Below are 144,179 nucleotides of genomic sequence, written 5' to 3'. Positions count from 1 at the left end.
GATGTTTTCTTCCAGGTCCTATAAGGTTGTGCCTATTTATGTCCACCTATATTTTGATATTTTAAAAATATCTACCTGATTCATTTTGGATATTTGGCAGATTAATTTAGACCAGTATTTAGTAGATTATATTGATCTATTTTTGCTAATAAAGTTTTACTGGAACACAAGCACATCTGTTCATTTACTCTTGCCTGGTGGCTTCACCTTATATTGGCAAGCTGAGTAGTTGCAATGAATAAATTGTTTTCTCTGTGACCCTTTAGAGAAGTCATTTGGTGATTCTTTGGTTAGATCTTGAAATACTATTTAAAATATAGCACTGCTCTAATAAATTTTGATTAATAATTAAGATATCTGTGTGCTATTGTGTAGGCCACTATTGGGCTTTAGGTGCTTGTAGTGTGATCTTTGGAAAGTCTTCATGCTTCGGAAAGTGATTTTGAAATGTGAAGCTTAGAGGACCATCTGTTTGTCTTGATATTAAGATGCATTCCAAATATATAGTACATGGAATGAATCTGGCAATAGGTTTGCCAGAAAGATCAGTCAAAAAAAAAAAACAACCCTCTGAATTATACTCTAATATATGGGAAAGTGTTATTCTACTACACATACTGGGAAAACTAGTCATAAACTGATAAAGCAGCCATGGAAAGTCTTATTGTAAGAGCTGAGTTTGCTATCACAGAAATCACTTAAATACAAGAAAAATTGTTCAACCTGAATTCTAAACTTTTAACTTAAATATTAAAATTTTAAAAATAACACATTTTATTGTAATTATTTACACAGTATAGTCATGCAATGCTTGCTTTATAATAAGTTTACTAAGACCTTTTTAAATTTACTAATTTTTGTTAATTAAAAAAAGACAAAATGGATTGATAGTATTTAAAACTTTGCCTTAACTAATTATCTAAACCCTTTAGATGAGGGAGATGGAGGAGATTCACAAAAGAAACAGTTCACAAATCCTCATGTGGAACTTCGTGAGTATTAAAATAATTATATGTCTTGGGCCAGGGACTATAATTGAGGAAACTCTATTAGAGACTTCTAGCTTTACTCTAGTTAAATTCTCTGGTTTTTTTTTTTTTTAATCACAAAGTATTCTGTTTTTTGAAATGAATATTAAGTTTGTGCTGATGTGAGAATTAATTATAATTTAGTTGTAAAATATACATTACTTAATTTATAAAGAAAATTAATTTCCTATTTTTATAATGAAAATTATAATGCAATTCATAAGTTTATAAGTTATACTTTTATTTAATTTCTAATATTTAGACTATTGTATAATCGAGAGATTGGCAGGCATTTAGGATTATGTATATGGGTCCAGAAATTTATTATACAGAATAATCTACAGTAAAGTTTAAAGGATTGCTATAAAAGTACAATGATGAAAGTATAGTAACTAGTGTAAAACTAGAATTGGGTCTTATTTTGTTTGATTTTTTTGTAAATATATGAGTGGTCATAAGATTTTTAATCTCCCCTGAAGAGCAGGTTATCAGAATCGTGGTAAACAGGAATCTAGACTTACACGAGTGAAGTTATCATGGAGGAACCTATCTGGTTGCATTTGGTGGTGAGGGATGGAGGAAAAGATATTTGATGATTCACGTGAGCTTTTTTCTTTTAATTTCTGTCTATAGAATTTTCTGATGCTAATGCCAAATTTTACTGCCGGCTATACTACGCGGGAGAGTTTCATAAGATGCGTGAAGTGATCCTGGGCAGCAGTGAAGAAGATTTCATTCGTTCCCTTTCCCACTCATCACCCTGGCAAGCTCGGGGAGGCAAATCAGGAGCTGCCTTCTATGCAACCGAAGGTAAAGTTTTTAGCCATTTACTTTTGAGTAGTCTGTGTCTTTCCCGCTGAGATAACTTATGAATCACTTGTACTGAGATACTATGGTATTGTCTATTGATGAAAAAGTTTTCTGATTGTCTTTTTAAAAGGATGTAGTAAAGTACTTAAAAGAAGATACATATATATGTTTGCATTGATCAAATCATTACTAAATTCTCTCGGGTTCTGAGTTCTCCAAATGTAAAAACCTGAGAGCTTCTAGAAAACTCAGGGGGTACCTAACTGATGAAAGGCAAAAATAGAAATAATTTTTTCTGAAAACAGCCAGGTGTGGTAACGCATGCTTGTGAACTCAGCACTTTGGAGGCTGAGACAATAATATCACAAGTTTGTGGCCAGCCTCAGCTACTTAGGCCCTCTGCAACTTAGACTCTTTCAAAATAAAGAATAAAACATAGGGCTAGGAGTGTAGCTCAGAGGTAGAATGCTCCTGAGTTCAATCCCCAGTTCTGCAAAAAAAAAAAAAAAAAAGAAAGAAAGAAAGAAAAAGAAAAAAATATTTAATCATAAAATAGATGAAATTTTAATCTATTAAGCTAATAGAATATTATGACATTTTGTGTTTCATAATCTTTAACTGCTGAAAACAAAATTATTTTAAGAAAATGCAGCAGAAGATTTGTTTGATAAGATTTTTCATAACCATGACTTAGTGATCATTCGCAAAGGAGTTTATAAAATTTTGGTAGTTGTAAAATTAGATCATCTATTAATGAATTTAGATGTGGTAATATCAAAGTAGAAGGCTCTTGACTTATAAATCCTCAGGATGCTTTTCTATTCTTCAGTTACTTGAAAATTGTGTTCTGATAAATTTTCACAATGACATCAGAAAATATTCCTTAAAACTGAAACAAGCAGATGATTCGGGATGTTTGGAATGATTTTTTATTAAAATGACAGTATATATGACAGTTCATATTGTGACTGAATAAACACATGAAACATCTGTTTTTTAGATGACAGATTCATTTTGAAGCAAATGCCTCGTCTGGAAGTCCAGTCTTTCCTTGATTTTGCACCACACTACTTCAATTATATTACAAATGCTGTTCAACAAAAGGTAGAAATTCCAAATCTTCGTCAATAATCAGAGTTTGTTGGGCTTTCTTCTATCCTGAGAATCAGTCCTAATGGCAGTGATCCTTATGGAAAGATATGAACAGAATATGGCTGGATCTCTGTTACTCTTTTGAGATCTTATGGCATGCAGAGCTTTCTATCGTTTTTCTATCTTTGCCAGGGAAGAACCAAGTTACTTTTAATTAGTATGTATATGAAAGTCAACTTAAAATATTAAGACTGATGAAATTAACTTCGTGTTTAGTAATTTGTAATTTTGCTGAGATAGAAATTTGAAACATGGTGAGAAATGAAGGAATGCCTTCTTTACCTGGAAAAAGAGGAAGCCAGTTTTTTGCCCACTTGTCATTGAGCAATGACTTCCCTTTCTTTACCCTTTTATAAAATATTAAAAGTTACATAGATTGTGGGGTTAAGTTTATTACATCTTATTAAGGAAAATTAAATACCAAAATGAAGTTCTTAAGTCTGAACAACTGTGAAGGATTGTCCTTTGGAGAATGCTAAGGATCTAGTATTTCATTCGCATTGCTACTACACTTCTGATATTCAGGGGTTTAACTTTCTTTCAAGGTCCTTCAGCTGGTTATATCAATAGTAAATCATGCTTTATTAATACATAGATGATCCACATAATATGAACTTTTGTATTAAATTACAAATAATGCATTTTGATAAGAGTTTACTTTGATCTTTTCTTGATTAGAGACCCACTGCCTTGGCCAAAATTCTTGGAGTTTATAGAATTGGCTATAAGAACTCTCAGAAGAACTTTTGTATTAAATTACAAATAATGCATTTTGATAAGAGTTTACTTTGATCTTTTCTTGATTAGAGACCCACTGCCTTGGCCAAAATTCTTGGAGTTTATAGAATTGGCTATAAGAACTCTCAGAACAACACTGAGAAGAAGTTAGATCTTCTTGTCATGGAAAATCTTTTCTATGGAAGAAAGATGGCACAGGTGAGGAAATTAGCCTATGTGAAGCATTTAGCTACTGGAACTCTTTGTACTTCGGATTCTTGAATGTAATGCATCTGAGTAACATCTTATTTTGTACCAGATATTTGACTTTGTTTACTAGATCATACTTAAATTTTGACTTGTTGAAAGAATAAAGAAAACTTATTGTTATAAATTGGTTTTAATATTTAACATACACAGTATGTAGAATTATAAAATTGGTACAATAAGAAGGCAAATCTACTACTGACTCAGTTTTAAAAGTAAATTAGTTCAGGCCCAGAGAAGTTACATCACTCAGCTATTTTTAGATCTCAGGTTGATAGATTCTAGAGGAGTACTCTCTAAAGTGCTAGTTCTTGAACTATTTCCAGTCTGTGAACAGATGAGGAACTTGTGTCTGTGCCTCAGTGCACTGTTCTCTTCATGGAGAATGTCTTTGTGTGAGAAAAACATTAGCTGAAGTATATAGTGTGCTGGATGATCTCACTGGTGTGCATTCTGGCATGAACTCCTTCACATCACTGTTAGCCAGGAACCGCTGACCAGCATCAGGCTGTGGAATACACTCCAAGTAGAACTGTTGTAGCACTCACGTTCACTGACCTTTGAGTGCTGTGCTACTTGTCCAGTTTTTCCTAAAATTATGTTCTTTTTTCCTTCATTGCCATAAGTAATTGGGAAGTTTCGATATAAAAACTCTTAAGTTTTCTGTGACTGTTTGCATCTTTTTTTAATGTTACTTTGATTCAGCAATCTATTTGTAAGTTACTTGTTAATGTATCTTAAAGTTGATTACATTGATCAGAGTATTTCTGAAATGTTTCAGTATTTCAGTATTGAAGTTTTATATGATAAAATAATATCACCATATATTTTATGTGTTATATAATTATTTTACCATGTATTTATTTAATGACAAGTTATAAAAGTTAGGATTAAATTTTAAAAATTAAAAAGTTATGTAATGGTAGTGACTACAAACATTCTCTGTGCCTTTTTAAATTTAATTACAATAATTGACCACCATAGCAACTCACACATAAATGATGGAGAATTTTCTTTCTGCTAGGTGTTTGATTTGAAGGGTTCACTTAGGAATCGAAATGTAAAAACTGACACTGGGAAAGAGAGTTGTGATGTGGTCCTACTGGATGAAAACCTCCTAAAGATGGTTCGAGACAACCCTCTGTATATTCGTTCTCATTCCAAAGCTGTGCTGAGAACCTCCATCCACAGTGACTCCCATTTCCTTTCTAGCCACCTCATTATAGATTATTCTTTACTGGTTGGGCGAGATGATACTAGCAATGAGCTGGTAGTTGGAATTATAGGTAAGCCAATACATATAACTTACTTATTTTTGTTTATTGTTGAAACTAGGGTAAATATTTTTAATTTTCATTGACCCTGGTCTAGTAAATGCTTATTAAATATTTCGCAATAAACTTTAATTTGTTAATTTAAAAATAATGATTTTTTATCCTGGTTCCATTCATTTTTCTCATATCCATTTTCATTATCCTTATTGAAAAACATGTAAAATCAAAAAGTATTTTACAAGTGAAGCCTTGTGTCATTGTTGTATTAAGAAATTAATGTGGGGAAACCTGTAGACCATTACCTGACCTTTTGTCAGCACTCAATAAATACTAAGTATCATAGAAGTAGTAGTAGATAGTGTTATTATCTTTTTCTTATATTCATAAGCATAGCTTTGCTGCTAATTTCACCTGCCTATTCCTATCCCTAGATTATATTCGAACATTTACATGGGACAAAAAGCTTGAGATGGTTGTGAAGTCAACAGGAATTTTAGGAGGACAAGGTGAGCAGATTTTTTTTTTATCTTGTTAAACTATTCTCATGTATTCCCAGGAGTGCTCTACCTCAGAGCCACACACTCAGCCCTTTTAATTCCAAAAGAGTCTCAGTAAATTATTGAGGGCTCCTCTTGAACCTCTGATCCTCCTGTCTTGGCCTCTCAAGTACTAGGGTTATAGAAGTGTGCCATCACACCTGACTTCCTTATCAATTAAAAATTTTAAAATGGGTACTTACTTTTTCTTAATTCTAAAAAACACAGGGTTATCTTTGATTTCATTTCCAGAATGACAAGTAATAAGGGGAATTGTGTAGGTAGGGTTAATAAATAATGGGTTTAAATTGGTGTTAAAATACCAGACATTCTCAAAATAAGAAGTTAAAAAAGAAGAAGCCATAGATTGCAAAGAAAAGGTTTTTTTGTTACTTGATATTTTCTTAAGTTATCTAAGCATGGCTAGCTTCATTTGTGCCTTTTAGACCCTCAAATGATCTCTAGTAAGAGCTTATCTTTTATCAGCTCTTTTCCAGGAAGGGCCCTGTCTGATGTCAGGTGGGACAGTTGATAACCCCACCTCCTCACCTAGACCACAGTGGTGTATGTGCCCTTTTATTTTTTATTTTGATGAAGATCATATTTAAAATGGCATCCATTCAGGCAGTGCTTGGTGCCCTTTCTCCCCTGATTTCCCTTTCCGCCCTCCCAACAATGAGTATCCTGGTTGATCATGGTACATTCATACTTTTACACATACTTGAATGTTGCTCCTCCATTAATCAACCTCGGCCTTCTTTCTCTCCTACCCTTCCATTGTAGCTTTGCTGAGGTTTCCCCTCCATTATCTGGAGTCCCTGTGGTATTCATAATACTCCCTATTTGGGTATATTATAGAAAACCTATGTCCCTTCTCTTTCTGTGCTTGGCTGATCTCACTTAATATAATGTTCTCCAGGTCTTTCCATCTTCTTGCAAATGACATGATTTTGTTCTTCTTTATTGCAAACAAAATTCCATTGTGTGTATTTCCCATAATTTTGCAGTCCATTCATCTGTTGATGGAGACCTACGTTGGTTTCATATTTTGGCTGTTATGAATTGTGCTGCTCTGCATATGTTACTGGAGTTCTCTGATTTCAACCCCTTTGGAAAAATACCCACCCAAGAGTAGTATAGCTGTATCATATGTGGATCCATTCCCAGTTTTCTAAGGAATCTCCATACCAATCTCCATAGTGGCTGAACTAGTTTGCACTCCCACCAACAGTGTAAAAGAGTTTTCTTTCCCCACATCCTCGCCAGCATTTGTTATTTGACTTCTTTGTGCCTGCCACTCTGGTTAGGGTTAGATGAAATCTCAGTGTAGTTTTGATTGGCATCTCCCTGTGGCTAATTGAAGTTGAATATTTTTTCATGTATCTATTGGCCATTTGTATCAATTCAGTTGCCCATTTCTAGATTGGGTTACTTATTTTGTTAGCACAGAGTCAAAGATCAATTGACTATAGGTGTGTGGGTTTTGTATCTTCTCTTCTGTTTCATTGCTCTGTTTGCCTATTGTTGTGCCAACAAGGGCTACTATTTTTACTACTATTGTTCTGTAGTATAATTCGAAGTCAGGGATTGTGATGTCTCCTCATGGTTCTTATTGCTGAGAATTGCTTTGGTTATTCTGAGTCTTTTCTCTCTCCATATAAAATTCATGACTGGTTTTTCTAGGTCTTTGAAGAATGTTGTTGGTATTTTGGTAGGAATTGCATTGAATCTGTAGATAACTTTTGGCAGAATGGTCATTTTGATGATATTTATTCTGCCTATCCATGAGCAAGGGAGATCTTTCCATCTTCCAAGGTCGTCTTCAATTTCTTTCCTTAATGTTTTATAGTTTTCATTGTAGAGGTCTTTTACATCTTTGGTTAGGTTTACTTCTAGATATTTTATTGGTTTTGAGGTTATAGTGAATGGATTTTTTTTCTTTCTTTCACTGTTGATTTATTGTTGGTATATAGAAAAGCAACTGATTTCTTTAGGTTGATTTTGCATCCTTCAGCTTAGCTGAATTGGTTAATCAGCTCCAGTAGTCTTTTGGTTGAGTTCTTTGGGTTTTCTAGATAAAGAAACATATCATCTGCAAACAAGGATAGTTTTAATTCCTCTTTTCCTATTTGAATTCTTTTGATAGCCTTCTCTTGTCTTATTTCTACGGCAAGAGTCATGAGGACTATATTGAAAAGGAGTGGTGATAGTGGGCATCCTTGTCTTGTTCCTGATTTTAGAGGAAATTCTTGCAGTTTTCCCCATTCAATATGATGTTGGCTTTGGGTTTATTGTATATTGCTTAATGATGTTGAAATAAGTTTCTTCTATTCCAATTTTCTGTAGTGTTTTTAACATGAATGGGTGTTGGATTTTGTGAAATGCTTTTTCAGCATCTATTGACATGATCATGTGGCTTTTGTTCTCAGTTCTATTTATGTGGTGAATAACATGTATTGATTTGCATATGTTGAACCAGCCTTGCTTTTCTGGGATGAAACCAACTTGGCCGTGGTGTACAATTCTATTGATATGGTTTTGAATGTATATAGCTGGTATTTTGTTTAGAATTTTTGCATCTATGTTTATCAAGTGTATTGGTCTGTAGTTTTCTTTTCTTGAGGTATCTTTGTTTGGTTTTGGTATTAATGCGATACTGGCCTTGTGAAAGGAGTTTGGGTGAATTCCAACTCTTTTGATTTCCCGGAACAAGTTGTGAAGTATTGGGATTAGTTTTTCACTGAAGGTTTTGTAGAATTCAGCAGGAAACCCATAAAGGCCTGGGCTTTTCTTTGATGGCAGAATTTTTATTGTTGTTTCTATTTCTTTGCTTGCTGTTGGTTGGTATAGGCTTGCTGTGCCCTCTTGGTTCAATTTAAGTAGGTTATGTGTGCTTTGAAATCTATTGATTTCTTCCATGTTTTTCAGTTTTTGGAGTATAAATTTTCAAAATAGTTTCTGATAATCCTTTGAATTTCCACACTGTCTGTGGTGATGTCTTTTTTTTTCATTTCTGATTTTAATAATTTGAATTGATTATCTCTCTTGGTTAGGTTGGCCAGGGGTTTGTCAATCTTATTAATCATTTCAAAAAACCAGTTTTTTGTTTTGTTGATTTACATTTTTTTCTCTATTTCATTCATTTCTGCTCTGATTTTAATAATTTCCTGCCTTCTGCTGGCTTTGGGATTAGACTGTTGCAGTTTTTCTAGGTCCTTGAGATGTATCATTAGTTTGTTTACTTGGCAACTCCCTTATGTGGGTACTCAATGCTATAAACTTTCCTCTTAACACTGCCTTCAAAGTATCCTTTAAATTTTGGTAAGTTTTGTCTCTATTTTCATTTAATTCCAGGAATATCCTTATTTCTTCTCTTATTTCTAATCTTACCCACTCATCATTCAATAGTGTATTATTTAATCTCCATTTATTTAGTTTCGTTTGGTCTTCCTTGTTGTTGATTTCTACTTTCATTCCATTGTGGTCTGAAAAGATACAAGGAATTATATTACATCTTTTAAATTTGCTGGTGCTTGCTTTGTGGCCCAGGGTGTGATCTATTTTGGAGAAGGTTCAATGGGCTGCTGAGAAGAATGTGTATTCTGCTGTTCCTGGTTGAAGTATTCTGTATATGTCTATTAGGTCCATTTGGTTTATAGTTTTCTTTAGTTCTGAAGATTCTTTACTCATCTTTTGCCCTGAGGATCCATCTAATGGCCAGAGAGGTATGTTGAAGTCTCCCAATATTATTGTATTTGGGTCTATTTGAGATCTGATGTCCTGAAGGGTTTGCTTTACAAATGTTGGTACACCCACATTTGGGGCATAAACATTTACTATTATTATATCTTTTTGGTGAATTGTTCCATTTAATAAAAAGGAAGTGCCCTCCTTTGTCTTTTCTGATGTGTTTTAGCTTAAAGTCAATTTTGTTGGATATTATTGTTGCTACTCCTGGCTGTTTTTGGTCTCCATTAGCATGATATATCTTTTTCCATTCTTTTACTTTCAATCTATGAATGTCTTTGGCTGTAAGGTGAGTTTCTTGCAAATAGCATATATTTGCATTATGTTTTTTAATCTATATTGACAGTCTATGTCTTTTAATTGATGAGTTAAATCCTTTGACATTCACAGTTATTATTGAAATATGATTTTTGTTTCCTGTAATTTTGTGTTCTGTCTTCTGTTTGATATAATGTTATTTCTTCTTTACTTAGTTGCCTCACTGATCAACTTTATCCCTTCTCTGTCTCTGAAATTTGCTTCGTTTTTCTTCTTTGTGGTTTATTTCTTTAAGTATTTTCTGTGGTTGGCCTTGTATTCATGAATTTTTTGAGATTCTGCTTATCTTGAAATACTTCTGTTTCTCCATTAATTTTGAATAATAACTTTGCTGGATATAGCAGTTTCAGTTGGAAGTTGTTTTCTTCCAGGGTCTGGATTACATCATACCAGTCTGTCCTGGCATTCATGACTTGGGTTGTAAAGTTTGGGGTGATTTTTATTGTTTTGCCTCTGTATGTCACCCGTTTTTTATTCTCACTTTTTTTTTTAAGAGTTTTTCCTTAGCCTCTATATTGGTCATTTTGATTATTACATGGTGTGGGAAAGGCCTTCTTTGATCTTAACGGTGTTCTGTATGTCTCCTGAACTTGTATGTCCAAGTCTCTTTCCATGTTTGAAAACTTCTCTGAAATTATTTCCCTGAAGAGATTACAAATACCCTTGGTCTGTACCTCTTTTCCTTATTTAATGCATTTTATCCATAAGTTAGGCCGTTTCATGTTGTCCCATAGTTGTTGGATGTTTACGTTTTGTTTCTGTAATGACTTCTATATGCTGTTGACTGTGCTTTTGGTTTTGAATGACCTGTCTTCTAACAATGATATTCTATTTTCTATTTCATCTAATCTTTCCAAATTTCCTTCTATTGCTGTCTTCATTTCATTTATTGACTCTCATTTCATTCTTGATCTTTTTCTGATTCTTTCTTAATGTCTCCATTTCCATTTTTATTTCCTGTACGCTTGCCATGAGGCCTTTTATCATATTGAAGATCATGATTTGGTGTTCTCCTTCTTTCTTGTAGGTGAGTATTTGTGATTTCTCTTATTTCCTCACTGTTCCTAGTTCACTTATTTTCAGTGTTCTCAGGCTTGTTTTTCCGATGTCTTGGCATCTTTTCTTTTGTGTGTTATTCTGTGAGTTTTCTGTCTGATCCAATCTTAATAGTAGGAATGTAAAGGTTTCAGCAGATAAGCAGTGCTTTTTGCAATAGTGAGGGTTGGGTAATTGGGGAGGAGCTGGGGTGATGGTTACAGGAGTTGGGTAAAGTAGAGGGTATGATTAGGTTGAGTAAGAATTTAAGTACAAAAAGGTAGAATCTGCTTGAGAATGTGAGTGTTAGATAGTAGGACTCTTGTCATTAGTAGAATATTTAGGTATGGAGATATGAAATAGCTCGAATATAAAATAAGGAGATACAATAAGGGAAAAAAGTTTTGAGAGAAGATAGACTAGAGTAAGGAAGTTTGTACTAGGAATAGGGAAAGAAGCAAATAAACATGAATAAAATGACAGAACAAGTTATAAAAACTAACAATTATAAACCAAAGACAAAAAATAACAACCAAAGGAAAAAAAGGAGTAAAAAGGACAAAAATAAAATTAAAAAATGATCCCGTAAGAAAAAAAAGATCTAGTGACAATGTGAAAAAAATAAAACAAAACAAACAAAACAAAACAAAAAAGGGGGCAGTCCTGCTAATTTACATATATAGGGGCAGGGGCCCATATAATATCTGTATGTCTGTTCACTGTAGTAGACTGCTTTTGAACCCATTCTATGAGTGTTTCCGCCCCTCTCTTGCCTCTGACAGCTTTTTGTTTAGATGTCAGGGTGTTACACCAGTGGAGGGCCTCCAGTGTAGTTTTGCAGTGGTCCCCTGTGACCTTGTGCAGGTATCGTGCCTTGAAGCACCTTTCCTTTGTCTCTGGAAGTTCTAACTGGACTACCACTGGGATGGGTCAACCTAGTCTTAACCCGCTGGGGTCCTGTGGCTGTTCTGGTGGTCTTCTGTCTCTGCTGAGTACCGACGAACTCAAGCAATTACCTGGCTGTCCTGCTTCCATGTCTCTGGAGGGCATGACGAGCTGCTGTGGGTACCACCTTTTGTGAACGCATGGGCTTTTGGATCTTTTTCTATGTCCCTGAAGTGTAGTGCTGGCCACTTAAGATGTTGGTGCTCTGGCCCTCCTTTCTGCACTTCAAGTTCTTGGATTATTTTGTGGGGGTTTCTTGGGCTTCAGTGCTGAAGTCGTCAGTGCTGGACGGAGCACTCGTGGTTTGGACCAGCAGGCCTATGTAGCGCTGGTGGCCATACCAGGTCAGTCATGCGCTAGGGCTCTTTGCAGTGGATCTCGCAGTTCATAGTACTAAATTCCTTCCATTGTGGATCCTGCTTTTGTTTTGGTTCTTGAGTATTATTTTTTTTTTGTCAAGACATTGCCTTCTCGGTAGTTTGACTTTATTTGTTCCAGCTACTGAGATGTGCTGTGTCCCACAGTCACCATTTTAAATTTCCATGTATGTGTCTTTATGGCAGTTTATATGAAAAAGCATAGTTGAAGTTAGTTGTCCAGTCAGATATACATATAACAGCTTTTTTTCCTTTCTCTCATAATTTTAGGTAAAATGCCAACTGTGGTCTCTCCAGAGTTGTATAGGACTAGGTTTTGTGAAGCAATGGACAAGTATTTTCTGATGGTACCAGACCACTGGACAGGATTGGATTTGAATTGCTGAAGTCAACCACCTATTTCAAAATGGACTATAAAGAAAAAGGAGCAAGAACAAGGGACCAAAAATAAGCAACATATTTTATTTCATCATGTTTCATACTATGTGCAAAAAGCCTTTTAGTTCTGTGGCACTTTAGGATTGCCCATAACTGAAGGGTAAAAAAACTCCATGGATTTGCACTTTTGCATTTTGATACCAAGGAATTAGCAGACTGTAGATTAGAGGGTTTCATGAATATTTTCTTACTTGGGCTAAAATACAGATCAATTTTAAAGGGCTATGGCTAGAGATGAGCAGATAGGGCGAAGAACTGAGTTGTCATACTTGCTAACTTAATTGTTTGGAGAAGAAAACTGTGTCATAGATTGCAACTATCCTGGCATCCCAGTCGATGCATTCTTGACAGCGTTTGTAGAGCTGATGAATTTTTTTTGTTTTATATGTAATAATTTAATGGTACCTATTATCAGGATTTGTGAAATTTTTAGAAAAATTCTGATTTATTTCATTAGTTGCCAGTTAAGCAGGTTAGCATTTATTGTTTTATTGAATATTTTTACTTAAATTGGAAATCTTGCCATGTTCAGTGTTTTTCTTATTTTTAAGTGTAACTTATTTTAAAATTCCCCTTTCTCTGTAACAGGAGACTACAACTCTTAAGTTGAATCTTTTAAGAGCATTTTTTAAGCCTGTGAAAAAATTTTAGTTAGTATGTAAACTGCACTTATCTGTATATGTTCATATTCTAGATTTCCCCCCATTTTCAGGAAAACAGTAATCATTAGTAAATTAGTCTATTACTGAATCCCTACAGGAAGAATTATTCATCAAGAATTCATTTAAACTTAAAAAATAATTTGGACCCACTCCAAGAAATGGGGTGAGAACACCTCATTGTACAGGAATAAAATGTCCCTCAATATAACCAGCAATTTATGTGGCATGTATTCCTATTTTCTACACACTGATCATTCTGTTACTGAGACATGCTAAGAGATAAAGTTATCTGAAGATAGTTATTCTTAGTAAGGAACTTCATGTTTAATAGGCAACAATTTTGTTTTAAAAAATGATTAGACCCAGAATAGCCACATCTGTTCTCAGCAATTAGAAGTACTGACTTTGAAGATTCTGTAGCTCCAAAATATTTCCTGTTGGCTTCTTTCTATAAGAAGGACAATTTGGGGACTTCCTATGGTAGCAAATTAGTTTTCTCACACACACACACACACACACACACACACACACACACACAGCTATATTATTTTGTTGCAGATAAGCACATGTAATAGGAGCACTTTGGAAAGCTTCCTTTTAAGAATGAAAGCTTTGGTTTGGAATTCGGTGCTTATTAAAAAGATGAGTAAGCCTGAGGTGGTAGCACACACCTATAGTCTAAGACTTGGGAAGCTAAGACAGGAGGATTGCAGATTCAACACCCTCAGCAATTTAGTGAAACCCTCAGCAACTTAGCAAGACCCTGTTTCAGAATAAAAAAAATAGGGCTAGGGGTGTAGCTCAGAGGTAGAATGCTTCTGGGTTCCATTCCCAGAACAAAAAAATAGTTAATTTCGAACTGGAATCAAGTTGACTGAGAGCGTATGACTGAGATAATGCTTAGCCTTCCCCAAACATATACATGTGCCTTTTGAAAATACACAAAATACTGATTATTTTAATTTTGATATCAAAACTAGTAAAGGAGTTGTACAGAGGTAAAAGATGTGTGGAAAATTATTAACTTTTTATGTATCCAGGAACAAAGGACTTTTATGGCTTACCTGAGAAGCCAGCAATTTTGTCTCTATTCATTTTTGGGGGGGTCAGGACACGTGTAATTATGTATCCTGTCCATTTCCTATAGTTTTAGACAGTGAGCCCCGTAGCTGTAATCAGGCTGTTTTTAGTTTTCATACCACTCACCGTTGAAATGCTGCATGGGAATAGCCCTTGACAATAATGTGGCATGTTGACTTTTCTTTACCTTCCCGCGGTAAGTTTGTGTTTAAACATTCTGAAGCAAGAGTTGCTGCTTTGCAAGAGCAAATCTGTCCTTCTAAAATTAATGTCTCGGCTGGGTTAGTGAAGGGGAACACATGATTGAACCTTTTGTTTTGAATGGTACAACTGTGTGCCTGGCCCCTCGCTGCTACTGTGTAGGCCACTACTATATGGCTTGGAGACCGTGCTACTCAGTGTCAGCACTGAAGGACTGCTTTCTTCTCTCGAATTCCCATTCAACTCCTAGACAATATTAATGCTGAAACATTAGAAATGAGGAAGAAATCTTAATCCTTTGTGAGAATAAAATATGAATCCTGAAAATAATTGATAGCAGCACAAGAAAACTATGTCAATGTGTTGCTTTGTATAAATATTTATAAATGTGAAGCTTTTGGGTATCAAAACTTATTTGAAAATGGAAAGGATTTACCTTTTTTTCCCTTATATTAGCCTAAGGAAAATAAGGGGAATAAGCTATAGCAAGTCCTTTTGCAGTCTGTTAAGTATTTTAAATTTGTAGATATTCAAGATTTCCTAGAAAATGTCTTAATAATTTTTTTCTGTGTTTTTAGCAGTAAGTGGTTTTCTAGTTTTGGCATTTGTTGGGTGTTATAATAGTAGGGTCATATTGGCATCAGCTTTTGTGATGGCTTTGTGGCTGTCAGCTTCTTGGCATTTTACCCATTAGCAATGGGCTTGAATGCAACTGCCAAGGAAAGTAATCTACCTGTAGAAAGTTGGCTTAGCTTGAAGAGTGAACGAGCCTGGTGGTGAAACAGATCAGGCTGTTCAGTATCCCTGCAATGTTAATATACTGACTTCTACAGTATTAAAACCATTTAGTGCAATGCCTTTTTTTCCCTTTTTGTAACACAGGTGCAGTGTATAACAGAAAAATAAAAATTACAATCATGAGCAGTTTTGATAACACTGCTGTGTCAGTTTTGTAAATAAAATGTACATTATGTCTTTTGAGGAGTTGAATTTTAAACTAGAGAATAACATTGTAAATCATTGTAGCCTCTTAATTTAATATGGAAAACTCATTTAACAATATTGAAAGTACTTAATGTATTATAATGTATATATTTCTCTACTTTGTTCCAGCTGTTTTATATGATTGATATGTTATTTAACAGATAACGACCTTGACCTTTTAGCAACTTATACTGTAAATAAAGAAAACTTAAACTGGAATCTGTCTACTTGACTTGGCTTTGGGTCTGCCTGAGGACATGAACAGAGATAAAGGAAGTTAGATGCTGGAGCCCAGGCCCTGCCTGCTAGCATCGCCTCCGTTCATTTTCTCCCCCTGCCTTTTCCGTTTGAAGAGTTTAACGAACCTGCAGCTTATTTTGAGCAATAATGGGCATGGCTGTATCAATCTTCCCATTCTTCCTGTGTTTTAACTTTCCTTACAGGACACTAATGGAAGTCAAGCCCTTTTCTATGTGAGATTGGCTGAATCTGTGGGTGGGTAGGGCTCACTATACTCTTAAAGTTGTTCCTATGCGTATAGAGGCAGAAATCTCAGAGTACATGAAACTGGCTCTGTCAAGCACTCACAAACTTGGTCCTGAGGCCATGAGGCTCACCTCCTGCTGGGATTCATGGTGGCAGAGGTGAGGGTGGCTGGTTAGAGACCGCTCTGGCTGTGCCCCTCAAGTACTAGGAAGTGCAGGAAGATCTGGCAAGGGTAGGAGTTAATGCTTCAGGAAACAACAGGGTTTTTTAATGAATTTTTATTGTAGTCAAAAAATGCATAACATAATTTACCATCGTAGCCATTTTTAAGTATGTAATTCAGTACTCTTATGTTCATAGTGCCATGAAACATTTCCAGAACATTTTATCTTATAGAACTAAATATCTTCTTCCCACTCAATTCCAGGATACTACCATACTATCTGTGTTTATTAATTTGGTTACTTGAGATAGTTTATATGCATGCAACCCATAGAGTATTTATCTTTTTGTAACTTCTTTATTTCACTTAGCATGATTCTTTGAAATTCACCTGTATTGTAGCATGTGACAAGATTTCCTTCCTCTTAGAAGCTGAATGATATTCTGCCATATATATGCCCTAATTTTTGTATCCATTCATCCTTCCACAGATGTTTAGGTTGTGTGATGGTTAATTTTATGTGACAATGTGAGTGGGCTGAGGGATGTCCAGATAGCTGGTAAAACATTTCTGGGTGTGTCAGTGAGGGTGTGTCTAGAAGAAATTATCATTTGAATCGGCAGACTGAGTAAAGATCTGTCTTCACCGATATGATGGGCTAGAATAGGACAAAAAGGTGATGGAAGGGCAAATATTCTCTCTTCCTTGAGCTGGAGCATCCACCTTCTGCCTGTGGTCCTCAGAGCTCCTGGTTCTTGGACCTTTAAATTCCAGGAGTTACTCCAGTGGCCTTTCTGGTTCTCAGGCCCCCGGATTCACACTAGGAGTTCTACCGCAGATTGTCCTGGTTCTAAGACCTTCAGATTCACTTTGAGCCACAGCACCAACTTTTCTGATTCTCCACTTGCAGATGGCATGTCATGAGATGTATCAACTTTTGGAATCACGTGAGTCACTGTTATAGTTTGGATTGAAAATGTCCCTCAAAGTCATGTTTTAGGCAGTGCAGCCAGGTTCAGGGGGAGGACCACTGGGGGAGGTGGGTCCCTGGGGGCGTGGCCTTGGGGACTGTGTCTGTCCCTGGCAGCCTCTTCTCTCTGCCTCCACTGCTGTGAGCTGAGTGAGTATGGCTTCCCTTTTCTGCCATTCCCTACAGTCCGCTGCCCATCTGCTCCTGCTGTGAGCTGGCTGATCACAGATTGACCTATGAAATTGTGAGCCTTAAAATAAACCTTCCTCTAAGTTGTGCTTTTCAGGTATCTTGGTCATAGTGATGAGAAAAGCTTTCTAAAATAGTTCTTATAATAAATCTTCTCGAGACTTCCGGGAAGATGGCGGCCGAGAAAAGCGGGGCTTAAGAGCTCCGCTAACAACAAATCTCCATTACCACAAAATCAGCGCCTTTCATAGCCAGAAAACACCATCACCAGTGAAACAAAAAATCACCAGGCTCCAGAGAGAAAGCGGACTGAGAACAGAGCCACAGAGGAGATACACCGGCCTTGCGCCCGAGGACGCGGCAGACGCGGCAGAAGCACCATACTGCCTGCGGCAGCGGCGAATTCACCAGACGGCCACAGCAAGCCGAGGTGAGCCACTGCGGAACAGCTAGGAGAGATTTCTCCGCGCAGAGAGCATCTACAGCTCCCAGTGGCCGAGCTCAGCACACGCTGCAGGGATTCAGAGTAGAAATCAAAATCAAAAAGAAAAACGCCAGCCCCACAGCCGAGGGCGTAGCAGCGGCGCCATATTGCTACCGGTGGCAGCAGCAGCGAATTCAGCGAGGCCAGTACAGCTACATCTGCGTACTCAAGAACAGTGAGTCAAATTGCGGGCCACAGAGGAGAAATCCCTGGGACTTGACCCAGTTGGGAAGGGGCGGTGGCCGAGATATCACACCATAGGAGAACGTGCAACCTGGCACCCCCCACAGTCTAAAGCAGCCTCTATCGACTCTCTGGGTCGGAGACTCTGTGATAAAACCCAGTAAAGGAGTAGTGGGGTCTGAGATACTACTGACTCGAGATCCAGAACACCTTAAGGGAAGTCATAGTGACCCAAGGGAAGAACCCAGAGAAGGCACAAACATCTGAAATCATGGGAAAGAGGAATAATACTGGAGCAATTAATGCACACAACCCCACAACATCAGAACCCGATAAAACAAAATCAGAGATTTCTAGAAGATCAAATCAGGAAAATAACTGTAGAAATAATAGAGGTGCTTCGAAAAGAACTCAGAGAGAGCCAAAAAGAGATAAAGGATACAATTAATGAAGTAAAGGCCTCAATTCAAAGCACAAACAACCGATTAGAACACATGGAGAACAGAATCTCGCTCTTAGAAGATAAGCAATCCAAAAATGAAATCATAGTTTCTAATCTAGAAAAAAATATCCGACAGCAGGAATCTGATATTGAAGAAATATGGGCCCATTTTAAGAGAGCTAACCTAAGAATTATTGGAATAGAGGAGGGAAAAGAAAGTGAAACCAAAGGGATCAACAATCTCTTCAAGGAAGTAATAGCAGAAAATTTTCCAAACATAGAGCAAGAGGTTGATAACAAAGGTCCAGGAAACTTATAGAACTCCCTTTAGACAGGATCGGAGAAGAGGATCCCCACGCCACATAATTGTCAAAATGACCAATGTGGAAGCCAAGCAGAGAATCTTAAAGGCAACAAAAGCAAAGGGCCAAGTGACATTCAGAGGCAAACCAATTAGAATCACTCCAGACTTCCCAAACCAAGTTATGAGAGACAGAAGGGCTTGGAGTAACATATTCCAAACTCTGAAAGATAACAACTTCCAGCCAAAAATTTCCTACCCAGCAAAACTTTCTATCAAATTAGATGGAGAAATAAGAAGCTTCCATGACAAACAGAAACTGAAGGAATTTATGTCTTCAAAACCAGCACTAGAGAAAATACTCAAAGAGATTAACTACAAAGAAGAAATAGGTAACACACACCAGAACTTGAGAAACAAGATTTTCCATCCAACAGACAACTAAGATTGGTTATCTGTGGAGATTCATTATTTATGTTAGTCTTTTACCTATCTCAAAAGGGTATTGTTTGCCTTTATTGTTGTTAATTTTTAGGATTTCTAGTTGGAATATTAATATACCTTCAGATATAGCATTTGGAAATATTTTATCCCATTCTATTAGTAACTGTTAACTCTGTTTACATTGTCTTTGGATATACAATTTTTTTTTAATTTTTTAGGGAGTTTGTATACTCCTCTGTTGCCTGTGCCATTGAAATCATATCCAAGAAATCACTGCCAATTTCAATGTTGTGAGGTTTAATGACCCAGATTTTCTCCTAAAAGTTTATAGTCTTAAGATTTATATTTAGGTCTTTTATCTATTTTGAGTTAATATTTGTATATGGGATTAGGTAAGGGTCCAATTGTATTCTTTTCCATGTAATTATTATTTTTTAACAATATTTAGTTAAAAGATTTTTATTTCCACCACCAAATGTTCGTGGAAACCTTGTCAAAAATAACTTGACAATATAGGGAAGAATTTAGCTCTAGGCTTTTATTTAACTCCAATGGTTTATATATCTGCCTTTAGAATAGTACTACACTGTTTCAATTATTGTAGCTTTATATGGTTTGAAATCAGAAAATATATATCTTCTAGCTTTGTTCTTTTTCAAGATTGTTTTGGGTACCTAGAGTCCATATTCCATATTAGGATAGATTTTTTCTGAAAAATAAATATATAAATATATGATAGTTTCACCTAAAAAAAAAAAATAGAAAAAAATATTCTCTGGTAAGAAAGAAAGCAAAAAGAAATATTGAAATGTTATCTTTAAGTCATCAAAAGCTTGGTATCAGACAAATGAAACTGTTATGTGAGATTATCATTTTTAATTTTGGATAATTTGCTATAATACTAGATGTCAACCACTAAGCCAAGCATGGGAAGGAGGGGTTGGGAGGGAATGGGGTGGGGATCGGGTGGGGGCTGACTGGGCGATGTGTGCATGTATGTCTACAAAAGTTTGTATCCCACTATGATGTATGAATACAGTGCACCAATAAAATAAATTTAAAAAAAAAGAAAAAAAATAAATCTTCTCATACGATTACATATTTTTCTTTGAACAACTGACATGGATTGCTTCCATCTCTTGGCTACGACTATAATTTGAATTGCCGGGTCATATGATAGTTCTAGTTTTTCTTTATAGGACCTATCATACTATTTTTTATAGTGGTTGTATCATTTTATAATCTGAACAAAACATAAGAGTTGAGTTTCTCTGCACCCTAATTAATGTGTGTGTGTGTGTGTGTGTGTGTGTGTGTGTGTGTGTGTGTGTGCATGTGCACGCATGCTTGCCCTTGGGCTTAAAATAATGACTTTGGGGTAATTTCTCACTGTAGTTTTTATATGGATATCTTTTGATTATTGGTGATTTTGAGTATTTCATATGCTTGATGATAATTTGGGTAGCCGCCTGTTCAGGTTTTTTGTCCATTTTATTTTATCTTTTGTGGTATTGGGAATTGAATCCAGGGATGTTCCACCTCTGAGCTATACCCACAACCCTATTTTATTTTATTTTTGAAACAGGGTCTCACTAAGCTGTGGAGGGTCTTGCTAAGTTGCTGAGGCTTGCCTCAATCCTGTGATCCTCCCATCTCAGCCTCCCAAGTGCTAGTATTATAGGCATGTCCCACCATACCTGGTTCTATACCCATTTTAAAATAAGGTTGTTTGATTTTTTTTATTGCTGAATTGTGTGAATTTCTTATATATTTTGGATATTCCTTATTATGGTTAAATATATTCTTCTGTTTTTTTCTTAGGTGGTTTTTTTTAGTCTTGATTGTGTTTTTCGATGCACAAATGTTTTTATGTTTGATATTCTATTTGGGGCACTTCAGATGGATTTAATAGATTTACTTCTACCCTTAGGTTGCTCTGTTTGGTTGTTGTCTGTGTAAGTGGATAGACTGAATACCATCCAAATAGACATTAAATGCTATAGCAGTGGAAAAGAAACTAATAACCTAGATTATTTCTCATTTTGATCTTTTTTATTGAATGCCTTGGGCCAAAAAACTCAGGTTACAGCAGAAATCTATCATTGCTTACAGATAGTCTGGAGTACTAATTAAAATCTTATATGTCCTATCATCTCCAATCCTCAATATAAAAACCTAGACATAAAAAGAACTCTAGGAAAAAAATAAGTCAAGGAATTGGACGTAAATTGCTGGAAGTATTACCCTGAGCCCTTATAAAGATTTGAATACCCTAAACAAGAGACATGAATTGACACTTTTTGGTTTTTTATTGTTTGATTTTTTTTTTTTTTTTTTTTTTTGCAGGTCTGGGGATGGAACCCAGGGGCATTCGACCTCCGAGCTACAGCCCCTGCCCTATTTTTTATTCTTTATTTTGAAACTGGGTCTCACTTAGTTGCAGAGGGCCTCACTAAGTAGCTGAGGCTGTACGCGAACCACGGTCCTCCAGTTTCAGCCTCCCAAATGCTGGGATTACAAGCGTGTGCCACCACGCCCGGCAAGGCCCTTTTTGAAATAATTTTTGTCTGCTGTATGGCTGTTGGCATCTACCTGTTTTATTCCTGTGTTGAGCAAGCATTATGGGATCTTGAGCGAATAATTCAGTATTATGAATAGATATATCTAAGTACATAGTAAAATGGACATACCATGTACAGCTGGAAAAGCATTGCCTTCACCATTTCACTAATTTTTCCCAGCAACTTGAGCATTGTACCTGAGAGTTTTTACAAGAAAACATGCATTGTTACCTCAGTGGGAAGAGTCTTATGAAATACGTCCAACCATCCTATCATCAAAGTTAAAGGTCTCCTAATTGACATAGGTCACACCAGTCTAAACCCTAGATCATCACTACCAGACAATTGGGAGGCCATACCTATGGGTGACCACAGATTAAGGATTTTACAGTGCCAACTCACAGACTCCAGAAGTAGATCACACTACAAAATAGCTCTATTCAAGGTCTCTGATCTAGAACTGTCTCCCATCTATTTCTTCAAAATCTCTTCCTTTTTTGGCCATGGTGATGCATGCTTGTAATTCCCGCGCTTGGGAGGCCAGAGATAGGAGGATCGCACAGGTTGGAAGCCAGCCGCACTGGCTTAAGAGACCCTGTTTCCAAATAAAAATATAAAATAGATCTGGGAGTGTAGCCCGGAGGTAGGAGGGCTTCCAGGAACCCCAGTACCACCAAAAAAAAAAAAAAAAAAAAAAAAAAATCTCTTCCCTGAAATTTTTGAAAAAAAAAAATATATATATATATTTAACAAAACTGTTTCCCTCTCTTCTACAGAAAGACTGGCTGGATGCTGCTTGTCTTTGCTTGTTTTCTTCTCTCTCTGTTCCTCCATGACAGTCTCCCTTTCAAAATGGGGTTTGCTTCAATGAATCCATATTGTTTTTCCACAGTTCTAGCCCAACCCCAGCTCCTATTTGTGCCAGTCTTCCAAATCCCGGCCATCTTAACTAATCATTCTGATTGCAGTTAGGTTAAAGCAGAAGTTAGATAAAGCAGAAGAACCTGAACTAGTTTTGTTTCTACCAATGCAAATACCTGTTGGACTCATTGCAGACAACAGTTATATGAAAAGTTATATTCATAAGAAGAGTCATTTTATCTCCTCTATAGAAAAGCAAAGTCAACCCTTACCCCAGGGTGAAATGGGATATGGAACAGCTTGGCTGGGTCCCTGAGGTGACTTGTCCAACACTCATGACTACAGATCATGGAAATGTAACATCTCTACAGTTACCAATGTTAAACCAAAGGCCTTCTCTACCAGTTTTTTTGTAACTTCTATAGTCTGACAGGCACATTGGAAGTGAAGATGTCCAGATGCCAACATAACAGATGATAAAGGTCATGAAAGACACCAGACCCTAACCAGGTGGATCACAGGTTTCACTTCCCCCTTCTCCATAAACAATGTGGTCTCATTTTTATGTGACAGTAAGATATATACAGGGTTTTTTCCCAAATGGGGACATCAGGTGCCTTCCGTCTCCAGGTGTCCCACTTTGAATTCTAACTAAATTACAGAAATGGAGATGCACCATCTATGGTGGTAAGACACCATAGACAACGCAGTTGTGTGTCAAGTACCAAATTCTGATGTCTGGTAAGACATCATAGAAAATCCACTCAAGTTATCTGATTTACTAAGGACCCTTTTTTCAAGTCTAAAAACTTATGATTTAGAAAAAACAGTTTTGGATGTGCCATAGCAGTGGAATGAGGATTCAGTACCACCAAATAAACCTTATTAGAAACATGTCAGAGGTAGAAGTTGAGCCTCTCTTGTACTCTGAAATTATGTTCTAGATACATTTTCTGTTGTTGTTCTTCTTCTCCTCCTCCTCCTCCTCCTCCTCCTCCTCCTCCTCCCCTCCTCCTCCTCCTCCTCCTCCTCCTCCTCCTCCTCCTCCTCCTCCTCCTCCTCCTCCTCCTCCTTCTTCTTTTGGTGGTACTGGGGTTCCTGGAAGCCCTTCTACCTCCAGGATACACTCCCAGACCTATTTTTTTTAATATTTTTATTTGGAAACAGGGTCTCTTAAGCCAACACGGCTGCCTTCGGACCTGCACGATCCTCCTGTCTCTGCCTCCCAAGTGTGTGGATTACAAGCGTGCGCCACCACGCCCGGCCACACTTTCTGTTCTATAGGAGGGTCTTGTGCAATCATTTGTGACAATGCTGCTTCCATGTAAACCAGACAGGACAAATAGGTTCTAATGCACACCATTTAAAAGGGAAGGACAACATTCTACATTAGATAAAAGAGACACAGCCATGTGATGGGACCAGTGGTTCCCAGACTAGTGTAATAGACTATGGGCAGTATATTCAGGTTTTTTTTCTCTGTTCTAATCTATAATCTTTTTTTCTTTCTACAGTTATCTGACCTACCAACGTCTAACCCAAGTTTTTTCTTCCCCCCCTTGTCATAAATAACCTAGCTCCTTGTGAATCTTTATGCAAAGTTTCAAACTGGGAAATGAAGAAAACAACAGCCCACCAGAAAAGGCATAAAGATTTTTTTTTAACTAATAATTTGAACAGCCAGGCGTGATGGCACACACTTGTAATCACAGCGCTTGGGAGGCTGAGAAAGGAGGATTGCAAGGTTTCAAAGCCAGCCTCAGCTACTGAGTGAGGCTCTCAGCAACTTAGTGAGACCTTGTTTCCAAATAAAGTATAAAATAGGTCTGGGAGTATGGCCTGGAGGTAGAAAAGCCCCTGGGTCCCACCCCCAATACCACACAAAAAGTTAATAAATAAATAAAATAAAGACACTTGAACAAGCAATAGTTGTAGAAGGAAGCCTTATCAGACTAAATACAGAGCTGTCCAAGAGTTTTTCTCTCAAAACGTCCTCTTGGTGATTTTCCAGACATGGAGGTGACTGTCATTTAATACTGTGATAATTCAAAAAGAGTTCAGAAATGGCCCTTATCAGAGACCCTTCCTCCTTCCCCTGAAGGCCCTGGGTCATGTGTAAGGCCTCACCTCTGCCTATATGGGCAGCCACTCTGAATACTCTCTCCTGTATAGGTAGTAAATGTCTCTTGTTAACTTGTCTGTTGTCAATTAATCCACAGACCACACATACCTAAGCTGGTAGAAGAAAAGCTCCTCTCCCACCATGAGCAAGCATAGTTAGCCTTCGTATGGTAGATAGAACAGTGCTTTTAGGTATTGTAATTGCAGTAGTCACAAAATCAGAAAATCCAACTGTGTTTATTAGGCTTGTAGTAACTTGTAGGAAATGCCCAAAGTTTCATTTATTTGGGAGACTTGAATGGGATGAAATGACTTCTGGTTGCAAATATTAGTAGGTCTGACATGACCTACTCATAATAGGAGCAGGACAGTCCACCGTTTTCTCCCATACATTTGCTGCTTTTTTCCTTTTTGGTTTACGAATGCTGTAGAAGCATAAGATGGGAATTTCCAATGGGCAACAACACTTGCTAAGCGCTTATATGTGTTAGGGTTTCCCATGTATTAAGTCATAGTTGATGTAAGAGCTTGCCATTTAAAAGGTTAGGGAAGCCAAGCATGGTGGCTTATGCCTGCAAACCCAGTACTTGGGAGGCTGAGACAGGAGAATTGCTGAGGTTAGAGTCTCAGAAATTTAGCAAGATACTATTTCAAAATAAAAAGTAAAGTAGAGCTGAGGATCTAGCTCAGAGGTAGAATTCCCCTGAGTTCAATCCTGTGTACAAAAAAGTATTTGAGAGATTTTTAGGAAAGAATGTGCCGGGGTCCAGCCCTAGCAAGAGTTGGGGGTCCGCGAGCGGTGGAGTGAGGAGTCGGCGAAGTTTGGTGGAGAAACAGCCACAGACGCAATGGAGAGTGAAGCTGCTCTATTTACTTTTGGTTTTGGCAAGTATTTTATACTTTCTTTTTTGGCTACATTCTACTCTTACAATTTTTTCTAGAATTAATACATCAGTAAGTATACAAAGAACTAATACATCAAGGCAAGGTGACAAACGGCCAGTTTCTTTTTTTAAGGGAACATTTCCTCTTACAAACAATCAAGGAAAAGATCAAAAGTTTATTATTAACTACTAACATAATATCATAATAATATCCTATACTAAGCATTAAATTGTCTGATTGATATACATCATTGTTTTTATCAATAGGCACTACTGAGGAGAGGAACGTTTCATACTTTCCCATGTCCCAAGGCTGTGCCTCGTACCCATCTATTCTGCTGCTGTCCACACAGCCATTGTACAACCCAAAGGGGTAGGGTTACTGGGGGGGTGGGGTCAGTAGCCACTCTACCATAGCCTACCTCTGATTAAATATTCTGGCTTTTTAGAATTCATAACGGTGGGAACAACTTGTCTTGGCTCTGTTTTAGGTGTATTGTTAATATTTGCTTGGGAAAAATCTGGGGAGGATCGGTTGCCTTTAAGGCTTATCTGCTTGTTATTGTCTGAGTCTTCATAGAATTCTTTTTTTTTTTTTTTTAAGTGGGGGAAAGGCATCTCTGCCTATGCCCTAGAATATACTTTATTTATACATGAATCTGACAAGTTACATCAAGCCACACCATATGTATTTTGTTTTTCATTTAGTTTTCCAAAGCCACATTACACGTACATTGTTTTGCATTTAGTTTCTCATCAACCTGAATTCCACATAGCAGACACATCTTAAAGCCACCAGCTTTTCCTGGTTTTTGTTTTTTATTAATTTGTAATGAATTGGCCTATAAAACTTACTACTACTCTACATCACACATAATAAATTTTAATTGAACTTATCCTGTCCTCTATCTAAACTACGAAATACTAGATTTACGGTCTCTACTTCTAAAATTAACTGCTAATTTTATCTGTTATTTTGGCCACTAGGTATTCTATTAACTTATTCTGACCCAACCACCAAACCCCCACTGAACTTACTCTATTTCTCTAACATACAATGCCTACATTTAATTTTCTATAATACCTAATAAGTTGTTTATCAAGAGAACTCTTGTGCCCTAGTGAGCAGGCACCAAGGAGGTCCCTGCCTGCCTAACCCTCCGTAGGAATGTCAGAGTCCTGACATCAAGCTATATTCCAGTAATATTAACTCTGTGCTTTCTATTCATCATACACTCTTCTATAGGAAAGTGGAGGAGGTTGGAGGTGGAAAAGTATTCTGATTAGTGCTAGCCCCTCAAGGGGGATACCACAGTCAACCCCTATAAGCAGCATATGGAGGGCCCTGCACAATAGGTAAAATTTCCCTGAAGTTAACTTTTCTTTTATAGCTAAAACCTTAAGTGAGTTATGTTGTAAGCAGAGGAGCACAGAGCTCTTTTCATTGTAGCCTCTTGAAAGTTTCCCCATAGTCATATTCTTCTTAGTGCTATTCCCAGCACAATCTTAGGGCATTTTCCAGTCATATTCACATCAACTTTCAGATTAGTATAAAAAAGCAATTCCCATTCAAAGCAATTTCAAATTTTACTAATATTATCATTATTATAACTAAAATCAAGAGGGATAATGGCTTCAGTTTTGTCAGAGTCTTCCAGCCCTGCGGATTTCTCTTCCCAGCTGCTATTCTTTCCTACAGCAGGAATGGCACCACCTCTACCACACCACCACACCTAGCAGTAAAAGTATATTTTATTTTATTTATTTTTTTTCAATTATTTATTTATTAATTTATTTTAATTTAATTTTTTATTGGTGCACTGTATTCATACATCATAGTGGGATACATACTTTTGTAGACATACATGCACACATCGCCCAGTCAGCCCCCACCCGATCCCCACCCCGTTCTCTCCCTATCCCTCCCTCCCATGCTTGGCTTAGTGGTTGACATCTAGTATTATAGCAATTTATCCAAAATTAAAAATGATAATCTCACATAACAGTTTCATTTGTCTGATACCAAGCTTTTGATGACTTAAAGATAACATTTCAATTTTTCTTTTTGCTTTCTTTCTTACCAGAGAATATTTTTTTCTATTTTTTTAGGTGAAACTATCATATATTTATATATTTATTTTTCAGAAAAAAAATCTATCCTAAAATGGAATATGGACTCTAGGTACCCAAAACGATCTTGAAAAAGAACAAAGCTAGAAGATATATATTTTCTGATTTCAAACCATATAAAGCTACAATAATTGAAACAGTGTAGTACTATTCTAAAGGCAGATATATAAACCACTGGAGTTAAATAAAAGCCTAGAGCTAAATTCTTCCCTATATTGTCAAGTTATTTTTGACAAGGTTTCCATGAACATTTGGTGATGGAAATAATAATCTTTTAACTAAATATTGTTGAAAAATACTAATTACATGGAAAAGAATAAAATTGGACCCTTACCTAATCCCATATACACATATTGACTCAAAATAGATAAAAGACCTAAATATAAATCTTAAGACTATAAACTTTTAGGAGAAAATCTGGGTCATAAAACCTCACAACATTGAAATTGGCAGTGATTTCTTGGTTATGATTTCAATGGCACAGGCAACAGAAGAGTATACAAACTCCCTAAAAAATAAAAAAAATATTGTATATCCAAAGACAATGTAAACAGAGTTAACAGTTGCTAATAGAATGGGATAAATTATTTCCAAATGCTATATCTGAAGGTATATTAATGTTCCAACTAGAAATCCTAAAAATTAACAACAATAAAGGCAAACAATACCCTTTAGAGATAGGTAACAGACTAACATAAATAATGAATCTCCACAGATAACCGATCTTAGTTGTCTGTTGGATGGAAAATCTTGTTTCTCTGGTTCTGGAGTGTGTTACCTATTTCTTCTTTGTAGTTAATCTCTTTGAGTATTTTCTTTAGTGCTGGTTTTGAAGACATAAATTCCTTCAGTTTCTGTTTGTCATGGAAGCTTCTTATTTCTCCATCTAATTTGATAGAAAGTTTTGCTGGGTAGGAAATTTTTGGCTGGAAGTTGTTTTCTTTCAGAGTTTGGAATATGTTACTCCAAGCCCTTCTGGCTCTCATAACGTGGTTTGGGAAGTCTGGAGTGATTCTAATTGGTTTGCCTCTGAATGTCACTTGGCCCTTTGCTTTTGTTGCCTTTAAGATTCTCTGCTTGGCTTCCACATTGGTCATTTTGACAATTATGTGGCGTGGGGATCCTCTTCTCCAATCCTATCTAAAGGGAGTTCTATAAGTTTCCTGGACCTGTGTATCAACCTCTTGCTCTATGTCTGGAAAATTTTCTGCTATTACTTCCTTGAAGAGATTGTTGATCCCTTTGGTTTCACTTTCTTTTCCCTCCTGTATTCCAATTATTCTTAGGTTAGCTCTCTTAAAATGGGCCCATATTTCTTCAATATCAGATTCCTGCTGTCGGATATTTTTTTCTAGATTAGAAACTATGCGTTAATTTTTGGAATGATCATCTTCTAAGAGCGAGATTCTGTTCTCCATGTGTTCTAATCGGTTGTTTGTGCTTTGAATTGAGACCTTTACTTCATTAATTGCATCCTTTATCTCTTTTTGGCTCTCTCTGAGTTCTTTTTGAAGCACCTCTATTATTTCTACAGTTATTTTCCTGATTTGATCTTCTAGAAATCTTTGATTTTCTGTTTTATCGGGTTCTGATGTTGTGGGGTTGTGTGCATTTATTGCTCCAGTATTATTCCTCTTTCCCATGATTTCGGAAGTTTGTGCCTTCTCTGGGTTCTTCCCTTGGGTCACTATGACTTCACTTAAGGTGTTCTGGATCTCGAGTCAGTAGTATCTCAGACCCCACTACTGCTTTACTGGGTTGTATCACAGTCTCCGACCCAGAGAGTCGATAGAGGCTGCTTTAGACTGTGGTGGGTGCCAGGTTGCACGTTCTCCTATGGTGTGATATCTCTGCCACCGCCCCTCTCCCTCTGGGTCAAGTCCGAGGGAGTACAGTACTGGGATTTCTCCTCTGTGGCCCGCAATTTGACTCACTGTTGTTGAGTACGCAGATGTAGCTGTACTGAATTCGGTGGCAATATGGCGCCGCTGCTACGCCCTCGGCTGTGGGACTGGAGTTTTTCTTCTTGGTTTTGATTTCCACTCTGAATCCCTGCAGCGTGTGCTGAGCTCGGCCACTGGGAGCTTTAGGTGATGTCTGCGCCGAGAAATCCCGCCTGGCTGTTCTGCAGTGGCTCACCTCAGCTTGCTGTAGCCGTCCCGTGAATTTGCCGGTGCCGCCGGCAATATGGCGCTGCTGCCGCGTCTGCCGCGTCCTCGGGCGTGAGGCCGGTGTATATCCTCTGTGGCTCTGTTCCCAGTCCGCTTTCTCTCTGGAGCCTGGTGGTTTTTTGTTTCACTGGTGATGGTGTTTTCTGGCTATGAAAGGCGCTGATTTTGTGGTAATGGAGATTTGTTGTTAGCGGGGCTCTTAAGCCCCGCTTTTCTCGGTCGCCATCTTCCCGGAAGTCTAGAATTCTTGTTAGATCGGTCATTTGGAAATTTAGGTGCAACTCATACATAAATGTTCAGGTTCAGGGAGTAAATTTTGAATTATTTTAAACAACTTGAAGCCATTAATAACATAAATCTCCGGTATCTTTTTGGTAACAAGGCCAATTCCAAAAAATCCCCAAATCCCCATGCCTAATACTATTCTCCAGAAGGAGATGCCACACACCTGTTCCAGGGAATGTCAGCCGTGCAGCGTTCCTGCTAAAACGAGCTGTGCTCAGTTTTAGACTGGGAAGAAGGCGCAGCAAGAATGCTTGTTCAGTTCTCCCCAACCTGGACTAGGAGAGTAGCTTTGTTTTAGGTAGGTTTATTATTATTATTATTATTATTATTTATTATTATTATTATTATTATTATTATTATTATTATTATTTTGTACTGGGGATGGAACCCAGGGGCATTATAACTCCAAGTTACACCCCAGCCCTGTTTTTTATTCTTTATTTTGAAACATGTCTCACTGAGTTGTAAAGGGCCTCACTAAGTAGCTGAGGCTGTCTGTCAGCTGTGATGTTCCTGTTTCAGCCTCCCACATGATGGGATTACAAGCATGTGCCAGCATGCCTGGCTTGGCAAGTTTATTATTATTAAATCCATGTTAGGTCATGTGAGTATGTATTAGGACATTCAGGTGATTTTATTTTTCAGAATATTTTGTAATAATATAAAAGCGATTACCTTTTAAGGTTAACAGTTAAAATGTTCCGAAGTAGGCAGGTATTTTAGAAATGTTAATTGTTAGGGTTTGAATGACCCATCAAAACTCATGTTGAAATTTAACCCCCACTGTGAGGTGTTAAGACATGGGATTAGGTGTAATCTTTGAGAGGTGATTAATGGATTGATCCATTAACAGGTTAATGAATTATCTCAAGAATGGATCGTTTATAAGGTCAGGTTGCATAGTCCCTTTTCACCAGGTGCTGCCTGTGCTGCCAAGGTTTATGAAGTGATCTCCCACCACCAAGATAATCTTCAGCAAATGTGGCCCCTCCACCTTGCACCTCTCAGCCTCTAGAACTGAGAGCTGAGTAAACTTTTATTCTTTACAAACTGGACTTTGACATTAAGTGATTACCACATACTAAGCAATGAAGTTTTACTTCTAATAGCAATGCATTAGAAACAAGTACCTAATGTAATAGGAAGGATGATTATGTACACTAGATCCTATTAACTAAGTTGAGGGAAAATGGATACTCTAGGGAGTAGTCGTAACTTTTGAAGAATGTGTATATTATAGGTACAAAAAGAAAAAGTACACAAAAATTTTGTTATGAAATTAGGAACAATGCTTCCACCTTCTGATGCATACCTAAAAGAAAACTTCTACTCTGAGGCATGTATTCTAATGCCTTACTAAAATTAAAGAGAGGAAAGTGCATTGGGAATGATAAGCTGCCAATGGAGACCCATGAGAAAATCACTAGCTGCCGCCCTGGGAACTGCTTTCGTCCATTTGAAAGATTCTTTTTTCATTTTCTTTTCTCTTCTTTTTACAAATCTCTACTCCTGGCTTTAAAACTGAAAAGTTACTAAAAGACAATTCAGGTGTAGTAAATGTCCCTCAGTGCATCCTTCAAGTTTGCTATCTTGAACTTGGCCCTGATTGTCATTTGCTGCTTGTTACTTTGAAAAGATTCAGATTTGCCAGGCTATGTGCGGCAGTGTAGAGGAAAATTTTAACTTGATTAACTTTGTTTTTTGCCGAACTAGGGATGGAACCCAGGGGCAGTGTACCTCCAAGCTATAATCCCAGCCCTATTTTTTAGTCTTTATTTTTGAAACAGGGTCTCACTGAGTTCCGGAGGGCCTCGCTAAGTAGCCGAGGTTGTCGGGGATCCGCGATCCTCTGGTCTCCACCTCCCAAATGCTGGGATTGCAGGCTTGCGCCACCATGCCCAGCTTGATAAACTTTTCACTTAGGGCACTCTCAGCTTTTACTTAACAATGTGCCATGAAAGCTGAAGAAGAAGGAGGGTATTTATCCCTCAGGGAAACTGCCTGGATTAAGATGGACCAAAATGAGATTGCAGTGGTGAACACTGGCCACTAGAGGGCCGTGCGGTACTTGATTCTAAGAACTGTAAATTTGATCCCAAGGTTGCTGAGGTTCCCAAATTGCAGGGGATGCTGCAATTCAGCTGGGAGATAGTAGCCTCAGGTGCAAGTGTGTGTGTGGGGGCGTCGTGTTGATTAAAATAAGGGCTGATGGGCACTGAGGAATTTTTTTTAAGGGGGCAGTAAGACAATAAACCTGGGAATCTGTGCAAGTAATCAGTGGGATTAGGGAGCTGGGTTCCCCAAAGCTTCATCTAAGCCTTAAATATTTTCCAAGTTATTTTTAAACAACATTTTGTTATATCTCTGAAATTTTAGTTTTCAGGTAGAGGTTTAATTTAGAATACTAGTTTAATACATTCAGAAATGTAATTTTGTTAAAATGAAAGTAGCACTAAAAGCTTTTTATTTGAAAGCACCACATACTTCCTATATTTTCCATCCATATGCCACTGAATCAGTAGCTCAAAGGCTGTGAAGCGAATGACTATATTTTATATAGGAATAACCCCACCTGGGAGATGGTGATTTTCATAAAATTCAATGGATTTTTTTTGCCCTTTATTTTTTCTAACCTATTAAAATACTTCCCCCATCCGCCAATTCAAAGAGCCATCTCTTCTAAATTCGAATGGCAGACAGGTGAAAAGAGAATATTCAATTGTCTGGTGGTATCACTGGGGGGACTGTTTCTAGGAACTCCCCCCACAACAGACACCAAAATTAGTAGGTGCTTAAGTCCCTTCTATAAAATAGCAGAGCATTTGCATATAATCTGTCTACATCTTCCTATACCCATTAAGTCATCTCTAGATTATAATACCTAATGCAATGTAAATGCTATGTAAATAATTATTTAGGGGGAAATAACAAGGAAAAAAAAGTCTGTATATATTCAGTACAGACACAAAAACATTTTTGATCTGAGGTTGGTTGAGCCAGTCAATGTGAATCTGCAGATACCGAGGGCTCATTGTGCTGCTGTTTCTGTGGCTCTTTCCCCAACCTTGGATAGTTCCCTCATTCTGCTGGACACCTGAACTGGACCCTCTCATTTCTGGGGTTCTCCCTTTGTCACTCTCACCTGTCCATTACTCCGTCCTATGAACCTGAGCTTCCTTGACCTCCTTGAGTCTCAGCTCTATCTCTTCAACCCAAGAAGGGAAATAGGTTCCTCAGTGCTCCCCCTGTGCCTTGTCTAGAACCTTCTGGGTGTAATCTGACATAAACGGGGCTCACCTTGCTTGTTTCCCCTCTCTCAAGAATTTCTATCCTTTCCTGCATGGTAGAAACAGTTGGATGTATTTTGCTTGGTTACCTTTCTTGTTTCATGTGGAAGGTTAATTCTGGTCCCTGTGACCCTGTCTTGACCTGAAGCAGAAGATTGTTTGGAAATGGAATTGGATAAGCCGGGCGTGGTGGCTGGCACACGCTTGTAATCCCAGCATTTGGGAGGCTGAGACCGGAGGATCATAGTTCGCGGATAGCCTCAGCTATTTAGTGAGGCCCTCCGCAACTCAGACCCTGTTTCAAAATAAAGAATAAAAAATTGGGCAGGGTGGTGTAGCTTGGAGGTCAAATGCCTCTGGGTTCTATCCCCAGACCCGCAAAAAAAAAAAAAAAAAAAAAAAAAAAGGAAATGGAATTGGATAAAGAGTATATTTAAATGTTGTGTTGAATATTTGATATGTTTTTCTCTGTTGAAATAAAAGATAGTTCTTTATTCATGACTTTTAAAAATGACTTTCTAACAGCTCTAGTTCCTTCCAATTGAAATCTTATTTTCTGCAATAAATCAGAATGGATGCTAATGAGTCAATATTCAATAATATGCCTGGAAGTACCATGAAGTAGCTGTGTTTATGCACATGGAGGTACAATGTCATCTCAACAGCGTGCTCCTGGAAGCAGAGGACCAGAGTGGCTGCCATCCTTGCCTTTTAGCTTTTTATCTTGGAAGTGCTGCCCAACTTCAGAGCTTTCAAGAACTTCCAGTTATACAATTACTTGGCCCTTAGCTCATTGGCAGTAGGGCTTGATAGATATATCTAGACTACATCTAGATATTTTAGACATAGAATTCAATGGTGTTTCTACTGTAAACATGCCTTTTATTCTGGAAGAAATCATCTGGCAGCTCCAGCTTCATGGGGTCTGATCCCTACAGGAATGTTATTTACACTTGGTACTTCTTAGGAGAAGCTTGTGGAGGCTGTTAGGGAAAGAGCCCAACCTGGTTCTGAGTCTTAGTAATATTCATTCCGACTGTCAGAATGTCTTGCATTCCCCTACTGTGTAAAAATCCTGGTTTATACCTCCTATAAATATGCATAAGTGGAAATTGAAAGATCAGCCTAATTTCAGAGGATTTCTCTGCCCCCCCCCCCATATGTTGGAAGTGAATCTAACTATAGGTGATGCTGAACAAGCTGGCTGAGAAATCCAAACTCTCTAACGATGGGAAGTGGATACTCACCGTCTTAATGCTCAATCCAGACTTGGAAGCTGCTATCTGTGTGCCAAGGAGGAGGAATGTGATCTGCAACTTCCCATTAAAGTGGTGTGTGCCCTTCAGCATACTTCAGCAGTGTTTTTCTGTTCTATGGTATCAGTAAAGATCGCTTAGCTAGAGAAGTTTTCCTTAGAGTAAGTCAACCCCTGCTTCCTTTGTCATTTTCATATCATTTCACTTCGGAGTTTTCTCTCTCTCTCCCTCTCTCTTTTTTCTTCAATTGCTGTGTGTGTGTGTGTGTGTGTGTGTGTGTGTGTGTGTGTGTATGTGTATGTGTGTATATATCTACACACATACATGTGCAGTGGTATGCAAATCCACTGGGAAAACTATTTAACTGGGTGATTCTAAAATACTTTTCATTTTTTGCCTCTAACCGAGTTTAATTAACCACATAAAATCTAAATGTGTGTAACAGAAGCTATTTTTGATCTGGAACACATTAACTTATGAAGCAATATGAATAAGTGGATGATTTTGAAATTTTCATGCCAATGAGATTTACAAGTTTTAATGTTGATAACTATATTTGCTACAGCACTTTCTGGTTTTAAATATTGTAAACTAGAAACTTACAGTTCCTACTGTTGTTCTAGAAAATAAGATGTACAAATGTATGAATGAAGAACCTTCTTGTTTTCAGGGCACCAACAAAATATCATCTCTAGGTGAGACTGAGCCTCGGATGACTCAGTATGACGGTAGAGGTGGTCTGTTCACATCTCTGTGATGTTCTGAATCCAACGTGTGAACGAGATGAATTCATTTTCTGTTCATCAGCATTACCATTATCCCCATCTTGATTGAGAAGATGTTCTTTCCTTCAGGGTGGGTTCTTTTTTTTCTGCTCTTGGTCCTATCCCAGCCTATCTTCTGCTGGCCTTTTCTCCTAAAAGTGGCCATTTCGCCTATGCCTTTCACTCCTGTGTTTCTTGCTCTTAGCGTTACAGAACTTGGAGAAGCCACACACCACAGTCACTGCTGTCTCACTGTGGTCGCCTCCTACGCTCACGCTCTGCTCATGGCTCTTTCGAAGGCTGCATTGGGTTTAGTATGCTTGTGAATTCTAATGACCTAAGTGCACAAAAAGTATTGCTAGGATTGGAAAGACATTTATTTTTATTTTTTTAAAATTTTTTATTGGTGCACTGTATTCATACATCATAGTGGGATACAAAAAAACTTTTGTAGACATACATGCACACATCGCCCAGTCAGCCCCCACCTGATCCCCACCCCATTCCCTCCCCATCCCTCCTTCCCATGCTTGGCTTAGTGGTTGACATCTAGTATTATAGCAATTTATCCAAAATTAAAAATGATAATCTCACATAACAGTTTCATTTGCCTGATACCAAGCTTTTGATAACTTAAAGATAACATTTCAGTATTTCTTTTTGCTTTCTTTCTTACCAGAGAATATTTTTTTCTTTTTTTTTTAGGTGAAACTATCATATATTTATATATTTATTTTTCAGAAAAAATCTATCCTAATATGGAATATGGACTCTAGATACCTAAAACGATCTCAAAAAAGAACAAAGCTAGAAGATATATAATTTCTGATTTCAAACCATATATAGCTACAATAATTGAAACAGTGTAGTACTGTTCTAAAGGCAGATATATAAACCATTGGAGTTAAATAAAAGCCTAGAGCTAAATTCTTCCCTATATTGTCAAGTTATTTTTGACAAGGTTTCCACGAACATTTGCTGGTGGAAATAATAATCTTTTAACTAAATATTGTTGAAGAATAATACTTACATGGAAAAGAATAAAATTGGACCCTTACCTAATCCCATATACAAATATTAACTCAAAATAGATAAAAGACCTAAATATAAATCTTAAGACTATAAACTTTTATGAGAAAATCTGGGTCATAAAACCTCACAAAATTGAAATTGGCAGTGATTTCTTGGATATGATTTCAATGGCACAGGCAACAGAAGAGTATACAAACTCCCTAAAAAAAAAAAATATTGTATATCCAAAGACAGTGTAAACAGAGTTAAAAGTTACTGATAGAATGGGATAAAATATTTCCAAATGCTATATCTGAAGGTATATTAATATTCCAACTAGAAATCCTAAAAATTAACAACAATAAAAGCAAACAATACAGTTTAGAGATAGGTAAAAGACTAACATAAATAATGAATCTCCACAGATAACCAATCTTAGTTGTCTGTTGGATGGAAAATCTTGTTTCTCTGGTTCTGGTGTGTGTTACCTATTTCTTCTTTGTAGTTAATCTCTTTGAGTATTTTCTCTAGCGCTGGTTTTGAAGACATAAATTCCTTCAGTTTCTGTTTGTCATGGAAGCTTCTTATTTTTCCATCTAATTTGATAGAAAGTTTTGCTGGGTAGGAAATTTTTGGCTGGAAGTTGTTTTCTTTCAGAGTTTGGAATATGTTACTCCAAGCCCTTCTGGCTCTCATGACTTGGTTTGGGAAGTCTGGAGTGATTCTAATTGATTTGCCTCTGAATGTCACTTGGCCCTTTGTTTTTGTTGCCTTTAAGATTCTCTGCTTGGTTTCCACATTGGTCATTTTGACAATTATGTGGCGTGGGGATCCTCTTCTCTGATCCTGTCTAAAGGGAGTTCTATAAGTTTCCTGGCCCTGTGTATCAACCTCTTGCTCTATGTTTGGAAAATTTTCTGCTATTACTTCCTTGAAGAGATTGTTGATCCCTTTGGTTTCACTTTCTTTTCCCTCCTCTATTCCAATAATTCTTAGGTTAGCTCTCTTAAAATGGGCCCATATTTCTTTAATGTCAGATTCCTGCTGTCAGATATTTTTTTCTAGATTAGAAACTATGCGTTCGCAGGGTGTGGTGGTGCACGCTTGTAATCCCCGCGCTTGGGAGGCAGAGACAGGAGGATCGCGCAGGTTCGAAGCTAGCCCCGCGCGCTGGCTTAGGAGACCCTGTTTCCAAATAAAAATGCAAAAATAGGTCTGGGAGTGTAGCCCGGAGGTAGAAGGGCTTCCAGGAACCCCAGTACCACCAAAAACAAACAAACAAACAAACAAACAAACAAAAAAAACTATGCGTTCATTTTTGGATTGATCATCTTCTAAGAGCGAGATTCTATTCTGCATGTGGTCTAATCGGATGTTTGTATTTTGAATTAAGGACTTTATTTCATTAATTGCATCCTTTATCTCTTTTTGGCTCTCTCTGAATTCTTTTCAAAACACCTCTATTATTTCTACAGTTATTTTCCTGATTTGATTGTCTAGAAATCTCTGAATTTCTGTTTTATCAGGTTCTGATGTTGTGGGGTTGTGGGCATTCATTGCTCCATTGTTATTCCTCTTTCCCATGATTTCAGAAGTTTGTGCCTTCTCTGGGTTCTTCTCTTGGGTCACTACGACTTCACTTAAGGTGCTCTGGATCTTGAGTCTGTGGTATCTCTGACCCCACTACTCTTTTACTGGGTTGTATGGCAGAGTCTGAGACACAGGGAGTCAATAGAGGCTGCTTTAGATTATGGGGGGTACCAGGTTGGGTGTTCTCCTATGGTATGATATCTGTGCCACCACCACTCCCCCACTGGGTCAAGTCCCTGGGAGTACAGTACTGGGATTTCTCCTCTGAGGCCACAATTTGACTCACTGTTGTTGAGTACGCAGATGGAGCTCTAGTGGACTCGGTGAATTCGCTGTTGCCGCCGCCGGTGGCAATATGGCGCTGCTGCTATGCCCTCAGCTGTGAGGCTGGCATATTTCTTCTCTGTTTTTGAGCTCCGCTTTGAGTCCCTGTGGTGTGTGCTGAGCCCAGCCACTGGGAGCTTTAGATGCTCCTGGCGCCAAAAAATCTGCCGAATTCCACCCGGCTGATCCACAGCGGCTCACCTCGGCTCGCTGTCCACCGCTCCTCTCTGGAGCCTGGTGGGCTGTTGAGTGAGTTGGTCTAGAGCAGTCCGGTGAACTCGCCGCTGCCGCCGGAAGTAAGGCGCTGCTGTGGCGTCCTCAGCTGTGAGGCCAGCATATCTCCTCTGTGGCTCTGAGCTCCGTTCTGAGTCCCCCTCCTCTCTGGGGCCTGGTGATTTTTTTGTTTCTCTGGTGATGGTGTTTTCTGGCTATGAAAGGCGCTGATTTTGTGGTAATAGAGATTAGTTGTTAGCGGGGCTCTTAAGCCCCGCTTTTCTCGGTCGCCATCTTCCCGGCGACATTTATTTTTAAAAGCAACTAAATCCAGGCAGCACTTTCAGTAATCCAGCCAACAAACACAAATTGCACATGTACTCTTGGCGAGGTATTGGTTCTGTGGAGATGAGAGTGCCACCCCTAGCTCCAGGCACCTGCAGAACAGCGGTGGGAACAGACATAAAATAACCATGCCATGTGCGGTTAAGATGGATAAATGCCTATTTTGTTGATGGAGGTAAACATTCTCAGAGAATATTGGTCTAGTTAACATGACAAATTTGTTGCCTAATTTCAAGTATCTCTCATGGAACATGCTCTGTGTGAGGGAACGTGTTTCTATAAACTAAGGAAGAAGGATAATGCAGAACTCTTGATAAGATACACGTAACTCCGCTGCTCGCCTGCTATTAGCAACTGGAGACTGCATCTGTCTGAAGGAAGGGGCCTTTATTTATTCAGTTTTGTATCCTTCATAACATTCCTTCCTAGAGTCGAGCTATAAACAAGGACATGGGCCTCTAGGACCTACCTTGCTATTTTTCCTTTAGAATACAGCACTCACAGGCAGCTGCTTTTGTGTAACTTCCATGTTTCCTGTCACATTTCTTAATTACCAGGACCATTTTGGATGGATCCAACCCTTTCTCTGCCCAGGCTGGGTGTGCCAGTGCCCAATAGCCTCCAGGAGACCTGGCTTGCAGAATCTGTTCAGTAGGAAGGCTCTGTATTAGATGGTGCCTGTGGGTCCAATCAGATGTTAATTCTTGGACATTTTGATTTCCAGAGAATGCTTGAAAGCCAGCGCTGTGTAGATAAGCAGAGATGGCAGAGGGAAGAGTTGAGAGGGCAGTTGGGCCAGAGGACCGCAGGCTCAGTGGAGAGCAGGAGGGGACAACTGGTTCCAGTCCCCAGCACGCTTGTGGGTTGCCTGAGTTGCCCTTCTCTTTTGAATGGTGATGAGTTTTCTCTCCCAGAAGTTTCAGGGTTTCCTTTATTACCCATACACACATAATAAATGCCCTTAAGATAATGGAGGCATGGCCTGCTCCTCAGAGCCTGCAAGAGTCTAACCAAGTATTTAGGCACTAAGCGTTCTAAATGGGATGAACAACTGCTGCACTGATATTGGACATGTAACAGAATGGGGGTTCACCCTGCCATTAATTAATATTGTGTGTCTGATTTAGTCACTAATAACCAAGTTTGCCAAGATAACAATATAGTGTTTGACAATATTGGATAAAATTCTAGTTTTTTTCATGTAAACTAGCACTTTAAAAAGTGTTACAAAAAAAAAAAAGAAAAGAAATTACAAAGAAAACCAACCAGGTAAGTTTGAGAAGAACTTTTACTATCCCTATTAGCTTAGAATAGTTCCAATTTAAATTAAAGTGAGTGCTGTTATATTTTGATGTGTCTTGCACATATAAATAAAATCTAGGCTAACAACAAATATGTGTTTGTCATCAAATGGGCCTTTTTGATGGAAGATTAAATATTTTTGTAAAATCTTTCTTTCTTTCTTTCTTTCTTTCTTTCTTTCTTTCTTTCTTTCTTTCTTTCTTTCTTTCTTTCTTTCTTTCTTTCTTTCTTTCTTTGCTGGTACTGGGGTTCCTGGAAACCCTTCTAACTCTGGGCTATACTCCCAGACCTATTTTTTTTATATTTTTTTTGTTTGGAAATAGGGTCTGTTAAGCTAGCGACGCTGGCTTCAAACCAGCACATTCCTCCTGTCTCCGCCTCCCAAGCATGGGGATTACAAGCATGTGCCACCATGCCCGGCATCAAAAATCTTTCCTTTCTTAAAGTTAACTTTTTATGTTGCCATGTGAACTGATTGACAGAAGATTTATAATATGTAAATTGATTCTTAAGAGTACCCACCTAGTTTAAGTTATTATTTTTTGATTTGCTCCAAATCCCACACAAACAATTACGTATTAGGAATCAGGCAAAAAAAAGAATGAAAGAAAGAAAAAGAAAACACTTGTCTGAATCATTGTTCAAACATAGCTTTCACTAAAGGACACATCGTCTCATTTCTTGTTTTTGTTGTAGTGGGCCTTGTGCATGTTCCTGTGTATGTGCTATCTTCTCTGCAGCACTCTTACTTTCTTCTGTCTCCACCCGCCATTATGTGCTCCCACTTTGATCTTGGTTAGAGAAAAATGCCCCTTTCAAGCATTTAAGATAGAATCAATGAGTGATTGTTTTTAGTATTACCTGCTCCCCCCAATCCATATGTTGAAATCTTAACCCCCAGTGTGATGGGGAAAGGGCACCTTTGGGAGATAATTAGGCCACTTAGGTAGAGCCCTCATGGATGAGATTAGTGCACTAATGAAAGGGACCCCAGCTAGGCACACACTTGTAATCTCAGTATTTGAGAGGCTGAGACAGGAGGATCGCAGGTGTGAAGCCATCCTCAGTAGCTTAATGAAATTTTCAGCAACTTAGTGAAACTCTGTTTCTAATGAAAAAAAAAAATGCTGGGAATGTAGCTCAGCGGTAGAATGTCCCTGGGCTCAATTCTCAGTACCAAAAATACTAATAGTAATAATAAAAAAAATAAAAAATAAAAAAGTAAAAGTGACCCCAGAGAGTTCTCTCGCCTGCTTTGGCCATGTGAAGACAGTATGAAAAGACAGTTCTCTGTGAACCAGGAAGTCAGCCAGCAGCCTCCAGAACTGTGGGGAAGTATTTCTGTTGTTTAAGTCATCTGGTGTACAAATGTTTGCTATAGCAGCCGGAGTGACCTGAGACAGCAGGGAGAGGGTGATGATGCGCCTGAGGAGCCTCTGTTTCCTTATTTTAAAAATGGAGTAATAGCCAGATGCACATCTGTAATCCTAGCACTTGGGAAGCTGAGACAGGAGGATCACAGGTTCCAGGCCAGTCTCAGCATCTTAGCAAGGCCCTGTTTCAAAATAAAACAATAAAAAGGACTGGAGATGTAGGGCAGAGGTGGAATACCCCTCGGTTTAATCTCCATTACCCAAACCAATCCAAAACAAACACAAAATTACCCTCTGTGAATTTGAAATAAATTTGCTATGTCAAAAGTTGTCATTTGTGCTGGGCGTGGTGGCGCACGCTTGTAATCCCCCGCGCTTGGGAGGCGGAGACAAGAGGATCGCGCAGGTTCAAAGCCAGCCTCGCTGGCTTAAGAGACTCTGTTTCCAAATAAAATATAAAATAGGTCTGGGAGTATGGCCCAGAGGTAGAAGGGTTCCATCCCCAGTACCACCACCAAAAAAAAAAAAAAAAAAAAAAAAAAGTTGTCATTTGTAATCTCTGTATTTGGGAGCCTGACACAGGAGGATCGCAGGTTTGTGCCTAGCCTTAGCTACTTAGGCCCTCCACAACTTAGTGAGCCCCTGTTTTAAAATAAAGAATAAAAACTAGGGCTGGGGGTGTAGCTCAGAGGTAGAATGTCTCTGAGTTCAATCCCCAGTACTGCAAAAACAAAAAATAAGAAAGAAAGAAGGAAGGAAAGAAAAAGTTCTCAAGGCAACAAAGCAATGGAATTTAACTCATTATGGATTTTTAATAATAAAAAAAATGAACTCAAATCTTACATAGAGAAACCCTTGGTAAGGAGTATCCTACAGAGTACTTCAGATCTGTAGTTTCCATCAGTGGAAAAATTCATCCCAAACCAGGTTTCTGGTGCCATTCATATTTCCTGATTCTACTTATATTAGTTGTATGAGCACGTGCAAATCATACAGGCACAGACTCCTGTAATACCTAATTTACAGTGCAGTGTGAAGGTTCGTGAGCAGGATGTGTCAAGTTTCTTTAGCACAGAGCAACTCCTCAGTCGATGCTATTTTCCTTAGCAAGTTCCCATTCAATAGGAAGCTTTATGTTTAATTTATGAAGAAGCCTCAAGGGAACACAGAGCAGAGGAAGCAGCTCAAGATGATGGGACTTACTCTTTAAATTCACAAGATTCACGTATGTGAATTATGAAGTGCCCGACAAAAATAGTATATTTACAGTTTAGTCATGCCTTTCTTTTCTCTTGGGTTTTATAAAAACCCTGCCGATAAGGTAGGCATGTCAAGAATTTTATCCTCCTGACAGAAAAATGCTTTGCATTTCATTGGAAATAAGCTCAGCAGATTCTCTGTGTCGTGTGTTGCTTTATCTTGCTACCTGAATTATCACTGCCCTTCCCATGTAAACAAAGACTTTCCCTAAATAACCCTGGCTTTTGCCCTGATCCTTTTATTCTCCTTAAAAATGAAGGGAGTTACATTGGCCAAGTCAAGTGGATGGGACTTGTCTAATAAAAATTCTTTTGTTATGTAGGTCTCTTTCTGTTCTCTTCACCTAGGTCCTGTGAAGAGTGTCTGTTCTATAGAGCGAGGTTTCCCTCGTGTGTACTCAGCCAAAGGCTATGCTGTATTCACCAGGCAAGGCATACTGGCTGTATACCTAAGCCAACCTCCGCGGTACTGGCTTTATCAGTGGTAAAGGTGACATTCTCATCTCCATCCGCTAAAGCATCCTATACATGTCTTTATTGCTTCTGCATATTGGTCAGGGGGGAAGAAAAGGATGCTTCTTTTTCTCTTGAACTTCATCACATTAAAAAGAAAAAGCAAGGTAAGAACAATTAAGAAACAAATCCAAATTCTCTTAGTAAAACTAGTTGTTTAGACACATAGTCCTATGCACTTTGCAACACATCACATAATCTATTTATCTCAATTCCTTTCATACATGTTATTTATTTAAAAACTGTTATATGTCAGACCATCACTTACCAGCTCTGGGATTTTGCCCAGTCTCCTCATCTGTTATGTGTAGTTAATAATGTCTAGCTCAATGGGTTATTATGAGAATCAATAAAATATATGTGAAATACTTATTTCAGTGCCTGAAGGTATTTTCCTTTGTCCCAAGAATGTATCTAAGAAGTCTATTTGCTTGCAGGTACCTCCACAGCATTTATTATTTCCCTTTTTTTTTTAACATTTACTTGAAGCTGAAAGTTCTTGCTATAATTGATAGCAATGAAATATATAATCTCCCTCATTAACTTTTAGAATTTTTATAATACAAAATGACTGCTCTGTACTTAATTTTTTGAATAAATCACACGCATGAATTAACATGTGAAAGAACACTACGGAAATGAAAGTCCTTTATAGTGGTTCTTTGCGAAGGTAGAATTCTAAGTTGATTCCCAAGGATGTGTATATGTCCTTTTCCAGTCAATGCCTCTACCTGAAGCGACAGCCTAATCAGTTGACTTTGAAGTAACCAGAAGGAGTAATCAGAAGGGAAGTCATTCTGCGTACAACTGACCAAATCCCAGTGAGAAAACAGGGGTGTCAGTCCTACAACTAGAATGTCATAGAAGTGGAATCTTGCCTGCACAATGTGTATCAGTTGATTCTTAGGCCTTGAACAGGAATTTGCCAGAGAGAATGGGTGTGAGTAGATTTGAATAAAAGGTGTGCTCAGTATCTGTCAACTACTGACATGCAAAGCAGAGAGTTAGGGGTCTGGCACACACAGCCAAGGAAAGATGGCATGCCACCTTTTGAGTCTGGCTTCTTCTAGTTATCATAATGCACTTAAGGTCCTCCATATTGTTGCCCGTATCTGCGGTTTGTTTTTCCTTTACTTGCTGATTAGTATTACACCGGAAATATATTCAGTGTATTTGTTAATACAGTTATGGATATTTGAGCATTCCCAGTTTTTGGCAGTTCTGAATAAAGTTTCTATAAAACTTTTACTAACATCTCTGTGTGAAAATAGATTTTTTTTCCCTCTTGGGTGAATTACATAGGAGTGGAGTTGCTAGGGCATAGGGCAAGTATATATTTAAAATAGTAAACTAAAGAACTATTTTCCAAAATAGTTCTATCCTCGGCCATCTTTAAAACAAAGATAAATACAGCAGTTTTTTTATATAGCCACAATTGAAGAAAATGTAATGGTGGCCTCCCAGTCTGTCCTTGTAGGAACTGACTAAATAGTACATAGAAGGTGTGGATGGAGGAGCTACACAGCCACCTGACTTGGGAATTTTGGCTTTATCCTCCCCATTCACCCTCATTCCAGAGTCTCATCTCTCCTACTCCTCAAAAGTAGATTGATAACTCTTTCACCTATTGGGCCCTTTGTGCCATAGTGATAGCTATCTGGGACTGTAAGAGCCTAAGCTATTTCAGGGAAGTTTTGGTATTACTCTATATTTGTGGATCCCTGGATGGCAATATTTGCCACCCCAGCTGCCACCTCAGTATGGGGTTAATTAGCCCAGCCTTGCCCAGCACACTGCATGGTTCTCCAAGGTTCACTTCGTGCTCTTAGTGTGCCCTGCTTCATGAAGCTGGACCTTCAGCATTGATTCCCCTGGAAGCTCCAGGCTCTGCCTTCCCACTCTGGTGCCCTTGGGGCTCTGACTTAGCATCTTCATTATTATTTGTCTGTTCTAAGAACTGTACATGAGCACTAGCTAGTTCACTCTTTCTTTCTTGCCCTGATGGGTAGTTCTAGGCTTACCCAATCCCTCAATTACTATACCATGTCTTTTTAATAGTGGTATGTTTTCTAGAAATTCATCAGTGAGAATACTTCCATATACCAAGGGAATTAGAGTTTGCAAAGCACCAAATATCTTCCTTCCTTCCTTCCTTCCTTCCTTCCTTCCTTCCTTCCTTCCTTCCTTCTTTCCTTCCTTCCTTCCTTCCTTCATTGCCGGAGCCAGCCAGCAAAAGTATGGGTTCTGAAGAGAGGAGTGAGGATTAAAGAATTCAAGCATAGGAGGGCTGCTATTCACTACTAGCGCAAAGTTTATTCTCTCATGGCCCTTTTATACAGTTTCCAGCTTTGGGTTGCACGGGAATGCAAGAATGACAATTCCAAAGTACATACATCACAGTCAAGTCAAACAATACCCTGGTGCAACACAAACCTAATCTTATCTAGCAGACAGAACAATAACATCCATCTGTTCTGAAAGAGTCTTAATTACTTTGAAACCCCCATGACTCCAAACCTTGTTGACTCTGGGCGAAGGACAGTCAGAAATACTCTTTTAGTAAGTAAGGGGAAGACCTTAATGGTTCCCCACAAGGAAATGGGGAAGTACTTAATGGCTCCCCACTTTTCGTTCCTTCTTTCTCCCTTCCTTCCTTCCTCCCTTCTTCCCTCCATCTCTGTCTGTCTGTCTAACCTGGATCTAAAGTAAAGATGCTTTTCCTTTTATTATTTGTGTGGCATATACTGAACTGATTGATTCTTAGACCTTGGGCAGAAATCTGTGAAAGGGCATGGATGTGAAATAAAAGTGTCTGGTATTGCTGCTGAGTTGTTCATGCGTACCTACACAGCACGCATTTAGGAAAGTGGCATGCATAACCAAGGAGTCAAAACCTTGTCGGGGGCCCAGAGGCACTTTAGAAGATGTAAGGAATTCCTTAAACTTTCTGAGAGAATTGTTGCAAAAGGTAGAGGTGCTTAAATATTTAAATAACATTCTCTAGAAATGCACGCAACATTCAACAACGGCTCCCACAACTCTAAAATCTGATTAATTCTGATTATAATGTGCCACAATGAAAAAACTTGGCTACTTTTAGCCTCTTTATTTAAAAAAAACAATTTTTATTTGGCCTGTATAATAGTCTAAATAGTCTAGGAATACATTTCAGTGAAGTAATGCAAATGGTACACCCAATTGCCAGTACTTGAACTTAGTGTACCAATGTGAGGGCTGGCATTGGTGATCCACAGTGGACACAGTTAATTTTACTTCTCTGTTATACTCTGAGATAATCCCAATACACAACATGTAGCTGTGGGAATCCACAGGGTTTGCTCAACACAGATCTCCACTGTTCAAAGTTGACCTTCTCTGATGAAAATAACAGACTGGGAGGGACAGTTGGAGGATTAGGGAGTGGGGAAAGGCTAGGCTTTTTTCTCTGGCTATGGCCTTCCATGTGGAAGCTAGGAGTATGGGTTGCATGTTCCCACTTAATATTTGACTTAGAGGATAGCCACTTGCAAAACAGCATGCCATGGACTGTGCTGCATGGGAGTCCAGAGTGGGCAGGACGGCAGGACAGGTTTCTTGCTGAAGGTGGGAGCTGACCAGGCTTTTAAGGATTTGGATTGGGTGGAAAGACACAGGCTAGATGGGTCATGTCAAACAGAGACTGGGCCAGTGGAGTTGAGCCTTTGTGTCAGAAGGAGCCAGGCATGGAAGTCTGGAGAAATGAGTTAATTTATGGAGGATCATGATGAAGTTGGAGGAGTGTTAACTAGAGTCTATGGAAATTGGAGAACAAACATAAGAGTGCTTTTCAGTCTGCTTTTGGTATGCAGAGTGGGTAAACCCCAAACACCTAATCATCCTATTATCTCTTCCACAGGAATGATTCCCTTGATAACAACCGAGTATAAAAAAGATCATCAATCTTGTGCCGCTATTGAAAGGTAGTTTCTTTAAACACACACACACACACACACACACACACACACACACACACACACACACACACTTTTCTTTTGAGATTTCTTTTCTACTAGATAAAGTTATTTAAATGTAAAAAAGTTGCATAATCAGCCGGGTGTGGTGGCGCACGCTTGTAATCCCCACACTTGGGAGGCAGAGACAGGAGGACCGCGCAGGTTCGAAGCCAGCCGCGGGCGCTGGCTTAGGAGACCCTGTTTCCAAATAAAAATGTAAAAATAGGTCCGGGAGTGTAGCCCGGAGGTAGAAGGGCTTCCAGGAATCCCAGTACCACCAAAAAAAAAAAAAAGTTGTATAATTGCATAAAACAGTGAAACATTTAGGTGGTGACTCCAAAAGGAGAGAGAATTGTTATGTATAGGCAGCAAACTGACTCTGTTTTAATGTTTAGAATTAAAATAAAAAAGCATAGGTAAAAATAGCACAAACGTTTGAAAACCATTCACCTCCTCCCTGCCCTCCCTTCTTAGAAATGAGAGCCTGGTGCTTTTTAAGAAGTGGAGAATTTTTATTTGTACTTGTTTTTTCCCCCTCAAGTTACATTTACTACCTGATAGTGGTAATACCTTTGTGTAGGACTTTTCTTTAAAATATACTGGGAAGTGATTTATTCCAAGAAACCATTTCCTTCCATTTAATTGTAGGTGTTCTATGACTATTTTTAAATTGGCCTTTTGAATAAAAGATGTGAACAGGTCATTTAAAAAGCAAGTAGTAAAAATGGCTAATAAACATTTTTAAAACCTTCCCTCACTAATATTCAAAGAAATGCAAATTAAAATAATGAGATACCCTTTTTGCCTCTCAAATTAATACTTTAAAATTGTTATGTAAATTATAGGGGTAGGATGATAGATAAGCACAAATTTCCTGGCAATTGATGTATATAATGGGAATTCTAACAGTGCTTTGGCAACATGAAGGCCTTGCATACTGTGTGTGAGCCTGGGGTCCCCAGGAGACCCTCTCACCTATCCCCAGGTGTCAGAGCAACGAGAAGTTGGACTGTAAGTCTGTCCTGACTCATTTTTTCTTGTACTGGTACATTCTCTGATTTTAAACTAAATATTACAAATTTCCTAAATATAGGGCTGTGTGGGTATGAGATGAAGTCAGGTTTTCAGCCTTGTCATGGCCTCTCTTAACTTCATGTAAAAGACCTCTGAAACCCTAGATCTAGAAAAAAACACAGAAGATTAAAAAGATAATTGAGCACTTATTGCCCAAGTTACTAACTACACAATCTACTACAAACTTATAATCAATTGAGAAAAAAAGTCAAGAATTTTCTTAAGGTATCAAACAGCCCCACCCACCGGAAACACATATGAAAACTGCCCACCCCTCTCCTGACTCAGAGACTCAGAAACCTGGCCACTCATCTTCTCCTTCAATTATTTTAGGTAGCTAGATTACAGTTCCTCACTCCTGATTTTCCTGTCTCCTCAGATATAGAAAATATCTAAATCATTGACTCTTTAGTTTGCTCAGGATTTCTGCTTGAAAAGGTGGCCCAACATCCTCATTCCAGAACAAGTCAGGTTTAAACTCAGGCTCATCATCATACTCATAGTCTTGGACGTTAGGTTCCGAGATGTGTCACACAGCTCACGTCTGGGTTGTGACAGATGGGCTTAGATGTAGTACATGATACATATGGCTGTAGCTAGACTACTGCTATAGATACAGTACAGCTGCCTAATTGCATCTTGGTTTCATAGACATCTGGACTATACCTATGTCAGTACTTTACTGGGCTGTAAGTTAAAAATAAGGCAATGCATGCGAAGCCCTGGGCGCAACACATGACACCTTGCACTTGATCAATAATTGTGTGTGTGTGTGTGTGTGTGTGTGTGTGTGTGTGTGTGTTTGGGTTTCTTTAACAAAATCCCATAGACTGGGAGCCAGGAAGTCAAAGATCCAAGTTCTTGATGAGGACCCTCTTTCTACTTTGCAGATCCTCATGGCTTTCCAATCACAGATTTTTAGCTGTATCCTCAAATGGAGTGGGGAAAAGAAAGGTAGAGTGCTTTCAAGTGAGCAGGCATTCTCTCTTTATTCAGGCACCAGTCCCATGATGAGCAATACACACTCTTGGCCTAATTCCATCCTAAAGGCCCAGCTTCCACATTCTATCTCACTGAAGGCTAGGTCTTCAGTATGAATTTTGAGGGGGATACATACATTCAGCTCATAGCATGTAAGACACAAAGTCCTGAGAATTTATATTCTCTAAATAAGAGCTCATGAATAATTTGCAAAACTTTAAGTTTAGATGCATTTTTTTAGTCTGTGTTTCTCTTTTAAAAGATTCTCTTAAATCTTCCCCTTACCCTGAGTTCACTCTAACACTCTCAGTCCTTTTGACTTTTTAGTTTGAGACAGGGTTTTACTAAATTGCCCCACCTGGCTTCGAACTTGCAATCCTCCTGCTTCAGCCTCACATCACGATCATTTTTATAATCCTACATTTACGTTGGTAGCACTTTATTTTTATATTTTTATATTTTTATATTTTATTTTTATATTTATATCACAGTCTCACATCATAATGTAATAACAGTGATAGTGACATACACTCTCACGGCTTGGTGAGCTTCCTCCCAGGTCCCTCCCATTCCCCCTTCTCCAAACAGGGCATTGAGATGAGATTAGTATTCTCACATATGTACATAGGTCCTTTCTCTCCCCACCTCCGTTTCCCCTAGACGACCTCTCTCACTCCACTGAAGTTTCTTCTTCATTATCTGAAGCCCCTCTGGTATCTTGAGTACTCCCTAGCTTCCACATATGAGAGAAAACATTTGACTCTTCACTTTCTGTGACTTAGCATAGTGTTCTCCAAGTCCATCCATTTTTTCTGCAAATGACATATTTTTTTTCTTAGCCATATTCTTATGGTTAGAATATGGCAGTGCTAAGTCCTAAGCAAACAGGTCTATGTTTCCAAATGCACATTCAGGCATTTCTATCAAATGCAATCACATCTAACCAATCCAACTGGCGGTATCCGATTTCCAAGTCTGCATTCACAAATAATACACACTCCTGAAAGTCTCTCCTGTAGTCCTGCCTCACCTGCTTGATCCCTGAAGCTTCTAATTCTACTGCTTTGATTCATTTAGAAAAACTTATAGAGCCAAGTGTGGTGGTACACGCTTGTAATCCCAGCATTCGGGAGGCTGAGACTGGAGGATCACAGTTCACGGACAGCCTCAGCTACTTAGTGAGGCCCTCCCCAACTCAGTGAGACCCTGTTTCAAAATAAAGAATAAAAAATAGGGCAGGGGGTGTAGCTTGGAGGCCAAATGCCCCTGAATTCCATCCCCAGAGTCGCAACAACAACAACAACAACAACAACAACAAAACAAACAAACAAAAAACCCCCCCACAAACTAATAGGGACTTAAGAAATGAGCCATTTAACTATATTAAAATTTAAACCTCCTCCTAAAATGTGGCTCTGTTCTTTTCAATTAGATGATTATTTTCCATTATGAGGCAAAATTACATTTGGATGTTTTTGTGTCTTTATTATGCCATTATATTATTACAGCTAGAGGATATCACAGTGTTATAATCTTCTTTTTAGATGATTGTTCTCTGAAAGGTGATGACCACATCTGCCTCAATCACTGATCTCATCGTCATGACAACCCTCTAGTAGGGGTACCACCTCCTCACCCTGCCTTTTTTAAACAAAGAGCAGGAAACTGGTGCTTTGTATTAAATATCTTATTTGAGGATCACAAGTCATCCTTGATGGACAGCAGCTGGATTTGGGTGCTGGGATCATCTAGTTCATAAATGTGCTTCTTTGGGAAGATGAGCTGTTCTGGCTGGAGTCAGGAGCTGACTAGCCACAGATTAAGATTTTACCCTTTGTGTCAGTCTAGCACCATGGAAACTATAATTCCATGCATATTTTCAGGAAGGTCTCACTTGGGGTGACATCCTATGTCATCACTTAATGTTACAATGAGAATTCTTCAGCTGGGCATGGTGGTGCATGCCTATAATCTCAGTACTTGGAAGGCTGAAACAGGAGTATTCCAAGTTTGTGGTCAGCTTCCACAACTTAGTGAGACTCTGTTTCAAAAAAAAAAATAAAAACTAGAATAGAGATGGTGGTGCAGCTCAGAGATAGAAGGCCCATAGATTCAATCCCTAGCACAAAGCCAAAACTAAAACAAATACCCAACAAGGTCTCTTCTATTGTGTCCGCTCCTGAGTCCCATTCCATCAAAATTTGAGGATAGCCTGTTAGGTTGTATTTACTTTCCTAGCTACCCACAACATATTGGTACAAAGATATTGTACCTCCTGAGCTCTCCATCTGTTATGGTTCTAGAATGTCCCCTGAAGAGCTCATACATTAATGTTCAGAGTTGATGTAATTAAATCATGAGGTTTGTAATCCTGAGTTTACAAGGCTGTAACCTAGGTGGTTGGGGTATGGCTGGGAAAGGTGCTCCCTGGGGGTGCAGCCTTAGGAACTGTCCCCTGCTTGCTTTCTTTCTATGCTTCCGGCCTCTGTGATGTGAAAGCAGAGCCCTTCCTCTCCCTTTCTACTTCTTGCTACAATGCTATGAAATCCGCAGACCCCAGCCTCACATGGACCAAACCCTGAAATCTCCAAAAAAACCCAATTTATCTGAACAAATAAATCTTTCCCTAAGTTGTGTGGTTAGGCTCTTTTGGGATTATGGCAATGAGAATGTTGACTGAGACATCACCTTTGCATAAAACATATTTATGAATGGTATGTTTACAAAAACAAGTTATAGTAATTATTCTGGAGTAGCTATGTTGAGTTAAGAGTCATTATAAGGCATAGTAGAAATGAAGACATAGATATAACTTTATAAAGAAACCTCAAAGACCATGGCCAAAATGTTATGATATGAGACATACCAGTTCACTGCCCACATACCTGAACTTCTGCCTTTTCTGATATTTGGTTATAATTCCCCCTCAGCAGCTTCAAAGGCAGTTCTTAGTTGGCATTATACTCAAGGGGGGAGGATGCTAATCAAGGGTCTGGTACTCAGTAAGAACCATGGATATAAGCAGCAAATACTCTGTAGCCTGAACTCCTTGGATCACATTACATACATAAGAAAGAAATGGAAGATTATTGAAGCTGTACATGAATATATTGAATTCAGAAAGTAACCTTAGCACCAATGTCTTCATTCCCTTCTTAGAATTAAAAGATTCTGGTTAAAAATATGTTCATATTGTGAAGATGTGTTCATTATATCTGAATTTAAGCATTCAAAAGTATTCACTTAAGACATTGGAAAAGACCAGTTTTCTAATAGGTTATTGTCCATTACACTGAACATTGGGAATATACATACTTCATAAAATGAGACATTAAGAGCAAACACTCAAAACCTATTAAGGAAAAAAAATCTCGAAATGTATTGTCTACACTCCTCAGCGCAGCTCTGTGGATTATGCAGCATTTCATTAAATTTCTTCCTTCTCATTATTTTTAGCTCTTGACAATTCTTATGCTTAATTAACTCAATCAATTGTGGATCACTGCCAGTTGTATTTGCAGAAACCATGCGCTTTATTAACTTTCATAAATGCCAGAAGATAACAGAAGCACTGACGGGCTGATAATTAAATGCATCTTTAATTTCTGGCCTATAAATGGAATCTAGCTCACATTAGTCTAAACGTTTTTGCCAATGTGTAAACACTAGACTAGTACGTTCCCTTCATGTCTGGCTTGCATGTGACTCAAGGGGGAAGGAATGAATCATGGTTAAGTGGATTCTCCTACATGGTTCAAGACAAGTGATGTTTTGTCATGGACCATTAATGAGCAAAGTTATAAAAACCTTGAAGAAAACAACCGGGTGTGGTGGCACACGCTTGTAATCCCAGCATTTGAGAGGCTGAGACCGGAGGATCGCGGTTCACGGCCAATCTCAGCTACTTAGCGAGGCCTTTTGCAATTCAGTGAGACCTGGTTTCAAAATAAAGAATAAAAAATAGGGCTGGGGGTGTAGCTTGGAGGTAGAATGCCCCTGGGTTCCATCCCCAGTACCACAAAAACAAAAAACCAAACCCCCCAAAAAACCCAAAACCTTGAAGAAAGATTTTTTTATGTTTTTTTTAAAATAAATTTTAATTACTCTTTTGCCACAGCCTAGAAAAGCATCTGCACATAGTAGATATTCAGTGCACATTTATTGTAAAAGTCAATAAATTGCTGTAAGTCCTACCTATGACAGGGTATTCACATTTTTTTCTGGGTCTCCAAATATCACAGATTAGAAAATACACATTAAAAGTAAGTATGTATTATCCAATGAAGAATACTAATTTATGTATAATGGAAAGCAATTTATTTTTCCAGCCTAAAAATAAAGTAATAGGAAATTAACTGAGTAGGTCTTTGATTTTTCAGTATTCTTAAATGCATACAAGTCATGGAAAAGACTAAATTTCTACTTTCTATTCCATTACAAATATTACTTTTTCTCTCTAGGCATGAGAGCATACACCTGCAATGTCTGTAGTTGGGAGGCTGAAACAGGAGGGTCTCAGATGGGAGATCAGCTTAGGCAACTTAGGGAGATGCTTAGCAATTTAGTGAGATCCTGTTTTAAAGTAAAAAATTAAATAAATAAAAAGGGCTGGGGGATGTAGCTCAGAGGTAGAAAGTCCCTGGGTTGATTTCCAGTACTAAAAATAGAAAAAAACAAACAAAAACAACAAAAAAAACCTTTTTTCATCTTTTTTTTCTCTGAATGGAAATTTCCAGAGCAGATATATCCTTATTATCCTTAGTAAAATGGTGACATTTTCTTAACTTTCAGTGTGTAGAGTCCATGTCACTCCTGACACTCTTTGATGTTCTCCTTGAGGACCTGATGCCGTGTTGGCTATGGAGGTCGGACATGCAACTCACGCAAGACATGCACCCACACATGACTGTGGGTCTATATGATGGTTGATTGGAAGTGTTTGGGTTGGAAGTGCTTACTCTTTGTGGCAGGCATTTCAATGCTCCAACCATTTAAATAACCCCGATGATAAGTTTTAATGTTTCACAGAAGCTGCAAAGGGAGAGAAAAATGCCAATCGCACTTGTGTTCAAAGTAAAAAGTTTATTTAGCGACATTGTGTCATTACTTAGAGTGTCAATTAAGAGCCTTTATATAGGATGCAGGTTGTTATTTGGAAATGCAATTAGATTGTTTTATTAAAACTATTTAAAGGGACTTCTATTTTCTTAACATTGGTTGTATTACTAATTTATTACCTTGATTTTGTGCAACTTGGTATATGCCTAAAAGAATTCAAGTCAAGGAAGAGAAGGGTAGCCTTATCTACCTGTGTCCTTGTGATAACACAAAGGCTTGAATGACCAAATTAGACTCCTTTGAATTTTATCTCCTCACCAGCACCAAATTGGACTAAGGATTCAAAGGAATTTCTAAAACAGCAAGCAAAAATAGCAAAAAGACTTCTTAGAGAAGTCTCAGACCATTTGTCATAGATTCTCTAAATGACCTTATTCTCATAGGATGAATTTGGGCTTTAGATATATCAGGCAATTTTCTTAGCAGTATATGTAAAGACATTGTTCAAACAAAGGGAGTAAATATTTTCTTGTGGTACTGGGGATTGAACCCAGGAGTGTTCTACTTATGAGATATATCCTAATTTCTATTAAAAAAATTTTTTTTGTGGTACTGGTGATTGAACCCAGGGGTATTCTACTTCTGAGCTATACTGTTAGCCCAATTTTTTTATTTGGAAGCTCAATTAGTTGTTGAGTGCTTCACAAAGTTCTGAGGCTGGCCACAAATTTGTGGTCTTCCTATCTCAGCCTCCCAAGTATTGAGATTACAGGAGTGCACTACCATACCTGACTAAAGAGAGTAATTTTGATTATTGAACATCTCTTCTTCATACCCCACCAATTAACTGTTTGCATAATCATCACTACCCTGACCCCGGCCAATTTCTAGCAATCCATATAACCTATAAAACAGTAAATTATACATTTATGTATGATAATCCATATATTTGTTTGCCCTCCTAAAAACATTTAATAGACACTGACTGTTTGTTATCCTTTTATTTCTAGTAAATACCATTAATTAGTGGATCTGGTCATTAGAATGTTTGCAGGAAAGGGTTAACTCAGCATACCTGGGTTGTTGAAACCCTTTCCCAAGAAAGGCCAGTCTTCGGGACAGGTCCTTGGATGCTTCTAGCAGGTGAACCCTAAGTCCTTGGTATAGTCTGCTGGGAAAGAGTGTTTTGTATGCCTGAAGCATTGGGCCATGCTGTACCAGGGGTTTTATGCCAGCAATGCGATGTATGTGAGTGCCTGCTTTTGTTTGTAGTGGGAGTGTGATCAATTGGAGTCTGAGTAGGTGATAAAAAAAAAACCGAGACTCAGGTGACCTTCAACAGTTGGTAACACTTTGCGCAAGTTGTCATCATTGCTAGGAGAATCAATCACTTGTATGAGGCTTTAACAGGAGAAGGACACCTGGGAGCTTGTGCTTGATTTCTTCTGTGCTTCATTCCATGTGTGTCGTAGTTTGGATACAGAATATTCCATGAAGAAGAGCTCATCTATTAATGTCCAGAGTTCATACAATTAAGTTATGAGGGTTGTCATCTCATCAGTAAATTAATCTATTGTAATGGGTTTGTTGGGTGATAACCAAGGCAGGCGGAGTGTAGCTGGAAGAGATAGATCCTTGGGGTGTGGCCTTAGGGGCTGTGCTTGTGTCTTCGAATCCCCCTTGTTTTCTCTCTCTTTTCTGGCCTCTGTGATGTGAGAGCACAGCCTTGCCCTGTTCCTGCCTCCCATCACCATGCTCTGAACTGCACTAACATGAACTGAACTTCTGAAATCTCCCGAACTGTGAGCATATAAATATTCTGCCTCTGAGTTGTGGTCTGTTGTGTTTTTTGTATTACAGCAGTGAGAATGCTGACTGAAACAATGTGAATTTTTCCTGCTAAAGTTAATGTGTATCACTTTACTGTAATGAGCCATATCCATGAATGTAACAGATTCTTAGTCCTATGAATCCTTCTAGCAAATTATCCAGTCTGATGGTGATAGTCTTGGGGACCCCCAATTCAGAATATTTTGGTTTTTTTTTGTTTGTTTGCTTTTCTTCCTGATAGAGAAAAGCTTTCAGGCTTACTGCTCATCTTTTCCTTCCCTTCATGTATGGTGGAACTACAACCTCCATACTAATATCTCACCAGTTCTCAGTATTCAGACTCACCTTGTCTCTGGGACCTTAAGCCTTCATTATTGGCATTATAAAAATATATGTATTTTTAAATTCAATAGTTTCCACTTATTTCACCAGAAAAATTAAATTCTTCCTAAAATCCAAGTTACTTCCTTTAGATATTTGATCTGTTCTATTTTTACTCCAGTTTATAGCTTCAAAATAAATATTATATTTAGTCATACATCCAGAAGCTAGTGGAGTACTTGTTTATTGAAAAAAATGAAATATGAATTCTAAATAGTTATGTTCTCATTCTCCAAAATGTAAGTGGTAGGACTGACTTTAGTTTTTCTCTTTTGTAATATATTGTTATAATATCCTGAGCAACACTAAAAATATCTGCTCAGTCATTAAATTAGTCATCAGTAACTCTCTTTGGGACTGTCTATAATAAAAGGTGATGTCTATTTCCTTTTCCATGGGGTATTCTTATATTTCCAGGAGAAGCAAAAGCTACTTGAATTTTTCATTAGAACTTGTTTTTTAGATGTCTAACTTAACCTGGTAACTTAGCAAAAATAATAGTTTTATCTAGAACACTAAGAAGTGGTTCAGAATAAATTATACTAGTGATTTTTTTGGTATTAGGCTTGTTACATTATCTATTAGCTTTCAAAACAGATCCCATTTAATTTTGGAAAATTATTGTAGACATGGAAAAAGAAGATAGTTTCTAATTTCATAAAAAATGTTTCACAGATTAAGTCAGCAAGAATTCAATATGTATCTGATAACAATAGTTTCTTTAATTTCCAAAGGCTATTTATATTTTATTAGAAATATGGTTTATGAGTATTATACTCAGCTAATCAAGATTTTTAAATCAAAAGATATTTGATGTGTAACCAAGTATTTAACCAGACAAATTTATATCTTTTGAATTTTTCCCATATAAACATGAAATTTTTGTGTATGGAGGAAATAAGAACAAATTTTATAGATTTTAATATACACTTGACATTTGTTGATCTTCTAGTTCCAGAATAGAAACCAGCTGGATACAACACAGGAGAGTCAGAGAGTCAACAGATTGAGTCCACATATGTGCTTATTCATTAATTCTACTCTCAATATCTGAAGGAGGTATACAGCAGGGAATATCATGTTCAGATATACTCTATGTGCGTGTGAAAATTCTATGAAGAAATTATCCATATTCTCTCTCACACACAATTTCTTCATGGTCTTAGCTTCCACATGTATCTGGACAGTTCCTAAATCTGTTTTGTCATTGTTTGTGATGTTGTCTCTTAAAATTTTTAAGCAGATCTCATTTATTATAATTTTGGAAAAATTATTTTAGACATGAAAAAAGTGGATAATCATTAATTTCATCTTAGCGTTTCACAGATTAGGTTAGCAAGAGTTCAATAGGTAATTGTAAGAAGTAATTTCTTTAGTTTCTAAGGTCTCCAGGTATTTTACTTGAAATATGATTTATGTGTGTTACATAGCACTTTTTTAGCCCCACTCTCTAAATCCATGTTCTTTCCAGTCTTCCAATTCTTCTCTTCTTGTCTCCTGTGTGTTCTGATGTGAACAGAGTTGAAATTAGCATCTGTACCCTGTAAAAATTACCTCTCCTGCAACTATACCTTTCCATCACTGCCAACACTAGTTTCTCCAGGACTTGCAAAGAGGTTTTTTTTTGTTTTTGATTTTTTTTTTGTTTTTTTACTTCTTATCCCTTTTACAAAACTTCCAAATTCCAGTAAGACCAGTCCTTTAAAGATTTTTTTTCATGTTCTCCTTGCTCTGTTCCTTCCTGTGTGTTTTCTAACTTATCATTTTCATCTTCAGAGTTTTCAGTTGCCTTTGTTCTTTACACAACTGATATTCCAGTATCCACCACACAACTCTGTCTCCCTCCCTTTGTGAATATTCTTCTTCTGCCTTAAATACTTTCTGCAGAGTCACATTTCCATTTTTTTTTTTACACTTGAGTTTGATTTTTTAAAAATCCTCTCTCATCCACCCAAGGGTAAGAGGACTTCTGTTCTTTCCAGAACTCCCTCTGCATTGTTGTCTTTGCTGCTGCCCTACAGAAAGCTTGGAATATTGAAGTTATTACAAGCTGTTCTCTTATACAGCTTCCTGGTATCTCTCCATGCTGTTTTTTCCCCTTCTTTTTTTTTCCTTCTAGTATTAGTGGTTGAACCTCGGAGCATTCTATCTCTAAGCTACATTCCCAGCGATATTTTATTTTTTGTTTTGAAGCAAGGTCTCACTAAGTTGCTGAGGGGCTCACTAAATTGCAGAGATGGGATTCAAACCTGTTATTCTTCTGTCTCAGCCTCCCAAGTACTGGGATAACAGGTATACACCACCACACCCAGCTCCCACAGATGTTCTACAAAAACAAAAGAACACATTTTTCTACAAAAATATCTTTATATCTTAGCTTTCCAGTGGTGCATGGCTGGTTACCATGCCATTCCAAATTCCATTATCCCAGGCAACAAGATATTCCCAGCTGCTTCTACTTCTCACCTTCCGTTACTTACAAATAGGGCAGTTTTCTTCCTGTTTTTTTTTTTTACCTTTTATAACTCACCCAGTTTTTGGGTAAGCTCATGCCATTCAAAACACATAAAATGTATCTCTCTTTGTCATTCACCTAAGAAGCTCTGCAAATCTTTCCATCATCCTAGAAGCCCAAAACTAACTGGTCTCTCACTCAGTACCCTCTTGCTATCTTAATAATGCATTATATTGTCTATGTTGATATTTTGTTTTATCATATAAATTCTTTAGGTCAAATCCACCATGTACTATTTGTTTTTATTTATATTTATATAATATAATTTTTTGGTGTCTAGAAAGTACCTAGTACAAATTATTCATAAAATAATTCTTCCCTATGTCTTAAAAGTCTTAAATTACTCAGACTTTTTGTACTTTTCTTATTAAAAGATAAGTAGATTGAGATGTCAATGTTTTTTCTTAACTGATTCCCAAATAAAAAAAATCATTACTTTTTTTTTTGGTGATACTGGGGTTATTGGAAGCCCTTCTACTTCTGGGCTACACTCCCAGACCTATTTTATATTTTTATTTGAAAACAGGGTCTCTTAAGCCAGCAAGGCTGGTTTCAAACCTGCGTGATCCTCCTGTCTCCACAAGTGCGGGGATTACAAGAGTGTGCCACAATGCCCACCAGAAAATTATTACTTTTTTATCTAGGTTAAATTTCTCTTCTTACTGTTATTTGGTACATTCTTAAGTATATAGGCTGAAAGACTCAAAATCAATTGCTCATTGTTATGTCATGCTGTCTGAAATGTGACTAACCCTTTTGTTGAACAATAATCTCTTTTTTTTAAAAAGTGATTTGACTGAGAACTTTCCTCTGTGGGGAAAATGATAAAAGAGGGGGCACTGAGTACATCTGTGAAGACTCCAAATGGTAATATGCACTATTTAAGGGCAGAAAGGAACAATAAGGAAGATGATAAATGTGGAAACAGATTCCTTTAGAGCTCATCTAAGTGGGCACAACTACTAAAATGAGAACCCGAGTTTACCTCTTAGGTTGCTTAGGAAATCAGGATATTTTGTTGATACATGTATTTTGCAGGATAAGAACTTATAAAAGGAATTTATGAAATGACAATACTATAAAATATGAGATACTGTTAGAGATAGCCATTTCATGTGTAGTATTGCTTAGTTCAAATGGATGTTTTCTATGGAAACCTCACTGTCTACTGAAGTAATAACTTCTCTATCATTAGAATTGTCTTTATGGAGGAAATATGGGATAGACATGAAGGAATGATTTGAATACTGGAAATAAGTTGAAGGATTTAAAAAATACTAATGTTCTATGATCCTATAGTATTTCTGGAGGAGAATTCACAGCTCATGGAATTCTTGATAGAAGAATGTGTCACCTCTGAAAAAACCATATAACTTGGAAAAGACAAAATGGAGTTGTAAAGAAATAAGGGCTTTCTTGTCCAGCCAGCAATTATATAGAATTACATCCTACTGGCTCTAATAATGAATGAAATCAAATTGTTCTCATGTTCCATGCCAGCAGCTTGATGAGATCTTCATACCATAGGAATAGAAGTTTGATCGTGGGATGAGTTCATCTATTATTACTGTGCAAGATGCCACCCCCAAACTTACCAGCAGGAAGTGAGCACAGCCATTTGTTTTGCTCTGAAATCTATAATTTGGGCAACATCTGCTGAGGAGAGTCAACTTGCGCTAGAGGACTCATTTTCAACACAGCACACTCGCTCAAACGGCTGATGAATGGGTGCTGGCTGTGGCCTGAAATAGAATTTAGAGTGGAGACCTGACATCTTCTGTTGGCCCCACTGGGTTTCTCTCTGAGCTTATTTGACTTCCTCCTAGGATGGTGGTGAAATTCCTATAGTGAAAGTGAGTCCTGCAGCCTAGTGAAGCTGGCAGTAGAAAAGCAGAGCTCACTTCTACAGTATTCTATAAGTCAAGTAGCCGTAGTGCCCAGAGTCGTGAAGGAGAAACATAGATTTCCCCCCTCATACACACTGTCAGCAGGAAGTGTATGTCAAAGAATTTTGTGTACCTATGTATAAAAGCTCTAACAGATAGTGTAAGAGGGAACAGAGTAGGAGAACATTAATTCTTACAAGGGAAGCTTGCACTGGGAAGGAAGTTCTCGTTTAATTATGTGATACACAAATTCAAAAGATTATTTAATGGGTTAGGGCAAATGTAGATTTAAGAGCGAGGAAGTGGGATGGTGCCAAACACATAATTGTGCTTTTTAATTTTCTTTAGGTTTTATCTCAACTGAGGAGGGACGTAGGTTTATTAATTATTTTCTCTAATCCTAGAAAATTTCAAGATGTTATTGCTTCCTTTTCATTATTTTTCTCAAGTTATAAATTAATTACTGAGTGTTTTATAATAGGCTTTACATACTAACAATTATAAATTGAAGATGATAGTATATATGAAAGTATTTGGCAAATACCAAGCTTACTGGCACAGTGAATAAAAGTTTCTTTGACATTGTCCTTATGATATTAATTCTCTACAAACATCATGAGGTGAGTTGTTGTTGTTATTATTATTATTATTATTGTTATTATTGTTATTATTGTTATTTTGCAGTGCTGGAGATGGAACCAGGGGCAGTCTACCTCTGAGTTACACCCCCATCCCTATTTTTTATTCCTTATTTTTAAACAGGTTCTCATTGAGTTGCAAAGGGCCTCACTAAGTAGCTGAGGCTGGCTGCAAACCATGATCCTCTTGCCTCAGCCTATCAAATGTTTGGATTACATGTGTGCACCACCACCCTTGCTGAGTTGTTATTATTAATAACAACCTTTCCAGATTAAACAGACAGCAAGCCTATGATCCACTGCATCTCAAGTTGGATTCTAGAACATGGCCCCCACCCTGTTGGGCAGCCTTCCCTTTCTGATATACTCCAACCAATCCCTTGTTCTAATGGCTGGGATTCTTCCTCTGTTATCTGCTTACTTCCTGAGTTCTGTTTGGAAAACCCTCAGGACTAAACCACAAAGACATGATTTCTTTTCTTTCTTTTTTGAAAAATAATTTTATTGGTACATTATAGACTGATATCATAATACAGTTTCATAATGATAGTTATATATGTGCACAGAGCACTTGGCAGACTTTCCTCTGCCTTCCTCTCTATTCCCTCCCTTCTCCATACAGGATATTGAAATTGAATTTGGTATTCTCACATAAGTATACAATGTTAATGGAAGTGATTCCTTCATTGATCCTTTCTCCCCTCCTTCCCCTAGATCATCTCCCTGGCTCTACTGAAGTTTCTCCTCCATTATATGAATTCTCTCTGGTATCTAATTACTCCCAAGCTTAGCATATGAAAGAAAACACATGGCCCTTTACTTTCTGTGACTGGATAATCTCACTTAGCATAATATTCTCGAGGCTCATGCATTTTCCTGCAAATGACATAACTTAGTTCTTTATTATTGAGTAGATTTCCATTGTGTGTATATATCCCATAATTTTGTCACTCATTCATCAGTTGATGGGCAACTTAGTTGGTTCCATAATTTGGCTATTGTGAATTATGTTGCTGTAAAGATGGATATGCATATATTACTATAATATTCTGATTTCAGTCCCTTTGGAAAGATACCCAGGAGTGCTATAGTTGTATCATATGGTAGATCCACTCCAAATTTTCTGAGGAATCTTTATACTCATCTCCATAGCAGCTACACTAATTTGCAATTCCACCAACAGTATAGAAGAATTTGAAGGCCTGATTTCTTACAGCTTTCCAGATTTAACAGTTGGATACTTGATGGGAACTCTTAGATAGGGGTTCTGATCTCTGGGTTTGGTCAGTAGGAATCCCAGGTAAAATGGAATAGTTCTCTACCAAATTCTCCAGGAATTGCTTTAATTCCTAGACCTCTGATAGGAGATCAATCTTATATGGAGAAGTTATGATTTTAGAGGCATTAGCATACTTTCATCCTCTACTGTCCTCCGGAATATCTTCCCCTTTAAAAAGATGAATTCATCTAAGAGCAGTGGCCCATGACCTAGTACTTGGGAGGCTGTCACAGGAGGATTACAGGTTTGAGGCCAGTCTCAGTAACTTAGCTAGATTCTCAGCAATTTAGTGAGACTTTGTTTCAACATGAAAAATAAAAAGGGCCTGGGGTGTAGCTTGGCAATATATGTTCCTGGTTCAGTCCTCACTAACACACACACACACACACACACACACACACACACACACACACACACACACTAAAAATAAGAAAGAAAAGGATAATTCTTTAATAAAGAGTACTATCTTAACTAGTTAGGCACTTGGAAAAATTAAATTATCCTAAAAAACTGACACTTTAAAATAAAAATTATGAAACAGTACAAAAGAACTAGAAAAATCTGATAAAAAGATTGTAATTTTTAGCATGCACTTTCTTGATGTAAGAGCTAAAAAAGAAACTATAAAAAAGATTGATCAATTTAGATATGTTAAAAAAAATTTTAAATTTTATACTGGTCAAAATATTGAAAATTAGTCCAAAAATAAAGTTGCAAAAAAGTTGCATCAGAAAAAGATTATTATAAATGTAGACAATACTTTTCTCCATAAACAGGAAACCTTCAGTGCTTTGCTCATTCAGACTGTGATCACAAACCAGAGTCGTCGTCATCATCACCATCATCATCATCACCATCATCATCATCATTATCATCATCATCATCATCACCATTACACCATCACACCATCACCATCACCATCATCATCATCATCAGCAGCAGCAGCAGCAGCAGCAGCAGCAGCAACACTACCACTGACCAGTAGCACTCCACACTTACTGAGCAGTCCCTTGACCTAGTGTTCCAAGTGCTTTACGTTTGTTAACTTATTTAACTTTTCCAACAAACTCTGGAGAGCAGGAAATGGACTAAATGTTCATATGTTGAAATTCTAATCTCCATGGTGATATTATTAGGAGGCAGGGTCTTTGGGAGGTGGATTGGTCATGAGGGGAACTCATAAATGGGACTAATCCCCTTACAGGAAATCCCAGAGATATCCTGTACCCCTTTGCCATGTGAGGTACAGTGAGGAGGGGGTGGCCTGCAGTGAGGGAGTGGTCCCTCTTTAGGCACTGATGGTATCCATCAGTGCTTCGACCTTGGACTTCAGAACTGTGAGAAAGAAACTTGTTTTTGTAAGTCATTCAGTGTGTGGTATTTTGTTATAGTATCTGGAACTAAGAGGTTCTATAGTGGATGGCTCTGATGTTGACTGATGAAAAATCATCTCTCACATGAATGACAGTGGAGTCAACATGGCAGCTGGGGAGGCTGGGGAGGAGAGCGATGTCTGTACTCTGCCATCCTTCCACTAGCGTCTTGCTTTTATTGAGGGTTATAACCCAAACATTATAAGATGTTATTAATCACAGGAAATAACAAATCATGGGCTGACTCAGGGAATAACACCAAGGTAGTCACAGACGATGAAGGGAAGGAAAGGGTAAACAAGGAAATGGTCAGGGTCCCTTGTTACCGTCTCATTTGGTCCTTGGAGACTTGTCTGTGTGCAAACAATTCCCACTTGGGTGGATAGTTTGTGCCCTTCCCAAGCTGGATCGAGGTGACCTCAAAGCAGGATACTAACCATCCTCTTAACAAGGCTCTCTTTTTTTCTCCTTTTTACAGTTGAGGATCTTAAGGCCATCATTTAGTTTGTCCGGGGTTACAGAGCTAGGAAGTGGTGGAGCTGGGATTCAAACCCAGGTTAACAGCTTCAGAGTGTGGACCACTTCATTTCTTCACTTGATGTTTTCCCTGGAGAGGCAAGAACAGGAGATTTAAAAAAGAAGTAATACGCTTGGCCAATATATGTGTAAATGTATAATCACTCTTACTAATAAAAATTAAAGTTCAAAGCAATAATGAGATATCATTGTTGACAAATTGTCAAGTTTCAAAAAGAAAAATACTAGCAAAGAAGGCAAGAGTGCAAGAAAATGCTTCATCAAGACTAACGGGTTTGACTTTTTAATATTCATAAGTCTTCAACTTAAGTGTACCTTTTTAACAGCTTTAATTTAAAACAATTTATTGAAGACAGTATTCAATGATTTATATAAAACTACATGTTCAAGAATGATCATTACAGTAATGCAGCCAATCAGAAATATAACCTGGGAGACAGGTGCTTTAAAAAAAAATACTGGAGGTTGAACCTAGGGACATTCTTCTTCCAAGCTACACTTCCAGCTCTTTTTAATTTTTAAACAGAGTCCTAAGTTGCCGAGGCTGGCCTCAAACCTGTGATCCTTGTGTCTCAACATTCCAATTATTAGGACTACAGTTGTGCATTACCAGCCTGGCCCTTCTAGTTGGATGATTTTTTTCGGTACCGGGGATGGAACCCAGGGGCATTGTACCTCTGAGCTACACCCAGCCCTAATTTTTAGTCTTTTTATTTTTATTTTTAATTTTTTATTGGTGCACTGTATTCATACATCATAGTGGGAAGTCTTCTTATTTTTGAAATAGGGTCTCACTGAGTTGCAAAGGGTCTAAGTAGCGGAGGCTGTTCTCCGGCCTCCCCCACAATGTTGGGGTTACAAGCGTGCGCCACCATGCCCGGCTTAGATGGATGCATTTTTAACAGGCACACCAGCCAGTTCTGGTCCAGATGGTCAGAGTGTGACATAGTGAACCTGCACACACACACACACACACACACACACACACACACACACACACACACTACCAAGATAAAACTGCCAGATATAACCAGATAAGTTCCTTGGGGCAGTGACTTTTTTCAGGATTGAGAACCTTTGCCATCAAAATACAGAATTCCGTTTTTCATTTGTAATCAGGGTTGATTATATCACACACCGTACACTCACCCCTAGTCTAACAGTGGCTAGAAGAAAACGAACCAGACAACATTAGAGAGTGGGGAGAAGATACCGACCCGCCGACCCGCCCTGGCTGGGAAGCCCTTCTCCAGTGTGTGGAGGCGCCTGGCTGAAGCTGAGCGCGCTTTGGGCAGGGGGAACTTTTGGACCCCTCCCCGAGGATCCAGGGCGCCTCTAGAGAGGGCGTTGGTCCCCAGTGCCTAGTGGAGGAAGCAAACCGTGTAGTTGACAGCAGCGGCAGCGCCTCTGGATTTGCCCCTCTGGGGGCTCCTGGCTGCGGGACCAAGGGATTCGGGAAGGAGCGCGGGGCCGCCCCCTTCACACCCCCCCCGGCGGGCTGCGCGGGGCTGGAGTCCAGGCGGGGACACGAGCAGTTCCTTCGAAAAGATCCGACCATTGGGAGCTGTGGCGCCGCAGGACCCCCGTTCCGAGGCGCTCGGGCGCGGGCGCAGGACCCCGAGCATCCCCGGCCACTGGAGAGGCCCGCGCCTCCCGTCGCGGGATGGCTGGGCTGGGGGCGTCACCCTGCGCCTGCGGGTGGCTGCTTCTCGGCTGCTGCCTCCTCGTCGGAGCCCAGGTAGGCGCCGCGGACCCCTTCCCCAGCGTCTTCCGCGTTTGTCCACACCCGCACCGGCAGGTCTCACCGGCATTTTAGTGGAGCCGCAAAGATAGGCAGATAGTTAGGAGAGTGATGTCCTGGGACCATCATCTTGGCATCCGCGAAGTAAGGGGATATTTTTGAACAGGAGTTCTGGATGAGCAACGCGAAGCTGGGAAGGCAAGGAACTTTTTCTTCTTTTTGACCCGGTGGTATTCCATTAAATAATCTAAATTATTATTATTTTTTAAAATTTGGTCTGTTGGCAACTTACCAACGTTTTCGAGTTTTTAAAACTCGTAGGACCGACCGTGCCATTGTTTGAAAGGATAACTAGTTTTTTTTTTCCTGATACAGAATCACGTATTATTAAAGCAAAGAGACCTGACTGAATAGAAATAGTGTGTTAATGTGCAGTTTAGTTCAGCGGAGATTGTCATTTTCCTACTGCTAGTATCGTTGAGGAATTTTCTGGGCGATCTTTCACAAAGGAGCCTTTTTAATGTGCAAGCCGGAGTTCACCCTCAATTTTTTGTAGTAAAATAAAATATAGGTTTTACAGTCAGCTTTTCAGATGAGCTAGGAAGAGAAGCGTGTAGTGGTGCGTGTTACGCAGCGCAGCTTAAGAGCCCTTTGAATTTAAGGGACTCAAAGTGAGCTCACCTCCATTCGGTAGAGGGCGCACCTTGACCATCAAATGGACGCCCGATTTTCTTTATGTATTTTTAAAAATTTCATCTTGACAAAATTAAGGCATCGACTTATTTACTGATATTAATTAAACTTAAGGCCATCTTCCTGACCTTCAGATGGCTAGTTTACATTATAGTTATTCTAAAAACGTAGTTTAAAAGCCCAACTTGTTATAGTTATAACCATAGAAATTAAAACTTAAAGGGATTTCTAGGAAATAGGTGCCCCTCAGTATCCTGGGCTTTACTCAACATGACAAGAACGATTCATGTTCACTAATTTCTGTTAACAAGTCAGAAAATTTGTGTGTCATACATGGAATAATAAAATTATCAAAGAGGAGGGTGCACTCAAAACTGAAAAAAGTCACCAAGTTAACGGGAGAATGAATGTATGCAAGAAAGGACTCCAAGGACTTGATGAAAAGTTTCCATTACAGTTAGAGAATACTGGTGATTGTGAATGTACTGCCTGCATTTGTGTTTCATAAGCTATTTGGATAATATGCTTTAAATTGCTGTCTCTTTATATAATGGGACAAATGAACTCTACCCATTTATTCAGTGCTCTAGATTATATTTTCTAAGAAAATGGGAAGCATTGCTTATTATAAAAAAATGGAATTACAGACAGAATATTTTCTTTTTCTGTTTCTTGTCAATAAAATGGCCAGACACTGAACACCTTTCAGAATGACTTGAGAATGGTTTCTCAACCTCAGCACTACTGTCATTTGGGGCCATGTGATTCTTTGTTTTGGGGGTTTGTCCTTTATATTGCAGAATATTTAGTAGAATCCTTGTCCTCTATCTATTAGGTGGCAGAGGCATTTCCCTTACCCTCCCTCACTATGACACCCCAAAATGTTTTTAGACATTGATAAGTGTCCTTGGGTGGCAAAATTTCTCCTGATTAAGAATGATTACTTTAAACTGATTTTATTTGTGTTTACAGGTTAAGAATTGTGTAAAATGACAGCATGTTACAATATAATGCATGCATCTTTTTTGGAATTTAAACAAAATATGCAGGTTAAAGTGATTCACATGGGCATATTTACACATTCTCTGACCTTCACTTTCTTCATCTTCAAGAGAGTCATATTTGGACTAGAGGTGTTTCAATTTTTGGCTTATTCAATTTTTGGCTTATTACCTTAAGTTATGGTCATTCTCTACTCTGAAATTCCTTTAGTTAACTTGGAGTAATACTAGATACTAAATACATTCTGGGTATTATTTATTTCAAGTGATAGTTACTTGTTTTACTAGTTCAAGTATGAGAGGCAAGGCATTTGCAAAAAGGGAGCCAGTCTTGGTTTAGTTTTTAGAGCTCCTACCTAGTTAATGAAGAATATACTCCTAGTTATACTATATATATATATATATATATATATATATATATATATATATATTGTTGATAGAACACCAAAAGGAATTCATCCAAGCAGAATAAATTTGTGTAGAATAAATGTGTGGTGACAGTAAACACTGGATCATATGACAAAATGGACGACAAAGGCTAGTGTTCATCTATTGTTTTAAAGATCTCTATGGTTTTTGGATGATAAAGATGCTGCCTTTGCCTCAGTGTGCACAACCCATGCATTCACACATTGGATGTCACTACATAGCCTAGAAATGTATTTCATAAAGTCAGATTATACATGGTAATGAGCACCACTATATAATATGTTTTTTTTTCCTCTACTGTGCTGGTTGGGTCCTCCTGGTAACAGACTGAGATGGAGTTAGAGGTGCATAAGATTTGTTGGGGCAGGGGATAATGCCTGAGAAAGATAAAAGGCTGAGGAAGCAGGATGAACCAGCGAGAAGACCCGACCACCAGCAAGCAAACTGGACAAAGTCTTAGCACCTCAGTGGAGAGTTCTGGGGCAAAGGTCGCCCATCGGAGAAGTCTCATGCCATGAAGAAAACAATTAGCCAGGTCCTAATTCCTATGCTCAGCCATCTGTTGGAGGTTGACTAAAAGATTGGAAAGCTGAGATTAGAGGCTGGCAAGCAGTCTAGCTGGAGGCTGTCAGCAAACTGCACTCCTTACAGACTGAAGGGAGTTTCTTCTTGCAGAACCAGCCCTCCATAAATGTGTTTCTTACAAAATTATCAAGAAGCAGCATTGTTTTTGCAGGGATTGAGAGTGGGATAGTTCCTATATGATTTGGTTACCTTCTGTGGCCTGGCATCAGATCCAGTGTGGCTCTCAGTAGTTCATGTGTGCTGGGAAAAGAATATAAATCATCCTGGTGACTGGAAAGGACCCCAAGAAGCTCACAAAGCACAGTGGATGTGTGGAAATTCCATCCAGGTGTAAGCAGATACCAGTGGGCAGTTCCGTCTCTAGTTCTGACTCACGTTGGCTGTGTGGCATCGTGGTGCCTACTGGTGCAGGGGAAGGAGCATGGTCCTGGGAATCCAAGAAGCTTCCTTTATAATCCTCCTCTGGCAATACCCGACTTCTGTGTGCATGAACCTGGATCTCTCTACTTGTAATGTCCTCTTCTGTGCAGTAAGGAGGCGATCTCTACTGACTTTCTAGTATGAAGATTTAGTCTACTGGAAAGTGAAAAATCTCTTCCTGGGTGGAAAAACATGATAACCTGTCATATTATTTATATACTTATGAAGTGTCAAATACTGTGCAAACACACTAACCATTCTCTCATTTAGTTCTCATAGTAACTATATGAAATAGACACTATATTACTTATAATTTTATACATAAAAAATCTGGACCAAGAGATGTTAGATAATATACTCTATGACCACACCTTAGAGTGGAGTAGCCAAGATTCCCACTCTGGCTTCTGCCCTCAGAGCCCAGCCCTGTCCTGGTGTCCTCACTGTGGAGGTCCCTTTGGGCACTGCTTAGCTTAATTATGTACACACATATCCTCTGTCCCAGCAACATCCACTCCAGGATACATCCATGGTATACTGCACACAGATCTATGATGATGATTGCAGACATTCTGTGATGTTAGAGAACTGGGAACAATCTGAGCGCTCATAATGGAGTACTGGGTAGCAGTAAAAAGCAGTGGACTAAATGTATACAAACCAGCATGATGAGATTGTAAAAACAGGTAAGATATGACAGAGAAATAAGACATATACTATATACCACTTACGTATTTTATATTCATATAAAAGACACGTGTGTGTGTCACATAAACATTCGTATATGGGAGGCAGAGAAGCCAGAGTAGGGGGTAGAGATAAAAGGGATAAATCAATAAGGCAGCCTACACACCGAACGTCACTCAATCTCGTGTGTTAATTGGAAATTGTGATACTGGATGGGACGGCCAGCAAGTCATTACTGGTCAACTTAGGTCCGAGGACAGTCCTAGGACATGGGCAGCTTCTCCAAGGTTAGGTAAGCTGGGAGATTGTTCTTAGCAAAATCAAACTGAAACCTGCCTGCTGATTATCTCTCTATGGTACCTATTGCTGTAAGCACTGCCATAGCTGAAGATCAATACTTAGATGGCTCTCCTTCTGTCCTGCTGGCAGCCAGGACTGTTCCATTTGTGCTCTAGTTAGAAGGCGGCTTGCGTCCCGAGGGGTGGACTTCTCGGTGGCTGCACTGATTTTGAGTCGCCTCCTCGTCCCCGCAGCCCAGAGGCAGCGGCAGCAGAAGGAGCCAGATGTGGCTTTTTCTTGATAATGCACAGAAGTGGCTTTCACTTCCCCAGAACTTCCTCGATGCTTTGGGAATAAAAATGAAAAATTTTCCAACCAACATCCATGCATTCTATTTATTTCCCTGTCTTGAGCTTCAGTCGTTTTGGTCCTCTATTAGAACACGTCCATGTCTTTACTTTCTCTTGTTTTGTTTTGTTTTTCTTTCTCTGTGCTATTCTTTAACATTTTCGATGGCTATGTGATTTTAGTCTGTTTGTTCCATCTTTGACTCTCATTTCCTCCATTGGGAAATGGAGGCAACGATAGCATTTACGGCCTTAAGGTTTCTAAGAATGAAAATGCCAGCACTCTTTTCTTTTTTACTAGTAGGCCAAGGTTTCATTTTAATGAAATGACAATTAGACCAAGATCACATCTAAACATGATGGGCAGCCTCTGACAGGTGTGTGTGTGTGTGTGTGTGTGTGTGTGTGTGTGTGCCATCTCCTCTGCCCACAGTGCTCTTCCTTTTATTTCTTATTGTTTCTCCTTTAGAACCCAACTTCTTCTTCTTTTTTTTTTATGGAGGGTCTGGAGATGGAACCCAGGGGCATTACCTCCGAGCTACATCCCTTGCCCTATTTTTTATCCTTTTTAAAATTTTTTTTTAAATTTTTGAAACAGGGTCTCACTAAGCTGTGAAGGGCCTCACTAAGTAGCTGAAGCTTTCTGCGAACCACGATCATCCTATCTCAGCCTTCTGAATGCTGGGATTACAAGCATGTGCCACCACGCCTGGCTAGAAACCAACTTCTTTCTGATAGCACTGGACATTTTACTCATAACACTGATAACTGTTACATGCATTACTATGAGTTCATAATTGATCTTTTTCTCCCTCTTTCATTTTGAAAACAGAGCAACTATCAGAAGATGGTCAAACCGGGCATCATCATGCTTGTAATGTGATGTGCACTTGTAATCCCAGCATTTGGGAGGCTGAGACAGGAGGATCCCGGTTCCAGGGCAGCCTCAGCTACTTAGTGAGGCTCTTTGCAACTCAAGAGACCCTGTTTCAAAATAAAGAATAAAAAATAGGGCTGGAATGTAGCTCGGAGGTAGAATGCCTCTGAGTCCATCCCCAGTACTAAAAAAAAAAAAAAAAAAAGAAGATGGTGGCAGCAGTCCCCACAATCATTGCTATGACCTTGTAGAGGTTGATATGTAAGTGACATTTAGAAGCTTCATTCAACTGAAGTAATGGTGGGTTTGGGGCAGGTTTGATTAATTATATTTTTAGATAGCTGAGTGTGAGATATTTAGTAGGTGTTTTAATATTGGATTATAATTTTTTTTTAAACTCTGAAGGTCTTAAAGAAAAGGTATTGGCTAGTCACTTGGGAAGTTGAGACAGGAAGGTTGTAAGTTTGCAGCCAGCCTCAGTAACTTAGTGAGACCCTTAGCAACTTTAGCAAGAGTCTACTTCAAAATAAAAAATAAAATAGGGTTTTTTTTCCCAGTACCACAAAAAACAATAGGGCAGAGGTAGGATGCTCCTGGGTTCAATCTTTGATGCTTCTCGGTTCAATCTTCATTACTCCTTGCCCCTTCTAAAAGAAAAGAAAACATTTTTAGTATGATCACTGTGTAGAAAAAAACCCCTGAGTCCACATGCATAAATATTTTTCAATAGGAATATAAAGGAATTAAGAGGGCTGGCCAAATTGTTTAAAAAGGAGCATGTAGAAATCTATAAGATTTCTACTGGATTGCAAACTCAGAAGCCAAACCATTTGGAACTCCCTGTGATAATTAGTATAGTGCTAATTTCAGTTTGAATAAGCTAATTTATATTTTTTAATTTCAAGAAAGTGCATTTTTTCTGATCCCATCCTGGAGATCAAGTCTATAATTATAGACATCAGATTTAGTCTTAAAAAGGTGACTCTATTATGGGCCAGAGGTTGGGGTGCCCTGAGTACAAGTTGTGTAATGAAACCTGCATCTGGTCATAAATATATACGGAGAGGTGAGCACAGCTGGCAACTCATCTCTTAAAGAGTTTGATATTTCCAGATCTCTCTCTTCTTAGTAACTCACAAACAAGCAGGTGGCTCGTATAGTAGTTACTATACCATTGGCGGATGGCATTTAATAGAGTCAAAGAAAGCAAGCCATAGTTCTCTGGGGTGGGAGGGAACCATATAAAATAGTAAAAATGAGGGACTTTGATGTCAGACCTGAATTTGCAGATGTGTTTTCTATTCTCTAGCTTTTCTTTAACATCTAAAAAGACTTAGCTTTTTCATTTGAAAAGTGGAGATGACCTACTACCAATTATTTTGTTTAGATGTTTCTATTACGAGACGATCTCAGGAGAAGCATTTAACCACTGCCTGTAACTGAATTTGCTCTAAATCTCATCTACCACTGTCATGGTCATTGCCATCAGCATCATTATTATTACTACTACTATTATTATTTCTGTTACATTTTCTAGTTACTGCAGACATACAGCATTCTATTATTTTCTTGACTAACTTACACGTACCAAGTTTATTACTGAACACTTAATTTTATCTAATATGTGTACCTTTTATTTCTTTTTATCATTTTTCTTATATTGTATTAGCTAGAACTCTCAGCTAAACAGCAAGTGCAATTATTAATAATTACTGTGGGTATCTTAAGTTCCTTGCTTCAATGGGATTGCTTTTAGAGATATATCACTTAGTATGATATATTTGCTATAGTTTTTAAAAGTAGGTTGTAGCCGGGCGTGGTGGCGCACGCTTGTAATCCCCAGGCTTGGGAGGCAGAGACAGGAGGATCGCGCAGGTTTGAAGCCAGCCACGTGCGCTGGCTTAGGAGACCCTGTTTCCAAATAAAAATGTAAAAATAGGTCTGGGAGTGTAGCCCGGAGGTAGAAGGGCTTCCAGGAACCCCAGTACCACCAAGAAAAAAAAAAAAAGGTAGATTGTAACACCATCGCTAACTTTGTAAAGTTGTTAATGTTAGGCCAATATGGAGGCTTTGAATTGCAAAATGCATATTATGTATGTATGTATGTATGTATGTATGCATGTACATATGTATGTATGTATTTATTTATTTATTTTGGTGGTACTGGGGTTCCTGGAAGCCCTTAAACCTCCGGGCTACACTCTCAGACCTATTTTATATTTTTATTTGGAAACAGGGTCTTTTACACCAGCGCGGCTGGCTTCGAACCTGCGCGATCCTCTTGTCTCCACATCCCAAGCGCGGGGATTACAAGCATGCACCACCACGCCTGGCTAAAATGCATAATTTTTAAAGTCATAAATTATTTAAAAAAAACAGGTCATATTAATTATGTTGAGTACCTGCCACTGATGTTGAGCTACATGAGTACAAAAACTGATTCTTAGTCATTTTCTCACAGTTCATGGTACCCAGGAGATGCTCATTAAATATTGATAAATACTCACATGGTCAAGATAGAAGAGCATTTATTTATTGCTATTTGAATTAGCAAATAAATAAAATATTCTTGTTAGCAATGAGATACAGTTGAATAACAAAATACTCAACAACCAAAAAATGTTGCTTATATAATCTAGCCAAATATGTAAGTAACAACATTAAAGTACATGTAAGTGTAACATCTCTGAAGGTAAACTTCTGCCTTTCCTTTATGAAACCATTATATCTGATTACAAATTGGCTGAAGTTTTCTAAATGAGAATAAGTTATACCACTTGTCACTTTCCTTACTTATGTAATGAGACTACCTCTGCTTTATATAAGATGGAGGGTTTGTGTGTGTGTGTGTGTGTGTGTGTGTGTGTGTGTGTTTTAAATAGTTTTCTTCCTCTGAGAGCAAAGATTGCTTAGATTGGAGCAAAGATTTGCAGCAATTTTGTGGGCATGAGCTATGTCTAAGTTTGCATCTTTTCCTGCCTATAACTGCTGGAGAAAATGCTCTCAGGAAGGCGCCCATGCATGTAATCAATACCAAAGTGAACTTTCCCTCTTAACATGTATTCTGGTGTCTTAATTTTTAGACAATTAGAGGCTGTAACATTATATTCAGAGTCTTTTGTAGTCATGTAAACAAAACCTAAGTATAATTGTCATGTTGATTAATTGAGCTTGAAGTTCTTTAAAAGATAGAAGAAACCATGGAGTAGACTCATGGGGCTTTCCTGCAGCCTAAAACAAAACAAACAACAACAACAACAACAACAACAACAACAACACCTGTTAAAAATCAGTCTTGCAGATAGAATACTCCTTTTCCCCATCATATTAGTGACACATGAGTAATTACATTTTGTGAGTATATCGAATATTTTATCTCTCATGGTAATTGTGTTGTAAAACCACGATATTGGTCTTGCACTTCCTGACCTGCCCATGGGCCAGATTCATGGCTTGGAGGATTTCTTTTATACCAGTTTTCTAACATACTGTCTATAAATAGTGTCTTGTCCATGTTAGGTCTCAACAAATACTTTTAGAATAAATATACTAAACATATCTCACTGCTCAGCCAGCACAATCAATGTAGAATAGGGAACTGGCCAGGTAGAGGCTATTTTATGTGTGTGAAGATAAGGAGGTCCACGCCAATTAAAATTGCCCCTCCCTAGGTCTTCTCATTTTCAACGTAATACAATTGCATTGGACTGTTAAGTATTATACCTATTGTACAGGGTCTTAGAGTGACTAAGACATGCATGAATCTTGAAAGAGATTTCACTCTGAGGAGGAAGCATAACACCAATAAAGCACACATGAGCTCTTTGTCTCTGTTCTGGACTCCTTCTTCCCTTCCTGCATTAGCAGGGCTTTTATTTTTCCTAATGTATCTTGTCTTTTACATTCATATTCGTGCAGAGCACATGGTATGTCCTCAGTGAAGAAGGAAAAGCCTGCCTTATCTCTGCCAAACGTTTCTCATGTTCAGCATTTTTTCCCTTTTGTTCCCTCTCTGTGTTTATTTTGTTCAAATATATTTAGGCAGTGATAAAAGTATAGATTTGATGATGAGAGCAGTAACACAGGCCACCTTGTATAGCGTTGGCTATAGGGAAAGGTATTTAATCAGGCACTCTGTGTGCATTACTTCCCGTAATCCTCAAAATAACCTTATGAGGAAGGTAAATGTGCATTGCAATTGCCTCCTCAACCTCTTTCCATTCCTCCCCAATTAACTGTTTAATTAGAAGCTGTGGCAGAGAAAGGGTACACTGCAAAAAGTGCAAACACCCCAAATCCCAATCCTCATTAAGTTTAAATTTTCTCATTCTCTGGAAGATTAGCCTACCTGTGAATTCAGATATATGTGTCAAGAAACTTCTTCATGTTACCTAGTTAAATGTTTAACTGGGACAATTTTACATTAAAAATTCGCTTTTTAGTTCTATAGACGCCATAAAACAAAAACTACCTTACCGCATCAAAACACAAATAACAACTCATGGCAGTTCAACTGAGCAAGTTCTCTGAGGTCTTTTCACGTGACAGAGACTGTGATAGTCACTGGAAATGTCAATACAGTGAAACACATGCCCGCATTTCCAAAATCATCATGTCCAGCAATTTTAGAAATGCTTCTGCATTTGAATCAGTGTTCCAAATAACCTTTTAGTGATGATTGTTCCTGTAGGAGGGGAAATCAACCTAATGAGCTCCTTATTTTCAAGTTGTAACCTTTGCTGTCTCTCCTCCTTTGTCCAATCATCACTTAATTTCTTTTAAAAAATGAGAGTTCACCTATAGTAAGGTTCAAAGTTGGGTTCTTATTGTGAGCCAACCAAAGAAAGCCATTTACCAATGATGAACTAATTATATTATGTTTGATTATAGCAGCCTAAGAAATATGCCCATAGAAGATAATTAGTTTCAAATGATTATCTTTTGAAGAGAATAATTGCTCAGAGTTGAGTTTGTGGTGGCCGTGTCAATTAGAAAGCAAAGTAAATGATGTTAAGGGACTTTCTTGGTTCTTGTTACTGATACGAATCATATTTTTGAGGAATCAGTGCTGCACTTGAGAAGAGTGTCGAAGTCTCCCAGTATTATTGTGTTGGGATCTATTTGTGACTTGGAGTCACAAAGAGTTTGTTTGATGAAAGTAGTTGCACCTATGTTTGGGGCATAAATGTTGACTATCATTATTTCCTCTTGCTAAATTGTTCCTTTTACCAGTAAAAAATGACTTGATTTGCCTATTTTGATAAGCTTGGGCTTGAAGTCTAATTTGTCTGAGATCATAGTTGCTACTTCTGCTTTTCTCTGAGTTCCATTGGCATGGATTACCTTGCTCCAGCCCTTCTCCTTTAGTTTGTGACTATCTTTACTTGTAAGGTGTGTTTCTTGCAGGTAGCATACAGATGCATTCTGGTTTTTCATCCATTTTTGCCTCCTTTTGTCTTTTTATTGGGGAGTTAAGGCCATTTATGTTCAATGTGATTACTGAGAGATCATTTAAAATTTTAACATCTTGAGTTTTAACTTTTGTTTGAAGTCATGTTTGTTCTTTGCTTAGTTGTTTGTTTGATTGAAATTATTGTTTCTCTGGTTCTGACAGTTTTTACTTATTTTTTCTTTGCAGTTAATCTCTTTGAGTATTTTCTCTAGTGCTGGTTTGGAAGACATAAATTCTTTCAACTTCTGTTTGTTGTGGAAGATTTTTATTTTCTCAACCTCCTCAACAGGTTTGCTTTCTGCTATCAACTTTCCAGAATACTCTTAATGTCCATTTTATGTGTAATTCCCAGTGTTTTTGCATTTTGTGGGAGGAATAGAGGAATGTATCTCTACTCTTGTCATGCTAGAGTGGAAGTTCCAGAATGCTTCTTCTTAAATATATTTGATTTGATGGGATCATGTTTACTTGGAATAGTTAAAAACATTGTAGTTATGAGGATTTTTATATTCTGATATTAACAATTGGTATCTATATTGACAACACTAGGGACTTTCTATAACTGCACATTATCAAACTAGGGCTTCTCTTAGCCATTACATATGTGACATTGGAACTCAATATTTTACTTCAAATTATAAATGATCACTTGCTCAGGACAAATGACTAACATCTGTTTTTCTAAGTGTAATATTTTATTTTGGATGCTTTGTTGCTTTTAGTTTAATAGACATTGAAGAGGAAAACTGCTTTCATGTTTTAAGTGCACTATCATTTTAATGTCAATCTATGATAAGGAAACTTGTTTCTGTAACAAAGGAAGACTAGAATGCAACATAAAGGGCAATAAGCGTATTTGTGCTCTCAAAGGAAACGACTAAGGATCATTCCAGTAGGTCATGAATCAGCACATTCTAATAAAACTTCTTGCTAAACAATTCACATTTTTAAAAAATATTTTTTGAAACTGTAATTTATGAGATATTTATGTTCCTGAAAAATTTAACCCCACCCAAGAAAAGGGTTATCTGCCCAGAAAGAGACAAAAATACTATGTTCAATTAAAATGGTATAAGGGGTGATTTGAAATGTTAACATTTGATAATTAAAGTAAAATTTCTCTGAAGAAATGTATAATTCTGAAACTTGATCAGAGTCTACCCAATGTTTTTTAGAGTTAAAATAAGTGAAAGCAACTGTTTACCTGAAAAAAAAAAAAGCTCAGAAAAGCAAAAACAAAATAAAACCCAACTTGAATGGTGCCTGACTGTTCAAGAAGGAGTGGGAAGGGCCATTTTTTTCTGTCCTGCCCACTCAGATGACTCATCTGTTTCCTTTTCATTCTCTCTTTTTGAGATGTGAGGTGTTAGGATTCACTTTTAGTGTAGTTACTTAGAACTGTGTTGCATTATCCAGATAGCTAAAAGTCCTGGTATGTACTCCATCCTCCCAAATCAGTTTTTACTTATTTTTGTCTGTCCTAAAAACCATTAAAATAGGTGTGGATGTTGAGCTATGAATATAATCCTAACATCTCCCAAACCATATACCTGAATATCCCTTGAGCTTTACTTTGTGCTTATATTAAACAATAATAAATTTATAATTTTCAGAAATATGATAATTTACTGATGTTTAAATGATTTTTTACTTTAAATTTTCTGTATTTTTTTTAGTTGGACCTACTAGTATATATTTTTATGTATCACTTAAAATCTTTATTATCAATAATCTCTAAGTATGCTTCCTATAGCTGATGATATATTTTTCTATTTTTACTGCTTACTTCATAATCTCTTACTCCATAAAAAAGCTTGCTTGTAATCCCCGTGCTTGGGAGGTAGAGACAGGAGGATCGCAGGTTCGAAGCCAGCTGTGCTGGCTTAAGAGACCCTGTTTCCAAATTAAAAAATATAAAAAAATAGGTCTGGCAGTGTAGTCTGGAGGTAGAAGGGTTTCCAGAAACCCCAGTACCACCAAAAAAAAAAAAAAAAGCCTTTTTACTTACTTTTCTTAAAGAAAATTTCTAGAAAACAAGAGTATTTGCAACCTAATATAAGAGATTTGGGATTTGCAAAGGTTTGTATTATTGGGAGTTTGTCAGTTAGGTAAACTGATTTTTAAAATCATATTTAATTGATTCAAGAATCTGGAAGTCCTTAACAGTAAACACTGAGTCCTACTATTGTTAATAAATCTACAGAAAATACAGAGTATATTCCTAGAAAATATATTTACAATTTTTTTTACGCATCCCTTTAAAAGTAAATCCCCTTTCCCTTGTATGAATGGTAATAACTGACTTTTTTTTTTTTTTTTTTGCGGGTCTGGGGATGGAACCCGGGGCATTTGACCTCCAAGCTACAGTCACTGTCCTATTTTTATTCTTTATTTTTGAAACAGGGTCTCACTAAGTTACGGTGGGCCTCACTAAGTAGCTGAGGCTGTTCGTGAACCGCGATCCTCCGGTCTCAGCCTCCCAAATCCTGAGATTACAAGCATGTGCCACTATGCCCGGCAATACCTGACTTTTAAAAAATAGAATATGATACAACTGTCCCTGAGTAACATCTGGGACCAGGTTGTTGAAGCACTGTGGCTTCCTCTTTACCTTCTCTTTAGAATCACTCAGTCTGTGGAAGTCAGTTGCTATGTTATAAAGACACTCAGACACCCAGATGGAGAGAACCATCAGGTTAGGAACTGAAGCTTCCTCCTAGAAACAACTGAGAAACTGAGGACCCTGCCAAGGGCTGTGTGAATGAGCCAGCTTGAAAATGGATCTGTTAGTACCAGATAAGCCTTCAGGCGACAGCATCTATCATCAAAGTCTTGACTCATTAAAATATATTATCAAGGGTTTCTGTGAAACATGAGGATTACCAATCTTCACCTTCAAACACAAATTCTGATTCATGGGTCTGATGTGTAGCCTAAGAGTCTACATTGTATGTAGGCATCAAATTTAGGTGGTCAAGTACCATACTTAGAACAAGCACCTGTGGACGTCGCACTACATTTAAAATGTAATTTATTAAAATTCAAGTTTTCTAACAATAGAATTTCTTTTCAATCATTGGTGGTATTGAAGTCAAATCTAGAGGCTCTCATTCAACAAGAACTGATTGTTCACTTGTTATATGTTAGAAACATGCTCCAGGGTGGGAACGGGTATCAAGATTTCTAGTGAGAGGAGCACTAAGTTGAATGAGGGCTTTTTGTTTTTTAAAGACGATGATGGGATGTTTGCATTTTGTTCACTTCTGCAGCTGGACTCTGATGGCACCATTACTATAGAGGAACAGATCGTCCTTGTGATGAAGGCTAAAGTCCAGTGTGAACTCAACATCACAGCTCAGCTCCAGGAGGGAGGTAAAGACCCTGAGAAAACTGTGTTGCCTGTGCCCCCCCGCCCCCTAGTCCTCACAAGGGCTGCACGTTTCCCTCCTTAGTGCTGGTGAGACCTTCGCAGTCGTTTCACTTTTCCACGGGGCAGGATTTAGAGCAGAATAATGTGTTCTTCATCTCTTTTCCCCACCTGCTCTTCCCTTTCTACAGAATAAGCAGCTTGCTTGATGAGTGAGTTTGGGAATAGCAGTGGGGCTGTGCACCTCAGGCCTGCCTCCGAATCAGTCTGCATGTAAGGCACATGTGTACTGGCTTGCCTTTGCCCTTGCAGAGAGCGTGGAGGGGCAGGCTCATTTATGTGGTGAACTCATTTCAGAGCAGCAAATAAGCAAGCTTATTTATACTCACCTAAGCCATGTTCTCCAAAAAAGCATTTTATGGTTAGTAAAATGATGGTTCTATTTTTTATTTGCCCACCTCTTTATGCAGTTTCTCATTTGGTTCCAAAGTCAATTGAGAAGTGGGTGCTATTTACTGAGCTTCCAGTATTATCAGCAAAATGAACGCAAGTAGACAATGTCCTTGATGCTACGCTGCTATAACTTAAAGTTTAACGTTTATCCATAGTTTTTTTCCTTCCAAATAATATAAGTAGTTTGGGATAATTTAAATGCTTACAAATTATATACCATTATCATACAAGATTGTACTTTTACCTTAATTTTATGTTATTTTAACTTTTCTTCTTCCTGAAATATGTCTTTTATTTTTTAAAATTTCTTTAGACTGTGCTCATTTTGCTCTGTTTTTTTTGTCTGAAAATGTCTTTTGAAAAATTGTAATCTTTTTCTTCTTTTTGTTTTTGAAAAATTGTAATCTTGAATAATACTTTTTATGAATATGTAATCCTTGATGGAAAAGTATCTATTGTTACCTGGAGATATTATTTTTTATTCCCCTCTAATATTTATTTTTATTGTTGACAAATAATTTCTCAGTCTTCATTGGTGATTGGCTTTTCCATTTTGGCTTTTTTAAGAATTTTTTTTTTACTTTGATGTTCTGCAGTTTCATTCTCTATCCAGGAATGGATTCATTGGATTTCCTGAATCTGAGAATCTGTGTCTTTATTCAGTGACAGGAATATTTTACTCAGTTTTTTTTGACCCTGATAATTCATTCTATTATCTCCTTCTAGAACTTTAATTAGACAAATGTGAAATGTTCTCATGCTAACCTCAGTTTGTCCATGTCTTACTGTTCTTATCTTTGCTTTTCTGCAGCTGTTTTGGTAATTTCTTCAAATCTATTTTCCAGCTCTTCATTCAGCTTTATCAAATGGCTATTTAATTCATGCGCTGGTTAATTTTAATTATTTTTATTTTCTGAAAGCCTTATATATAATTTTGATAGTTTCTTATACCTTTAACAGTGTCCATTCTCTTATTTTCCTATGCATCTATTTTACATTCTGCTTCTGAAAATCTTAATATCCATAGACTTTGCTGGCTAATGTGGATCACCACAAGTGGTAACTTCTTTCTATGTGCTTCTTGAGGAAACTTATTATAAGAACCTGACATCCTTGGTTAAAGTACTTTCCTTCAGAGAAAATTTGTTTATGCAAGGTGCTTTGGGGAACTCTTGATGTAGATCTATTTTAAACTCAGTTTAGGCAAATATTTTTGTTTTATTTATTTTGAAACAGGGTTCACTAAGTTGCAGAGGGCCTCACTAAGTAGCTGAGGCTAGCCATGAACCTTTTGATCCTCCTGTCTCAGCCTCCCAAGTACTGGGATTATAAGTATGTACCACCATGCCCAGCTGACGTTCTTATTTGTAAATTCTATTAAAATTGAAAGATGCATATAAAAATATTTTGCAGTGAGCCATTATGTTGTCTATATTTTATTTAATTATTTTTGTTACTGGAGATTGAACTTGGGGCATTTTATATATAACTTATGTTAAAATTATATTAAAAATAAATTAAATGAAATAAGTATTATAAAAATGAATAACTGTCAATTCTAAGTTATAGATATATAGTATTCTGTTTTATTTCTGAAAAATTATAATAAAAACAACATGAAATTTTTCTAATGTTTATGAAAGGGAGAAAAGGAAATGTGAATGCAAATACCTAGTTACAAAACTCTTCAATAATTTAAGAACAATAATTAAAATATTATTCATCCTGGTTCTACTTCCATGGATGATTGTTATTGGTTATGTGTAACCAAAGGCCTGAGGAGAGAGAGAGCTAGAGCCTTCAAATTTTAGACTATTGAGTGTAAATACCATGGATGAACAAGCTTCGCTTATAATTAGTTTCTCTTGGCACACACAAAGGATTAGAGTTATAATTAATGGTGTTAATTTACAAAGGGAGATCAGTGACTCATTAGGCAATTATTTATTTTCTTGCCAAAAAATGAAAGTATTTACTCATGTGTTGGTCAAGGAGAAGATGCTAATTAAGATCTCTGTATTTTTTGTGCTAGGTCATGGCTTCCCCAATCTTTTCAATCTTTTGTGAATATTTATTACCCTTGTTGTCAAAGAGGCTCCAAGGAAATAAACATGATCTGTATATCTATTATTTTTGGTGATTATAAAATAAACTGGCCACTGGATGTTACATTGTATAAAGATCTTATACTTTCACATGACCAACTCTTGACAGCAAATAGTACCTGACATTGCAGCTTACATGTTAGAGGGACAGCTAGCCACAGTAAAGCAAGAACAAATACCCAGGTCCAATCTACTTATAACATATAGTAGATACTGGCTACATGTCTATTGGACAGTTGTACTAGCTTTGAATTACTATAACAAATAGCTGAAATATATCAACTTATAAAGAGAAAAGGTTTATTTTGACTCCTGGTCTTAGTCTATGAAAAATTGGCCCAAAGCAACTATGGCAGCACATAACAAGTATATGGGATGGAGCAAAGCTGTCAGACACATAGCCTAATATAAAAGAAAGTAAGAGGAAGGGATGCAGGTCCCACTATCTCCTTCAGGGGCACATCCCCAAGGACCGAACGATCTCTCACTAGGTCCACCTCTTCCTAATCTCAAACTGAGGATTAAGCCTTTAACACATGAGCCTTTGGAAATAAATTCCAAACTATAGCAATAGGTATATGAAGAGTTTATCTATCAGATATAGAAAGACATGTGATTTATTAATAACAAAGTAAATGGATAAAAATTCATATGGAATTCTATCAAGATATAGAACAGTGTCTTGGCCAAAGTTGATGAATAAGATTCATTACATTCTGCATAAGCAAGAAGGAAAACAAGCAAACAAGAGCAGAAAGCTGATAATGGTGAAAAGGCAGGCAGAATATAAATTTGCATTATTTTAAACTGCTAGACTTTCAGTAATCAAGCTGGGTGTGGTGGCACATGCCTGTAATCCCAGTAATTGGGAGTCTGAGACAGGAGGATCACAGGTTCGAAGACAGCCTCAGTAAATAGGGAGACTTTCATCAATCTAGCAAGACTCTGTTTCAAAATAAAAATATAATAGGGCTAAGGGTATAGCTCAAAGGTAAATTGGCTCTGAGTTCAATGCCTCAATGCCACAAAAACAAAAAACCCCTCCCCCAAAACAAATAGAAATAGAGAAACAATACAACACTCATAGAAAGTGTTTTTGGTAAGTTGAGACCCAATGTGGCTGACAGCTCTTTTCTTGGAGGTTCAATATATAATGAATGGAGAGAAGCACAGAGTGCTGACTTTGAATATTTGTTAAGCCCCACCAAGTCCCAGGGGCTGTTGCAGGAGTGTGAACACATGACAGAAATCAGACAAAAAACTCTATCCTCAGGGTTCCGAATCCCGTAACTTAAGAAAATAATAATTATGAAATCTTAAATTGGAGGATTCTAAGAACTCAGAAAGAAGGAGCAGGAAAAGGGGGTAAGAGTGCTTTAGATGCAGTTTTAAATGGGGAGCGTTTTCTCAGAAGCTGATATGTGAGTAGGACTCTGGAGGAGGAATGGAAATCCACCTTGAGGCAAAGCGAGGGAACCCAGTGGAGTCCAGGAAGAGCCAGTGGAGCCCAAGCCGTAGGAGCTGGAACAGGCACCAGGGACAGTGAGCTCTGCCTGACACAGGGCAGACACACAGGCGCTTCAGCCATTGCTGAGAGTGGGCTATTGCTTGAGGGACACCGGAGCCTTGGGGGACTTGGGGCTATTACATTAAGAGCAAAGAGAACATAATGGGAAGCTCAAAGTCTCCTCCAGCTTTGGAATGTCCAAGGGGATTATTTTGGAGACTTCAGAGAAGATCTCCTGAGAATACTGGGATTGCCTGGTCTTGAGAAGCCAATTTGAACTTCTAGTTATGAGGCTGAGGGCCAGGCAGGCATGCAAATAAGCTGTATTTATTCTGTGCTCAAATTTGTCTGTTCGTTATCTTTCTTCATTTCCTCTTTCACTTTGTTCGTTTCTTTTCAAACTGAGAACATTTTAAACATTCAAGTTGTTTTTATGAAAGAGAAAAATTTATTGTTATATGTGACCAAAAAATTAATAAAGATTAAGGTTGGTATTAAAAAGACAATAACAAGAACCTAGGTGGGTGTGGTAATGCATACTTGTAATCCTAGGACTTTGGAGGGCGAGACATTTAAGCCTAGGATTTATTATGAGTTGGTCCCTCAGGTTCAGGACAGCGGTCCTGGGCAGATGGAATCTCCATTACACCTACCTTACTTGCATCGCAGCCAAGTGGCCCTGGAAAACCATCCACCCTGGGTCACAAACCCCAGGGAACATCTCCCCTGTTGGGTTAATATGCTGACAGACATCTGGTTTCTTATGAGGGACTGGAAAAGAGGTTTCAAGAATAATGAGGGTCTAGATTAATCTTGAGAAGAGTAGAATGTAAGAGAATTTTGTCTGAGATGAAGGTTAGATTCAAATAAATTATTACAATTGTTATTTTATTTTTAATATACATTTATTAGTGCTCTGTAATTAGACATCATAACGAGGTTCAAGGTGAGAGGGGCACACATGCCCACAGCACTTGGTGTGTATCCCTCTGGATCCCACCCCACTCTCTCTCCTTCCCTGTACATTAGAGAGCCTTGTATTGATAATTTTGTATTTGTAAGTAGCATTATTTGAACTGCTTCCCTCATTATTTGAACTTTCTGCCCCTCTCCCCTCCTAAACCCAATCCAGAGCTCCACTGGAATCTCTCCCTTTATCTGAAGTCCTTTCCTTGATTTTCCCAATTTCTCTGTAGCTTCTGTATGTAAAATAAAACCTACAACCCATTCACATTCTGAGACTGACGAATCTCAGCATAACATTATCTAGTTCCATCCATTTTCTTGCAAATTACATGATTTTAGTCTTTTTGTGGTTGAGTGAAATTGCATTGTGTGTATATATCATGGTTTTGCAATCCATTCATCCATTGATTAAAATTATTGATAAAAAGAAACCTGAATCTTGAATCTGTTTTGTATGTCCTGTTCTTTAACATCAATTAATAAAAATCTAGGGTAAAAAAATCTAGCTACTACTATGACAACTGAAAGAATTATACTATAGTTGCTCACATGAGTTGCAGTATTTCCTTTTATATTAAGTGCTATAATTGTTATAACTAATGTAGTGGAATAATTTGAATATTTTAATTTTGCTAATCAAAACTTTTATTAATGGGCCTCAGAAGGGACCAGGAAGATGAATTTTGGGACATTTGCATCCTTACTGTGCCATTCTAGTTTCCAAAATGATCAGTTTGTTTTACATTTTGCCCTAGGCAGTGTACTGAAATTTTGTATTTTGAATGCATTTGTTCTCTATTGTTATTTCATTTTTATTTATTTGGTTTCTAATTTTTTCTCATCAGAAGGTAATTGTTTTCCGGAATGGGATGGACTCATTTGTTGGCCCAGAGGAACCGTGGGGAAAATATCAGCAGTCCCATGCCCTCCTTATATTTATGACTTCAATCATAAAGGTATTGAGTTTTTCTGAAATGATTAATTTGAAACAGAAACTTACTTTCTTCTACTTTTTGTGTGTAATAGGTCCTAAAGGAACTGAGCAATCTCAGCATCTTTCCTGTCTTTGCAGGAGTTGCCTTCCGACATTGTACTCCTAATGGAACATGGGATTTTATTCATAGCTCAAATAAAACATGGGCTAATTATTCAGACTGCTTTCTGCAGCCGGATATCAGCATAGGAAAGGTAATGACACTTTTGTACTTGTAATCTCTAAGAGAAAGCAGAATCATGTTTTTATGCAATTATTGATGATCAACCATTATGTATAAAAATGCTTTTATTCTATGATATAAAGATTATAAAATATCAAGGCAATGTTGGAATCTTTTCAGATGTACCTGAACCATTTTGGTATTTTCCTTGGGTTAGAATTACCTCGCCAATACACATATATACAACTTATAAATGAATGTGTGCATTGTGTTACATTATGTTATGTTTATGTTACATTATGCTATATTATATATAAAAATCCAGCAGCATGATTCACGACTCCTTCCTATTTACTTAGAAATGGCTTGTCTCATCCCACTCTATCGGTCCTGAAGGACTTTTGCATTTTAGAGGTTTTCATCTCATAAGATTTGCCAGTAGGTGATTTCATTAGTAGATGAAAAAAAAAAAAGCTGTAAAATTCCAGAGGAGCAAAGATATCATGTAAGTTTTCTAGCACAGTGACTTCAATTTACAGACATGAGTCAGCTGAAACCCCGAGATTGAGTGTTGGTGGGAGCGAGTAGAGCAGAGCCCCCAGGGTCCTGGTTTCACATCAGTGGTGAGTGCAGCATACCTTGATATGTAAACTGAAAAATTCTAGGTAGTCACTTTTAAGTTATATTTGGTAGCTTGAAAATCAAGCTAAAATCATATCACTTTGACCTTGTGAGTAAAGATAAGATTGGCATATGATGTTAAGAATGAACATGATAAATTGATGCATAAATAATTTTTACAAAGACCCTGAGAGCAGCCCATCATATTTCTTAACGTTAGACATATTTTATTTTATCTTTTTAATGCCTACTAATTTTTGGAGAGGGAGAGAGAACAGTAGGGGGAGAAGTACTGAGTTGGAGGTTGTTCCGTCCAATTTTGCATAAACAGTCAGAACTTCCTTTAACTTTCTTCTTTTCTTTTCTTTCTTTTCTTTTCTTTTTTTCTTTTTTCTTTTTTCTTTTTTTTTTTTGGTACTAGGAATGGATCCCAGGGGCTTTTCTACCTCTGGGCTATTCTCCAAGACCTATTTTACACTTTATTTGGAAACAGGATCTCACTAAGTTGCTGAGAGCCTCTCTAAGTACTGAGGCTGGCTTCGAACCTGTGCGATCCTCCTGTCTCAGCCTCCCAAGCGCTGGGATTACAAGTGTGCGCCACCACACCTGGCTAACTTCCTTCTTTCTATCAGAGTGTCGCCGCCTTAAGGGGCTCTTTAGTAAGCTGCTGAGAGACTTTCAGTTTTGTACTTCCGTGTTAAAGATTCTCAGATAAAATTAGTCATTCTGAGGAGATTGTTATATATTCTACGAGGCCATGAATGCCAACATCGAGATAGTATAAAATACTCAGAATAATTTTAGTCATACTGACAGAGTGAGCACTCACTAATGTTTTGTGTACTCTTTGATAGTCTTTGGTTGCATGTTAAATGATACAAACACAAGATGTTCTTAGATTTTGACTGGTCATTAAATTAAATCATGGTTTTATTTACACAAAACTCTAATTGTACAAATGTTTTTGTGTGATTACTGTGCATTGTAAGATTAAAGATAATTACAGATGGTTAAAAACCCTAAGACAAATACTGATTCACATAAAAATGACTTTAAAGTCAAACAAAAACTTTTAGAATTTTGTTAGCATAAATTAATTTTATCTTCTTAATGAAAAATACTAAAGTGTATTTCAGTTGTTTACAACCCTAAAGGAGTAATCCAAGTAGACTCCTTATAAGCGAACTAGATGTCTCCTGAAGTTTTGACACACTGTAGGCAAAATGATATTTCTTATTTATGAGATATAAATTATAATGGTTAAAATAAAAATTTTATAAGAAAAAGTAAATAGCTAAAAATGCATTAAGTGTAAATGCCACATAACTTAAAATATAATAAATGCCACATCACTGTTGGGGAAACAAAGCTAAGACATTTAAGCACATTATTTTTTCTGTAAATGATTTCTATATTGTTGTCTTGTCCAACTGAGGTAGTTATCTTTTAATGAAAAGATGAGGAATGTTGATACATTACAAGGTTATTAAATTCTTTAGAATATGCTATTTACAAGAGTAGCAAACTGTAGAAATTATATTTCATGTCTAAAGGCTGCATGTACTTTTGGGATGCAATTTAGCAATATATATTAAAAATCCTCAAAGTTGTCATATACTTTGATCTTATAATTTTACTTCTAAGATTGAGCATAAGATTTGGAGTAGATAAATTGAATACTGTGTGCACATGTGCCTCTATTACTCTAAACAAGATATATGATTACAATTCACAGACTAAAAAGAGTAAAAAAATATTTTCATTGCACAATTAATTATTATAGTGACTATTTTGAGGAATTAAAGTTTCCAGTGACAAGCTGTTTAAGATTATATATATATGTGTGTGTGTGTGTGTGTGTGTGTGTGTGTGTGTGTGTGTGTGTGTATGAGTTTGCAGCCTTGAAATTTTGTCATTCAGCTAACTTAAAAATAAAATCTGAACATAAGTTGGGAATGCAGATGATTAAAACAATAGGAAATGATGCATAGAAATATATAAAGGCAAGCTGGGTGTGGTGGTGCATGCTTGTAATTCCAGTGCTTGGGAGGCTGAGACAGGAGGATCACAAAAGTTTGAAGCCAGTCTCAGCTACTTAGTGAGGCTCCTAGCAACTTAGTGAGACCCTGTTTCCAAATAAAGTATAAAAAAAGTCTGGGAGTATAGCCCGGTGGTAGAAAAGCCCCTGGGTTCCACCCCCAGTACCACACACACACACACACACACACACACACACACACCCACCCACACACACACATATATAAAAGCAAATACCTGAAGTACTAACAATGTTTCTTTTTGATTGGTGAGAATTTGGGAGATCTTGTTCTTTTCTATTGTCTATTTTACACATTATTCAACTATTATCTATGAATTTTTTAATGTTTATTAACAAAAATTATATGTAATAATTCTTTTTTTAATTTATTTTTTGTTTATTTTTTTATTGGTGCATTATATTCATACAACTTATTGGGGTAAAAAACTTGTGTGTATAAACATGTACTCATCGCTGATTTAACCCCTACCCAAATACCACCCCATTCCCTCCCCGTCCCTCCCTTCCTTGCTTGGCTTAGTGATTGACTTCGATATGTTTAAGTACATTGTGTGCTTTAGAGATTTTTCTCTTCCCTCTCCTTTCTCTTCCTTTAGGTTATCTTGTTTGCTCCTCTTTTCTCCCTAACTCTCACATATTAGGGAAAGCATCTGATTTCTTATTTTTTGTGACTGACTAATCTCACTTAGCATAATGTCCTCCAGTTCCATCCATTTCCCTGAAAATGATGTAATTGAGTTTTTTTTGATGGCTGAGTAAAATTCCATTGTGTACATATCCCACAGTTTTGTAATTCATTCATCTGTTGATGGACATCTTGGCTGGTTCCATAGTTTGGCTATGGTGAATTGTGCAGCTATGAACATAGATACACATGCATTAGTTTGGTAGTTTGGTTTCTTTTCTTTTGGGTAGATACCCAACAGTGGTATTGCTGGATCAAATGGTAGATTTGTTCCCATTCTTCTGAGGATTCTCCATACTGTTTTCCAAAGTGGTTGCACTAATTTTTAATCCCACCAACAATGTCTTAGAGTTCCTACTTCTCCACATCCTCGCCAGCATCTGTTGTTGTTTGTGTTTTGAATGATTGCCATTCTAGTTGGAGTTAGGTGAAATCTCAGGGTAGTTTTGATTTGCATCTCTCTGATTGCCAGTGATGTTGAGCATTTTTTCATGCATTTATTGGCCATTTGAATTTCTTCTTTCGTGAAGTGTCTATTTAGTTCATTTGCCCATTTTGTTATTGGATGTTTTGTTTTCTTAGTGTTGAGTTATTTGAGTTCTCTGTATATTCTAGATATTAGTCCTCTATCGGAGGGGTAGGTGGCAAAAACCTTCTCTCATTCTGTTGGCTCTCGATTGAGGTTCTTGATAGTTTCCTTTGCTGAACAGAAGCTCTTCAGTTTCATGCAATCCCATGTATTGATTCTCCTTTTAATTTGTTGTGCCTTTGGGGTCTTATTGAGGAAATGTTTGTCTGTGCCTATGTGTTGTAGTGTTGGACCTATGCCCTCTTCAAGGAGCTTCAAAGTCTCTGGTTTAATTTCCAAGTCTTTGATCCATCGTGAGTTGACTTTTGTACAGGGTGAAAAAGTGGGATTAACATCCAATTTTCTGCATATGGTTAACCAGTTTTGCCAACACCATTTGTTGAAGAGGCTATCTGTTTTCCAGTGTATGTTTTTGGCCCCTTTGTCAAAAATCAATTGGCTGAAAGTGTGTGGGCTTGTTTCTGGGTCTTCTATTCTGCTCCATTGGTCTATATATCTGTTCTTTTGCCAGTACCATGCTGTTTTTATTACAATGGCTTTTTAGTATAGTTTAAAGTCAGGTATTCTGATTCCTCCTGCGTGTTTTTTGTTACTGAGAACTACCTTAGCTATTCTGGGCTTTTTGTTATTCCAGATAAATTTAAGGACTGATTTTTCTATGTCTGTGAGGAATGATCTTGGTAGTTTAATGGGCATTGCATTAAATCTGTAGATCACTTTTGGGAGGATGGCCATTTTAATGATATTTATTCTGCCAATCCATGAACATGGAAGATCTTTCCATCTTCTAAGATCTTCTTCGATTTCTTTTTTCAGTGTTTTATAATTTTCTTTGTAGAGATCTTTAACCTCCTTGGTCAAGTTTATTCCTAGGTATTTTATTTTTTTGTGGGAGATCCTGAGTGGAAGTATTTTCTGAATTTCTTTTTCGGTAGATTTATGGTTGGTGTACAGGAAAGCTTCTGATTTTTTAAGATTGATTTTGTATCCAGATACTTTGCTGAATTTGTTGATCAGTTCTATAAGCCTTTTGGATGAGTTTGTTGGGTTTTCTAAATATAGTATCATGTCATCTGCAAATAGTGAAAGCTTAAGTTCTTCTTTTCCTATTTGTACTCCTTTGATTTCCTTTTCTTGCCTTATTGCTCTGGCTAGAGTCTCTAGTACTATATTGAAGAGAAGTGGTGATAGTGGACATCGTTGTCTCGTTCCAGTTTTTAGGGGGAATTCTTGAAGTTTTTCCCCATTTAATATGATGCCGGCAGTGGGCTTGTTGTAGATTGCCTTAATAATGTTGAGATATGTTCCTTCTATTCCAATTCTCTGCAGTGTTTTTATCATAAATGGATGTTGAATTTTATCAAATGCTTTTTCAGCATCTATTGAGATGATCATGTGGTTTTTGTCTTTGATTCTGTTTATATGATGAATTACATGGATTGATTTTCGTATATTGAACCAGCCTTGCATCCCTGGGATGAACCCTACCTGGTCATGATGAATGATTTTCTTGATGTGGTTTTGAATACGTGTTGCTAGTATTTTGTTTAATAGTTTTGCATCCAAGTTCATCAGAGATATAGGTCTGTAGTTTTCCTTCCTTGAACTGTCTTTATTCGGTTTGGGTATTAGTGTGATGTTGGCTTCATAGAATGTATTTGGGAGAGTCCCGGTTTTTTCTATTTCCCGAAATAGTTTGAGTAGTATTGGGATTAGCTCTTCTGTAAAGATTTTTTAGAATTCACTTGAAAAACCATCTGGTCCTGGGCTTTTCTTTGATGGTAAGCTCTTTATTGCTGTTTCAATCTCTTTGATTGTTATTGGTTGGTTTAAGTGTTCTATATCTTCTTGACTCAGTTTAGGAAGGTTGTATTTATCTAGGAAGTTGTCGATTTCCTCCAGATTTTCAATTTTGTTGGAGTATAGTTTTTCAAAGTAGTTTCTGATAATCCTCTGGATTTCTACACTGTCAGTAGTAATGTCTCCTTTTTCATCCCTTATCCTCATAATTTGGGTTGATTCTCTCTTTTTTTTAGTTAGGTTGGCCAGTGGTTTATCAATCTTGTTAATCTTTTCAAGAAACCAGCTTTTGGTTTTGTTGATTTTCTGTATTGTTTTTTTTATTCTCTATTTCATTAATTTCTGCTCTAATTTTAATAATTTCCCGTCTTCTGCTGGCTTTGGGGTTCAATTGTTCCTGCTTTTCAAGGGGTTTGAGGTGTGTCGTGAGGCTATTTATTTGAAGATTTTCTGTTTTTCTTATGTGAGCACTCAGTGCTATAAATTTTCCTCTTAATACGCCTTCAAAGTGTCCCAGAGGTTTTGATATGTTGTTTCTTTATTTTCATTTGTTTCTATAAATTTCTTGATTTCACCTCTTACATCTTCTATGACCCATTCTTCATTCAGAAGTGTGGTGTTCAGCCTCCACATGTTTATGTTGTTTCTTTGGGTCTTCTTATAGTTGATTTCTAGTTCCATTCCATTATGGTCTGAAATGACACAGGGAAGTATGTAACATTTTTTAAATTTGCTAGTGCTCATTTTGTGTCCCAGGATGTGATCTATTTTGGAGAAGGTTCCGTGAGCAGCTGAGAAAAATGTGAACTCTGCTGTAGTTGGGTGAAATATTCTATATGTGTCCAACAGGTCCATTTGGTTAATGGTGTTCTTTAGTTCTGAGACATCTTTACTGACCCTTTGTCTGGAAGATCGGTCTAGTATTGTGAGAGGTGTGTTGAAGTCTCCCAGTATTATTGTGTTGGGATTTATGTGTGACTTCATGTCACAAAGAGTTTGATTTATGAAAGTAGCTGCCCCTATGTTTGGGGCATAGATGTTGATTATTGTTATTTCCTCTTGCTGGACTATTCCTTTTACCAGTAAAATGTGACCTTCTTTATCTCTTCTAATAAGTTTGGGTTTGAAGTCTAACTTGTCTGATATCATAGTTGCTACTCCTGCTTGTCTTCGAGTACCATTAGAATGGATAACCTTGCTCCAGCCCTTTACCTTAAGTTTGTTCCTATCTTTACTTGTAAGGTGTGTTTCTTGTAAGCAGCAGATGGATGGATTCTGGCTTTTAATCCATTTTGCCACTTTATGTCTTTTTATTGGGGAGTTGAGGCCGTTTACATTCAGTGTGATTATAGAGAGATAATTTTTAATTCCCAACATGTTAAGATCTTATTTCTGTTTGAGATACTGTTTATTCTTCTTTGCTTAGTTGTCTGCTGGATGGGAATTCTTGTTTCTTTGGTTCTGGCGTGTATTACCCATTTCCTCTTTGCAGTTAATCTCCTTGAGTACTTTCTCTAGCGCTGGTTTTGAAGACATAAATTCCTTCAGTTGCTGTTTGTCATGGAAGCTTCTTATTTCCCCATCTAATTTGATGGATAGTTTTGCTGGGTAGGAAATTTTTGGCTGGAAGTTGTTTTCTTTCAGAGTTTGGAATATGTTACTCCATGCCCTTCTTGCTTTCATAACTTGGTTTGGGAAGTCTGGAGTGATTCTAATTGGTTTGCCTCTGTATGTCACGTGGCCTTTTGTTTTTGTTGCCTTTAAGATTCTCTCCTTGGCTTCCACATTAGTCATTTTGACAATTATGTGGCGTGGGGATCCTCTTCTTTGATCCTGTCTAAAGGGAGTTCTATAAGTTTCCTGGACCTGTGTATCGACCTCTTGCTCTATGTTTGGAAAATTTTCTGCTATTACTTCCTTGAAGAGATTGTTGATCCTTTTGGTTTCACCTTCTTTTCCCTCCTCTATTCCAACTATTCTTAGGTTAGCTCTCTTGAAATGGGCCCATATTTCTTCAATGTCAGATTCCTGCTGTCGGGTTTTTTTTTCTAAATTAGAAACTATGCGTTCATTTTTGGAATGGTCATCTTCAAGAAGCGAGATTCTATTCTCCATGTGGTCTAATCTGTTGTTTATACTTTGAATTGAAGCCTTCACTTCATTAATTGCATCCTTTATCTCTTTTTGACTCTCTCTAAATTCTTTTCGAAAGTCCTCTATTATTTCTAGAGTTATTTTCCTAATTTGATCTTCTAGAGGTCTTTGGATTTCTGTGTTATCAGATTCTGATGTTGTGGGGTTGTGGGCATTCACTGCTCCATTGTTATTTCTCTTTCCCATGATTTTGGAAGTTTGTGCCTTCTCTGGGTTCTTCCCTGAGTCACTACGAGTTCACTTAAGATGTTCTGGATCTCGAGTCTGTGGTATCTCAGTCACCACTACTCCTTTACTGAGTTGTATCACAAAGTCTCAGACCCAGGGAGTCAATTGAGGCTGCTTAGACCGTGGGGGGTGCCAAGTTGGGTGTTCTCTAGCGGGGAGTTGTGACTATGGTATGATATCTCTGCCACTGCCACTCCCCCACTGGGCTGCACTGCTAAAATCTCCGACCCAGGGAGACTATCTGCGCAAGTCCCTGGGAGTGCAGTACTGGGATTTCTCCCCTTGGGGCCGCAATTTGACTCACGTTTGTTGAGTGCGCTGATGGAGCTGTAGTGAACTCGGTGGATTCGCTGCTGCCGCCACTGGCAATATGGCACCACTGCCACGTCCTCGGCCGTGATGTGGCCTATTTCTTCTCTGGTTTTGAGCTCCGCTGAGTCCCTGCCAGGTGTGCTGTGCCCAGCCCTTGGGAGCTTTAGACGCTCCTTGCACCGGAGAAACTGCTGACTGCCGCCCGGCTGTTCAGCAGAGGCTTACCTTGGCTCGCAGTCCACCCCTCCTCTCAGGCGTCTGGTGGCTGGTTGTGTGGGTTGGTCTGGGGCCGTCTGGTGAATTCGCCGCTGCCGCCAGCAGTAAGACGCTGCTTCTGCATCCTAGGCCGCAAGGCCAGAGTACCTCCTCTCTGGATTTGAGCTCTGTTTTGAGTCTCCCTCCTCTCTGGAGCCTGGTGCTGCTAGGGGAGATGTAAGCCGCGCCGCTCCAGCCGCTCTGCGCTGTGGCTCAGGCTGCTCCGCACCACGGGTCTGGCCGCTCTGGCCTCTCTGGCTGCTCTGCACCACGGATCCGGCTGCTCCGCACTGCAGGTCTGGCCACTCCAGCCGCGAAGCGGCTCTGGCTGCTCCGGCTGTTCTGGCCGCTCCTCTCTGGCTGGTCTGGCCGCTCTGCTCGGCTGTTCCGGCCGCCCCGCTTCGCGCCGTGGCTCTGACTTCTCTGCGCTGCGGCTCTGGCCGCTCGGGCTCCTCCGGCCGCTCCGCGCCGCGGCGGGCGCGGCCCTTCGGGCTGGTTTTTTTCTGGTGTCTTGTTTTTCCAGCCCTTTTTCTCTGTCCCTTGTATTTACCATTTTTATTTCTTTGCTGGTGGTGTTTTCTGGCTCTGAAAGGCGCTGGTTTTGTGGTAATAGAGTTCGATTGTTAGCGGGACTTGTAAGTGCCGCTTTCCTCAGTCGCCATCTTACCGGAAGTTGTAATAATTCTTTTTTTAAAAGAAATTGGAGGAAAGCCTTCTGCTTCCAGTCAGATACAATAATAATTTGAATAAGATGCAAAATAAAAAACTATGAAGCATCTCAACAGAGAACTGACAGAAGAGAAGAAAACTCCAGAAACTCAGTGCTAAGAAAACAAATAACCCAATTTAAAAAAATGGGCAAGTGAACTAAATAGACATTTCACAAAGGAAGAAATTCAAATGGCCAATAAATGCATGAAAAAATGTTCAACATCATTATAATCAGAGAGAAACAAATCAAAACTACCATGAGATTTCACCTAACTCCAACTAGAATGGCAATCATTCAAAACACAAACAACAACAAATGCTGGTGAGGATATGGAGAAGTAGGAACTCTAATACATTGTTAGTGGAATTGCAAATTAGTGCCACCACTTTGGAAAACAGTATGGAGGATCCTGTAACAAATTTACCATATGATCAAATTTTACTATATGAACAAATTTACTATATTATCCATCAATACCACTTCTCGGTATCTACCCCAAAGAATGGAAACCAAACTACCAAACTAATGCATAAATATCTACATTCATAGCTGTACAATTCACAGTTACCAAACTATAGAACCAGCCAAGATGTCCATCAACAGACGAATGGATTACAAAAGTATGGGATATATATACAATGGAATTTTACTCAGCCATAAAGAAGACCAAGATTACATCATTTACATGGAAATATATGGAGCTGTAGAACATTATGTAAGTGGGATTAGTCAGTCACAAAAAGTAAGAAACTGGATGCTCTCCTTAATATGCAGAAGCTAGGGAGAAAACGGGGTCATAGGAGGAGCTCTAGACAAAGGAGGAGAAACCACAGATTAGCAAATAAGGAGGCCTAACTGGGAGTGATGGGAAGGGGAAAGAGGGAAATTCCCTAATGTGCATGATGTACATTCACAAAAATATCAATCACTAAGCCAGAAATGAGAAAACGAGAGGAGGGAGGGAATGGGGTGGAAATTGGGAAAGTCTAAATGAGTGATGTGTGCATATATGGCCCCACCATCTTCTACCCCATTAAGATGTATGGCTAAAATGTACCATTAAAAAATAGTTTGTAAAAACTATCAGTGAGCTGAGGATGCCATGAAATCTAAATGAACTAAGTTTGAAAAGTGGGCAACCCTTCCTATGAGAGAAGAATCCAGGACCGTGGTCCTGCTTGGGTCTGCAGCAAAAGGGGAGCAACTGGATCATAGACAGATATAAAAAGAAAGGAGCAAAGCTTTTGACTAACTTTTAGCAGATGAGGGCTAACATAAAGGCTTAGAATTCCAAGGAGCAAGCTCGAGTCACAGTGAAGTCCCATGGGGACTATGCCAAACGCTGGGGCTGTGCAGGGCAGTGAGAGGAATCCCTTGAGATGTACACAGAACCTTCAAAGCAGCAGCTAGTCTAAGTCATGAGACAGAACAGAGGGGTGGGGAGACAGCCCTCGAGGCATGGGGGACCCTCACTAAGTACTTGACTAAGTGTATGGCTGAAAGACCAGGGGAAGACAACCCCCCAAAAGAAATGCACAGTTCTACAGGCTGCAGCCTGACAAAAGAAACAGAAAGAGCTCTCCTGGACACAAAGAGCCTTCATCTAAGGCAAGTCAGTGGCTAGCTGAGCCCTGTGGCCGACCAGCACGGGGAACACATTCTCCTAGGATTCAGAAAGCCTGCATTGAGGTACACTCATGTCACTTCTATTTAACACAGCACTGGTAGTCTTAGCAAGAGCAATTATGGTAGAGAAGGAAATAAAAGACATGCAAATGAAAGGGAGAAGTAAAATTGCCTGTTTGCAGATGACATTTTGTATACAGAAAACCCTGAAACTCACCAAAAGCAATTAGAACTGATAAGTGAATTCAGTAACATTGCAGGGTACAAAATCTACATTAAAAATTCATTGTGTTCCTGTGCACCTAACAACGAACTATCCAAAAAAAGAAAAAAATCAGGAAAACAATTCTGTTTATAATAGCTTGATAAATTTAACAAAGAACATAAAATAACTGAACACTGAAAACCATGAAATTTTGATGAAAGAAAAACACAATTAAATGCAAAGATATCCTCTGTTCATGTATTGGAAGAATTAATATTGTTAAAATATATATAGTATTGAAAGTTATCTACAGAGTCAATGTAGTTCTTATCAAGATTCCAATGACATTTTTATAGAAATAGATAAAACAATTAAAAAATTTGCATGGCACTACAAAAACCCTGAATTTTCAAAGCTATCTTGAATAAAAATAGCAAAGCTGAGTCTTCACATTATCTGTCTTAAAAATGTGCTACAAAGCTTTAGAGGTCAAAACAGCATGGTACTGTCATAAAAAACAGACACAGAGATCAGTAGAACAGAATAGATAAACCAGAAATAAATCCACATGTTAATGCCCTACTGATTTTCAACAAAGGTGCCAAGGACACATAGTGGAGAAATATAGTCTTTTAATAAATAATGTTGGGAAAACTAGATATACACATGTAGAAGAGTGAAATTGGACCTCTATATACAAAATTCAATGCAAAATGAATTAAAATGTTATTATAATACTTGGCACTGTGAAACTACTAGAAGAAAATATAGTGTGAAATCTCCGTGAAATTCGTCTGGGCAGTGAATTTCTGGATATGATACCAAAAGCATAGACAATAAATACAAATAGACAAATAGGATTAGATTAAACTTCCCTACAAACTGGAAAACAATCAACAGAGTAAAGAGAAAAGCCACAGAATGAGATAAAATATTTGCAAAGCATAAACTACGTAAGGGACTAATCTCCAAAAATATTTAAGGAACCCAGACAACTTAATAGTAATAAAACAACCCAATTATAGGATGGGCAAAGGATGTGAGTAGACATCTCTTAAAATATGACATACACATGGGCAATGGATATGTAAAAACATGCTCCACATCACTATCAGAAAAATATAGACTAAAATTCACAAGAGATAGGACCTTACATGTCTGAAGAATGGCTTTATCAAGCTGGTGTGGTGGCGCACACTTGTAATCCCAGCATTTGGGAGGATAAAACAGGAGGATCATGGTTCAAGGACAGCCTCAGCTACTATTTAGTGAAGCCCTTTGCAACTCAGTGAGACCCTGTTTCAAAATAAAGAATAAAAATTAGGGCTGGGAGGTAGAATGCCCTTGGGTAGTACTGCAAAATAAATAAATAAATAAATAAATAAATAAATAAATAAATAAATAAATAAATGGCTTTATCAGAAATACAAAAGAATCCGGGTGTGGTGGTGTACACTTGTAAACCCAGCATTTGGGAGGCAGAGAATCAGAGCATCGTGGTTCATGGACAGCCTCAGCTACTAAGCAAAGCCCTTCTGCAACTGAATGAAACCCTGTTTCAGAGCCAGGCGTGGTGGCACACGCTTGTAATCCCAGCATTCAGGAGGCTGAGACCGGAGGATAGTGGTTCACACACAGCCTCAGCTACTTAGTAAGGCCCTCTGCAACTCAGTGAGACCCGGTTTCAAAATAAAGAATAAAAAATTGGGCAGGGGGTGTAGCTCGGAGGTCAAATGCCCCTGTGTTCCATCCCCAGACCCACAAAAAAGAAAAAAAAAGATAAAAAAAGAAACCCTCTTTCAAAAATAAAAAGAATAAAAAAAGAAGAACTGGGGTGTTGCTCCGAGGTAGAATGCCCCTGGGTTCCATTCCGGTAGTGAAAAAATAATAATAATAAAGTGAGAGAGAAAGAGAAATGTTGGAGAAAATAATGTAAATTATTATAACCATTATGGAAAATAATATGGAAGTTCCTCAAAAAATTAAAAATTAAACTTTCATGTTCACCAGTAATACCATTACAACTATGGGTACATGCCCAAGGGCAATGAAGTCGGTATGTTGAAGACATTTGCATGCTCTTGCTCTTCACACTATTATTCAAAAATTCCAAGATATGAAAACAACTTAAGTTGTCAGGAAGCAAAAATAGAAATAAAAGGAAAAATATCCAAATACCATCATGTTGGAGTTTGTAAACACTATCCTCATAGACCCATTATAGTTTTCCATATGATATCTTTCAAAAGTTGATATTTATAGAACAACTACAAAAATAAAATTTTTCTTATTTATTTTATACGCTTTTTTTTTTTTTTTTGGTGGTACTGGGGTTCCTGAAAACCCTTCTACCTCCGGGCTACACTCCCAGACCCATTTTTATTCTTTTTTTTATTTGGAAACAGGGTCTCTTAAGCCAGCACAGCTGGCTTCAAACCTGCATGATCCTCCTGTCTCCGCCTCCCAAGCGGGGCGGGGGGGGGGATTACAAGTGTGCGCCACCATGCTAGGAGTCACATTCTTTTAAAGTACATACCAAACGCAATTTGAATGGTATGCATTCAAACTGCAGTTCATAAAAAGCTAGAGAACTATAAATAACATTCAGACAATTACATACTGTTATTACAAGTTTCCTGGTAAAAGAATTCTATTATACATGTGACCCTCTCTTTCCCTACAGCAGGAATTCTTTGAGAGCCTCTATGTCTTGTACACTATTGGCTACTCCATCTCCTTTGGGTCCTTGGCTGTGGCTATTCTCATCATTGGTTACTTCAGGTGAGTAAATCCAAGGCACTTTTCTTTATGAAAGGGGCTGTCTGATCCCTACCTGTAGAAGACACAGAAGTCTCATAATCTGTGCCCCCAAATATTTTTCCCACCATAATAATTTTAATTAAACCCACTGTATTTGATGATTCATTTTTTTATGAAGAATTCAAGGTTTTATTTTGTTTAAAAACTTAAAGCATCAAAACAGTATGAAAGCTTCAATTAATAGGTATGTGCTTCAGTACATTTGTTTGTAAAATGATGCAAGAGAGAGCTGAATGATTTACACTTTGTTTTATTCATGATGTAATGACTTAGTTCACTTTCCCCAAGTGATTATGTGTCACTGGATAAAAATTTCTCCCAAATTATTTGATATCAGAACATAAAACAGTCTTCCTTTATTTTGTTGTGATTTTTATCTACTTAAACTTGAGTCCAACTTAATTCAATTTAATCTAAAGCAACACAACATTTTGAGTCGAGCATATAAAGAGACAACAGTGAACACTATCTTTATGATGTATACACTCATGATGCTTGTAGTTGGTTTGTAACACCAATAATTGACAAAACAAGTAAGATATAGTGTGAGAAGTGCCGTGAGGTGTTGTGTAGTGATTATTTGCACTAGGTTAAGTAGTGCCTAACAATTTGGGAGGGAAGAAGAAGAGAAAGACCTTCTAGATGAGGTGAAATCTAAAATGATACCTGAGTACATATAAGATTTAACTCAAAGAGAATACTGGGAAGGAGTATTCCAAACCTATGTTTAGACCAAGAAAAGACATGGGCTATTTGAGAATTCACAATTTCTTTATTGATTCACTAGTCCATTTATTCAACATTTTTCTATAACATATGATAGATTTTTTTTGTTTTTGGTGGTACTGGGGGTGGAACCAAGAGGCTTTCTACCTCCAGCTATACTCCCAGCCCTATTTTTTTTTCTATTTTTCTATTTTATTTGGAAACAGGGTCTCACTTAAGTTGCTGAGAGCCTCACTAAGTAGCTGAGGCTGGCTTCAAACCTGCGCGATCCTCCTGTTTCAGCCTTCCAAGTGCGGAGATTACAAGCGTGCGCCACCATGCCTGGCTGATAGATTCTTTTTAGTACAGATAAAGTCAAAAGTAAAAGAGAAGTAGCATATATATCATAAGGACTGACCCACTAAACCATTATTAGAAAAACATTTTAGTACTGTAATTCAGACTTCTATAAAGGGCTTTGGGAGCACCAAGGAGCTACTCCAAAAGGACTGGATGGGAGGAAGAGACTTCTCAGAACACCTGATATGTGAGCTAGTATTGAATGATGAGGAGGTCAGCATGATCTAGATGATGTGCAGACACCAAAACATAAAGGAGCAGAGTAGACTCAGGGAACAGAGGGGTCCCGTGCATGTGGAGCCTTTAATGTTTAGGGAGGAGCGGCAATATAGGAATGTCCAGGAAGAAACTGGACTTTGTGCCAGAGGTTTTGTAGTTCCTTGTGAAGGGCTTTGAATTTTGCCCTATAAAGGTAACAGGGAGCTAATGAAAAAATAAGTTTTCCCCAGTGACAAAATTTTCTTTATTTATAAAGCCAAATAAAAATACATGAAAAGCCGGGCGTGGTGGCGCACGCTTGTAATCCCCGCATTTGGGAGGCGGAGACAGGAGGATCACACTGGTTCGGAGCCAGCCTCTCTGGCTTAAGAGACCCTGTTTCAAATTAAGAAAATATAAAAATAGGTCTGGGAGTGTAGCCCAGACGTAGAAGGGCTTCCAGGAACCCCAGTACCACAAAAAACAACAACAAAACAACAACATGAAAAGGTGAATTTTTAAATTTTGTAGGTTCGACTTGATAGGGAGAAATCAGTTAAGGCATTTCAGTAGAATTTTTCTGAGTGTGAGTGATATTATAAAGATCTTTTCCATTGTTTTTAAGAATAAAAAGTCTTAAGTGATACATAAAAACATAAAAATTGCACATATTAATGAGGTATCTCCATTCTCCTTGGTCTCTTCCCCCTATTATCTTCATTCTATGGCAAACCATCTGCTCTCAACTTCCATCAAAACATATTGTATCTCATAAATATGAACAAGTATGTGTCAATCAAAACTAGATAATAAAAAACAAAAGTACTTATTCTTGAGCAACTAAAGGAACTAAAGAAGAAATCAAGAAAGGACCAAATAATGAGTAGCAACATTGACTCAGTAATAACAAGTCTCCCATCAGAGCAAAGCTCTTGCTCAGGTAGCTTCACTGGTGAATTCTACCAAACATTAGTAATCTCAATTCTTACATTATTTCCATACATTACAGAACAGAGAATTCTCTCAAATTCATCCCATGAGGTGAGCATTGGTTTGACACCAAAACCAAACAAAGACACAATAAGAAAAGAAAGCCACAGGCCAATATCCTTGATGTAAAATAATTGCAACAAAATACTAGCAAACGGAATCCACAGGACATCATGATCAAGTGGGATTCATGCCAGAGATGCAAGAGTAGTTCATCACAGCAGAACAATGAACAAAACATACCACATCTAACAGAATGAAGAAGAAAGACCATATGATATTTTAAATAGAAGAATAACACGATCACATTTCTAGAATTATAGAGGACTTTCTCAAAACAGCCTTTAGAATCTGGCCTGGCAGATATTATCCCAATTTAGAGACCAGGACACTGAATGGCTGTGTCCAAAGCTATATTGATGGAACTGGAAACAGCTCATTCCATTACACTATGCTTCACTATGGTTGTTCAGATTAGTGGACAAGTCTTTATGAGGGAAAAAGATAACTAAAAATTCAGAAGGCTACAAATGACTGTTTAATAATCCTTCAGCCTGCATAATAACTCATTGCAGTATTTAACAGTAGATCCTTTGCAATTGCTGCACAATTATTTCCCGAACAATGGATATATACTCTATAACAAAGGTTTTATGAAAGTTTCAGAAATTTTCTGTTTCACAAAATGAAATATTCCTTTATTAGAATAGTAAATAGCATTGAGTCTCTTGCAAATTAAAAAGCCTGTTTATTCACTAGAATATATACTGTAAATACTTGCCATCTGGCCAAACCACTTTCTAGCGAGGATTCAGTGAATGAGAACCATCCGGAAACAATGGATTTAGTAAATATATGGCCACAAGAAATTCATAATGTAACATTTCCCAAGTGTCTAAATCTAGCTCATTCTCATTTGAACTCTCCCTTTTATTATTATGATATATAAACCAAACACAAAAGAATGCCTACTATTTGGTTTCATTTTTATAAAAGTTGAACGTGAGTGAATTAATCTCTACTATTATCTTTGATGAGCCAGTGACTGGAAGGAGACCTGAGGGCAGATTTTGAAGTCTGGATAATGTTCTGTTTGGGACCTGATTACATGCGTTTGTTCATTTTGTGAAATTCATGTAAAAAACCTTTCTGCTTTGTGCATGTTGCAGAGAGGCAAAGTATAAAGGATCAATCAGAGCACATATATCTACTCTACTACCTATCAGATAATAGTGAGCTTTAAAAAGAGTATATGAGCCGGGCGTGGTGGCACATGCTTGTAATCCCAGAGCTTGGGAGGCGGAGACAGGAGGTTTGCACAGGTTCAAAGCCAGCCTCAGCAACTTAGTGAAACCCTGTTTCCAAATAAAGTATAAAATAGGTCTGGGAGTATAGCCCGGAGGTAGAAAAGCCCCTGGGTTCCACCCTAGTACCACAAAAAGGAGTATATGAATAAATTATAATAATTTTAAAATACACTATTAAGTTAAAAATGCCTTACTCTTACATTTTAATGCTTTGTCCTTTCTGGAAAAGAAGTAGTATTAATATATTTAGTGTAATTAGGGAAATTTTACATTTGAGTTCTGACTTTCTTATAGTCCTTTTGATCATATTTTATATGTGGTTCTTGCTCATAATTTTTTCTAGTGTTTCTTTTCATCAAAATTTACAAAATATTCCTGTAGCTAACGTTCTATACAGAAGTTAGTGGTACTGTATATATCCCTAAATATGGACTGGCATAACTTGTGTCTAAGGTCATTTCATAATTTCAAAGCTTACATAAAGTAAATTTGTTCACTTTTAAACATAACTAGGAAATAAATTTGTATCATGCCACCAAAATATTTTACTTTTTATTATAGAGAATGTATTGTAAACATGATTGTTCTAGTTCTAATAATTTTTATTCCTTTTCAATGTGGTTCTCCATCAACCATTTATAAATTTGTTTTATAGTATCATATAATACAATAGTATAATGTAGTATACTACTTAACACTTCAAAATCTGGGTATACATGATAGCAGATCAGAATTCATTTGAAATTATATTCAAGAATTTGCACTTTTCTTTTAAATTCCAGTTCTTTCTTATTGGAAACATACAATAATGCTTTCTGTATTTGATGCCCTATTTAGCTGAATGCAGGTCTCCTGTAAAGATCTCCTGAGAGGAGTTCATAAAAGAGGACAAACTGGGCACAAGGGACATAAATATATGTCTGATACATGTAATATAATCATAGCCAGGTGCAGTGGTGCAGGCCTGTAATCCCAGTACTGGGAGGCTGAGACAGAAGGATTGCAGGTTTGAGCCCAGCCTTAGCGACTTAGTGAGGTCCTCAGCATGCAATCCTGTTTCAAAATAAAAATAAGGGCCGAGGTTATAGCTTGGAGGTAGAAGTGCCCCTGTATTTAATTTCTAGTACTAAAAAATAAAAATAATTTTCTAAATGTCTAAATCTAGTTTTTTAAATTTGAACTTTTCCTTTTATGTTAAGAAGTATAATTCAGGGCTATTTAATTTTTTTTTTTCTATTTTTGAGTCTACTATGGTTTCCTCTTTGTTTGGGGGGGGGTGGAATTTGGGTTCATTTAGATATTTCTTTCCTCAGTTCTAATTTTGTCGAGATCTAATTACTGGCTATTTCTCTACATAGACGACTGCATTGCACTAGGAACTACATCCACCTGCACCTATTTGTATCTTTCATGCTGAGAGCTATTAGCATCTTCATCAAGGACAGAGTAGCCCAGGCTCATTTGGGAATAGAGGAGCTGCAGTCTCTGATAATGCAGGATGACCTACAAAACTCCTTTGGAGGACCTTCTGCAGACAAATCACAATATGTAAGTGTTTTCACCATCTTCTCTCACTACCAATTTGTAGACCATTACAAATAAGTAAAATTTCATAGTCCACTAAATATTTGTTAAATTGTTTTGGCTTATTTTATCTGATCTCTAAACCAATTAAATCAGGCTTCTGATATTTATTTCCTCAATTCTGTTCCATTCATGTCTGGGCACTCATTTAAGATTATTAAAAGTCCTTGGGCTCTTTTCTTAAAAATATTCTGAAATGGCAACTGCAAAAGTATTGGTGTATGGATCATAGCAACTGTCATGGAGTGTTGCTTTTAAAAGTAAAGTTTGTCAGCAAAATCACAAGCTTGGGATTTTTTTTTTTTTTTAATTTTTGGTGGTACTAGGGTTCCTGGAAGCCCTTCTACCTCCGGGCTACACTCCCAGACCTATTTTATATTTTATTTGGAAACAGGGTCTCTTAAGCCAGTGTGGCTGGCTTCCAACTTGTGAGATCCTCCTGTCTATGCCTCCCAAGTGTGGGGATTACAAGCGTGCACTACCACGCCTTGGGATTTAAAAGACCATGATAATTTAGTTCCTTTATTGTACACTCAAAGTCCTGTTCCAATATAGAATTTCATTATATTTTATTGTGCTTTTAAGTGTCACAGTGCTAGTTGGTAAATAGAGTCACCCAAAATTTGGTTAATGGAGTAATAGAGCTAGAAGTTAGTTACAGTGGATTGATTATCTTAATGGTAGGAATTGATGTCCTATCTATATCTCTGCCTTTTCACTATAACTTTATAACCCTAATTCTGATTCTGGCCTGGCCTTGTGATTTGCTTTATTTAGTAGCATGAAGTAGAAATGAGAATTCATAGAGGGAGGTAGACTTCCATGAGTGAGCCTGGCCAAGACGAGCTAAGCCCAGGCCCGGTCAGCAGAACCATTCACCCAACCCACACTCTTAGACTTAAGCTCTATGGTTTTAAGTCATTAACTTTTGAGGAATTTTGTTTTGCTGCAATAATGACATACAAATGACCAAACTAAAATGGACAATATTTTCTTCTTTAGAACTTTTCATTTTTATGACTATATATTGTTTTTATAAAAAAAACTTTTTTTGAAAAGTGCTTTTTTTTCTGTTTTTTTTTTTTTTTTTTTGGTACTGGGAATTGAACCCAGAAGCATTCTATCTCCAAGATACACCTCAGCCATTTTTATTTTTTTGTTTTTGAAACAGGGTCTCATTAAGTTACAGAAGCCTCACTAAGTAGTTGAGGCTGGCTATGAACCTGCGATATTTCTGTATCAACCTCCCAAGTACTGGGATTACAGGAATGTGTCATCACACCTGACTGATTTTTTCTAACTTCTAAAAGTCTTATTTAAACAACAAAATCAAGCCTGGCTTTGTGGCGCATGCTTATAATCTCAGCTGTTTGGGACGCTGAGATGAGGATTATAGTTTTAAGGCTGGACTAGGCAGCTTAGTGAGACCCTGTCTCAAAATAAAATAATAAGGGCTAGAGATGTAACTTCTCAGTATCACAAACAAAATAAAACAGAAAACAAACAAACAAAATATAGATCCAAATACCATAGTCTTAAAAATGCTGTGTGAAAATAACCTTTCTGGTCTGTTTCAACATTCTTTGCTTTTCTAGGTATAGGGAACAGAATAAACCAATAAATTATTTGTTAGTAATCTCATGTGCAACTAAGAGTTCTAACATGATGTATTCTGGCTTATTTGTGACAGATCGGGTGCAAGATTGCTGTTGTGATGTTTATTTACTTCTTGGCTACAAACTACTATTGGATCCTAGTGGAAGGTCTCTACCTGCATAACTTAATCTTTGTGTCTTTCTTTTCGGATACCAAATACCTGTGGGGCTTCATTTTGATAGGCTGGGGTAAGGCATTTGTACCTCCTTTCCTTCTAAGCAGGTTATGGATATGAGCCCATCACCAGCATTGCTTTAGCCATTTTGCTGAAATAATCCCTCCCCATCTGACCTTTATGCCTTCTTCTTTTCCTTTCATTGTTCTGTTGTGATACAAAAATTAAGATCAACTCTTGAATTGTTCCAGTAGTAACAAACTTTTCAAGCTTAATTTCTGGCTGGCATTCTCAGACCAGCTTCCTGTAGGGATGCATTGGAGGAAATGTAAGAGAGCAGGTGTCAGCCATCAGCTCATGCTGTGTTGGCCTTCTGCTTTATCAATAATTTCTACCTAACATTTTTAATTTATGAATTTCTGGGCTCTAATGATGTAGCTTAGATTTGTGTTTCTAGGTCATAGACTGAGAATGCTAGAAAAAAATTTTATAAGGCCAACTCGAGTGCATTTAATAAATAAACTTACAAACTGATTATGGAGATGTATCATTTCTATTAGAAGGACATCATTCAAGTTACTTTGGGTAGAATGATTTAAAACTAAATGATATTCAGCTCACATTACAAAGATGGCATTGTATTAGAGCAATTAGTGGATTTCACACTAACTCAGCATGACATAGAGAAAGAGTGTTTGCTTTTAAAATGTAAGGGAAATTAAAATTTATATGTGGTTAAAATAGAGAAGAGTCTAGAGATTAAGTTGTAGATCTCAGGTGCTGTTTAGTATTTAAATTGTGAGGTGCTCAGCATAAGAAAGAAATGTCACTAAGTGGCTTAGGATTAAATTTGAAGGTATTTTTCTCTTTCCCTCCTAAACAAGAATATTCTTTTGTCTGTTTTGGCTTAATAACACTATAACATTTGAAAATTTTAAGTAAGGCATATTAAATGTCCTGGTGGCTAACTAATGACATAAAGAAGTCAAAGGGTTGATTTACTTTAACACTTCATTTATCATGAAATAATACTTGTTATGAATAAAGTTTTATTTCTAAAGTTACCTTGACAAAGACTCTCTCTTAGACTTGTTAGTAGTTATTGAAATGAAACACACACACACACAGACACACACACACACACATATACACATGTTTCTTTTTTTATTGGTACATTGTAGTCATACATCTTAATGGAGTACAAGATGATAGAGGCATCCATGTATACATCACTCAATTAGCCCTTACTCAGTTCCCACCCCATTCTCTTCCCCTCTCTCTTCATGTTTGGCTTAGCGATTGACTTTGATATGTTTGTTAATATATTTTTTAAAGTACTTAGGAAATTTCCTTGACAGTTTTTTGGTAATTTGCCTTCAAGTCAAAGCGATCTGTATATCCTCGTAATTATCAGAAGCTTATAAATGTGTTGATAGGAAAAGTTAATAATGAATGTAGATTTGGTTGGGTTTGCCTTATTTTTACTTTTTGAATTTCTACATCACTGGCAACACATGTAACACATTCCTTTTCTCTACTTACTGGTGTGAAAGAAAACTGCTACAGGCCTTCTCATCAACTCTTTATTTGGTCAGTATCACGCAGTCTGTACCTTGTTAATTAAAGTTAGAGTTGGTTAGAGTGAAACCTTGAAAAATAGTTTTCAAATCTTTATATGAAAAAAAATAATTCCAAGGTTCCAGTGAGCTTTTATGTAAGCACGGGGTTCTAACCTTCCTTTACAACTTTTTATTAATTTGTCCACAAAAGTTTTGGGATAGAAATGATGACTTACAATAGACAAGCATCAGTATTTGAAATACTCATTTCATGGAATAGTTGAAGAATGCACATGGAAGCAGGTAGGATTTTCATGGAAGCTCACTGTGAAAACATTTTCCACGGAATGCTGTGGTATATTTATGTTCATTTAATTAGCCACAATCCCTTTTTATACAGTTTAAATTCTGTAGTTAGTCTATCTTCTGCCTCTCTCTTTGAAACTCCATTCTTTTAAAAATTATTTAGTGTAGAACATATATAATGAAAAGAATAGTAATATTCCTTTGAAACTCTCTCTCCTTTTAAATCAGTCATGTCCATATTGTCAAGTTTCATAAAGAGCATTTTTATATTCTGCTTTCTATGAAAATAACCAAGAGACAGCATTATACTTTCAGTTTTATTATCTCCCTATAAAATGTTCTCAATATTTTTTGATCGTCCTTTTGGCACAAAATATAATTTAAATCCAGCATATGTATTGAAGTCCGTGTCTTAGTGCATTTTGTATTGCTATAACAAAGCACTACAAGCTGGATAATTTATAAAAAATGGTTTGTATTTCTGGAGATCCAAGAGCATGGGCTTCTGGTGGGGGCCTCATAGCAGACAGTATCACAGGCAGGAATGTACCTCAAAGAGGAGTGTGGTGATAGGCAGAGCAAGGTGCCAGGCTCACTTTATAACAGCTCATTTTTTCTATAACCATTGAGTCCTCTGGACCTAGCCCACTCTCATGAGATGGGACCCAGGGCATTCTACCTCTGAGCTACACCACCAGCCCTAATTTGTATTCTTTATTTTGTAACAGGGTCTCACTGAAACATTATTTGCTTTTGAGAGTGGTGTCCCCAGGAACAAAAGCACCATCTACTGCCCTCCCTTTTCTTAGAAGTTCTATCATCTCTTACCACTGCCACACTGGGGACTAAGCTTCTAGCACTGTCGGGAGCAAATTGCATCCCATATGAAAAGCAAGTGATCTGACACTACAGGTTATATTGTTGTCTGTTTGACTGTCTGATCATACATATTATATTCAAATGTTTAATTTTTATTTATAAAAAGTATTCACAAAGCTGTTTATACTGACACATTATCAAAATAACTCATTTTTCAATTAATGTACACATTGTGTAATATTTAAATAGTTAAATTTAAAATAATGCTTAAATTTCAAAAATTTTTCAACTATGTATTCTAAAATATGTAATAATGCGATACTAAGATTGGTGATCAACAATTTTTTTTTTGGTGGTGGTACTGGGGTTCTTAGAAGCCCTTCTGCCTCTGGGCTACACTCCCAGACCTATTTTATTTTTGGAAACAGGGTCTCTTAAGCCAGCGCTTAAGTTGGCTTCAAACTTGCGCAATCCTCCTGTCTCCGCCTCCCAAGCGCGGGGATTACAAGCTTGCGCCACCACGCCCAGCTTGTGATCAACAATTTTTAATGAGACCCAGGATGATTTTCCGTTCTTCATTCCTCCACGATCTGTTCCTTCTGGACTAGTCTTTTGAACAAGGGTCTACCAAGAGAAAAAGAAAATTTCATTAAGACCTGGTGCCTGAGATAAGATGTTTGATATAATATCATTTAATACATAATTGCTGCCCAAGGATCAATTAATTGATTAAGGACCATTAATCAATATTTTATAGAAAATACTTTAGGAAGTTGCCTTGATCATGTTATAAAGGAAGCAATGATACAGATCTAAAAATGATGTGTGAATATTTTGACCAAAACCAGTTGTCTTAAAGATAGTCAAGACAGCAGAATAGCAGAATAGAATCTGTCTGTCCTTTTCTAACCACTATTAGAATCAGCCTTGCTCTCCTGATTACATAGTATGATTATTTTTTCCCTAAAATAAGAACTAATTGACAAGTTATTGTTACGAGTTTTGCCTCTTGCACCAGATATACATTTTAAGAAAACGTGGATGTTGTCTATTTGTTCATTGTTTCATCTTCAGAACTAGAACAGCCCTGCATATAAATGAACACTTAATAAGTGCTTAGTGAATGAATAGTTACTTGGAGGGATGGATAGATAGATGGATTGAAAGAGGGATGGATGGATGAATGGATGAATGGATGGATGGATAGATGGATGGAATACATAAGCTGAGCCTAAAAGGTAACCAGAATTAGATCTATTTTGACAATATTCACAAGCCAGAGCATTTTAGGAGATTAAAACAGTTGTATTCAAGCAATAAATAAAATTGAATATTGAATCAGGAAATTCAATAGTCAGGTAGGCTTAGGTTAAATTTAAACCAAAGGAATTCTCTATAATAGGTATTACTTTGTTCTGAAATATTTATTTAACTGAGCCTATTTCTTTGTTCACTTTGTTGCTTAGAAAGAATGCCAGAAAAATTACAAAAATGTTTTTTTTTAGAAGATAAAGGATTTAATATGCTAGATAAGAAATGTTCAAAGATAGACTAAAGTGTTTTTTCTCCTTTGTAAGGTGCTTTCTAGCTTCTGTTATATTTTTATTAGGGTCTCTGTATTTCTTTTATTTAAACCTCTTTTATAGAGGCCCCAAAGTGAGAAGCTACCCATTAAATCTTTTAATTTTCTATTGTAGTGTGTTAGAAAATTTTGGTTTACCTTTTTTTTTTTCATTTGTTTTGCTCATGTTGAAGTATAGCCAACTAGAGCATGAACTGAAGAATTAGCCTTTGGTGCAGGGAAGACTCCTGCAAATTGATTGTAATGGATTTGATATTGCAAGGCCAGAGGTGTTTATTATTTCTAAAAGACATGTATCACATGCTGATATCAAACTATTCTCTCACCCTTTGCTAAGCAATGAATGAATACAAACATTCCTATCTTGAGCTACTATAGGAGACAGGGAAAGGAAGGGGCTAAAGTGGTCAGACTTCTTGATTTAATAACTTGCTTTTAGAGTGAGAAAAAGGTCTAAATTTTAGAATAATAGTTTCAGCTTTGCATGAGATTATTTTATTATTCCACTCCTTGAAACTGTGTGGCTATCATTGTGGCAAAAGTCAGTGTCCAGTCTTTGCCTACCTATGTCCCTAGGAACTCTAGTAGCTTCCAAATGTGGCTTGTCCTTATATCCCTCAAATGACAATTGGGCTCCTCCTCCTCCTCCTCCTCCTCCTCCTCCTCCTCCTCCTCATCATCATCATCATCAGATTTACAGGGGCAAATAATATTGCTTTCACTCATTTTTCAAATTGACAAGATGAAAATTAGGTCACATATCAACATTTATTTTTAGTCATATATCAACATTTTTATGTCTATTTTCCTCTCTTAACAGTTAATGGTATAATTTTACGTGTAATGAATATAAGCAAAAAGATTGTAATCTTAAAAAATATGATTTCTGAATCCTTTTCTGGTTACAGGGTTCCCAGCAGTGTTTGTTGTGACCTGGGCTGTGATACGAGCAACAGTGGCTGATGCCAGGTGAGTGAAAGAGAAGAGGTAAGGAGACAGCCTCAGTTTACCCTGTACTCAGACTTCCGGCTTGGAATCGATACTGGCTTCTCTCCTTGATGCTATTGTCCTTTAGGGATGTCACATGGGAAGTTGCTTTGATGCAATGGTAGCCCCCGATATGTTTCCAGCAAGCCATCTATCCGGTAGGTTGTAGGACAGAGAGGCACAGACTAGATTAAGCTGCTTGAGCTCCATGAAATCAATTAAAAACCCACTGTTTTCAGAAGCAAATGGAAAGATATGGGACAAGGAACACACTCAGGGTGAAAGGAAGGGCCATGCTGCCCGAGTCCTGGGATGGCAAAGTTCATACTTCTTGATTTTTTCTGCCATATCATCTTCCCCACTGATGCTGTGCTATTGAGGACCAGAGATAAAGGATGAGGTTGCCACAAAGTTCAGGTGAAAAGAGATTTCTTGTATCCGAAATGGATGAATGAGGTCCACATTGATGTCTCTTATATTTGAGACTCAACTTCTTTTGATCTGGCTTGTCAAAACTAGAGCTCTGATTTTCTCTGCATCTTAGCCACTTAGAGATAATAAGATCAGACATGGTTTTAAATGATACCCAGAATCCTATTGATATTTTTATAGTTTGGATAAGGAATGTCCTCATAAAAGCTCATGTTTTGGCAGTACAGAAGTGTTCTGAGAATAATTAATTCAGGGCTCAAAATCAGTGGATAAATCTATTGATGGATTAATAATTTCAGTGAATGTACTGGGGTGGTAACTCTAGGCAGGTAGGGTTAGGGTGTGGCTGGAGGAGGTGAGTCACTGGGGGACTTTAGGGTCTATATGTGTTCCTGGTTTCTGTGTCTCTGTCTCTGTCTCTGTCTCTCTCTCTTTCCCATTGCCATGAGTTAACCACCATGTCCTGTTGCTATGCTGTTTCTGCCTTGGAGTTGGCCAACCATGGACTAAACCTCTGAAACCATTAGCCAGATAAATGGTTTCTCCTCAAAGTAGGTCACAGTAACAAAAAAGCTAACTAAATAGATACACAAAGGAAGTATCTTCTAGGTATAAAATTCTTTTTAATTTTACCTTCTTTATTTTTTATACTTTTATTGATGCTTTATAGAATTCTATTAACAGTATTATTTGACTAAAGGAAGCTAAGATAATTCAAATAACTTAAGATGGACAAATCAAATTTCCAAATGAATAATTTTGATTCTCTTATAAAAGCAGCAACACCTTACAAGATTTCCCTTGCCTCATTTAAAAGAGATAACAGATGCCAATGAAGGGGGAAACTGGTAGCTTCTTTGCCATATTTTTGTTTCATTATCTAGAAGGAAAGGTGGGGCTACAAGAATAAGAACCAAGAAAATTCTGTCTAACATTCCCAGGACATCTGCATGGGATCTGGGGCATGGACCCCTCTTGCCTCATTAAACTCTTTTTGATTGTGAGTTGTGAAGATGGTACAGTGTTTGGTCAATGCAATTCACTGGATCCTGCTGGCAGAACAGAGCATCTCTGTTTCTATCACTAGTGTAGCAAGTTCTGCTTTAGAGTCAGAATTTTATTCCTCATGCTTCACCATTCACAATTAAATTTGCTAAAGAGTTAAAATTTATTTAAAATAGAGCCAGGTGTGGTGGCGCACACTTGTAATCCCAGCATTCAGGAGGCTGAGACAGGAGGATCGCGGTTCGCAGACAGCCTCAGCTACTTAGTGAGGCCCTCTGCAACTCAGTGAGACCCTGTTTTAAAATAAAGAATAAAAAATAGGCAGGGGTGTAGCTCAGAGGTCGAATGCCCCTGGGTTCTATCCCCATACCCACAAAAAATTTATTTAAAATATATGAACAGAGAAGATAGGTTCTGTGACATATTAAAACACATGTGAGTTGGGGCACTGAAAGATGAATGAAAAACAAGAATTTGTAGCAGTTTCTTTTAAAGGTGTTAAATCTCAGTTGCCTCTCTTATATCAAAGGGTAAATTTGAAACTTTGACACAAAAATCTATTGATATCAACTTTTTAGACATAACTGATTTTTGGCCCACTTTCGAATATAAGTATTTTGTAGAACTAGAACTGTATAATTGAATCCCATTGTGTTAGAAGACACCATTGTGAAATGTCATTGAGGCAAAGAAAGAAAACCATGAAGATATTATCAAATGTCAAAAAACTGAAAAGGAAATTTATGGCATTCAAAGGCCTTGTAGCTTTTGTGAATTGTGAATCAAGTTCAATTTATATTCACACAATACATTTGTTGTTTTCCATAGAGAAGAAAGCTTTCTAAGGATAGTATGATACATGTTCTGCACGAATGAGTAGAAATGTCTTTTATATTTCTTGTCTGGTTGGATAATATGAAAAATATATGATTGTATATAATACAAGGAAATTTTCGATAACTTGCTAGTGTAAAATTTCTTCTGAGATTTATGTGTCATCCAGACTTCAAGTTGATTGATTACGCAGCGTTTAGCTGTAGTGAACCAGAATTATACTTTAGTATAGGGTCTTGATAGCTATGGTATATTCTTGCAATGAAATCTATATGACTGAGCTTTCTTGGTACTGATATGGAAAGAAAATTTAAAAATACATTTAAAAGGAAAAGAAAATTTTATGATAGTGTATACATTGCATTTTTTTTTGGTAAGATAGGTATGTTAGCTTTCTGTTACTATGACAGAATACCAGAGTTAATCAACTTAAAGAGAGGAAAAGATTTAATTCATAGTTTTAGTCCATGGTTTCTTGACCTTCTTAAGTTAGGCTTGTGGAAGCACAGTATATCATGGCTAGATCATGTGGCAGAGGAGGCTGCTTACCTCATGGTGGCTTGGAAGCAAAATAGAGACAGGAGGGACTGAGTGTCAATATTTCCTCCAAGGGCAGAACCCTGATGACCTAATTCCCTCCCACAGGCCCTACCTTCCGAAGATTCTACCAACTTTCAGTAGTGCTACAGGTTGGGGACTAAGCCTTCAACACATGGATCTTTGAGGGATATTAAAAATCCAAAATATAGCAATAGGAAAAAATAAGAATATAACAATGGATTGTATTTGTATATGCATAAAGAAACACTGGAAGCACACACAATACTGTATAAAGATGTTATATACAAGGAGAGGGGTGGAGGGAGGCAAAGGTCTAGAGGGCCTAGACCTTCCAACATCTGTTGTTTTGCATAGTTTGACTTTAAAAGGAGAATATATTATTCATATACTCAAACTTTAAGATATGTGTTTGTGTGCTGGCCGTGGTGGCACACGCTTGTAATCCCCGGGCTTGGGAGGTGGAGACAGGAGGATTGCGCATGTTCGAAGCCAGCCTTGCTGGCTTCAGAGACCCTGTTTCCAAATAAAAATATAAAAAATAGGTTTGGGAGTGTAGCCCGGAGGTAGAAGGGTTTCCAGGAACCCCAGTACCACCAAAAAAAAAAAAAAAGAATATGTGTTTGTATAAAATCTTCAGCTGTGGTGTTTTACTGAATTTTTTTTTTATCACCAGAGAATATCTGAGAAATGAAGCCATTATCTCTCATTTTTCCTATCCATTCCATACTTGCATTTTAAACACAATATAATTACTTGGCATTAAATTTCACTAAGAGAAAGTGTTCAGCAACTGCTTTCTGACTAGTACAAAAGCCTTTTTTTTCTGACATAGAGATATAAACTTGTTAACTTAGAGTGTTTGGACTCACATTTGTGTCGTGCATAGGCCAGAATGAACACACAAAACAAGAAAAAAAGAATATGTAGTTGTTAGATACATACTCAATCCTTTTTGTGTGGTGCTGGGGATGAAACCCAGGGGCCTTCTACCTTCAGGCTGCACCCCCAGGCCTGTTTTACATGTTATTTGGAAATGGAGTCTCACTAAGTTGCTGAGAACCTAACTAAGCTGACTTCAAACTTGCAATCCTCCTGTCTCACGCTCCCAAGTACTGGGATTACAGGCATGCTTCACCATGCCTGGCTCATACTGAAAATGACTGACCTTTATGAAAAACTTGAAATAGTGTTTCACTGTCTATAATTTGTTCGGAAATTAAGTGTAACTTTTGATAAAATTTATCATCTAGAATGAAATAATTATCATTATATCCCCCAAATTTCTTTATGAGATATTGCTACAGTCAATTCTGTGTTTTGTTCAAGGAGGAAGAAATGGAAAGCTTTTATTTATTTATCTTTAAAAGGCTGTTTAAAGTGCTAGGTACAACTAGGTTTTTATTTTTTCAAATCAACTCTGTCTTAATTATTCCAGTGTAGAGACCTTTACCAATACAAACCAGGTTGTGTGAGGTTGAATCAGACTTACTTTAGATTCAGTTTGTGTCAATTCAGCCTAACAAATATTCACTGACTACCTGCACACTACATACTGCTTAGGCCATTATAATATCTCATGGCACACAAACAATAATGACACCGCCCATATAGAGCTTAAATTCTAATTAGGAACTGGAAAATAAGCATAACAAATAGGTCAATTGTGGTATTTTTATTAAATGTTGTTAAAAATATTTTTAAATCAAGATAAAATCAGGATTTTTAAACTCCTTATTTAATGAGCAAACTATAAAATGTTATAATTGGCTCAGAGTAGAACACAAAGAATCATATGTTTATATTCAGAAAAATGAATGCTGGAAATTAACACGTTAATACAGAATTAGGCAATATTCTTGGTACACTAATCAATTCCATGCCACTGAACACAGCTAATTCTTATTTCTATGGCAAGAACCATTTGCATTTGGTTTTTTGTTGCATTGCTATGGATAACAATGACTTTTACTGTCAATGTTCTATATTTTATGGGCGTATAAAATAAAATTGCTGTAACTTCTGAGAGAGAGACAGGGAACGTTATCAACTTTATTCCCTCTCTTTCTGGTGATAATGAAAGCAAAGTGTAAGTTTAAATTTAAATGACTATAATGTTCTTGTGGCTTTGGAAACAAGGTTTTGAGTCTGATCACTATAAAAGTAATTTGCTAATAATTTTCTACTCATGTGAGGATAATCTAACAGTATAGAAAAGAGGACCTATTGTATGGGTTTCACTGGTTTGGATATTTCAATATAAATTTTTTTTTCATCTATTTGTTTCTCAATCAGAAGCTCAGGACAAGAATTTTTGGTAAAACTTAAAGTGTCTTTTGATTCTCATTACCTATTTGCTTTGTCCGATTTTTCATTAAGGTTCTTCTTCACGTTTCAGATGCTGGGAACTTAGTGCTGGAGACAGATGGATTTATCAAGCCCCAATCTTAGCAGCTATTGGGGTAAGCTTAAAAAGTTTTGATAGTTTTTTAAAAGATGAGTAATTAAACTGCAGCTAAAACTCAGATAAAGTTTACCCCTTTATTCTACAACAGTTTTGGGAATTTCTCATGTGTACAGCAATAGCTGTTGGGAGAGTTTGGGCTGGAGTCTGATCCTTAGTCCTGGCCGACACTAAGATCCATGCAGAAATCACACATCCTTTTTTTTTTTGTCAGGTAGCACTTGGGGACAATTCCAAGACCTCAAAATGTCTTGTGTAGAGAGTTAGAAGGCCCTAAATCTCTCGTTTTTATCCATTATATCTTCACTTTAATGTTCTGATCACCTAGTAATACATAGGGGTAGAAGTGAAGGAAAGAAATACAGCAGAACAGAGAAATTGCTGAGAACAAGTGATAGTATAATACATTCTAAAGCATTTCCTAAAGCTTTTATTTCATTTTATTTTACAACATTGGGAATTGAGCCCAGGACCTTGTTCATGCTAGGAACCTAAAGCTTTTATTTGGTGTATTTCTTCCAAGGTGTTAAGTGGACTTAAAATAAAAAATTCCACACAATTCCATTTAAAAGGTAATAGAGGAAAAGACTAGAGTTAGCAATACACAGGATTTTATGTGCCTATAATATTTCTACTGTAAATTGCATCTGTTTTGCAAAGAAAAATAAAATTGCAAAATTCTCATGTTTAACAAACTTACCAAAATATATACTCCTGACCTGTTTTGAAGACTTTATCAGCTTCTCTGTAGTTTTATGAATTATTTTATCGTGTGTTTTCCTAATATTCATATACGTAAAACAAGGTTACAAACATCTTAGAACAGGATTGTTGTTCCAATACTAAGTGTTAAATAATTAGAAAATGTCAACTTTATTACTAATTTTTAGTAATAAAGCTAATTTTTCAGCTGCCCTCCTCCTTCCTCCTCCTCCTCCCCTCCTCCTCCCCTCCTCCTCCCCTCCTCTTCCCCTCCTCCTCCCCTCCTCCTCCTTCTCCTCCTCCTCCTCCTCCTCCTCCTCCTCTTCCTCCTCCTCCTCCTCCTCCTCCTCCTCCTCCTCCTCCTCCTCCTCCTTCTCCTCTTTCTGTAGACAATCTGGCTTCCACTTTGTTAGCATATTGGTAGCTGCGTCCAGATGGGTAGCTATTAATATGGTTGAGGTTTCTGTCAGATCAATCAAAGAATCAGGCAAAGCTTATTTACCTCATAGGAAACTTGGCAAAAGAAAAATGGAAGAGAATAAAATGATCTTCATTTTATTTATTATTATTTTTAAATTTATTATTATTATTATTATTATTATTATTATTATTATTATTATTATTATTTTGGTGGTACTGGGGTTCCTGGAAGCCCTTCTACCTCCGGGCTACACTCCCAGACCTATTTTTACATTTTTATTTGGAATCAGGGTCTCCTAAACCAGCGTGGGAGGCTGGCTTTGAACCTGCGCGATCCTCCTGTCTCTGCCTCCCAAGCGCGCGGATTACAAGCGTGCGCCACCATGCCCGGCCTAAAATGATCTTCATTTTAAAGGCTCCTAGATGTAAATGCTTAGAGGGGGAAATTAAATACATAGTACTTTTAGAGAGGCCAGTTTGTTTTCTTGCTTAAACAGTCTGTGGTCATTTTAGAACCAGTTCCCTGGAGAATTCTGAGAAGAAGTTTAAGAATAGACAGAGATAAAGGAATTAATAACTTAAAAGTATAAGTGCTTATCATGTAAACTTTTAATGCAAGTGAAATGCTGCTATGTTAGTCTAGTGATAAGCCAACTCAGAACTACAGCTGTATTCCTGAGAGGACATCAGTGAACTTAGAAATAAGAATTACAGCTGGGCGTGGTGGCGCACGTTTGTAATCCCAGCGCTTGGAAGGCTGAGACAGGAGCATCACACAGATTTGAAGCCAGCCTCAGCTACTGAGTGAGGCTTTCAGCAAATTAGTGAGACCCTGTTTCCAAACAAAGTATAAAATAGGTCTAGGAATATAGCCCAGAGGTAGAAAAGCCCCTGGGTTCCACCGCCAGTACCACACACAAAAAAGAAGAAATAAGAATTAACTTTATAAAGTAGGGTTTGATATTTGCTATGTTGATTTCCCATTTATACGTTGGAGACCTCTCAATATTCATACTTCCAAGCCTTTTATTTTCCTTCTCCTTAGTTTCTCCCCTGTATGTTCACTCCTTCAGTTAACTATTATTATTTTAGTGGGACAGTTTATATCTTTGTGTGTATACTGAGACTGATAAAGAGAGATAAAAAATTAGCACTCTTAAATCCAACTACATTTTTACAAAATGTTTAAGATCGATTTTTAGCAATTTTTTTATTTTTATGTGGATCATATTGAAAATTGCATACATTCACACAGTGCTTGGTGCACACCTCCCCCCAATACCGCTTACCCTTTCCCCTCCTCCCAACAATGAAAGTCCAGGTTGACCATGCTGTATTCATACTTATACACATGTTTGAATGTAGCTCTCCATTAAACAACCTCAGGCTTCTTCCTCTCCTACCCTTCCTTTCTAGCTTTACTGAGGTTTCCCCTCCCTTATCTAGAGTCCCTCTGGTATCCCCAATACTCCCTAGTTAGAAGATATTAGAGAAAACATAAGTCCCTTCTCTTTCTGTGCTTGGCTAATCTCACTTAACATAATGTTCTCCAGGTCTTTCCATCTTCTTGTGAATGACATGAGTTTGATCTTTATTGCTAAGTTAATTCCACTGTGTCTATTTCCCATAATTTTTTAATCAATTCATCTGTTGATGTTCCTCTTTCCCCACATACTTGCCAGCATTTGTTGTTATTTGACTTTTTTATGCTTGCCACTCTGATTGGGGTTAGATGGAATCTCAGTGTAGTTTGATTTGCATCTCCTTGATAACTAATGATGTTGAACATTTTTTTATGTATCTACTGGCCATTTGTATGTCTTCCTTTTTGAAGTGTCTATTCAATTCAGTTGCCCATTTCTTGATTGGGTTATTTTTTGCTTGTGAAGAGTCTTTTGAGCTCTTTGTATATTCTGATTATTAGCCCTCTCAGAATGGTGGTGGTTAAGGATCTTCTCCCATTTGTAGGATTTCTTTTTAGGTTCTTGATGAACCTAGATAAACCTTTGATAAGCAGAAACTTTTTAGTATGATGCCATCCCACTTGTTAATTCTTGCTTTAATTTCCTGCGCTTTAGAGGTCTTGTTGATTCCTGTGCACGGTGAGAGGTAAAAATTTAGTTCCATCTTTCTACAAATGAATAGCCAGTTCTCCCAGCACCATTTGTTGAAAAGGCTGTCTTTTCTCCAGCATATGAGTTTGGCCCTTTTGTCAAAGATCAATTGACTATAAGTGTGTGAGTTTGTTTCTGTATCTTCTACTCTGTTCCACTGGTTTGTATGCTTGTTTTGTGCCAATACCATGCTGGTTTTTTTTTTTTTTTTTTTTTTTTTACTACTATTGCTCTGTAGTATAATTTGAAGTCAAGGATTGTGATGCATCCTGCATGGTCTTTATTGCTGAGAATTGATTTGGCTGTTCTGGGTCTTTTCTTTCTCCATATAAAATTCATGACTGATTTCTGCAGGTCTGTGAAGAATGTCATTGGTATCTTGATAGGAATTGCATTGAATTTGTAGATTACTTTTGGCAGAATGACCATTTTGATAATATTTATTCTGCCCATCCATGAGCAAGGGAGATCTTTCCATCTTCCAAGGTCTTCTTCAATTTCCTTTCTTAATGTTTTATAGTTTTCATTGTAGAGGTCTTTTAAGTCTTGGTTTATTCCTAGGTATTTGATTGGTTTTGAGGTTATTGTGAATGGAATCATTTTATTTCTTTCATCGTGGATTCATTGTTAGCATATAAAAAAGCAACTGATTTTTTTAGGTTGATTTTGTATCCTGAAACTTTGCTGAATTGGTTAATCAGTTCTAGTAGTATTTTGGTTGAGTTCTTTGGGTATTATAGATAAAGGATCATGTTCTCTGCAAACAAAGATAATTTTAATTTCTCTTTTCCTAGTTGAATTCCTTTGATATTTTTCTCTTGTCTTATTGTTGTGGCAAGAGTGTTGAGGTCCATATGGAAAAGTAGTGGTGATAATGGGCATCCTTGTCTTGTTCCTGATTTTAGAGGAAATTCTTGCAGTTTTTCCCCATTCAATGTAATGTTGGCTTTGGGTTTATTGTATATTGCCTCAATGATGTTGAAATATGGTCCTTCTATTCCAATTTTTTGCAGTGTTTTTAACATGAATGGGTGTTGGATTTTGTGAAATGCTTTTTCAGCATCTACTGATATGATCATGTGGTTTTTATTCTCATTTCTATTGATGTGGTAAATAACCTGCATTGATTTGTGCATGTTTAACCATTGCTTTTCTGGGATGAAACCAACTTGGTTGTGGTGTACAAGTCTCTTGATATGGTTTTGGCTAAGATTTTGTTTAGAGTTTTTGCATCTATGCTCATCAAGGATATTGTTCTGTAATTTTCTTTTCTTGAGGTATCTATATTTGGTTTTGTTATTAATATGCTACTAGCCTCTTAGAAAGATTTTTGGAGAATTCCATCTCTTTTGGTTTCCTAGAACAAGTTGTGAAGTATTGGGATTAGTTCTTCACTGAAGGTTTTGAAGAATTTAGGTGGAAACCTGTTAGGACCTGGGCTTTTCTTTGATGGAAGAATTTTTATTGCTGGGGTGTATTCATTTGAGTCACCCCTCTATGCCAGTCTGGTATGGAGCTGTACCTATCCTCTGTATTTCTATCTAATAAACTTCTTTAAATCTTCATAAAAAAAGAATTTTTATTGCTGTTTTTATTTCCTTGCTTCCTTTTGGTTGGTTAAGACTTGCTATGTTCTCTTGATTAAATTAGATAGTTTATATGTGCTTAGAAATCTATTGATTTCTTCCATGTTTTCCAGTTTTTGGAGTGTAAATTTTCAAAATAGTTTCTGATAATCATTTGAATTTCCCCACTGTCTGAGGTGATGTCCCCTTTTTCATTTCTGATTTTAATGATTTGAGTTAATTCTCTCTTTCTTTTAGTTAGATTGGCCAGGGTTTGTCAATGTTATCAATCTTTTCAAAGAACCAGCTTTTTGTTTTGTTGTTTCTTTGAATTGTTCTTTTGTTCTCTATTTCATTTATTTCTCCTCTGATTTCAATAATTTTCTGCCTTCTGCTGACTTTGGGATTCAAGTGTTGCAGTTTTTCTAGGTCCTTGGGATGTGTCATTAGTTTTTTTTACTTGGCCACTTTTGTTCTTCTTATGTGGGCACTCAATGCTATAAACTTTCCTCTTAACATCTACTGCCTTCAAAGTGTCCCATAGATTTTGGTAAGTTGTGTCTCTATTTTCAGTTAATTCCAGGAATTTCTTTATATCTCCCCTTATTTCTGATCTTACCCACTCATCATTCAATAGTGTATCATTCAATATGTATTTAAAGAGTTTCTTTTGGTCTTCTGTTGTAAATTTCTATTTTCATTCCATTGTGATCTGAAAAGATGCAAGAAATTATATTATATCTTTTGAATTTGTTGGTGCTTCTTTGTGGCCCAGGATGTGATCTATTTTGCAGAAGATTCCATAGGATGCCGAGGAGAATGTGTATTCTGTTGTTCCTGTTTGAAATATTTTGTATATGTCTATTAGGTGCATTTGGTTTATAGTTTTCTTTAGTTATGAAGAGTCTTTACTCACTTTTGCCTTGAAGATTGATCCAGTGGCATGAGTAGTGTGTTGAAGTCTCCCAATATTATTGTATTTGGGTCTATTTGAGATCTGATGTCCTGAAGAGTTTGTTTTACAAATGTGGGTGCACCCACATTTGGGCATAAATACTTACTATCATATTTTTTGGTGAATTATTCTTTTTAATAAAAGGAAGTGCCCTGCTTTGTCTCTTATTATGTTTCATCTTACAGTCTGTTTTGTTGGATATCACTGTTGCTAACCTTGCCTGTTTTTGGTCTCCATTAGCATGATATATCTTTTTCCATCCTTTCACTTTCAGCCTATGAATATCTTTGTTTATAATGTGAGTTTCTTGCAAGCAGCATACATTTGGAATATGTTTTTTAAATCCACATTGACAGTCTATGTTTTTTAACTGGTGAATTAAGTCCTTTGATGTTCAAGGTTATTTTTGAAACATGATTTTTGTTTTCTGTCATTTTGTGTTCTATCTTCTATTTGATAAAAGGTTATTTCTTCTTTGCTTATTTGCCCTGCTAATCAACTTCATCTCTTCTCTGGTTCTGAAATTTCATTCTTTTTTCTTCTTTATAGTTTAAGTATTTTCTCTAGTGTTAGCTTTGTATTCATGACTTTTTTTTTGAGATTCTGCTTATCTTGAAACACTGGTTTCTCCATCAATTTTGAATAATAACCTTGCTGGATAAAGTAGTTTTGGTTGGAAGTTGTTTTTTTCCTTGGTTTGGATTACATCCTACCAGTCTCTCCTGGCATTCATGACTTGCGTTGTAAAGTCTGGGGTGATTTTTATTCTTTTGCCACTCTATGCCACTTCTTTTGTTTTCACTGCTTTTTTTTTAAGCCTCTATGCTGGTTATTTTGATTAATACACTGTGTGGCAAGGTACTTCTTTGATTTTGTCTTAATGGTGCTTTGTATGTCTCCTGTATGTGTATGTCCAAGTCTCTTTCCATGTTTGGAAAATTCTCTGAAATTATTTCTCTGAAGAGATTATGAATACCCTTGGTCTGTACCTCTATCCGTTCTTTAGTGCCTTTTATCCACAAATTAGGATATTTCATACTGTCCCATAGTTGTTGGAAATTTAGTTTTTGTTACTGTAATGACTTCTGTATGCTGTTGACTGTGCTTTCGGTTTGAATGAACTTTCTTCTAACAGTGATATTCCATTTTCCACTTCATCTAATCTAGAATTTCTTTCTATTGCTGTATTCATTTCATTTATTGACCCTTTCCTTCCAGACCTCTTTCTGATTCTTTCTTAATGTCTCTATTTCCTCTTTCATTTCTTGTACACCTATTGTGAGGCCTTTCATCATATTGATGATCAGGATTCAGAATTCTTCTTTTATTTCTTGTAGGTCAGGATTTGTGATTTCCTTTATTTCCTCACTGTTCTTTGTTCTCATATTTTTAGGTTTTTAGGGCTTGCTTTTCTGATTTCTTGACATTTTGTTTTTTGTGTGTGATTCTGGGGGTAATATGTCTGATCCAATTTTAGCTGTAGTAATATAGAGGTCTCAGCAGGTTCATGCATGGGCAAACAGTGCTTTTTTCAATGGTGAATGTTGGGTAAAGGGGAAGAAGCTGGGGTGTTGGGTATAGGATTTAGGTAAAAGAAAGAGGATATGATTAAGTTGAGTAAGAATTTAAGCATAGCTGGGCATGGTGGTGCACGCTTGTAATCTCCACGCTTGGGAGGGTGAGACAGGAGGATCACACAGGTTCAAAGCTACCTAGAAGGCAGCATCTTGAAAAACAAAATAAACAAAGCAGCAGAAGATACACACTAATCAAAACACAAATGAGAACCACAGTGGAAGGAAATCCTGTACTCTGAATGTGAGATCCACTGCAAAAAGACTGAGCACATAACTGACCTGGTCTGGTGGCCCAAACCATGTTTGCAGTTCCAGTACTGCAGCCCCAAGAAATCCTGACAAATAATTCAAGAACTTGAAAGTACAGAAAGCAGTGGCAGAGCTGCAACATCTTAAGCAACCAGCACTATGCTTCAGGAATGCAGAAAAAGACCTAAAAGACCGTGTGCTCATCAGAGCCAGCACCCACAGAGATGCACCGTGCCCTCCAGATACTCAGCCTAAAGGACAACAAGGTAACTGCCTTGCATTACTTGGCAGAGGTGGAAGACCACACAGATTCCACCATTCATTACACATGATTCATCCTCTACCTGCCAATTGAGGCAACTACCTGTATTAGCTAATTGCCTTTATGAGGAAAGAAATTTCACATCTCTTTGTGGCAAAAAATAATCTTGTAACTTGAATATTACAGAAGTTAATCTCCTACCCTCCTACAAAAACCTGGAAACAAGAATACTGTCTCCCCTGAAGCTGGCCTTTTTTTTTTTTTTTTGGTAGTACTGGGGTTCCTGGAAACCCTTCTACGTCTAGGCTACACTCCCAGACTATATCTCTATATCTATCTATCTATCTATCTATCTATCATCTATCTATCTATCTATCTATCTATCTATCTATCTATCTATATGTATGTATGTATTTGAAAACAGGGTCTCATAAGGCAGCAAGGCTGGCTTCGAACCTGCGTGATTCTCCTGTCTCTGCCTCCCAAGCATGGTGATTACAAGCATGTGCCACCATGCCCAGCGGAGATAGCCTTTTAAATATAGGGTTCTAAGGTTTTGAGAGACATTCTTGGGTCATAAAGCTGATAGAAGCCTATCAAATCTGTAAAACGTGTTTTTATACATTTCAAAGAAATTGTAAAATACTTTAAAGATTTTTTAAAGTAAACACTCTGAGCAAAAGAGGGGGGTCATAGCCCAGATATTCAACAGAGGATAAAGCCTTTGATTTTTAATTTTATTTGTCTTAGTACTTGTATCCTAAAATGAAGCTGAGGTTTGGGTCAATTTGAAGGTGAAGGTGTCTTGCAGTGATTTCTAGGAAAGCTTTTCTATTTATTTGCTCCTTTCTAGACCCTTTATGAAATTGAGGGTAATGACACTTACACCCTACAGTTTACTATAGATCCAGCCTGTCAAGGAAGGAAGGAGCCCAGAAATTCATCTTGGTGCCCAGAGGGTGGTTCTCCTTCCTCTCTGACATTCTGTGTTGTGAAGCCAGGAAGGATAAAAAAGATAACAATAATAACATATACAACACAGTACTTACTTGTGCTGGCACTGCTTTAAGCATACTATGTATATCGATTTATATGATCCACACAATACCTAAAAATGAAGTTGACCAAGGACACGCAGCTAGGAAGTAGTGGAGAGAGGATTTAACTTCAGGATCCATGACTCTGCCCAGTAAGCTCCCTGTGCTTATAATAAAATCTAACATCTCTGACAATGCAGGGGTGCTCACATCCCTTTACACAATGTGTTGCAGCCACGTTGCCTTCCTGCCAGATTCTTGAACTTGTCCACCTCTGCCCTCCACCCCACACCTCTCTGGCTCTCTGGAAGGCTGGGATAAGTGTCCTTCTCTTTCTCACTGTGGCTTCCTTGATGCCCCTCAGTCTCCATGAGCTCATTTATAATCAGGGCACAGTGAGATTTTCTTCTCAACATCATCACAGTGTATAATGCTTCTGAATGTCTGCTGAATGTCCATCTTGCCCACTAAACTTCAAAGTTTATATGAACAAAAGATGTTTTCTCCTAACCTCTTCTATTGCTAGTACCTAGCAAGATTCTCTTGTCACGCATTGGCCACTCAATCAATTTTTGCTGAAAAAAACAACATGTGCATTCAAAATAGATACCCTAGGGAACTGAGAACAGAGAAGAGGTGGGTTAAGAGTACAAAGGAAGTAAAATCACATAACTTCTGAGCCCATTGTAGGCCACCTTTTTATTTCCTAGAGAAGGAAACGATAGGCCATGCAGATAAAGGTCATGTAGTCAACGTGACAGAACATGGGCAACAACCCACATTTTTTTGACCATGTTCTTTTTACTTGCATTTAAAAACATGTCAAAGTTTCTTGAATTTATGGGGAAAATCTTCCCATTTGTATGGATACCTTTATACTTTAAAATAATATGTTAATTGTAAGATATAAGGTTTGCTTATATTTTAGCCTTGCATTGCATGTGGTATGGTCTTAGTAATTAGATACAATCATAATTAGATATAATCTACATATCCTATTACATTTTTAACCAGAATTTTAAATCTAAATTGGGTCCTTAATTCTGGCATTGGCTATTATAATAGATCTATTACTTGGGTGATTGTGTTTCTGTGAATATAATCTGATAAAATGTAGTCAGAGTCACTAAATGATATATGGGACAAACTAAATTTTAAAAAGTAAGGTATTCTGGGCCATCGGGGGAGGACATATACAGAAAATTGAGTTTCAGAGTTAGCCACACACTTCAGTAGAAATCTAGAAGAAACTGCTTAATTTTGCAATTGTGGGATCTAGGATTACATAGCATTATTGTTTCCTACATCTTGCTATATATGTGTTAAAATTATTTTAAGACAAGTAGGTTCTTTGAAGAATAATACATTTTATTATACAACAAACTAAAAGGTTGATGAGCGTGTGTGTCCCCCAGTCACATAGAGACACGCGGAGATCCATAGTAAATGTTATGGATATCTTTATTCGTGGGAGATTGGCCTCCAGCCCCCCGCGTGGGGGGCTGGTGGTGGGGGAGAGAGAGTGCGTCCCTCCCTCTCGGGCTCCTCTCTGAACTCTGCACACTCTTCTTCCGGACCGGGAGGCCTGGTTCCCTCCCGGAATCGCAGAGCTCCACCTCCTAGCTTCCGGCCCTGCCCCCTGTGGGGCAGGGGCGACTCAAACCTTACACAAACATCTGTGAATGTTATAGTTGATTACTCACCTGTACCATTTGATGCTGATTTGAAGATGGTTTTTGAATTCTTCTATGAACATCAACACATGAGAGAAGTATTTCCTAATTAACGTCATAGCACACAGCATTGTTTTGGCACGGGGCTTTCCAGAGCACTAGAAGGAGCAGGGAGGCGCAGCACGAGGTGAAGCAGCAGGCTGGGGCGAAGCCTGGAACAGAGGTAGGGGTGAAGTTAGCAGATTCCTTAAGTCTCCGTGGAGCCACGGCACTTCCCCCAGACATGAGGACCTGCATTTAGGGCCAGAGCAGCTGAGAAGAATTAAAACCACAGACATAGAGATACAGATTGGGAAATTGAACAGGCTTGCTTTGGACATTATTGGATGACCTTATGAATTCAATAATATGGGGCAGAGTGTGGTTTGGTACTAGTGGAAACCAGAGACCTTGAATTTGTGGGGTAGGAAAAAAGAAACAAAGGAACTCTGGCATTTGTCTTTATTTAAGTGTCTCTCCATCCTGTGTGACTGTTTCCCCTCCCTCCATCCCTTCATCCTACATCCATTGGTAGGTGATCAAATTGTTTTCCTATGCCCTGCTAAGTTTTATCTTCACTAAAAAGTCCTTTTGTCTCTTGAAAGTGAATCTACTTTTCGGTGATACTTTGCCGGATGTTAATATGAGAAGACACCCTTACAGCTATTTTGACCTTTAAATAACCGTAAATAAAACTGACAAAACTCTTAACAGATTTTAGGTTACATTATAGATATTGGTGAGTACTAGAAAAATATGTCCCTTTCTGATTATTCCCCTTTTGAGCCACTTTTTATTGGCAAGCGTTTACATGTTCTTAGATGCTTACTTCACAGCACTGCTAGTATCCAAGCTAAGAACGAATGTCTGTGTTTACCAGATGTTTAGTGGTATTTGTCTTAGGCTTGCTCCTGGTTTGATCAGTGACCTAGTTTGAATGACTAACAAGCAGTGACTGCTGAGAAGGCCGTGTGTTGGCATACAGAGCATTAAACTGGTGCAAACTTTCACTTTTTTCTCTCATAAATGTTTTGTTAGTCTTCCCTGCCAAAGGATGGCTCAGATAATTTGAGCAGAAGGAATAAGATGGTACATCTCATAAAAGCCTTTAGGAAGCCGGGCATGGTGGCGCATGCTTGTAATCCCTGTACTTGGGAGGCTGAGATAGGAGGATTACACGTTCACAGCCAACCTCAGCTACTAAGGCCCTCGAAATATAGTGAGACCATGTTTCAAAATAAAGACTAAACAAACAAACAAACAAAAACTGGGATTGTAGCTCAGAGGTAGAATGCCCCTGGGTTCCATCACTAGTACCACAAAAGAGCCAGGCGTGGTGGCTTGGGAGGCTGAGACAGGAGGATCGCACGGATTCGAAGCCAGCCTCAGCTACTTAGTGAGGCTCTCAGCAACTTAGTGAGACCCTGTTTCCAAATAAAATATAACAAAAGGTCTGGGAGTATAGCCCGGAGGTAGGAAGCATCTGGATTCCACCCCAGTACCACCAAAAATAAATAAATAAATAAATAGTACCACAAAAGAAAAGAAAAGAAAAGAAAAGGAAAGAAGAGAAAAGAAAAGAAAAGAAGCAGACGAACACACAAATCCTATCTGCTGTTAGTCAGTGGCTCATTTTCCTTAGTTGTCACGGAAGGAGGCCTAAGCTCCAAAAACAAGGTATGGGGGTGAAAGTAACCATTGATAAAAAGAGATTTTAAGAAAAATGGTTACTGGATGTGGTGGCATATGCCTATAATCCCAGTACTTGAAGGCTGAGACAGGAGGATTGCAGATTTGAGGCCAGTGTTAGCAAATAAATAAAAGCTTTTCTCTAATCCTTGAGAGAACCACAAATACCAAATAGATTATTTTTCCTCAGAAAAAAATCTCCCTTCCCAAACTCATTTCCTTCTCTTAATGAGACAGAGATAGAACTTCAAATAAAATCAAAGCTCCAACATTGACCATAGATGCTGTCCTGAAGTTATAAATTGAATTTCAACAGATAAGAAAGAAAATACATATTTTGTTTTTATGGGTGCCATATAGACAATCAAATTATAGTATTTGATAAAGATTAGGAGCCGGGCGTGGTGGCGCACACTTGTAATCCCCGCGCTTGGGAGGTGGAGACAGGAGGATCGCGCAGGTTCGAAGCCAGCTGCGCTGGCTTAAGAGGCCCTGTTTCCAAATAAAAATATTTAAAAAAATAGGTCTGGGAGTGTAGCCCGGAGGTAGAAGGGCTTCCAGGAACCCCAGTACCACCAAAAAAAAAAAAAAAAAATCCACTTGAATAGAAGGCATGAGACTAGCTAAGGATCTACATTATGGATTCACATCAACCTGGCTCAGATTCTGGCTGCTCTTTGGATAGGTAGCACAGGTCAAGTTAGTGACCAGCTCACAGCACACCTTTGTCTTCCCTCAGGCATTGTTTCCTACAGAGTGCTATGAGATTGGTGGGAGGCACTCTATTGGCGTAAGGTGGTAGTAAACAGGGTGGCAGGGGGTTTAGAGCTGACGTGCACAACTTACTGAATTTGGGGACTAAGGCACACTAATCACACAATAACCAAAGTTCGCAAAATTCCAGAGATGACTGGGGACTCTACAAGACAGGTTATTTTCTAAAATGCAGAACTCATAGGTCCACTCTTCTAATACCCCGCCAGGCATCCACACAATGATTGCCTCTGACAAGCTACCTTCCCATTGTTCTTAAGTACTAGCACTTCCTGGACCACAGCTGTATCCCTGAATAAAGGGACTCACGCAGAGCTCCTGACAAACATTTTTTTCTTCTTCATGTTGGATCTCTTCACTGATACTCAGATACTCCTCGGGGTGCTCAATCTAACACCTCCGTCTCTCTTTTTTAAATGCAGAACTTGATTTTCTCTATGATGCCCATATTCATAACACTGAAAATTCTATATTATTTCATTTTCTTATAGATTCTTGCCTTTTATTGTTGTTGTTTTAAAATTCAACACACACTACTTTTCATACATCATAGGAGAAACAGTATCACCCAATTGACTCTATTATCCCATTTCTTAAAATAGAGATAGAAGGTAGGTTTTAATTCATTTAAAAAAGTGCAGGCAGTTCTATTTATATAACAACTATTATTTTTTGTCCTGCCAGTCTACCAAAAATTCATCTGAACTTTGGTTTGGAAATTGGAGCCTGGCAGGTTACATATTTTTTACTTCTGTTTTTGAGTGCTGTTGAAACTTTTCATAATTCTTTGTATTTTTGTGAAGGTAAATAAAAATATCACTAGCCTTCCAATATCTTATCTCAGATTCCCTCAGTCACATTTATGGGGTAGGTAATATTCAGTCTTTAACTACAAAGTTCCATTTATGTAAATTTCTATAAACATTTTGATGACTGATTTAATAACTCTCTTTTATATTACTTTCTCTTTCAGCTGAATTTTATTCTCTTTCTGAATACTGTTAGAGTTCTGGCTACCAAAATTTGGGAGACAAATGCAGTTGGGCATGATATGAGAAAACAGTACAGGTAATTCCACAACAGGCTCCATCACAGAATATCTTTTCATTACTATTTAAATAACAAATATCAATTGATCTAAAATGCTTTTAAGGGATTAAATTTATGAATGTATATTTAATCAATTCATTTATCATATTTTATTACATTATATATGTTCCTAAAATATAAATACTCTGTATAAATAAACCTAAACCTTCTTAATGTGCTTATATTTTTCTTAGCAGGTTGGTGTTTTTTTTCTATAAACCATGGGAACTCTTGGAAAATCTCTTGCTGTGATCTTAGACAATTTTCTCTGCATTAAAAATGTCATAAAAATAATCAAGAAAGTGGATCTGTTGTACTATGTTCAGACCTTTTATTAAATTGGCATCTACCATGCCGGGCATGGTGGTGCAGGCTTGTAATTCCCGTGCTTGGGAGGTGGAGACAGGAGGATCACACAGGTTTGAAGCCAGTCTCTCCGTTTTAAGAGACCCTGTTTCCAAATAAAAATATAAAAATAGGTTTGGGAGTGTAGCCCAGAGGTAGAAGGGCTTCCAGGAACCCCAATACCACAAATAAATAAATAAGTAAATAAATAGGCATCTACCAATATAAAGTTTTAAGAACTTTCAAATGTACTGATTGCAGGAGGCCCATTATTTAATATTTCATGAAGAAAAGGGTAAATTGAGTATTAGTAATCATTATTGAACTATTTTACGGGTGTTTTTCTCAATGGTCATTTTGGAAATTCTGAATAATCATGTCATCTATCCCACTGGGCACATACATCTAGTACCAGGTGGATATGGATTAGTCTTTATAATCCCCAAACAGGTAACGGTTAGTTTCTGCCTCAGATCATGAAGAGGTGCTGCCCCAGACACAGAAAGGAATACGTGCTAGTTAGCATTCTGATCCTCTTTCACGATGTGACCTTTGCTGACTCATTCCTCTCCACCATTTAGATACTATTTGCTGTCCAACAGCAAAGACTACAGGTATGACCTGAAGCCTGGAACAAACCAACAGCTGGGAGTTCTGGCTATTAGCACATCAACTGAGTTTACAGCTCAAGGCCTCTACTGATGAATTTTTCTTGTGGTACCTTCCACTGGTAGAGGGAGGATGATAAGAAAAGTGGGAGATGCAAATAGCCTTCTATTCTTTTTTGTAAAGTGGAAAAAATGCAGTGATGTTTGAAAACTATTTTTGTAAGTTTTGAATGTAACCTGTTTATTTCTACAGTTCTCAATGATGTGAACTTGCATTTTTAGGAAAAACTGTCCCAAGAGATTTGAGAAACTTTAGAGGAAACGGGTGATTTATATTAAATATCGATAGAACAGACATTATTTAGAGCTCCTTTCTTGGTGGGGTTATTTCTCACTTGATAAATTATTTGAAGAAAATAATTTATCTAGAATTTAAATTAGCTATTATTCAGATAAATTTTTAATACTCTGGTGCCAGGAAGTTTTTGAAGTTTGAAATTGTTAAATATAACAGGTCGGCCGGGTGGGGTGGCACACGCTTGTAATCCCCGCGCTTGGGAGGCGGAGACAGGAGGATCTCGCAGGTTCGAAGCCAGCCGCGCTGGCGCAAGAGACCCTGTTTCAAAAATGTAAAATAGGTCTGGGAGTGTAGCCTAGAGGTAGAAGGGCTTCCAGGAACCCCAGTACCACCAATAAATAAATAAATAAATAAATAAATAAATAAATAAATAACAGGTCTAGACTAAGAGAAATCAGGGAAAATAATTTTCAACTAAATATATCTTTTTATAGCTGAAACCTATTTAATATTTTTAATAATGCCCCAAGTTAAGCCACATATCAAAATGTAGTACAGAGTGACTTTCTTTAAAGACAAATACAGGAAATGAGAGCAATTTGGAAATCCAATTCAGTACTCAGCTTCTGAGGCCTTTTAAGTAGACTTTGTAAAAAAAAAATGTGTCCTTCACTCAGTGGTGTTTGTACCACGAGGACTGAGAATTTTTACCGAGGGATAGATACTGCAAGAACTAGGCATTTGTTTCCTAAATGGGTATTGAGTCCCTAAACCATCTGACATCTTTTTATTCCTCTCTTGTGGCTTTATCTTGGACAGAGAGTCCTCACCCTATTTCTAGCAAGCCACAAGACCACCAGCAGTTTTTATGGCCCTGAATTATCTCATTAGACAGCTGTGCATTTTTAGAGAGCCAAGCTATAAAAATGTATAAACAGTGTGCATGGGTGACCAGATGGACACTGAAAAAAAAAACAAACATGTCCAGGATTACTGGATGCCTAGTCTTAACACAAATAGACAGATGATGACTTAGGTGTACATGTGCTTGGCACATATCCCAGCTTTAATTCATTCATTGCCATTGTAGGATAAATTCTGAAAGAGGATGTAATCATAGCCCATACAAATATAAATGAATGCACTTCAAATAATTTATTTAACTTGTTCACTAATGAAGTGGCAAAATACAACAACTGATTCATAAGAGAACTTAGCATATAGTCAAATAATGAGTGCTGAAATTTACTAATGGTGCAAATTAGCAAAATTTGTCAATATCTTTGGGGTTCAATTAGCGGCTTTCTACTGGATACAAATTGCATTTCTATGGGTAGGATTTATTTACACTATTGTGGTAGGCTGACTTCTAAGTTGGACCCAAAGATTCTTAGTGCTGGTGTACATGACTTTTGTAATTTCTGCCTACCATTCCTCTCCTTGAGAGTGGGTAAGAGTCATGCTGAGACAGTTGCTCTCCCTTTGATGAGGTTATCCCAAGCCCAAGACTGAAATGTGCTATGGGCTAAGGCCCACTCAGCCCACCAATTCATACTCCAGTCTTTCCAGAAGCACAGCATAGACACACCCAAAATGTTTTTCCAGTTTTCTAGATATTCCTTAATCTAGGCAAATCCACACCTACAATTAACCATCGCAATTAGCCATCACACCATCCTATTGAAAACCCCAGAAAAAAATGTATATGAAGAGCCAGTTAAGAGAAACAATGTCATTTGAATTGCCAAATTAGGTGAAAATAAAACACAACTAGCACCGGGCGTGGTGGCACACGCTTGTAATCCCCACGCTTGGGAGGTGGAGACAGGAGGATCGCGCAGGTTCGAAGCCAGCTGCGCTGGCGTAAGAGACCCTGTTTCCAAATAAAAATATAAAATAGTTCTGGGAGTGTAGCCTGGAGGTAGAAGGTTTCCAGGAACCCCAGTACCACCACCATACAAACAAACAAACAAATAACAACAACAACAACACACACACAACTAGACAAAATAGATCTGTAGATTAAGATAAAGTATTTGATAGTAGATATTCTGAGAAGGCTCATATGAAAACTTGTCTCCAAAAGTTGCTGATTGTTTTTGCGTGGTGCTGGGGATTGAATCCAGGGACATTCTATCTCTGAGCTAAACCCCCAGTTCATTTTTTTTTAATTATTTGAAACAGGGTCTCACTAAGCTGCAGAGGGCCTCACTAAGTAGCTGAGGCTGGCAGCGAACCTGAGATCCTTCCTGTCTCAGCCTCCCAAGTACTGGGATTACACATGTGTGCCACCACGCCCGGTAGTAGCTCATTTTAAGATGAACAAAACAAGCCCAATGTTACCTAGGAACATGAAGGTGGTTAATGTGGATAGAGGAAATCCTCCTTTAAGTCTTAAATATAGAAGTTAAAGACTTAGGACAGGAAAAAAAGGGGCAATTAACAACTTTAAAAAATCAGTATCCTATAATAAAAAAGTGAAAATTAGATGAGGGAGGTTTAGTGGATACTAATTATGGGAAGTGAGAATCCACTACCTGGTTTAATATAAAAGTGACAGGAAGAGTAGGCAGGTGGGGAGGGGGACAGAAGCAGGGGGACCCAAAGAGACAGAGGAGAATCAGCTCCTGCTAGCAATGCTCAAGCTAATTTTTTTTCCCAGCAAGCCTCCTCTACTGAAAGCTCTCTAGTCCAATGAATAAAAGGGCTTGCTGCTCTCTCTCAGGAAACTCGCCAAGTCGACGCTGGTCCTGGTCCTGGTCTTCGGGGTGCATTACATCGTGTTCATATGCCAGCCCCACTCCTTCATGGGGCTCTGGTGGGAGATCCGCATGCACTGCGAGCTCTTCTTCAACTCCTTTCAGGTGAACAGCACTGCCTTGCCATTTCGCTCTTGTAATTTTCCCGTATTCTCCCTGGCAACCGCTTTTTCTGCCCCCGCCTCTGGCTTTGTGCACCTGTCTTCCCAGGGCCCCAAGGGTAATATTCTATGGCCTGATCATCTTTTTCCACCCTAGGGGTCCAGCTAATCTTTTTGACCCCAGGAGGAGAAGCTTTGGAGTTTTTCTCACACAAACAAACCTGGGCAGCAGGACAAGGGAGCATATTTTTGCAGAGCAGAGACCTTCATGTTTGTGTATGGAGAATAAATGAAAGGTGCAGGCAGGGAAGAGGGGGAAAAGTGGTGGGGGGCAGGGACAAAAAGAGGAAGAGGTTGGTGCTACACATTTTCTCATTTGACATATGGTGGCCACCATCATCTCTCTCATCGATTGTTCCTCACTCCGTCGTCTTCTGTTGTCTCAAATCTAGTCTATATGCAACAGTCTGAAGAATCGTAAAACGTAGACTTGATCACTTTCATTTCATGCCTCCTTTTCAGCTGATGTTTCTCTCATGTGGCTGTGTTTGTATTTTGTCCACGTCTCTTTCTCTTCTTTTCCAGAACTATTTTGTTTACATCGTTCATCACTGTCATGCTGAGTGGCTCCTAACACACTCTAAGCTCAATAGATATTTTTGAATGAATGAGAAGATTCTTTGTGTTCTCACCATATAGCGTTTTATCTCTAGTTTTAGCATCCATAGCATAAATACCAAGCAGGGGATGGGTATTATGCAGTCCTTGAATAGCAAGGCAAATACAACCTGTACAATGGAAATCAATGCTACGTGTGTCTTAGAGCATTGTGTTCAGTGGCTTAGCCAAACAAATTTAGCATGAACTTAAGGATTTAGAAACATTTAAAGAAAAAACAACTTGTATAATTTTCTGAAGTAACCAGTAGAAACCAGTTTCCCAACTTAGGCATTTTGACCCAAGACACTTAAATTCTTTAAGCTTCGTGTATTGTCAGAGAGCTAATGTTCTCTTTTGTTCCGCAGGGTTTTTTTGTGTCTATCATTTACTGCTACTGCAATGGAGAGGTAAGTCTGAAGGAACCTCCAATGGCTGATAGATCTAGCCTCAAATGAGCTTGTATTTTAGTCCGTTTTGTGCTGCTATAGCAGAATACTCAAGGCTGCATAATTTAAAAAGGACAGAGATTTATTTCTTACAGTATTAAAAGGTCAGAATTATAAGATCTGGGGGCTCAACACCTAAAGAAGGCAATCTTTCTGTGTCATTACACAGGGTGAAGGAAGAAGGGCAGGAAGGCTCACATACACGACAAAGCACAAGATCAGGAAAATTAGGTGCATGCTTGTAATCCTAGGACTTGGGAGGCTGAGACAAGAGGATTGCAGGTTTGCAGCTAGCCTCAGCTAACTTAGTGAGGCCCTCTGTAACTTAGTGAGACCCTATTTCAAAATAAGAATAAAAAGTAGGGCTGGAGGTATAGCTCAGAGGTAGAATGCCAGTACCTCAAAAAAAAAAAAAAGTAAAACCTTTCCTAATTAGCATTACGATTACCAATCTCATCACTGTGGTACTAGAACTTCAGTTTGTAACACAGGAACTTCTGAAGATACATTCAAACCATGACAGCTTGTAAATGTCATCACAGTGTGACCCGAATCTCTTGCAAAGATCCCAAACTATTGGATTAGTGCTCCTTCTTCAGAAAAAATTACTCAGTGCTCCCCTGGGTGCTTCTACCACCTTCTTTATTTTTATTCAATGCACCTCAGTTGTACCCAAGGATGCTACCACCCCCCTGCATTGAGCCAACATACTTTCTCCCAGGGGGAAGTATCATGGACTTTGGGAATCTATGAGGATTCCTAGGATTTATAAGACAAAATGGACGGGGAAAGAGGAGATATTTTAATCATAAGTTATCTTGAGAAAACAAGCAGTAATGTAATAATAATAATGTAAGCTAAGATTTTCTTCTTTTATCACTTTGAAGTGTCAACTCAGTTGCAAACCCCAATATTAAAAACAACTTGTTGGAATACAAGTTGATATTTTTATGGACAGCGAACTTCAAATTCCAGCTAATATTGCAACTTCTGTTTTATTCCAAGGTCTGTCAAAGGCTCAGATATAAGTTTCTCTGGGACAAATAGATGAAAATACTTTGTTTTTAAAAATACTTTTATCGGTGTGTTATAGCCTCACATCATACCGTAGTCCCTAGTGATACTGATATCCATGCACACAGCCTTTGGTGGGCTCTCCCCTGGCTCCCTCCCCACTCTTTGCCTTCCCTGTACAGGATATTGAGATTGACATTATTATCCGCACATATGTACCTACTGCCAATGGAAGTGATTGCTTCATTGATTCTCCCTCCTCCCTTTCCCTAGACACCCTCGCTCCCTTCCCTCCACTGGAGTTTCTCCTCCATTATCTGAGGTCCCTCTGGTCTGCAGATTACTCCCTAGGGTCTGCCTTTGAGAGAAAACATACAACTCTTCACTTTCTGAGATTAGTTTTTAAAACTACAGGCTGGTGATGGGACACTTTCAATTCATTTAAGACAATTTCAGTTCATGGCCAGAGAGGAGTAACTGCCTGGGATGATACACCTTACCTTGTAACTTTTAACTTTTTCTGCTGTTGGATGAGTCTGGATCTTTCTTTCAAATTTTCATCTTGCTCCAAGTGCAGGAAGTGAAAAGATGATGTTGTTGCTCTCAAACACCTCATGCTTCTCACCACATTTAGTGTTGAACACTGTGGGATGCTAGGCTGGACTCTGCAGAGGGGAAAGGGTTTAAATTAAATAGTGACTCATCAATTCCCGGAATCACGTTGGTGTTGTTTTTTACCTAATTTTTTATTATTTATTTATTATTTATTTTATTTTATTTTTTTGGTGGTACTGGGGGTGGAACCCAGAGGCTTTCTACCTCCGGGCTATACTCCCAGACCTTTTTTATATTTTATTTGGAAACAGGGTCTCACTAAGTTGCTGAGAGCCTCACTAAGTGGCTGAGGCTGGCTTCGAACCTGTGCGATCCTCCTGTCTCAGCCTCCCAAGCACGGGGATTTCAAGCGTGCGCCACCATGCCTGGCTTACCTTATTTTTTTAGAAGGGGCAAGTAAGACATGTATTTATATTTGCTAGAATGAGAAGATAGGAGTTGCTTTTTTAGATAGACATTAGATACCAGGTTTCTACTGCCTTCCTCAGAACTTCTAAATGACCTCTCTCTGGAAACGGGCAGTAGCGAGTGAATAGGATTTTTCAGTAGCAGGAATGGAAAATGAAAGCTCTGACTTACTGAGAATGCGTAAGTGCCAGCTTTTCTAGCTAGCATCCTTCTTTCGTCATTTTCCTTCCTCCAGTTTGCCTGTGCACCCTGACAGCGCGAAGTTCTGCACCAAGCCACCTTCTTCTCATGCCTTTCCTCAGCCTCAGCTGGCGGCAGCCACTGGGGGCATTAGTTAAAGTGGCCCATTGGATTTCACTCAGTAACTATGGAAGAACAAGGGAGGGGGTGTCCGGTGGCTCGAGGAAGTCAGAGAAGTGAAGAAATACAGAGTTGGTCAGTGTGGCCACGAGCAGCCAGCTATGTCTGTAGCTGCAGTGTCTAAGCTGGGGCTCTGTCCTCCCACAGAGCCTAGGAGACGGGGCCTCATCCTCCTTTATCATCATTACTTGAAGAAACGACTCTCAGGCCCTTGAGATAGAAGTTTGGGTTGCTAGAACTATCAATTTACAATTGGGAGCCCTTTGTAGTAAATCTTTTTAGAAAGGAGGTCAGGTATATCGGCTAGAACATATCATCAGCTCTTCTGGCAGCTTTGAGCTCTCCCAGACCCTTTAAGGGGATCTGGGAATCTTCCAAAGAGTGTGAGGAGCCACGTGAGGGTCCGGCCAGGCCTCTGTAGTGCAGGGCTTAGGATGGAGTTGTTGCGCAGAGTTAAACTGTCCGCGCTGTCACTGTTTATCTCTTATTTTTCCTCCAGCCAGGAATCTTTTATCCTCTCCCATAAGCCAGGTATCTGTGTTAGCTGAATTTCAACTTCTGTTAAAATACTTACAAATATCTAATCCTTAGTTTCCTTAGTTTGCTCATCTCCAAAAACAACCCCTACCTCAGAGGTTTTTTCTTTTTTTTTTTTTTGAGGTTGAGATGGAATGTATCTCTATAAAGTCCCTGGCACAGAGAGGAACTTCGACCAATGGACCTCCTCCTCCTCCTCCTCCTCCTCCTCCTCCTCCTCCTCCTCCTCCTCCTCCTCCTCCTTGTGATACTGGGGTTCCTAGATCATCTCCTCCTCCTCCTCCTCCTCCTCCTCCTCCTCCTCCTCCTCCTCCTCCTCCTTCTTGTGATACTGGGGTTCCTAGAAACCCTACTACCTCCGGGCTACACTCCCAGACCTATTTTATATTTTTGAAACAGGGTCTCTTAAGCCAGCACAGCTGGCTTCGAACCTGCGCGATCCTCCTGTCTCCGCCTCCCAAGCGCGGGGATTACCAGCGTGCGCCACCATCCCGGCTGGGTCTCTCTCATTTCTGATACACAGCTTCTTGTCCTTTAGGTCCAGGGTGAGGTGAAGAAGATGTGGAATCGGTGGAATCTGTCCATGGACTGGAAACGGGCGCCGCCATGTGGCAGCCACAGGTACGGCTCGGTGCTGACCACTGTGACGCACAGCACCAGCAGCCACTCGCAGGTGGCCGCCAGCACGCGCCTGGTGCTCATCTCTGGCCAGACGGCCAAGAGCGTCAGCAGACAGCCAGACAGCCACGTGACTTTACCCGGCTACGTCTGGAGTAGCTCAGAACAGGACTGCCTGCCTCACTCCATCCACGAGGAGACCAAGGGAGGCAACCGGGGGCAGCGAGATGGAATTCCCGTGGAGGAGCCTTCCAGGCCACTGGAGTTTATCCTCGACACTGAGGCGTGCAAAGGAGAAACTGAGGATGTTCTCTGAGTCCACATTTGTGGCCCTGATGGGTAGGTCCATCTGGTGGTTGGCATTCCGCTGAATCCAGAGACTGAAAAATTCAGGGTCAAAAGCTTCCAGGCTCCACGAATTGACTCCTACAGTTACGCACAAAAGAGATAGTGCCGGAGCAGTAATTGACATCGGGTCCTTTTCTAAATTGATGTGTGGTACTTGCTCTGTGGTTGTCCACGTTTTCTGCAGTGTTTGGGTAGAGAAGGTTTCCACTGCGTGGCACTAGCCTTCTGTATTAATTGTCACTCCAAACATGATGGAGGTCACTTAGTATTCATCATTTTCCTTTTAAGAAGTCTGTACTCTCTCATTTTAATGTTAACTTGTTATTGTGTTTATTGTGTTCACACATGGGAGCAAAGCGCTTCTAAAAAATGTATGTTGGCCGGGCGTGGTGGTGTACGCTTGTAATCCCTGCGCTTGGGGGGTGGAGACAGGAGGACCCTGTTTCCAAATTTAAAAAAGTATAAAAATAGGTCTGGGAGCATAGCCCGGAGGTAGAAGGGCTTCCAGGAACCCCAGTACCACCAAAATAAATAAATAAAAATAAATAAATAAATAAAAATGTATGTTGAAAAGTTAAAGATGGAAGAATAAGGACACACTGGAATATTAGCCAGTGGGACATTGATAACATGATAGATTTATGATAATTATGATTGATTCTTTCTAGGAACAAGGAAAATTGCTCAAAAAAGAATATTTTACATATCCCTCCTTTTGAATGTCCCCGTTGTGACCAGCCAAACCCCAGGTCTTCAATCTTCTTTCTGTATAAACCATGACATGCCAAAGGTTTTTCTCAACCAATGAGCTTGTGTTTGCAAACTGACTTTCTTTGTATTCATTTGTATTGATAATAAATCATACCGCATCTATCTTTATATTTTTATTCTTTGTTCTGCTCTTTGTTCTATTACAGATGGTGTATGGGATAAATTAAACATTTGTTTTAAAAATACATTTTGGGTCACTTTTGAAAATTTCCTTTCAGCATCTCACATTATTTTTGAGAACCAATGAGACATCTCCAAATCTATGGTTATCAGTATTTAGCTCCTAAACTTACCTTTACATTTTAGTAAAGGTTGCAGTAATGGAAACATGCCATCTAGCAGACATCCTGCCTGACATTTATAGCCATTAAACTATGTAATCCTCACTACAAATTTAGGAGTAATCCTGACCACTGTCTCCCTTTTCACAGATGACTCACAGAGATGGGGCAACTTGCCTGAATTCATAGGTTGATTCAGTTCAAGTCTCATGTTCTTATAACCATGATACAACACAGTCACCAATGCATATGTAGCTCATTAACCAACCAAATTATTTGATAAGTTCCTTCTGGGTAGTGAATGTTTTTAGGAACTTGTATTATAATATATTTTAGCCTCTGGCTCTCATAAAGTTTCTAAACTAGAAGAGAAGACAAATACATGTAGGAAATATCAAGTATCACAGAACAGTCTATTTCCAGGTAAAATGGCACAGTTGAAGCCTCCCAAATAATGAGATTACAGGCGTGTCCCATCATGCCTGGTTAAGACCACTACTTCTTTAAAAAATTTTTTTTTTTTTTTGGTGGTACTAGGGGTAGAACGCAGGGGCTTTTCTACCTCTGGGCTATATTCCCAAACCTATTTTATACTTTATTTGGAAACAGGATCTCACTAAGTTGCTGAGAGCCTCATGAAGTAGCCGAGGCTGCCTTCAAACCTGTGCAGTCCTCCTGTCTCAGCCTCCCAAGCGCCGGGATTACAAGCGTGCACCACCAACCCAAATCTAAACATGTCTCTTTCTTCTCAGTTTTCAAGATGCTTGCATCCAAGCTGGGACAACACATTTCCCAGTGTGGCATTTTCATCAAGTAAGCATTGGCAGTTCCAAGGGACTGGCTGAACTAGATGCAGAGCTGCAAATGTAATTGGGCTAATTAGCTAGCTTTGGTCCATAGCTTATTTTATTTGGTCAGTTAAGAGTTTTTAAAAAAATATTATTTAGTTGCCAACATCAAAATTTGGTTATATCACTTAAAATTGTATTTTCTAAATTATAAAAATACCAAAGGGTCTCCTGAGACAACAAGCTGGAATCTATGGGTGGGTGGTTTCTTTAGGCGGGGCCAGGGCCCAAGTTTTCCCAGTGTCCATCTAGCTTGTCCATTTATTTCCATTATCTGCCTGAAGTTTGGGCACGTTTGATTTGTATACCTTGAGCTAGATGATACTAGATGATAAACTTGCACAGAATTAAGCAATGTTTTCTAAAAACTTCTTGAGGAGTGACAGCCTATACAGTT

The 144,179-nt window shown here is 38.0% G+C and overlaps 2 protein-coding genes across 2 annotated transcripts in view; both read left to right on the top strand.

Moving 5' to 3' along the window:
- PIKFYVE (phosphoinositide kinase, FYVE-type zinc finger containing) overlaps positions 1–12,592 on the top strand; it is a gene marked incomplete at both ends in the record, with an annotated part of 85,753 nt that extends 73,161 nt beyond the window's left edge. The window contains 7 exon segments of the mRNA XM_080689609.1: positions 933–992; positions 1,662–1,838; positions 2,839–2,942; positions 3,798–3,926; positions 4,999–5,260; positions 5,680–5,754; positions 12,477–12,592. Of these exon segments, the coding sequence (XP_080545735.1) occupies positions 933–992; positions 1,662–1,838; positions 2,839–2,942; positions 3,798–3,926; positions 4,999–5,260; positions 5,680–5,754; positions 12,477–12,592 (923 nt within the window).
- A 54,098-nt stretch (positions 12,593–66,690) lies between these two features.
- PTH2R (parathyroid hormone 2 receptor) lies at positions 66,691–141,850 on the top strand (the record flags this gene model as incomplete). The annotated part of the gene is made up of 13 exons (XM_080689919.1): positions 66,691–66,765; positions 80,808–80,910; positions 86,782–86,892; positions 87,009–87,124; positions 101,023–101,120; positions 106,078–106,267; positions 107,994–108,147; positions 113,249–113,309; positions 118,555–118,618; positions 132,650–132,744; positions 136,742–136,880; positions 137,902–137,943; positions 141,455–141,850. 13 exons carry the CDS (start codon positions 66,691–66,693, stop codon positions 141,848–141,850), a joined length of 1,644 nt encoding a protein of 547 aa, XP_080546045.1.
- Between the last annotated feature and the right edge of the window lie 2,329 nt (positions 141,851–144,179).

Source organism: Muscardinus avellanarius (genome assembly GCF_963383645.1).
Source record: "Muscardinus avellanarius genome assembly, chromosome: 2".
Taxonomy (NCBI): Eukaryota; Metazoa; Chordata; class Mammalia; order Rodentia; family Gliridae; genus Muscardinus; species Muscardinus avellanarius.
The sequence above is the reverse complement of the archived record's forward strand: the minus strand, read 5'-3'. Positions and strand labels throughout refer to the sequence as shown.